The following is a 124461-nucleotide window of genomic DNA, read 5'->3' on the forward strand; positions in this document are numbered from 1 at the left end:
AGAAATTTTTGTTAGTAACTCTTATTTAAAATCATGTGTTAAGATCAACGATGATATGTAACTGCTTTATGATGCATACTTTTTTCATAACAGAAAGGCAATTTCTTATCGTAAAAATAACACCATTAAATATATAAAAAATCATCAAATTAATAAGGAATGGTCATTCAAAAAATCTTCAAATTAAATAGAATGGTTAAGTAAAAAAATCGTCAAATTAATAAAGAATGGTCAATTAAAGAATCATCAAATTAATAAAGAATGCGATATAGTTCAAAAGATTGATCTCAAATATGTTAAATAATGAGGGTTAATCATTAATTAAATTTTGAAAGCCCACACAAAAACGTTCTTTCTGACAATAGACATAGCTCTTTTTTGGGACAGATTAGGACTTTTGACCATCAAATTACGCGGGAAGATTAACTGCAAACTAGAAGATATAGTCATAATAAATTAGCCAAAGGAACAGTATAATACTTGGGAACTTTAATTTTACTTTGTGTGTATTTTGCCCACTTCGAGAGAATTATAAGTAAATCAGAATTTTTTTCCACACATAAAAATAAATCTTGTTCACTTATCGGTGATTCCACGAAAACAATTTTGTAAATTATTTGCCATTTTTCATTATTTTATTTAGTAATGGTTGAGAAAAAGAGACTTGTTAGCTATACAATACTTCTCATATTATTTCAACCTATGTAATTTTAGATGATGAGATTCAAAATTTGTTTGAATTCCATCAAATCGGCATTGAGAACACTTAAGAATTCAGCTTATTTGAAATTTTCTCTCTCAAACACTATTCAACCGATTTCGCTCAAATGTTATAAAACTTTATTTAAAATGGTACCACTTAAAATGGGATAAAAATTTGCATAATTTTCTATTCAACTACTTTTCGATCTTAGATTCAAAATTTGTATGAATTCCCATGAAATTGGTTTTGAGAAATGACAATTTTAAAAATGTAACTTCTTTGAAATCTTCTTACTCAGAAACTATTCTACCGATTTCGTTTTATCAATTGTCATTTAATATGGCACCACTTAGAAATGAGGTAAAATGGCACATGAGGTAAAAATTTGCATAATTTTTTTATTCAACTACTTTTTGAGCACGATAAAAAATTAATGAAACTCACTTTCAATAATAATTTTTCAAATTCGCTCTTTTTGGAAGTTATTTATGTTTACGAGAAATAATTATTCATAATTGAAATTTCTTTAATTTAAAAAGTCAATTGTTGATAAACGGTGAATGGAAAAAAAATCAAACTACTTTTTTTGGATTTTATATATGATTCCGATAATCTAACAGGCTTTTTTAGTTTTAATAATTTGAAAATACTAAACTATACTGTTTTAACTAAACTATACTGTTACTAAAAATACTGTTTTAATAATTTAAAAATACTAAAATATATTTTTGCTTGTAATTAGAGTATCAGACAAAACTAAATAAAAGGAACACAGGCGTTCCATTTGCTTCAAAAGGTTTAAATTGTTCAAAGTTTTCAAAGGGTTGTAAAAAAATCCTCATTTATGCAACAGATATCCGTAACTCACATGTTTTCCAGCTTCTACAATTTTACCCAATTATTCGGAACCTACAGTATTCTAATAGAAGTGAAACATGTTAGGTTAATCAAGAGCTTAAATGGTACAAGTATATATTTGCGTGACTGGACTAATGCTTGCACGAACGAAACGAATATTATTTTGTGCAAGATCTTTGTCATTTCTTAGCTAAAGGTCATTATCTTTAGTTAAAGACTTTTGTCTACAAAAAAAATAACATGAGGTATAAAATTACGTGCACGAATGAAGCAAATAATGTTGTGGTAAAAAAGACGAAACTTCTTGGAAGATGATAGGAGATTTTCACTTTCATTTAAGACTGACCTTGATTCACCTTCGGTATGACAAAGATGGATAATTTAAATAACCTTGAAATTCGAAAAATAGCAAAATCTTTATTTTTAGTCTTAATTGTCTTTAATATTCGTTGTTGTAACTCACGCATCTAAAGATGTTTAGGTTCGGAAACTACAAAAACTGTTTCTGTATACGTATTCTAAATGACTAGTATAGAGTCTTTAAAATACATAAAAAGTAACAGTTTTATTTTAAAAAACTCGTATTTTATTAATAAAAAAGTTGTGTAGACATCAGTTTAAACTCATTGATTGGGAATTTAAAAATTTGAGTGCGGTAAAAAAAGATCCGACCCAAGCTCAATAATGCGTGGGCAGACATGGATACCATTGGATTTAAAATCAAAGCATTGGGTCAGAACATTTACTTGCTTCCCAATCCAATACTTTGATCTATAAATAACGCAATATCAGCTTCGGTCCTTGCGTTTTTGAGCTTGGGAAAATCCCTTTTAACCTCTGCTGTTGAAGGTGCACCGAAACAACCCCCCCCCACCCTTCAGAAAAAAAAGGCATTTGATCTAATTATCGAATCTTCCCGTTTTAGGTCTTAATGGTTGGAGGGGATAACTTCAAATATGCTAATTAATTAGTGCAGAGGATATTTACATTATGAAATAAAACACAAACATACTTTTTTTTTTTTTCAAGGATTTAGCTTCTGATCCTGAATATATAAGGGACTGCCACAATCTGGGAAATATGCTCTCCACAGTTCGGCCAGGTGAGCGATCTTAGTAGAGCTGGCCCTTAATGTTAATTTTACTTTTTACGTTTTTCGCAATATCTCGAGAACTTCTTAAGTGAATTGAAAACTTTTTTACACACAATTATTAAATTTGTTTATCCAAATATAATTCCACGCACAAAATAAACTTTAGTAAATAATAATCATTTTTTACTATTTTATTTAATAATAGTCGAAAAATTTTTGAATTGTAAGGTATACAATTTTTGGCACCTTATTATAGTATGAAAGTTTACATGGCAGAATATTGAATTTGAACGAAATCAGTTTAATAGTTAAAAATATTATTAAATAGTTATTAAATGTACGATTTTTTTGAAATCAGGAACTGTTTGATCAATTTCAAACAAATTTGATAATTTGTCAAGTAAAACTAGTTACTTTAAATTGATGTAAAAATTACATACCTTGCAATTAAAAATTTTTTGACTAAAATTAAATGAAATAATAAATACTTACTAAAGATTTTTTTGCATGGAATTATCATTGGATAAACGAACTTTATAAATGTGCTCAAAAATTTTACTATTCGCTTGAAAAGTTCTCGAGATATAGAAAAGAACGCAAAAAATAAAAATAACATAAAGAGATCCAAACTTAGGAACGCTCTCCTGATCAATCTGTGAGGACCAGATTGCAAAGATTGCTGCTTCACTCGACATTTTAGGGTCAGAAATCCGAATCTGTTTTAAAAAAAGGGTTGATATCGCATCCCCCATATAGCTACAATGCTGCCCTATCGGATTAATATTTATTACGGATTACTATCTACAAAACTTTTTAAATAGTGAAAATGCCAGCAATAAGGATGACTTAAAATCGCAATTGGTTGTCTATTCTGCTGCTAAAGACCTGAAGTTCTATGAGTGAAGAGTCAAGACGTTCCCAGATAAAGTTAATTGACTGATGAAAGTCAATTACGTATGGAAAAAATGAAATTATTTCTGGCTGTCCCAATAGATTTGTGACGAATTGAGTAGCGTTGGACGGGTGGTGAAGTTTTTATGGCACTCTGCTTAGATAGACGCTTTAAGAAATTGGATCAATGATAAGTGTATTATATTTTGTGGAAACTGAGTGAATAAATAACTTTTTTAATTAATTACTGTTATTCCAAAGTTATACAGGTTTGAACAGGATCAGTTTTTTTCACTTTGTCCTCCTAATTCGAGTTCAAACACATTTCAAAACGATAAAAAGGAAAAATAACAGTAATATTATTCTTAACAACTGGTATAGTTTGTTAATAAAATGATCTCCCCCAACAAATAGGAAAAAATTGTGAAGGTTTTTATTTGCATCGCTATAATGCGGTAAAATTTATTTTCAGAAACAGATGTTTTTTTATTTGAAAATAATGTTTGTAATTAAAAATTAATGCATGATTTCAGAAATATAACTATAAAAATTACTCTTAATTTAGAATCATTTAGTAAAAACTTAGTCACATTTTTCCATTTTTGAAAAATAAGAATGCATAAAATTCTGTAAAATACACTAAAAATTATTAGGAGTTGACCTTGAGCAAAACATTATGACAAATGATACTCAATATAATTAATATTTACTTTTATGGGGTGAACTTCTAAAAACATGTTTAGCCTAATCTGATAACATAAAGCTAATGGGATTGGCGACACAAAATACAAAAAATTAAAACAAAGCTGGAATTGCTTAAGGGTAATTAATTACGTCAGTATATGTCTTTCAGTTTTGTGGATGAACTTGTTGTAGTGATTAATATCGATTTGTTGATTATTTACTTTTTTCAACCAGTACGAAGAACGGGTGTTCAACTAGTAGTAAATAATCACCATTAAAAGTAACGGTGATTATCTACTACTAGTTGTGATTGTAAATTCTGTCGTGATTGTAAATTGTTCTTCGTTAAGTATATTTCCCACCACTAAAAGTTAAATGTCAACATTAAATTTGGCAAAATGAAACATATTTCCTTAAATTTTATTGTTTAATGATTAATAAAAAATAAAAATAAATAAAAAAAAGAAACTGAGAAAATCAATAGAGAAATAAATGACCCACGAACGGGTTAAAGTAGATGTTAGTCGTGCACGGTTATAATTCTCAGAGTTTATTTCTAAATCTCAAAAAAGAAAAATAATAATAATGTTGTATGCAGCAAACATATTTAAATTGAATATGTTGAGAATTTTCTGACTTTGACAAAGCTGGATTTCGTAAATTTTTTTTTTCTTCTTGCAGATAAATAAGAGACGAGGATTGACAATTTATTCATATGCTTCAAAACTGAAGTCAATATTCATTTTCTACACAGAAAGAAAAGTTATTCACACTTATTTTCTATAACTCATAATATGTCAAGGATGTTGTTTTCGATTCTTGTTATGAAAGAGGGGAAAAAATTGTAAGTCGATTTCTTTTTTTTAAAAAAAAATATTTAGATTTTGTTTTTGGAATGTTACAGCATGTGAAATTCCGAGAATGAAATATATGAAGTTTTATAGTATTCAGATTTATTTATTTTAGTTCTTATTATTTTTGTGTTCTCAATATATGAGTTTACTTATTTAGTTACCTTTGTGCTTAAACTGAAGACTTAACATAACAGAAAAAAGAGGTTGCTGTAAAATAACAGCTAAGGACATAAAGGTATATTTTGTTCTAATATAACTTTATAAAGGTACTTATATGCTCCATATTTAGAAATGTAAGAACTTATCCTAATTTTTAAATAAATTATTGAAGAAATTATAAGAATTTCATAGTATTACTAACTGCCGTTACAGCTTTTCTGATTTTGATAGATCGAAACCAAAGGCTTAAAATTTAAAAACGGTATTCCTTTTCTATAAATTACTCCAAAGCTGTTAATTTTGTACGCAACATTTCTTGATAAAGCATATATTCAAAAACGGCTAATAATTTAAACTGTAAAAACTCGGGTGTAATATCTATCCGAATTCGGTGTTTAAAAACTTTAAAAATTGTGTGAATGATCACTTTATTTCAAGTTAATACCAAATCGATGCTTGTTATATACTTCAAAGGCTGCTCTAATATGACTTTGTAAAAGTACTCATTTGTTCCTTATTTAAAAATGTAAGAAATTATCATAAGCTTTAATGAAATTATTAAATAAATTATCATAATCGTTTTATATACTTAAAAAGATATTGCTAAATCTAATTACCAATAATTGATAAAGCTCACACCAATCTGCACCTCGTTGGTGAAGACGGAAGCGTTTTCCGAAGTGAGCTAAATTTGTCAAATAACTATTGAATATTTAAACTATTTAACTAAATTCTCGTATAAAATGATGTTTGGGTAGGTTTTGAACGTGTAACGAATGCTTTTCATGCCATTATTTGAAGTTTAAAGGTGAATAATTGTGCAATTTCTAAATAGTGGCAAAATGGCGGCCAATATGGTGGTTTGTTAACATTTGCAGTTTTGAAATGCTGTGAGTTCTTGTCGGATTGAATCGACAAACTGATCATAGGTTATTTAATACCTAGTAAACTTCAATCCTCGTTAGTAATTTATCCAACATATTGATTGTGCTCGATTATTTGCCAATTAATTTTAATCTTCTTCTCGGATCGCTTTCACAAACTGCTCATATGAACTATTATAAAATGGATGTATGTTTTCATTTGTATAATAAACATATTTATGCTTTCATAAAGTTAAGATAAATCTGTCAATTGAATAAAATAATTTTATAATATTCAATTTCTATTCACTTCCGTTTTGTACGAATTCATAAGAATAACTGTGCTGAATGTATGCTCGATTAGAAAACTAGTTTTATTTTGAGAAATATTATATACATGCATCCTAAATATGTGATTCTTCTTTTATATTGTATCGTAACAGTAACTTGACTGATTCGAATGTTAAATAATCTTTTATGGAAAAAAAAGAACATTTTGCGAGCTTTTACCAAAAATAAATTGGGAATTAAAAAAAAACATAAAATTATTTATGAAATTGCAATGGTAATTAAACAAATTATTAGTCTTCAATTTCCTCCAAAAAACTAATCTTCGGATCAGATCTGTGTTAATACAAAGAAAATCGGGATATGTAAATATTGATCAAAATAATCAATCGCTAAGAAATAAAAATGATTGAGTAACATTCGCGGTATTTGGTGAACAAAACAGAAGGAAAACGAAATCATTAGTTTAAATTGAAAAGTTTTCTTTCTATCTTTTTATTTTTATTTTAACTTAACATCTGAGTATCCATTTGTGATATTTATCCAATGACGAATGACAGAAAATAATTTTGCAATGATTGTCTAAAAAGCATATTTTTAAATTGTGTATTTCAGGCTTGCCAAGTCAATAAAAATCTAAAATTTTATTCCATTATTTAGCTTGATTTGAAATATATTTAATCTAATAAATAAAAAAAGTATGAGAAATAAAAAAGCCCTAAAGTCAGATATCTAAAAAGTTGATATCTTCCTCAATTTAATGTTTTCGTATTCAGCATCCTTTTATCAAAAAGTGGTAGCACAATGTGTTGTGATAATATAATTCATTTGGCAAAAACATATAGTTTTTCCATAATATATTAATTACATAAATATTTATTAGTGTATCTAAAGTCAAAGCATAGAGTTTTAACGTGTTGGGTAATAAATAGAAATATCCTCTTGGTTTAAGCATATATACACTAGCGCAGTTCAGGTAAGTATTTTCATATGCAAAAATTTTTTTGTGGCTATGCATTAAGGAGTTAAATCAACGCCTCGAAGGAGAGAGAAGGCCTTTGCACGGATTACCATACCATTCCTGCAGTGATGCGAAGGTCTTGACATCTTTCTTAATTTCTCGCCATAGCACAGTTTATTAGATCGAAGGATTGAAACCCCCACTGCACAGTTTAGTACAGGGGCCGCCAAACTTTTTTGATCATCGACCCCTATATAATTTTTCGAAATCTTCATCGACCCCCATAAAAGTAATTTTCTGCTAATTAAAATAAAACTCTATTAGATACCGTGCTTGTACATTTATTTTGCATTTATTAAAGTAATAGTACATTGTGTAACAATAGTCTTATGAAAAATATATTAATGTTGAAATTTAAATACCTTAATATTTATTAAATAATACGTAATTATGAATACGTAGAAATGATAAGTAAATAAGTAACTACAGATTTCTTGCTTCTTAATCAATGAGATGGGTGTGCCTGACGTTTTTTTGCAAGGTTCGCTATATTGGGCTCAAAATTGGTCAATTTTAATTTTCGTCAAAATTGGTCAATTTTGTAATTTTTGTAGAAAAATACAAAGTGTGTTATAATTCTGCTGCGGGCTGTACTAATCCATATTATTAATGCTTACCTTCTTTTTACATGCATTGGTAATTAAAATTGATATCTAAACTAAACGAATGGTTTTATCAAAACAATAACTGATTATCCAAAACTATGAAAGTTTTAACAATGACACTGCAAATATTCAACGCTGTTCACAATTTGCAAAGATAGCTGAAACTGAGTATGATATTTGCGTTTGTAACGTCAATCCTCGTCACACGTGACATTTGGACAAGCACACATATGCGTTTGACTTATAAACTGTGCTTAGTTCGTGCCACTGCACGCTGGTACGTAAATACTTGTTTCACCCGAATAAATATGCGTTTATTAATTTATGTTTTATAAAGAAACTGATTTTAAGTCAATTATAAAAAAATTCACAAATTTTACATACTCAATCAGGTATGTTTGATTTGCATATTAAGAACTGTTTTTTATTCGACCCTTCCAATTCGGATCGACCCCCATTCGACCCCCTGGCTCAGATCGACCCTCGCTTTTGTTAAATAGACCCCTGGGGGTCTATATAGACCACTTTGGCGACCTCTGGTTTAGTAGATCGATTGATTGTTTTCTCCCCATTGCACAGTTTAGTAGATTGAAGGGTGGGACATTTTTCTTAATACCCCCCACTGCGCAGATTGAAAGCTGTGACGTATTTTTTATTTTCTCCTCTCTTTAGTTTATATTCATTACGTTTGACTATTAAAATAACCCACTTGAAGGCCTTATAAGAAGGCCTTCTCTCTAATGTTGGTTAGATCGATTTATAATCCGATGTTTACCCTCTTTTAAACACTCTTAATTTACCTTCCTTTGCACGCGACTTTCTTTTAAATTTTTGAGCAAAATATCGTCTATGTGAAATTAAAAAGTATAAATTCAATAAAAAAGTCCTATAAAAACTAGTTAAACGTATCTGTGAAATATTCAGGTGAATCGGTTTAAAATTGAAGCTTTTATCGTCTGTAAGATTAGAGGAAAATCTATTTATAGAAAATATTCGATAAACAAAATATAAAACATTGACCTACAGTACAGCAAAGAGTATTCCGCTATACGTTTTCAGATATGATCTATTACCATTGAAGATTCCTTAATGTTGAAAACTTAATAGCTCTTTGACTTTTGCTGTGCCATTTTGCTTAAACTAGAAGCGGAAGTGCCTTTATTTTTTTTATTTTTAAATTCTATGAAAACACGTTAAAGCTATTAAGCAGAAAACTAAATACTAATCAATCCATCATCGATACCTTAATTTTATTTTAATTTTGATATACATCTAGAACTTTCGTTTCTAAACAATCTTCCTGATTATAACAAGGACATTGATCTTTGAATATTATCTATCTGTGAAGTCTCCGATTCTTGGAAAGAAGAAATTTTGAAATTTTATCCCTATGTTTAACATTGATATTTTGCAACGTGACTTCCTAGATTAACTACATTTTCTTAAAAAATTAATTCCCACTTCTTTATTTTTTAATTTATTATATATATATATATAGATCGGTAATCTCTAAACTTAACTGCGCTTTTAACTACGTGACATTTGAATTACCCTAATGATTACATCACAGAAATTCAAGAATAATTTAACATTTTTCTTAAGATCCCACACAATTATCACATGACTCACAAGTAAAAATAAAGTGATAAACAATATCAGTAATATTTCAAGAGATAGTATTGTTGCTCTCAATATTCTTAGAACGTACAGGTTAACTTTCAACCAAATGGAAAGCGCTAAACAACCAGTAAGCAACAGTCGCAACAGCATATTTATTTATCTATTTGGCTTGACGTAAGTTTTACGTATTTGATGACCATAAAATTAACAATCAGGGAAGAATTAAAATTTAATCCTTTTTAAAGTTATCTCCGTGACTTAGATTGAATAAAGTTTAAATCAAACTCTAAAATATAATAAAAAGTTACAATGCTAAAAAAAATGTCTTCTGAATTTTAATTTTCCTTCCGCTGCTACAGCACAAATTTTCTAAGTCAAAATAATGCTGTAATAAAATGGTAAAACTTTTTTTTTTAAATCAAAATATATTATTGAAAATAATTTTGATTATTTAAGCATAAAAGTGTGTGGCAATTCATCTTATCATTTACAAAAATTCTATTCAAGTTTAGTCAGAGTTTAATTCTACACAATCACGTAATTGCAAAACATTCCACGGGTTTTCTTTGTTTAAAGCACATATTATTTCAACATTTTAAGCTCCCGGTTTCCGTTTGCGTGAAGAGGAAGAATACTTTAAAGATTAATAACTGATATAAAAAAACACGGTTTAAAAAAATAGTTTTTAGTTGCTAACTTCATGTAACTTCCTATTCAGCTAGTACTGATGGAATCAACTAAACAATTTAAGCAGACCAGATGCTTGATAAGTCCTATTATGTACATAAATTAATTTAATTACTATCTTTTTTATCCAAGTTTTTCTAATTTTACCTGAGTTATCTATGAGATGAAAGCTAAAGAAAAATCACCTTGAGTGAATGAATGAATATATATATATATATATATATATATATATATATATATATATATATATATATATATATATATATATATATATATATATATATATATATATATATATATATATATATATATATATATATATATATATATATATATATATATATATATATATATATATATATATATCGGAAATAATCAAAAATAATCGTAAAATAGTTTAGTTTTTAATTTAAACTTTTTCATACATTTAATTTTTTAAATATTTTTGTGTTTTATTTATGTTTTATTTTATATTTTAAAATTCTTTTAAAAAGCTTAAATTTTTTTTAAAGAAATAAAAATAATTTAATTACGCCTGATTTAACAATTGACTATTAATTTGTTTTTTATAATTTAGTGAGGTAAAGAGAGTAAACCACCGTCAATGACAATGTAAATAAAATTTTAAGAGAAATAGAAGTAGGAACCGAACAAGATAATTCAGTTATTTTAACACATTTCCAAAATAATTAATAAAAAAATGTATGCAGCTGTATGCACTTAGAAATTCATACAAAAACGAATTCTTCATTTCAATACAAATTACATCTTGAAATGTAAAAACGTATAAAAAATTTTATGACATCCTGCATTTCTGGGATAAAGCTTATTGCGATCAAATCAGAAGTCGTATGTAAAATCAGAGTCATAAGTAATGAAGCATTTTTTTTTCTATTTTGTATAGTAAAGTTTTTATTTTGTTCTATATTATGCTTTATTGAATGTGTTTTCCTATCGGTTTTAATGAAAAGGAAAATTAATTTAATCGTGCTTTTATGAACAAAAGAAAATATAATAGAAAGTGCAAGCAGAAATAGTTCAAATTTTCTAATAGTATAAACTTTATAAAACTATTAATGTTCAGCATTTATAGTGAATAGTGATTTATAGTGTTACCTTACAATATAAGTACTAACCGTATAAAGTACAAAATATGTCGAAATTGTTCTTCTTAGTGATATTCAAGATGTATTTATTGGAACCATTTCAAATTGGACTATTACAATTATGGTTAATTATGGTCAATTACTATTAATTGTACTATTTAAGGACTTAATGAAAACATATGATAGAAACATATAAAGGAAACATGTAATGAAGCTTAATAATTAAAACGTATAATGATATCCATATAATTTTGCATTTATGTTACTCAGAATAAATTTTGTATTACTATTATCCTTTTTATTACTATTATTCTACATTTATTACGATTTTTGAACATTTTTATGTTGTTTTTAATTGCTACCTGAATAAAAACTCTGATTAGTGAAAGTAACAAAGAAATGTGTATTGTCTCAAACTATATTGCATCACGCATAAACAATATGCTCTCGAAATGGGTAATGGATTAGTCACGTGGTTGCCTGTCAAGATCAACGTCATAGCTGATTATTAGAGGATGGATTCCTGATGAAGGGCTAGTGATTTCAGCATCTAGGATGCTGAAAACAGTGTTCTGAACTTTTCCCTGATACTTGTTTTATTTATCGACTGGGATTTATAATGATTTGTTTTATAAAGTTTCTGTTGATTAGATTAGGATAAAAAAAATTGTGATACTTCAGCATTTACAGGACTTTATGATATAAATTAGGTAAGCATTTTTGTAAAAATAAATTAGGGAAAATTGTTTTTTTGTTTTTTTTTTGTTTTTTTTTTAAATATGCAATTCTTACAGGCAGAAAAAAATGCAGGTAAAATTACTTTTATGTATGCTTATGACATTTCTGATAAAAAATAATAATTTTGAAAAATAAAAGAAACACATGCGCTATTTAAAACATCAATTTTATAATTTTTTCATTCATATGATAAGCATTCACCGGATATTTTGGTTTTAAAAATTATAGCTCATATTGTAACATATTTAGTAAGAAATACAAAACTTTAATGTAAATTCAACCGAAGTGATGATTTTTATGCTATGTTCTAAAGTATTAAGATAAAATTACTAAAATGTACTGCATTTACCAAAATTTATTGCAATTAATAAATTTTATCACATGTCTTAAAATTATACTTTGTAGTTAATTTTACCAAAATCATTACCAAAGCAATTCGGTGAGATTAAAATTTTCCTTTCGGTTAGTCTTTGGTTTTCCCATAGAGCCAGAAACACGGTAAACTTCACGTTATTCTGGTATATTTGATCATCCTTTTTTTCGCAGTGCAGTATAATCAAGAGAATATTGTATATTATAGTTTATATAATTTTATTATGACAATTGATTTGAAAAGCTTAACTTAATTCAAGGTTCCAACAAAGGTAGAAAAACAACATTCAAACGTAGAAAAAAAAAGATATTCATCATAAATATCATAAACATAAAAAATTATATTTACTAAATATTGACTTCAAAAATTTAAAATATAAATTACGAAACTTTTAATCAATCAACATTGGTAAGTGTGATAAATTGATAAATACATTAGTATGCAAAGAATAAATGAGTGTTATAAATAATTCATATTGTGATAAATTGTTCAATACAATAGTATGCATAATAAAAGTGATAGTTATAAATAATGCATAAATTGTTTGATTATAATTTGATATAATTCTATTTAATTTATTGCTTTAGTTGGTTATTTCCACTAATATAGTTTATGCCATATATAGCTAATTTGATAAAATACGTTTAGTATTTCTATTATTAGTTATTTTTGATAACAGTCATTCAAATATTTGCCCCAAAATAAAATAAAAATATTAATTAATTAAAACTACCTCTAAGCTGCCCTATAAAAAAGTTTGGTGTATATTTGCTCCCAATTTTGGTATTGAGGAAAATTATATACACTTTTAGGAACAGAACTGTAGTTATCATGCAAGAAAGTCTATAAAATTGACCAAATAACTATTGTTTGCAAGCATTTGTGCAAATAGAATGCTAAAAATATGGTTGTTTTCCAAACAAACAGTTTTTTTCAATAAAGCTGTTAAATTGATTCTAATGAGCATGGAAATATGTGTTATAATACAACAAACAAACAAAACGTGAATAAATATATAAATATATAAATAAACAAACAAACAAAATATGAATAAATATATAAATATATAAATAAACAAACAAACAAAATATGAATAAATATATAAATAAAACTGTAACAATAAAAAAAGTAAAATAAAATTTAACTCCATCAATGGTAAAAACTTTTAGTCAATCTCAATGTCAAAAATGGTGGTATAATACACTATAATTGCTCACAATTTGCAAAATATAGGACAAAATTTCTCAGAAAGACATTTTGGACCAAAAAATATAGATTTCACGAAGAGAAATTTTGAAAATAATTTCTAAACAATTTTTTGAAACTTTAAACATGCTTTTATAATTTTATAAATAAAATTGAGTGTCGATGGCCTATGCTAGAAAAAATTTATCAGAAAAAAATTTATTTATCCTTTATCCCATTATTATCCCACTTATTAACCTTTATTTTGCAGAATAGCAGTCATTAAAATTATTTTTCCCTAAAATTATGATAAGTAGTTTAAGTTGTAGCTTTCTTATGCAATTTGAAATTGATATTAAAAGTTGGGGTGAAATTTTAGAAGTGACATGCATATTACTGATGACCTACTTTGGCTGTTTACTCAATATTAATGGAATGCTTCATTTTGAAACTTTTATTTAGCTCAAAAGTGTAATTTTTAAAGAAAACGGCGAGGGAAAATTTCACCAAAGATATTAAAATTCATTATGAAATTTATGATCCATTTATTAGATAATATAGAGTTATAAAGCTTTGGAAATTTAGGTCACATTTCTGTTGATTAAAAATATTTTATTTATTTTGCATCTAATTTGAATTTGCTGTACTATAAAAAAGCAAAATTTGTGATAACTCAAATTTTAAACTTTATTGTTCAGTAATCAATATAATATTTTTCGGAGTGTGCGAAATAAAAAAAAAACTGATAATACTAAATATCCTTTGATTTAATTATAACATTTTAACGCACTTTAACTTACAGCATTTTAACGCATTTTTGGAACTCAATTTTAATGTTTTGAGGGGCTAGCGTACAATATGTTAATTATTGCAGACGATATCTTAGATTACGAAATAAAACACAAAAATGTACTTTCTATGAATAAACTTACCTTTTTTTGATGGATTTCGATTCTTGACCCTTAAATTAAGGGGAGGGGGGAGACTAATTTAGACAAGCTAATGGTCGAAAGTTCGGACCCCTTAATTTTAATTTTTTTCCTCTGCGAATTTCATCTTAGTTCGAGAAATTTTAAAGCGAATTAAAACTCATTTTTGCACAAGATTATAAAATTGGTTTATTCAAAGATTAAATAATTTGTAGTTTTTACTTATTTTTAATTATTTTGTTTATTAATAGTTTAAATTACAAGGTAAGGAAATTTTTACGACGCTTGTATGTAATTTCAAATAGCAGAGTACACAGTTTGAATTAAATCGGACAAATAAATCTCGAGAAATTCAAATAACTTCTAAAAATTGGATAACTCAGAAACTACGAAGGTTTGCTTCAACCTAGGAAGTATGATTCCAATAGTTTGGTCAAGACAGCGATCGAAAGTTTGGAAGTCTTAATTTTATTTTTAATTTTTGAATATACTTATACTTATCATCGCTAACTTTAATTTATAAAAAAGCTTATTTGGGAAAATTTAACCTGACGATAAATGATAATTTAATGAAAAAATAATATTTAAAAAATTTATTTACTGATAGATTTTAAAGGATAGAATAATGATTTACACCAGTTAAAAAAATATTTTGTCTGAAGAGTTTTGAAATATCACGTTTTACAAATTTATATAATGTATTTGCTTCGTACATTAATAAATCATAACAATTCCTTTTCAATGGAACTAGATTCCTTCAATGGCTACATAGATCTGCTAGATAATAACAGAAAGAATAAAGAAAAGGGGGGAAGGAGCAAGGTTAACTAATTCAAAAAGGATATGACATCAATGTTATTAAAATGTAGTCAAAATACTATTCACAAGGTTATTCAAATTAAATTTCTTATCAACCGTCATCTTCAAACATTTTATTTGAATTCAACAAATAAATATAAAGATATCACACTTTAATTTTAATCGAATCTAAATTTATCTGTATTTTATTAATTATACTAATTATAAGAATACTAGTTATAAGTAAGTAAAATAATGCTATTTACAACTCGATTTAGAAAAAAAAAATTACTAACTAATGTAACATTACCATACCTTACTTACTATACCTATGTTAGTTTAATGACATATTTTCATTAAATTGTTTTTCAAAAAGAAGCTTAAAAACAAAGATAATACTAAGCTAGAAAATTCCTCTCTTACATAGTCTGAAATTAGTCCTAACAATTAAATTTTCTATTTTTTTATTTCTATGAAGTTTATAATTTTAAAGTTATCCAGTAATCTATTCAGGGTTTTACAATTATTATTAAAAGTTGTTTATTTTTAATTTTATTTCCCAAACTTTACGTTAAGTACTTAGTTCTGTATCTGCCTTAATTTACAACTGATTCTCAACACGTAGAATTATTGCCATTTAATAATGATACTAATACAAAATATTTTTTATGAAATAATTCCGTAATGCAAAGGAGAAATAGCTATAACTAAATAGTTACAGAGTTATAGATTTGACTCAGTTAGTACTATGCATGACATATATGGATAAGAGATATGCCAAGTAGAGACGATTTATGTCGTTTTACTTTTGCTAAATATTGTCTTTAATACTTTCGTATAGAACACTTGATGCAAAAAAATTTTTTTGCTTCAATAAATAAACTTTGACAGGAAAAAGTGCGAGTGTAAAGTTTGCGCGAGCAATGAAAACTTTATGACGTAGCAAATTTCTGTTGAAAATTTTAATGAAGCAGCACATTAGCAACTACAACTTTAGACAGTGCACTCTTACCCTAGCAGCAAAATAATTAGGGCCTTCATAGGGCTAATATTCATGAATCTTGGCTCAGTAGGGATTCAAAGGGCCTTTATTTTTCAGATATAAGCCCTAATTTGAATTTTCGGATTCACCCGATATCTTTACAACCTATATCGGCCCTATATAGAATTGTCAGATTCAGCTGATATTTTGTATTCATTATTTAGCCAATGTAGGTTCTATATTGGCCAATGTAGGCCCTGTATATGCTATTCTAGGACCAATGTTAAAAAATCTAGACATCCCGATGTTGGTCGCTTGGTGCATGGTTTTATAGGACCCATATTGAGCCAATTTTGAACCCATCTGGGTCCAAGGTTAAATTGTTACTAGGGAAGTGATGCACAGAGAAAAAAAATCTGGTGAAATTACTGCACTAATGGGTGAAACATTTCGGTAAAAAAAAAAACAACATAATTCTGGTAATGAAACCTAGATATTCGGTATTTAAATCATTCTTTGGTAATTTTCCCTTTTCATAAGGTTGCGGTTTGCTGTAAATTTTGGTGTTTTTAATTCCACTTATTTAGTAAAAAATACAAAACAAAAATAACCGAATAATTAGTTTTCATGCCATGCTTTAAGATATAAAATTACCAAATTTTAACACATATCGCTCATGAGCTGCAATAGCTGCGCAACTCAAAAAATCATGTTTTGAGATAAGTGGGTTTATAGTTTTCATTGCCAATAAAAATGCATAGAGAATGCTTTAGTTTGCTTAAACGAAGATTACCTTCAAGTTGAATTATGAGTTCGCTAGTATTGCTGCTGAAAAGAATGTGTAATTTCATATCTACACACGTTCTTAGTCCAAAAAACGTGTTTTTTCAGTTGTGTCACTATTGCAGTCCATCAGCGATATTATAAAACAATATTTTATTGAAAATATTACTGAAATTATTACCAAAGAGCTTCGGTAAAACTTACTGAGTTTTTTTTGTCTTTCCATAAAACCAGAAACACATTAAAATCTACCATATCCAGGTATATACTATACTTTTTATTCAGTGAATGTTTTGTGTTTTTTAAAGAATGAATGCTCAGAAGCTAATGGACTTGCCATTTCTAGACGTTTATAAGATTTCTGGAATATAAGTTTCCACACACTGCAACAGCAGGAGGAAACAGTTGCTATTTTATAGTATGCACGCCATAATTTTCACCAATAAAATTAAAAGGGACAATTTGAGTAATAGCAAAATATGACTAGCCAAAGATTAAATTAAATGGTTTAATTACAAAAATACTCTAACAGCATTATTTAATACATCAGCTGCAAACCTGCATTTTGAGATAAATAGTTTGGGAGGCATGTTACTTATTGGTTGCGTTATTTATTGTTTCTAATTCTTCTTAATACAATTTCAGCTATGTCTGTTTTACTTGGAATCACAGATTACGTTGTAATCGCCCTCATGTTGGCGGTGTCAGCATCCGTTGGTATATTTTTTCGTTTCACCGGTGGTCGACAGAAAACTACCCAAGAATTTCTGATGGCTGGTAAGAATATGCACATATTTCCGGTTGCTTTCAGCTTAATGGCAACATACATGTCTGCAATATCAGTGCTGGGCGTGCCATCAGAGACTTACTTGTACGGTACGCAATTTTTCATATGGATGCTTGGAATGCCATTGGGCGGAGTTATTGCTTGTTATGGATTCCTGCCTGTATTTTTTGACATGGACGTTTCAACAGCATACGAGGTAAAAACATTATCTTATAAGATTTCATTATTATTTTTATACGAGAGGAAACTAAAATTATTTCCCCCTGAGCACATGCAGCGAGTTTGTATTGCGTTGATTCATATGCAGGTATTGCATTGCATTCTAGAAATATTTTGCTTGTCAAAAAACATCCACTATCTTGAAAATAGCAGGTTAAAAATATAAAACAACCTTTTTTTATTTCGATATTAAGAAAGTTTAATAGATAAATAATTATACTGTTTTTAGAAACTAAACTACAATAACTCAAAAAACGTTTATTTGTGGGAGATAACAAAATTACTATAGATTGAACTTAAAGCAATAAATAATGATAAATGTTTGATCACCTTTTTGATTGCTGTTGTTGTTGTAGTTCATTTTCATCGCACTAGATCTGTACAGTGGGCTATTGGCGACGGTCTCAGAAACATCCCTGAGTCTGATCCCTTTTTAAGTCCTTAATATCTGAATAATAAATGGAATTTATGTATAACAAATGGTGCTTTTACTATGCACTAAAATATCTTAGTATTGGTTTTGGAAAGTTGGAGTGGAGAAACATGTTAAGTAAAGTTTCAGAAACACTTAAATTATTTAAATTAAAGACATGTTATAATAAGTAATCAAATTATAATGTTAGTTTCTCCAATGAGTGTTTTAATAGAACTGGAGGCTCCGCATATTGATAGTTCAGATCATCGACCAAATTGATTTGTTTTCATTTATCACTGTTTTTCTTCTTAAAAGTCAATAAAAAAAGATTTATTTTGTTTATAAAATGCATAACTAATATAATTACATTTTTACATATTCTTAATATGTTAAACGTAACGAAATAAAAGTTTATCCAGCTTTGAAAAATAATCAACGTGAAATGCAGAGTACGTGAAAAAAATTAAATTTATAAATGTACAATGTGCAACACAATAAAAGAAGCAATAAAGGAGAAGTTGCTTTATTCATAAATAATATAAATGATAATCTTATATGACAGTTAATATGACAGTAAATCTTATATGACAGTAAATCTTATATAACAGTTCCCATTGGAAACAGTTTTCTCTCTTTAATCTTTGTATTTTTAAGATTTTTTTTATAAATATTAAGATTTATATAGACAACATCTAATATCTCTCTCTATAATATTTTTGATTTATTCATTTTTTTGTTACTTTTGACATGAAGTTGAGCGCAAAATTATAAAATGAAAATCGCGAAAGGGATAAATTTTTCTACCACAAAGAGTAAAAAATTATTGTTTGAAGAAAAGGATTGCAATAATTTTTAAGCACTGTGGAAAAGAAAAGAACACCTCTCGTTTATTTTAAAATTCAAAATGGTTCTATCAATACGTCAAGTTTCTACTCAGTTGGCAGAGGGCAGTTGGCCAGAGGGCAGTTGGTCAGCATAGCCTATTATTACTAGAAGTTTAACAATTAATAACTCTCGAACTATTTACCAAACCGAAAATAAATTTTTTTATTTCATCGAAATCCTTATACAATTTTTCAACATTTCTTAAAATTTATAGCTTTTAAGTTTCATAGTTTCTGTGAGCAGCAAACCAAAATGGAACAATAAATTGAACGCCTCAAACAGTGCCGGCCCTTGCAATTTTATGATATTGAAAAAAAGTTGTTTCTAAGTAGTTTCATGATATTTTCCTTTTTTTTAATAGTTCAATTGTTAGCTTCACGGTACATAAACCTCCACAAAGAGATTCCATAATAACGTTTAATTTCGTATTTTTCAATTACTCGAATGGCTTTCTATGGCAAGTCACGAGTTTTTTCTTCATATTAAAAATCGTATGAGCTCTTAATGAATCGTATGAGACTGCGCTGATGCTGCTTTTTGGTGTTCAACTTAACACTATATTTTGTTTTGATGCTTAAAAACTTTAAAATTTAGATATTTGAAATTACTAAAATGTGTAGAACAGTGTACAGCAATTTCAATATAATTAAAAAATTAACATTTAAAATTTAGTTTGAGAATTATTAACTATTAAACTTGTTTAAAAAATACTATACGGGCCGCTCTACAAACAGTAGGAATGCAGGGCAGAAAGAGCTGAAATTTGGCATGATGAAAAGGCCATATTTGTTTATGCATTTAGCAAGGAGATTTAATTCGAAATTTAAATTTGTTTGAGAGTTATTGCAATTTTAGGCACTTCATTGCAATTTTTTCCTAATTTTTTTCGATTTCGATACATTTTGCTTTGCTGCTCTGAAATTTCTAAAATTTTGATATTTGAAATTACGAAGGTATATAGGAGCTCGATTGAATAAAAAATTTACGATTCCAGAATTATTAACAGTTAAACTTGTAATAAAGGAAAACATGTTGGTCGATATACTTTTGGCTAAAATGCAAGTGCAGAGTTGAAATTTGACGTATTGAACGGAAAAAAACACTGATAAAATTACTGTACTGCATGGTATGGTATTTCTGGTGAAAAAAAACATAATTATAGTTAACAAAAACAAATATACGGTATTTAAACCACACATTTGGCAATTTTTCCGTTCATATAGTGACGGTTTACCGCATATTCTGGTATTCAAAATTATAGCTCTTATTACCGCACATTTAATAAAAAAACTTTTAAAACACTATTTTACTGTTAATTTTACCAAAACAATTACCAAAGAGCATTGTTAAAAATTACCGAGCCTTTTGGATTCCTATAGAGCCAGTAAAAAATACAAAACTGAAAATTAAATTTAGCAAAATAAATAGTTTTTATGCTGTGCTCTAACTATTAATATCAAATTATAATATTTTACTACATTTATGAAACTTTATCACCTATTACTAAAACTGTATTTTATTTTTAATTTTGCAAAAATCATTACCAAAGCACTTCAGTAAAAATTACCGATCTTTTTGGTTTTCCTATGGAGCAAAAACACAAATATTCTGGTACTTTTGACCATACTTCCTTTTCTCAGTGTGATAGGACCTTTTTTAATCATAAACTTAACGACTGATTTTTTTTTCAAAATTCCTATTTGCTTGAAAGTTATAGCAATTTTTCTGCGTCTTCTTCTTTAAATAATAAATATTTATCCTTTGTTATAAAAAAATTTAACTCGCTTGTGATTTTGATTTTATATGATAGCGCTTGATTTTGTGTCAAAAGTTTAAAAAAATGAATAATTAAAAAAAAATAATGTGGAAATTAGATGTTGCGTGATTTAAATGATAACATTTATATCAAAATTTTTAAAAATATGAACACTGAGAGATAAAACTGTTTCCAATGTTTCCAAGGCTATAGATAATTATTATTTAAAGCAGAATAGAGGAAAGTTCTAGGGAAGGCTCTAGCCCACAAAGGGATGTCATGCTAATGGAAAAAGAAGTTACTTAATGCTAACAAACAAAGTTAATTCTCATTTATTACTTCTTATTGTGTCGCCTTTTCTGTTCTTAAGTTTAATTTTTTTCCAAGTATATTAGATTATTTTTCAAATCCATTTATCATTTTACTTAGTTACGATTATCATATTAATAAATTATGCTTCCATAAGAATTTAATAATTATATATTTTATAAGCAAAATGTTCTTCTTATCGATCTCATAGAAGAACCACTTTTAAAAATATCAAGAGTGGAAGAACGGCTTATGTCCATGAAAGATGATTCCAAGAAAGAAAAAAAATTGTGCACAGACAGGAACTATTTTTCAACAACCCGGTCAATCTTTGCAGTATAATAATAACTCTCGGGGGTGACCAATTTTCCACGTTATTGGTTTTCAGATATTTGATGATTTTCAAAATATAACAGATGACAATCCTATCCTAATTTTTGTAAGAAATGGACGTTAACCGTTCTTCTCCTTTGATCTTCAATGGTGAATGAGAAGTAATTGCGGGGGCTAGTGAACGAAGCGAATAGAGGGTGGAGCCTTTTAGCAAAAAAAAGTTTATTTCGCTACTTGTTTCCATTGAATTGAACGATAAGCTGTCATATTAAAAATTTAGCCTATGTATACTTTCTTTATATAATTTACTTCGAGTTAAATGTAACCCTTGAGTCACATGTGGTTATGTCACATGTATTCATGTCACAAGTATTCATGTAAAGTATTCATGCCACTTGCAGCTTTATTTCATGTGTATTCAAATTGATTGATGTTATAATGATATGCCATTATGTATTGCAATAATTACCTACATTAGTAGTTTCTGTATCTTCTGAAAATTCATTCATAAAAGTAAGACTAAAATAGTCAACAGAGTTTATTTAAAAAAAAAAAAATAAAAAAAATTAAAGCTTGAACAAAAGTTCGATGAACAGTGATCTCTAAATAGGTTTCATCTGCGAAGTTATATTAAGAAGGTCATGCTGAATTCCAGAAACGAGTTAATGAAACTAAATTGTTGAGTTTGCGTTGTTGTATTTTCATCGTACCCATTATAACCATAATCATGAATACATTAACCCTTACACAATTACATTGTGCTCTTTACAATCATAATCATGAATACATTAACCCTTACTTAATTACATCCTTCCGTAAAATATATACATGATCTTCACAAAAAAGGGATTCTTGTTGTATAATCTTTACAAGTCAAGGTGAGTCATTTTCTTTTGACTGAAAGCATTAGTAGTAAACATAGTTTTAGTCTATAAATTAAATTTTTTAATGCGAAATAAGTAATTTAAAAATATAAATCATTTTAATTAAAAAATGCCATATTTGACATTCATTTACTATCTAAAAGTATTAACATTTTTGACATTATTTTCCTTAAAATTGAATAATAATTTAAGAATTTTAACTTATATTATTACTATTATTGTATTTTTAATGTCCACTAATAATGCAAAAAAAAAACTTAAATAATTTTTCATTTCAATTATTAAGATTAATTTATGCTAAATAATTAGTAAAAGTATTCCTCGAAAATTCCGTTTTATTTTTTTTTTCGTTTATTTATTTTAAGATTTTATTTTTTTAAAACAATAATAACCAAATTTTAATTGTTTTTTTGAAATAGTGATTAATTATTGACATATTTTTCAGTTGAAAAAAGACATTTTAAGTCATACCTTGCACAATACATAATTAAATAGAATTAAATAAGTGAATGAAAACAAAAGTTTGTACAAGCAAATGCTAATAAAATTGTACATATGGAAGAAAGTCAGTTAAAATTTACGCGATGAAAAATCTGAGAAAAAAACGTAATCCTTGCTAATAAAATCAAAATCAATACGGTATTTAAATCATTCATTCAGTAATTTTTAACTTCAAGTCTAATATAACCCAAAATGAGAAAATAAATTTTGAATACGTGATTGGTAATATGTCGAATGATTGAATAAACAAACTCTGTTATTCAGCAGCAACAGATATGAAAATATTTCACTGTTATAAATATTTCGTTTGTGTTTAACCAGTTTCCTCCAGATATTGTCAAAGATATGATCGTATATTTCTTTGTGATATATGGATATGACGTTGATCATCCTGATAATTTTTAATATGCTGCTCAATTTTTTAAAGTAAAATGTCATTTTACGAACGCTTAGCAAAGCTTTTAAAAAAAGTGTTTTCACTGACACGAAATACCTTAGATATATCAAGTAAAAGGTATTTTTTTTAATTAAAAAAATTAGCAGTTAAAAAATAACACAGATTAAATTTATGGATATTAAACGGAGCTTAACAAAAAAAGCATACATAAAAATTCTAAGAGTAATTTCAAAAAAGTAAGCAAAATATCTTCTAATAAGTAAGTAAATTAGTAATAAGTAAGAAAGTAACAATAAGTAAGTAGTAATAAGTTCTAATAAGTAAGAAAGTAAACAAAATATCTGACTTGAAAAATATGTTGATCACCTGTTACAATCAGGTGGGATCTTGAATGAAAGATGCATGCTCATTCCGTTGCATTTTTTTCCTGTGCGGAAAATGATTAAACTCTTTTTTTTAATAAAATAATTAATAATAACCGAACTATTCACGTGATTCCAAAATAAACGATATGTTTAAACTTAGTTCCTTATTTCTAGACAATTTATATCAAAATTTATGTTTTATTTGGTGCATTTCTTGGTTAGCATCCTTAAGATGTTAACTCTATACATATCAAATAAGCATGCAATCTTTAAGTGGCATTTTAATATTATAACTATCTAATTTTACATAAATGGGCTACATAGCCTCAAGGGGCTAGTTTAGAATTGTAATTGAATTATTGTTTAACAGTGTAGCGTCACAGCAACAGAGCAGCACAGGCATGCTTTAAAAATGTAAAGGGGTTATTGTGTCACAGTGTTGTTGTTAAGAGACTTGTAAAGTTAAGTTATTCTTTTGATACATATCAATAGAGTAATGCATCTTGTCATGCTAGAAATTTTTATTTAAAAAATTTGAAAATTTAGCAAGATATCTTTTGAACTTAAACAAAATGAAACAAAGGAAACAAGAGTGTTTAATATATATTAAAATATTTACAATATATTGAACCCAATTTATGTTTCAAAAGTATTATGGAATATAATGAAATATCTGTGATTATAACAAAGTACAATTGTTTTCCATTTTTCAGTATTTAGAGAAACGATTTGGCAAAACAACCAGAACAATTGCTTCCTTGTTGTTTACAATTCAAATGGTGAGTTATAATTAATTATGCGTCAAATTATGAATATAATAGTATTAGAGAGAGTATAAATTTGTATTAATAATTCATTATGAATTTAAAAAAGTAAGGAAATAATTCAAAATAAATAAATTTAAGAAAAGAGCATTGTTCGATTTTCATCAATTAATGATACAAAAGACATTTGTTATCTCATAAAATTAACAATTTAGTTACCGAACAAATAAAACATTTGATTGAAGAAGACTTAGACTCCTTTTGATAGTTTCATTTTTTTATTTCTATTCTTGAAAATGAAAGCATTTATATATACAAAATGAGAAGTGATTAGTCTTTTGAAGATTATTTCGTCTAGAAAGAAAAAAAAACACGTTGCCTTAACCTCGAATAAAACTTTTTGGACAGAAAATTGTATGAAGAATATAGAACCATTTGAATTGTTAAGTGTTTTTAAACTATTTTCTTATTATGTTAAGAAATATTCTCAAGTTTGCACCAAGTAGAGAAAAATAAAAGAAATGAATGTTTCTTGTTCTTTTTATGACCTCAATTGATGTTTGAAAAATTTCTAATCAAATAATGCAAGGAACTAGTACGCATATTTTACTCTTTATCATTTAAAAAAAATATTAAATACAAGATTTTATCACATTGAAATTTTGGAGCAGTTTTAATGTGCGACTAAAGGGCACTACTAGAAATAACCAAAAATTACTTTCTGAATTACATAACTATGTTGTCAAAAGAGCCTAAATATTTATAAAATAAACACGCTCTGCAAGTTACTTGAAGTGGATGTTGTAAATCATTAAAGAGATAATGTTTCAAAATAAACAGTTTAATTAACTGCAAAGATTAGAGTTTTCAGATAAAAGAAATATTAACATTTATTCGAGTATGTCAGCAGTTGGGATTTCATGTATTATCATGATTACACTTATTTCTCAATTATTCGTAATGCAGAGAAGATAAGTAAAAAAAATCTATGTAGCACGAAAAACGATTATTAAAGATTTCAGTTTGTTTTATTTGAAATAATTACGACGACTTTTACAATATGGAAGAGTGTAAAAGCTATTTTTGAACCAGTTTTATGCTTTTTATAAGATTTTTCAAATTAAGAATACTTAATTTTAACAAAATTAATATGATTAATGAATTTTAATACTCTTTAATGAATGGATTTTAATACTATTTTAGATAATTAATGAATGTTAATCCTATTTCAGGAAATAATTTTACATTGACATTCAAATTCTTAATTATTTTCATAAATGAAGTTTAAAAAAAATTGTATTTGTTGCTTTTATTCAGAATGAACGACAAGTGTTCTTAAAGCAAATAGTAATATTTCAAAAATATCAAGTCATTAGTTTCAAATGATTTAAGCCTTCTAATTGAAATTATGTAGTGAGAGTAAACAAATTTAAATTTACTACATTTATTTTAAATTGGAGAAAGTGCTGTACCTCCATTTTTATTTTATTTTTCTTCCTATTCGGAATGTAATCACTCAAATACTTTTCTAAATTTTATCAGAAATACACTGTATTATTGTTTATTATATAAATTTTTCTCGCACTAATTATGCCCAAAGCTTCAGATTTTTTAAGTAAATAAAATCCTTCCAAGGTACGACACGGTCGTGCTTTACTTTTGACCACTATCTGTTGTGCATTAGATAATTTGTAGTTAAGACATTGCATGGCCGCCGTTTTGAGTTTCGTCGTTTTTAACTTGTAAGTTGATTTAGTTTGAATATTCATGCAATCAAAACTTACTTTTTAATGACTCTTTCAAGTAGAGTGCGATAGTTTTAATAAATGTAATGAATCTTAATAAATTAAAACACTTCATATTTTTTTAAGTTACGAAAATTAGTTCATGGTACAACACGGTCATGTTTTACCTTTAGCCATAATATATTGTATCTTTGATATTTGGTAGCTAAAGCCTTAGCTGGAAGTCATTTAAAGTTTTTATTTTCTAAACTTGTAAGTTGATTATAATGTTGAATAATTTTGCAAATAAAACTTATTTGCTTATTATAATCTTATTATGACGCTGTCGAGTAGCTTGGATTACTTTCAACAAATCAAATGAATCTTTCAAAACATTGTATAATATTTCATTGGAGTATTTCAAAACTTTATAGCTTTGCATAAAACATTAAGTTATTATACATTGTAAATAGATGCATGATAACATATTTTTATTATTTCAAGCCAGACCAAAGTACAATGCTGACACTAGAAGAGCAAGCAGACACTTTTTTGATTATATTATAAGGTCTAACAAAAAGAATATATTAGTATTTTTCTGTGTAAGGTTACCCCTTGCAACTTTGCTTTGCAAGTCAATTTGGACTATTTGCTGATAACAAATTCAGTTGTTATGTTTGCTTAAAACATAATTCACAAGAACATATATGCAGTTATAAAGATCAACATTTCATTCTTTACAATACTTTTAAGTTTATTTTATACTTACAAACCTATTTTTTACTAAAGTCCTCAATTGCTTAGTACATGGTATACTCACAAACCGGTTCAGGTTAGATGAAATGCATGGTCCGGTAAAATTTAAATTTACTGTAAAATTTGAAATTTGATCCATAATTTACCATAACTTTTTACCGTAATTGACAAAGCAGGTCAACTTGACAGGTTTCCCTGTCTTCAATCTTTTTCAATCTCAACTATAGGATTCTGTTTTCCTATCGAGTGAACAAAATCACGCAACAACTAGGAAACCAAATAAATTGTTTTAGTACTTACCTGGGAAAGCAGAAATTACCATCAATACTTATTCTTCTAAATTAGTATTATTTATTGTTTGAAGAGTTTAATATTAAAAAGATTTTAATTTTAGATATTGTACATGGCCGTTGTATTGTATGCTCCATCCTTAGCACTAAATGCTGTAACTGGGCTTTCAACCTGGACCTCTGTAATATCTCTTGCTGTAGTTTGTACATTTTATTGCTCTTTAGTAAGTTATTTCATATTATTATAACAACAAAATTTATCCAAAAAATTAAAGGAAAAATAAAATAAGTAAAAATAAAAATATTTTGAATTTTTTTCTATTAAAATTGTTCCTAAATACATAAAATTTTAAACCTTTGTAACTTTGAAAATACTCTTATTTTTCCTCGTGTAATAATAATGCTTAGTGAATTTTAAAGGGGAAATATTTGAGAGCTTTTTGATAGGCATGTAATTTAAAAAAAGCATTAAATTTTTAAAATGGACATTTTATTTCTTCAGCGTTTCTTCTGTTAATAAGGAAAGAATTTCATGTGCAAAACAAATTGCAAGAATAATATATAAATAGTAGTTTATAAAATAGTACAAATAAAAAAAAATATTATTTCGCATAAAAATGCTTTCGAATAAATAAGTAAAACTGTCATATTTTCTAATGTTCCTGTTCTAATGAGAAGACACTAAGTAAAACAGGTAAATGTGTAAATGTTTAAAAAAATCTGTATTTTTTTGAACAGTTTTTTTTTCTGTGAAAAATATGTTTTTTTCCTTTAAAATTTACAGTTATCTAGAACAGTATAGAAAGAGGGACCAAGTGATATAGTAATATTTGATGTTTGTTGTATAATATTTGATGTTAATATGTTAATAATGTTTGTTGTATTTTCACGTAATTAAAAAAATATTCATTATTTACCCCAATGATTTTTTTAAAAACTTATCACGAAATATTTTAATATTTTGCAATGAATTATTCAACTAAATTATTGATTTAAAAATTTGTAGGAAATGAGTTCTAAATAATATTTTTTTATTAATAAACTGAAAAAAAAGAATTAGCTTTTATTATAAAAAAATGATCTATGATTTCAGGGTGGTTTGAAAGCCGTTCTGTGGACAGATGTCTTTCAAGCGATACTTATGTACATAACTATCATGGCAGTCGTTGTGAGTGGGGTAATAGCTGTCGGGGGGATAAGTGAAGTGTATAATATTGCAAATGAAGGAGGAAGAATAATTTTCTTTAAGTAAGTATAGAAAATATTTTACTATAAAATAGAAAGCTTACAATAAATAAACTCTCTGGACTACTTTTGAATGAATTGCTGGATTATCATGGAATAAGATCCTATAAGGAGGAAGATCTTTAGCTTGCAATTATTGCAAAACATAAAATTATGAGATGAAGTAAAGCAGAAAACGAGCTTATTCTATATATTAATAGTAATATTAATTGTTGATTAAGTAATAACAAAAATAAGTTAAAATTGTTTTTGCATCACGTTTACTATTAAAAAATTCCGGAACAAGTGCCGGCAATTTTGGTGCATCATCCGTACAAACCATAAAACCATTTTTACCGTGAAATATCATACCGTGATTTTTACAGTAATAATTACAATAAATCATACTCTTTAAGCAAGTATATTAAATCAGATTTTATATAATAAATCAGATAATAATTAACATAATAAATCAGATATTTTGCTCCATTACATGTTACAGTAAAGATGTATTTTACGGTTAAAAAAACCAGCACCCTGAGTACCAGATTTTTAGCGTAATTTGATCCAGAATTTTTTAAATTGGAGGTAATTTATGAATTTATAATTTAAAGGAAAATAGTACTTCACCTAAATTATAATAATTCAAAACCATGAAGCTTTCCGTCTAATTCATTTAAATATTTGGGCAATTCATTTAAATATTAGTGCAATCGCGTAGCTTAACGTGTTTCAAAATTATTATTCACTACAATAATCAAAAATCTAATCATTGCAAGTAATGTAAAAGAAATAACACAAATAAATTTTAAAAACAATTGGAAAAACGTAACATTTATTTTGTAGCACAACAGCGGACCTGACAGAAAGGTATACATTTTGGAATTCTATATTGTCTGGCATTCTCTTCAGTTTACATACTTTTGGGACTAATCAAGCACAGATACAAAGGATGCTCAGTGTTGGAGATCTTAAAAGAGCACAAAAGTATGTTTTCTTCCCTTAGATTTTGTTCTCAACAAAAGACTTTTAATTGTAATCCATATTTAAAGCAAGCTAACTCACTAAAAAAGTGTATCTCATATGACAATGCCAATAAATTGAAAAATCACATAATATATATTAAATATAACACTTAATAATATAAAAAAACTTGAAATTCCTGAAACTTGAAAACTTGAACGCTTGAAATTCTAGAAACAACGAAAAACATTACAATATAGGAATGAAATAATACATTAATTTATAACACTGGAGGTCATTTTTCTGTTGTTTTTTGTCGCTTGAGAATGTTTTTAACTGATCTCAGATACTTTCGTATCATTGATTTCAAATCCGCAAACTGTTACTTTCTCCAAGCTACAAAGTGTTAGTTTTTTATTAAATTATATTTTTTGTTTATTTATTAACGAAATGTACACCATTAAATAGCTTATATATGTTACCGGCAAAGTATGAAATCCGGCATTGTATAGAATGTCTAAAATTAGCCGGCAAGATATGAAATGATTTATATTTCACACATTGCCCAGGCATTCTATAGAATGCCAAATGAGGAACCTGCAAAATATAAAATTCATCTCCGATTCGTCAAAATGTCATTCAAGAATGATAAATTCAAAACGTCATCCGATTTTATATTAATTTATTCGTAGATATAATTACGTTTATTCGATATTTTTATACTACTTACTGACGATAGATTACATTTATTCGATATTTTAATACTTACTGACGATAGATTAGAAGAAACATCAGTGTATGGAGTATCGGGCGAATGTATACCGGGCAATGGCACTTGACCTTAAAAAAAACAGCAGTGTAGGATATACCGGGCAAATGTAAACCGGGCAGTGGCACTAGACCTAGTATATATTTCGGACATTTACCAAAGGTCTAGTTAAGTACTATTTCCCGGTATACATTTGCCCGGTATACTCGACACTGGTGTTTTTTAAGGTCAAGTGCCATTGTCCGGTATACATTTGCCCGATACTCCAAACACTGATGTTTCTTCTAATCTACAGTCAGTAAGTATAAAAATATCGAATAAATGTAATTATATCCATGAATAAATTAATATCAAATCGGATGTAATAAATATTTCGGACATTCACCAAAGCGACTATGTGATTGTCAACATTCGCCGGTGAAAGTCAACAACCACCGATTTCGGCCATTCACAGTAACATGCACATCATTTACATAATAACCTCATCAAGACGTTTATTTCATTCTTTGCCTAAATAGCATTTGACATTCTATAGAATGCCTAGGCATTTTATACAATGCATAGGGAAAGTATGTAATACTTCTCACATTTTCCTACTTGCCTAAAAATATCCGGCAATGCCTAGAAATTCTATACAATGCCGGCGTTTCATACTTTACAGTTACATATAGAACATGGAGTTGGGAAAATATTGCAATAAACTTCTTAAAGAGTTATGGCACATCATCAAGATTAAATTTGCATAGGAGATGTAGGCATACACAAGGCTTCCCCATTATGAACTGTTTCTTCATGTGTTTCTGAACAGAGTATAATAGGGACTGCTCCCCTAAAAGTTTATTGCAACATTTAGCGACTTTCCAATATATAACGTTTTTAAATTTGGACATTCAGACAAAAAAAATAGACTACTAGAAAGGTCATTAAAAAATCTGCAACTTTTGGAGGAAAACTAATTTCAGTTTTAAAATCCCGAATAAGACCCGAACATACCCGAATAACCCGAGTATTATATACCAGAGTATTTTATACCCGAATAAGACAAGAACAAGTTTTCGTATATATGCCACACAATTGTTTCTTAATATAATCTTTATACCGCAATATTTTGTTGCTTTGATTTTTTTCAAGTAAGATTTTGTCCCAAGGACGATTAAACCAAATAGTTTTTTTTAACCTAATATTTCATTTTATAGATTACATATTTCAAGAACTTCAGCAGTCATCTAGGGACTTAATTTTAAATTTTAAGAACAACGCTATTCAAATAATATTAAAATGAAGTATTTTGATTTTAACAATATTAAAAATATTTCCTGTGATAATATTTTCTCCATTGTTTTTCTTTTATGATCCTCGTAATAGAGTAAAGAAAAGTTGCATTAATGATTTTATAGTATTGTTCGAATTAGTTCTATATACATTCACAAATAGATTAAATTAGTCCTTTAATATTTTTCTTTTTGACATTGAAAATCAAATGCTATATAATTAAATAGCTCTAAAATGAACTAATTTTAAAATAATGTATGCGATTATTTCTTTTTTATATTTTATCCCTCTTTTCCCGAAACGTTATGAAATTTATTAGGAATAAAATCAATTATAATTTTATTTCTAGGGCACTGTTTTACAGTCTTCCTCTCATTCTACTTTTCAATGTTTTTACATTTTTGGATGGTGTTGTTATCTATTCCATTTACCATGACTGTGATCCAATGTTAAATGAAAATACCAAATTGGAATCGCCAGATCAGGTAAGCCTATCTAAATGTTGTTATATTGACAAAGAATGATGCTAAGAAATTCAGAAAAATCATTTATAATAAAAAATTGTAAAAAATGATGCAAAAATGTGTCAAAATAGCTCCGAAACGAATAATGGCCAAACCTGAAAATTCCATGTATTTCTAATTGTAACAGCATGTACTCATTTTTTAGTAAGATGCTTGTGGAGGGAGAAATGCTAGATGGTGACAAGCTAATTCGAAACAAGACCCTCTAACTTTGAAGTAGGGTGTTTTAACCACCATAGCTGTGCACCCTAGCCAAGGGAGAGTTGGGAAACTTTATAGTGGCCACCGAAATGGCATGTCATAAGATGCATTCCATTCGCATAAAAGTTTTTTATATAGCGAAATAAGCAAAAAGTGAAATATTAAAACTATCTTCTGACTAAGCAATTGGAACCATATTTTTCAAACTACCACCCATGGTACCATTGGAATTGGAAATTTGTTGTTGTTGTAGTTCATTTACGTCGCGTTAGAGCTGCACAATGAGCTATTGGCGACGGTCTGGGAAACATCCCTGAGGATGATCCGAAGACATGCCATCACAATTTTGATCCTCTGCAGAGGGGATGGCACCTCTTCTTCGGAAGCCCGACGACCTGCACGCATAGTCGAGCACTTTACTGTAGAACAGTTTAACGAGAATCAACACCGCGCCCCCTCTGTCCCTACGCAGACTAATCCAAGTGGTCACCCATCCGCACATTGACCGTAGTCAGTGATGCTTGACTTCAGTGATCTGCTGGGAATCGTGTCCTAACGATCAGTCCACTGCGGGACGGAATTAGAAATTAGTTTGTCATGATGTTTCATTTCGATGACCACTATATAAAGCTTCGTAATTCTCCCTGGGATAGGGTATGCAACTATGGTGGTCAGAGTAGCGCATTCCTTACTCTGCTCTAACAACGCTGTACGAACGACGGTTTCTTCGGACGACTTTGGTTCGTATCTTGCTGGCAGCCAACGAACATTTCTCTTACACCTTTTTCTCTCCACATGCATTTTGCTCAAAAATAAGTATATGCTGTTTCCATTTTGAATGCCGGAGGTCTTTAAATTCGACTAATATTTGCTTCAGAGCTATTCTGAAACATTTATGCTCAATTTTTAGAAACCGTGTTTTACAATGTATCTTTAGATGGCAATCTTTTTCTTTTAAACTTTATGCTTTTAGCAGCTACTGAGATCATTTCTTGGTAAGACAAATCATTGATATAAAATTTTATGTGATTTTTGTTTGATTATTGATTTTTTTCATAGACACAATTATTTGTTTTCTGTTCTAAAATGCATGATACATTGCTTTGCAGCTGATGCCATATGCAATAATCAAAATGTTCTCACACATACCTGGTCTTTCTGGTCTCTGCATTGCTGGAGTATTTAGTGCTTCTCTCAGTACAATCTCATCTGCAGTTAATTCTCTGACAGCGGTCACAATGGAGGATTTCATTCGCCCATACTGCTTTTGCAAACGCTTAACTGAATCTTGGGCTGCGTTTCTGGCTAAAGTCATTGGTGAGAAATAGCATTATTTTAGAAATTTTTAGTTATTAACTATATTTTTACTCAATATCTTAATTAATCATCTTATATTAGATATAACAATATTTTTATAAGAGAAACTAGCTCAAAAACCACCTTTCACTTGGCGATTTTTTATTTATTTTATCCCATAATGAGGACCCGTGTTAAGGATTTCAAATTATTAGCTAGTAAATTAACCTAATACCAAAAGTATTCTCCAATTTTTGAAAGATTTCGCCAAATGCAAATCTTAAAAATTTTTAAAAATATTTTTCTTTCACGTGAAATAAACCACTCTCCAATACTTAGGGAAACACACACACTTTTTTCGCCAAATTTACGATTTTTTCGCATTTGGCGAGGTGACGAATGCTTAGTGTTGACCCTGCATAATATTAGATTTTCATCGTTTCACCATATTTGGATCCTTAATATTCTGCATGCATTACAATCGTTGTATCGTTTTCTTCATTTAAATTCCTAAGATTCTGCTCGCAATTTAATCACATTATAGGTTTTCTATTTACCTTTGTTTGATTCTTTAAAATTCTGCATGTATGTTAAGTGCATTATCGTTCTTATTTTACTCTTCAATATTCTGCATGTATTTTAATAGTTTCATTATTTTATTTTTAACGCAATTTTCATTCTCTTTATTTTTAAATATCATGCATGTATTTTAATGCTTTTCAGTCGTTCTCTTTTTTTTATTCATTAATATTCTGCATGCATTTTAATCATTCGGTCGTGCTTTTTACCCAATACCCTAATAATTTCATCTTTTCATTGATCTTTTTATTCTCTTTCTACATAATATTCATGCATTTTAATCATCCGATCATTTTTTCAATCATATTCTTTCCTTTTATCGGTTTTATTCTTACCTTTATATGGCTCTCTATTATTCTGCATGTATAATTATTGTATTATCTTTTCCATTTTGTACTCCAACATTCTGTGCGAATTTCAATAGTCTCATTGTTCTCTTTATTCTATTTCTTAATGTCCTGCATGCATTTTAATGCTTTTGGACTTTTCCTTATTCCATTCCTTAATATTCCGCATTCATTTTTGTTTTGTCGTCATTTTACCCGGTTATCTAATAATTTGTTTTACTGTTTTTTTAATCTTTTCTGAAATAATGTACCTTTATTTTAATCCTATTCTCTAATATTCTACGTGCATATTGGTCATTAACTATAAGCATATATGGTGATTTTCAATTTTTCCTCAACAGCTGTTGGCTATGGAGGACTGTGTCTTTTACTGACTTTTATAGTTGCAAACTTCAGAGGAGTGTTAGAAGCGTCCAATATTATGTTCGGGATGGTTGGTGGACCCGTCTTAGGTATTTACATGCTGGGTATGTTCAGCAAGACAGCCAATGAAAAAGTAAGTTCGTTTGAAACAAACCTATTATACCTTTTTTTCTTTATTGCTTTCATAAAAAACAATTCAATATTTATACACAAAGATAAATGTTGCTTAAGTTTCTATTATTGCTCTTTTTAACCCATGCAAAGGGTACAACACCTGTGCAAATATTTCTGTTCTGTTTGAATCTTCTGGTGGAGAACATTGTTTTATAGGTTTGTTTTATAGGTTTGTTTTGTCGGTAACCCCATTTTTCAAAGATATCTTTGCATTTGAAACTTGATGAAACTAAAACTATGTAATCTTTTTGGAAGAATACAGTGAACTGAAAATTTTTATTTCCTTCAGTTAGTCTCTAATTTAAAAAAGGACGATTAAGGGGACCCAACGCCGGAGAGAGGGTCAAGTGTCTCTATTTTTTTTCATTGGCAAACTCAGCTGATGTAATGGATAATTGCTGGCGATAGAATTGCTCTTTCTTAGCTGACTTGCAACTTAACTATTTTCTCCAAAGCTGTCATACTTAGTGATTCTCAGCCCACATTGCAATCTCTGATGTCAACTTCAAGTCCCTAGTGGTTCCTGAATGTCTGAGACTGTTGCAAAGCTTAGTGGATCCCTAGAAAATGTTGAATCCATGGCAATAAGATTGTTGATTCACTGGCCTTCACTCTACAAACATTTCTTTCCAGCGTATCTTTTGAACCAGAAAAAAAAAGATTAATAAAAGTACCGTATCTGAGGAGTTTGAAAAGAACCTTTCTGTTGGAACAATTTAAAAGTCTTATAAAGACAAATTATCTGCCGTCTTAAAATGACCAAGACAAAAAAATTGCGGCCAGGTTTATGTTTGTCACTGACTATGATTGTTTCTCGATATACTTACACCGTTTCGTATAGTTACAAATCCTATCTGCAGTCTCAATAAGCTGGGATAGGCTATGGATGGCGCCCATCTTATCCTATGTCGAGATTTAGATAAAAGTACCCTCATGGGCCTCTACTGGGAAGCCAGGGGCCTTTTTGATTCATAGATTATCGCTAATACTGCATTTCTTGTTCTCTATGATTGTTCTTCTCCATGTTTCTTCCATATATGGTTCTCAATATTTGTTGATATAGTTGTCTTTTATTCTTGCCATTATAAATAACAGTTAAAATAAATAAATGAATTTTTTAAACAGTCTCTCAATTATGAGGCACATAGAGTATGACCTGGCCGCATAATCGATAAAGGCGTCACTTAATGCACTGGTAGAGAGGAAGTCGTTATAGTCCGCCGTGTACCAACACCTAGTGGATAGCCTTCCTAGAAGGGTTAAAGCTGCGATTTGGGCGCGTAGCGGCTCTACGCCCTACTGACTTGATACTAGCACCTCATGTATCCGAAATGAGGGGTGTCCGGTCATTAATGGTCAGATAGTGTATTAAACAACCGACCTGTGTAAAAGTATTCTCATTGGTTGTGTTGATGTAGTTTGAAGAGAAGATCAGGCGTTGTCCACGTCTTCTGACCGGGTTCAAAATTACGTGGCATTCCTACTATTGCCTCTAAAGGACAGAGCAATAAAAAAGGGGGTAGGTGTTCGGCCAAATGGTCTGGTGTGTGTAACGTGTAGCACTCAGCACATACCTTATTTCAAGTTAAATATCATGGGTATATATTTAATATTCAGTTATCTCGCTTTCAATTAACGAAAATATAATGTATATGTGTTGATGTAGTTTGAAGACAAGATCAGAAGTTGTCCACGTCTTCTGACCGTGTTCAAAATTACGTGGCATTCCTACCATTGCCGCTAATGGACAGAGCAATAAAAAAGGAGGTTGGTGTTCGGCCATATGGTCTGGTGATGTGTAACGTGTAGCACTCAGCTCATACCTTATTTCTAGTTAAATATCATGGGTATATATTTAATATTCAGTTATCTCGCTTTCAATTAACGAAAATATAATGTATATGTCTTGATGTAGTTTGAAAACAAGATCAGAAGTTGTCCACGTCTTCTGACCGTGTACAAAATTACGTGGCATTCCTACCATTGCCGCTTATGGACAGAGCAATAAAAAAGGAGGTAGGTGTTCGGCCATATGGTCTGGTGATGTGTAACGTGTAGCACTCAGCTCATACCTTATTTCTAGTTAAATATCATGGGTATATATTTAATATTCAGTTATCTCGCTTTCAATTAACGAAAATATAATGTATATGTGTTGATGTAGTTTGAAGACAAGATCAGAAGTTGTCCACGTCTTCTGACCGTGTTCAAAATTACGTGGCATTCCTACCATTGCCGCTAAAAGACAGAGCAATAAAAAAGGGGGTAGGTGTTCATATGGTCTGGTGATGTGTAACGTGTAGCACTCAGCTCATACCTTATTTCTAGTTAAATATCATGGGTATAAATTTAATATTCAGCTATCTAGCTTTCAATTAACGAAAATATAATTGTTTTTATTTATATATTTAACAATTTCAATTATTTTTAGGGAACTCTATTAGGAATGCTTGTTGGATTTACTGTGAATGCGTGGCTTGGATTTGGATCATACGCCAATCAAGCAAAAGTACCAAAGCTGGTTCAAAGCACAGAAGGGTGTCCATACATGAATACAACTTTGATTCCAAATATATCTTATACCCAGAACAGTTTATTGAATTTAAATATCAGCAATAATGTAGAAGCTCTTAGTCTATTGGAAGAAGAAGAAAGGTATTACATTTGTAGATTTTATAAATATTATTCTTCATGACAATGGCTGAAACTCAAAATCTTTATAATAAAATTGCTGAATATCAATGATAATTCAGCGGTTACACTTAGATATTATTATTGGTTAGGTTTACAGCCATCCTAGGTTTCTAGGCTGATGATATTTAAGCTTACGCTTTCGAAGGTAGGAAAATTTATATCGTATTTATTATTCGTATTTATTTAAAGAAATGACAATGACATAAATTAAATTTGAATGCACATGTTAATAGAATAAAATGTATATGAAATGAATAGTTATAAAATAAATGTTAAATATGACATTTTAATTTAATGTTGTTGAAAATTGTTTAAATATTAATAGGGAGTGTAAAAGTTTAACCTATGTCTAAGGCCCTGTAGAATGTGCTAAAAATCAACAGAAAATGGGAAAAACGCGAAAGTTTCCCAAATAATCACTGCATGACTGCGTAATTTTTAGCAAAATGTCGTCATTAACCAGATGAACCATTTTTACGGTTTTTTCCATGCAAATTTACCCTTTCTCTAACTTCACGAAATTGGACACGAACTTATTTTTTGTCAATTGCGATTGAACTTGATTGAAACAAGATTAAAGTTCGATTTCTTTACAGAGAAAAATTGCCTACCTAAATCTTGATGAAGTCAGTGCATTTAAAAATACTCCAGTAACGTGAGATTTACAAAAAAAACACGAGTAACATATTTCGCATTCATAGAATATGTAACAGAATGCTCTAGCCTGGACTCAATCATACTCAGAGGTAGTCTCAAAGAAAGTTTCAGAACTACCAAGAACAAGAAGGAAAAGTACTAAATATGCTGCTAAATTCAACGGACTCTTAAAGAGCTGCATCTTATAACAGCCAAATGTTTATGAATCAAAACAAAATGTTTAGGAATTTTTAGCTTCTGGATAAATCTCTTTCACATTGATAAACCTAAATAGTCACTCTAACGTTCAATAAAAATCTTAAGCAACTTAGTTAATCTATCTATACATAATAATTGACAAAACTGTAATAAAACAAGAAAAAATTAAACAAGTATCTCTTTTTCCAAATTGAGTTTTTTTCTCTGTTTTTATTTGTTTTCTTAGACCATATTAAACCTATTCGCATAATGTGAAAAATTTCCGTGTATCTCAACGCCAAAAAGGGAGACAACTACTTTTACCAAACTGGTGTTCCATTATGCAAAACCTAAAGATATCTACTGGTGCAGTTAAACCCCTAGAATACTTCTTTCTGATACCCACACGGATATTGACTTACGTCATTCGGGTATCAAAAAGGCAAATTTGTTGACCACTCTGTCATGGACACCACATTAAGTGAGCCAATATTGCTCCCTCAGTCAGAAGGTCAGCTAGTACAGAGAAGAGAAGTAAGGGACATATATGACTTATCCGGGAACTCGGGACCTTTCTGCCTTATGGTCAGCTCCCTAACCACTATAAAAGCCGATTAGCCGCTATAGAATGTTCTCTTACACTACTCCAAAGAAGCCGCACCAAACAAAATTTGACTTTAGATCAAATTTTCTTTTCTTTTAGAATGAAAAATATGCTTTCTTAGTGTACCTAAATGTGCTTGAATTTATTTTGAAAAATTGCACGTATTAAAAATATTCAAAACAACAAGAAATGCAATGTTGTAATATTAAAAACTTTGTTATTTTAATATTTACTGTTGAAACGCAGATATTTTTAAGTAAAAACTACCATATTTATTTTGTCTACTGTAAAATAATACTTCAAAACGAATAAAGGTAAATATAATGAATAAATATGATGTAAAAGGTAAATATAATGAATAAAGGTAAATATACTGTGAAACAACTTTAAAACTAAAACTCTTTTTAATTTTAATGAATCACTATTCTAAAGAAATGTTATCAGAAATTCATTATTTTTTCTCCATTTTGCATTAATTACCAAAAGACACGAGGGAATTAAATGACATGTTGCATACGTAATTGCGAAAGGATTTTTTAGCAAAAACATTATTTCGGGGAAATAGTTTTTCAAAAAACTTTTGATTGATTCTTCCTTTTTTGGAAACAATAGGTTAGTATTGATCATTACCTTAGAAATTATGAAATATGCATTTTAGTATTTCATCGTTTCCGAATTTTGAAAATACAGCTCTTTTGTATTATAAAAATTAAATTGTTAGAATTTTTTAATTCTTCAATGAATTATTGAAGAATTAAAAAAATATAAGACTAGTAAAATATTTAAAAAAAATTGCAAGAATATATATGAATAAAAGCAATAGTTTTTTTTTATTACTTTAATTAAATTACAACGAAAAATAAAGATAAATCGTATTAAAGAAAAGAAAAGTTATTCCGAGTTTCTTTTTGGTGTAATGAGAAAGACATCAGATCGGTTAAAAAGAAATTACCATTTTATTGCTTTTTTGTTCAGAAAATAGAATTATAAAGCGTCAAGTCATGTTTCGTTCTATAATCTATAAATTATACGGAAATATAATAATAAAATTAAGCAATAAGGAGGCGTAATTTTTTTCGCTTTCGAAAACTCCAATGTTTGCGTGCTTTGTATATTGTCCTTGATTGTTTACATTTGATAACGAGTTGGCGAGTGTATGAGATTGTATTTAACACTGATTTTCATCTAATGTGGTCATATATTGTGGTCATATATTTGAACATAAAAAGGGCCGAAGATTTTTAAGAGTTTGTTTTAATCATGTATATTTTTCCTCCAAATGTAAATATTTTTGCTGATAAATAATTCTCAATATATTTTAATTTTTTCAAGGTACATCTTTCCAGCATATAAGATGTCTTTTTTGTGGTTTTCTATGATTGGTGCAATGGCAGTCGTTATAGTTGGTTACATTGCGAGCTTTGTGATAAGTATGTCAATCATAAATCTTTCCCCATCTGATTTTAAAAAAATAATGAAGATTAAAAGGAAAAAACGGTTGTGTCCATTTAAAAAAAAATGACAATTGGATCGCCATCTCTTGCACTTTGAGAATTCATAATATTTGACAAATTAATAAAAATGTGAAATCATTTACTCTAAGTTACTTCTAGATCAGTTACTTCTAGAAAATCACTCCCCGACAGTTATTACTCAGTAAAGATGAGCAGTTCAGGGGGGAAAACGGTTTCTGCTCAGACAAGAAGAGCGAAGAAAAGTGAAGTGGAAAGCAGTAAGTAAGGCAGTACTAGTAAGGAAGTATTGATTGAGCGGGGATTTTGAGAAAAAAATCGTTCTGGTGCAACCCGATTTACAAATTCTAATTCTTTTTCAGTATCAAAAATTGTAAATCTTATTTTGAAAGTCTCCTTTTTAGGGGATGTAAAAATCATCTGTGACATTCGTATTCATTTATTTCCCTGATTTCTGTCGAATGCTTGCTCCTGTAATATCTCAAACTTTGAAACTCAGTTTTTATTGACATAAACCGTTTTATCCTTTTGATCATCGTAGATGTTTGTAAAGATATAAATATTCAAGTTGTGGGTTAAAGTTGGTATGGAAGTTTAATGTTCACGTAATACAATAAGTAAATACACGAATTTATAATATGAATATATCTTTGATTTGCTAACTGTCATTTTGGATTTTGGGAAGGACATTTTGGACGTTAGAAGAGGAGGAAGGCAAAGACAGGAACTAAAAGGCTGTTAGATATATTCTTTAGAGAAGATATATTCTTTCTTAAGCTGAATAAAATGACCCTAAAAACAATAAGTTAAGAAAGTTTTAGTATGTGTAATTCATAAGAAATACAATTTTTTATGAACATTTTTACGCTGAATCAAATTAAATAAAGAACGAAGTTTTAAAAAATCCATGATTGAGAAGTGTAGTTTTTTTTCTTTTTACTTAGAAGTATAATTATTTTTCTTTTAAACCCATGAACGCATTTGTTGCTGCCGTCTAAATTAGTTAAATGTTGTTCCCAGTTGTAGTTCTCTTCCTTATTGTAGTAAACAAATATTGATGTTTCTTTTTGTTTCATATTAAACTTTATTTAAAAGATCGGAGATGCATTATATTTACGCAAGTAATATTTTTATGGCCTTAACCTTTATAAAAAGTTTTAGATAAAAGCTGAAAATTTTTTAATTCCTATAATTATGCCTGAAAATGAGTTCTAGAAATTTGAACTTTACAAGAGTTAAAGCGGTCCTATAAGGAGTTTCTTTTAATCTTTAAATCTTTTAATAAAATCTTGTAATTCGAAAAACGTCTTCTAGGAAATCCCTCTTAGAGATACTCATTTAGATAATATATATTTTATATTAGACTGAGAATTTATTTGCCTGGTTGGATTCGTGTTCGTGAAAATGGGAGTTCAAATCCGACCGGCCCGATAATCCCCGTGTGTTAAATGGTGACTGTTGCATATTAAATCTGTCAGGGTCACAAAGTCCTCCAAATTCACATATTCGATCAATACCTTTTGGGGTACTGAATTGGAGATTTATCATTCTCTATTTCACGTCAAAATTACGATCTATGGATGAATGGATGGAGTATAATTGCGTCCTTCCTATTAAACGGGCTGTGACGTGTGTGTGGCTGATGTCGTATTCTTGGCCATAGATGGCGCTTCTGAAAAAACGATAAACTCACCCTCTACCTTTAAAATTGATTTGATTACAAGCAGGCCTGCTTATCAGCTGTTTTTGTTCATTTACGTCGCACTAGAGCAGCACAATGGGCTATTGGCGACGGTCTGGGAAGCATCCCTGAGGATGATCCGAAGACATGCCATCACAATTTTGATCCTCTGCAGAGGGGATGACACCCCCGCTTCGGTAGCCCGACGACCTGCAAGCGAAGTCGAGCACTTTACGGTAGTACAGTTTAACGAGGACCAATACCGCACACCCTCGGTTCCTACGCAGACTGATCCAAGTGGTCACCCACCCGCACACTGACCGCAGCCAGTGATGCTTGACTTCGGTGATCTGATGGGAACCGTGTCTTAACGATCAGTCCACTGCGGGACTATTAGCTTATTAGCTAGTGGCATAAGTAACAACAATATATATTTTATCGTAAGTCGATTTTAATAACGAAATTCTTTATAAATTTCATATCGGAGAATTCGATTTCCTATAAACATATAGTAAAAAAATATAACTTTAAAAAAGTTCCTGGGATATCGATGTTACCAAGCTGAAAAATGCAAAAAATGTTTATAGATTTTAAAACGATGCACTTAATATAACTCCATATCCTCAATAACTTTTAATTTTTGAAAAATCATTTAAACATATTTTTACACGCAGTTTCAGAAAAAAAAAAAAAAAAAAAAAAAGATTTGTTCTGGAAAGTTGCAATTGTCCTTAGGCTTTAAAACTAAATACGACATCTCTAGATTTCAAGTAATGGCACTAAAATAAATTTTTTTTTCAGATTTATTTATAGAACCAACAGATGTTAGCCCTGAGTATTTTAGCCCCTTTGTCCGAAAGCTGTATTTTAAAACCATGAAAGTGTCACCAAAGGAAGATAACAAGCATTTAGAAGTAATACAAGTTAACCTTTCACAGCCTAACTTTACTTTCTGCATATTAATATTTTTTTTACGAAATCTTAATATATTCTTTAATATATAATGCTTAATATATTTAAAATCCAATAATACCTTGAAGGTTTTTATTTTCTTGATTTAAGATTTTTAAATAAGCAGAAAATGATGATTTTTATAATTTCAAATTTCAACAAAATTATTACAAAATCCTTTTCAAGAATGAAATTTTGTAGTATTTTCCATATAAAGAAAAATTAGTATATTTCCTAAATTTCTATTTATAAAAAAATTGTGTTATTTATTTTTAATATTTTGTTTAACACTAAGACATTTTTAACCTTCTTTTATTTATTATTATATTTTTTCTTTGTTATTTTTCTAATTGTTATTTTGTTAATATTGTTTTCTTTTATTTTATGTAACTTTTGTAGCAAATATTATGACTTATGTGTTTACATGTTTTATCTCATTTTTTATTAGAAATATGCTTGTAATTTTGAAATAATTTAAATGAAAATGCAGAAAAGATTGGTAACCAAATGGAAATAAATTAATTTAATGCATTATTATAGTTTCCTTTTTTTATTCTTTTCTTACACATTAAATTAATGTATGTTTTTTCTCATATGAACTCAATACGAACAAAATAAATAATTTATGTAAAATATTGCATATATAAAATTTGGGAATTTTTCTTTATTTTTTTTTAGGTAGAAATGAAGGAAAAGTATTCAACAAAAATTCATACAATTTATAATGGACATTTACAACCAGTTGCTTCTTTATCATCCTGACCATAAGCTTACACAAGATACATTACTTCATATTTATGACCAAGATTCGATTCTCACTTCATTAATTCATCATCAAGTCCAAGATCCATATGGGATATATTCATTTATCATCATTTCTCTTATGTGAATTTTATTGCTAATACCGGACATCTTGATGCTAATTTTTGCAAAAATGTATCACAAATAATAAAAATTTTATTCAAATGACAATAATTTAAATACCAAACAATTATCAAATTATTACTTTTGTAAATAACTTCAGTGCAATATAAAATTCTGTGAAAAAGAATAATTTTTTATAAAATAAATTTTTATGTAAAATTAAAGAAAAAGAAGCATATGAAGTTAAAAAAAAAAGAATTTGAGAATGGAATTCTAAAAGTAAATTAGTGAAGGTAAATATTATTTTATACTAATACTTTTTAAGCTGTCTTAAAATAAAAATTAACAGCAGTTTAGGTTATTTTAAAATTTTAAAATAAAATACTACGCATCCACTGAGTGTGTAAAAAAAATTATAATGATAGTAAATTTAAAAAAAATTATTTTCTGAACATTTATATCTTTTTTTTCCAGTTATTTTTAATATTAATTATAATTTTGAGAATAACCTAAATACGTTATTAGCAGGAATTTTGGAAAGGTTCCGTGTAAGCAAATTTCTTTTATTAGTTCCTGTAGGGCTCGGAAAATTGATTGATAAAAAACAATTGAAGTAATTAATGACAATATGTACCTATTATTTCTATTTTTAAATTATTCATTTTCATTCTCCTAATTACCTAATTTTTCTGACGTTTTAATGCAAATCATTTCATTTCGATTTTTTTTTTACAAATTATTTCACTTTTGAGGAGTAAAAAATAAATGGGAATGAGGTATTTAGTTCATTTAACGTTTATTAATTACAAACATTTGCTTATTTTATACCAAAATGCGTTATAGTTACTGAAAATATATATTTTTGAAAATAAATTGCATCGCAAATTCATGAAAAGTGTTTGTTTTGTTTAGACTGAATTGCAGAGTATAATGCAGTTACTTGTATTTTTACATATTTTATGTATGTATGTATTTTTATTATTTATACATGAAGAAAAGGGTATATAAATACACGTTTGTGGTTCAACTATTCATTTGTATCATATTTAGTTTTTGAACAAAGGTATTAAATATGTTAAAAATAATTTGATTGCATTTAAAATAGTTGTAATAAATATTTAACAAAAAATTCATTTTTCAATTATTTTTTTGTTTATTTGCTTAAGTTTAACTGTTAGTGAAGAGTTTATGTTTACTGGCAAACAAATATCGAATAAAATGAGGAATTGTGAAAATTTTTTAATGCGCTCTAAAATCTTTTAAATTTCAGAAATTGACCATTTGATATTCAATAAGACTTGTTGATAGTATTTGATATTCTCTAAATATATCTTATACTAATTTTTAATCCGTGGACTTTTTTATAATGAAGAAAAAAATGGTTAAAGTAACGCATTTTTTTAATAAGATGCAAAAAAAAAGAATAAAAAACCCTATTAGGACAGTAATGTTAAATAAATGTACGTGTATTTTTGTATAAACTTGATTATTTTTGTCTGAATTCATGTTATAAAAAAAATGTTTTATTTTTTTACAAATCGAAAAAAGAGTTGCATACTGCTTTTATGGAGTTAATAAAATACATTTTACAGTTCGCCCAATTTCACAAGATCGTAATGAATTAGAAAAAAAAGCAAATAGAATTATAAACCACTTTTTGTCTTTCCTAGCATCAAATGAACTGTTTCCACACATTTCAATGATTTCCTTATTCTTCAAAACTTTAGATATAGAAAAGGTGCTGTTCTTCGCAACAATTCTGACAAACATTCCCACTAGATGTCAGCACTAAGCGAATGGTGAAAAAACATTCAGTTCATATAAAGTTTTCTACTAACTTACAATAGATTTTTCATTCTGAAATTTTTTCCATCAACAAATCCAGGCATTCTTAAATTTCGGAAGCTTCATCCAAAGAGGTGCGTACTTATACACAAAGTAAAATGAATGGTAATTTCCTTTGTTGTAAAACGATAACAAACATCCTAAATTGATGTAAAAAATCTTAATCTCATTTACAGAATTATTAATATTTTTCTTTTTAGATTGAAAAAGTAATTATTTTGGGAGGCTCCCTGCTAAACTTTGACAAACATTCATTCCGATGCTTTATTTTTTTTTAAATCCTTGAACAAATAAATTGGTTCGAAAATGTTTTATTCATTTTTAATAAGTTTCTGAATTTGAGAAATGAGTGGAAAAAAATTCAATTTAAAACTTCTGTATTTAATCAAAAAGTTATAATGAAACTGTCAATATATATTTCTCTAATTGAAATTCTATCTAAAAGGATTAAAAAAAAATTGAATAATGAATGGCAAATGTTAATTAATAAACATTCAATTTAAACGGAATTCAATTAATTAAAAAAAATCATCCGAGAGCAGTATACGAATCTAGTATACGTCTAATTGCCGCGATTGGTAGTTTGCATTTCTATACGCATGCATATAAATTAATTTTTAAATTGAAATCTAACCTTTTAAACTCAAAATGACATAAATATTTCCTGAATTACAGCGACCCTATTGCTTTAGAAGTTTGTCTTCAATATCAACTAAGATATTTTCCAAAATTTTTTAAGTAATTATAATCGATGTGAAATTTTTAAAACCTTTTTAAAAGAGTGTATATAAGAGTGCGTCGAAAAATCAAAAATTCTTTTTTTTTTACCAAAGCACTTTTGCTTTTCTTTCCGGAAGTTGCCTGTTGTAATTACTATGAAAGCGACATTAAAAGTTTTGAAATCACTTACCAGCTTTTGTTCAAGAACCGTACTTCAAATTAATAAAAACTTGTAAGAAGCATGCCTTTTTTTAAAATAATTTTTTTGAAAAGTTTAGGAATACGAATCTTCTTCTGTTTCTAATTATTTTGAAGGCATAAATAACCTAACCTTTTGCTTCATTTCGAAAAGTTAGGTTTGCTCAAAAGATAGTGAAGTATTTTTCCCTTATTTTTACAAACCATACAGGCCATATGGAATGGGGGAAAAAGAAGGGTCTTTTGGTGTTTTTTTCTGTACTTTTGTATGGATAATTCAACGTCATCGTGCGTTTATAAGCAACGGCGTCAAAAATAAACCTAGATTCAAAAAAAAAAATTTCTAATCTAGATTCAATTAAGGGCTAATCTTTATCCTATTTACATGACTTATTTATTCTTATGTAAAATCGTGATACACATTAATAAGCAATGTAATTCGGTAGTCAGGCTATGATGGAATGGATGTTTTACCATGCAAACATTTGATTTGTACCACTACAAAAGATGCTATTTCAGAGAAATGACTTATGTTGTTTGTAAACAGTGCTAAAACGTATCTATCCCGGAAGCATCAACTGAAAAAGAAAAATGCTTTTATAAGTTGAACGTTTCCTTTGAAGGATATACCAATGGCTCATAAAATATAGTTCAATAAAATTCCTGTTTAGAATCAGTGAGTACATTTTGTGACTCATTTATCATAAGCTAATGCTGTTAAATTAAGCGCTTAGCAAACAAAACTAAAAACTGTACACTATTGTACAATGCATATAATAAATTGACAGAAATAATGCTTGTATACAGTGGGAAAAAGAAAAAATAAATAAATAAATGAACCTCACTGAATAACTTTTGATCTAAAAATCGATCTTCACGTTCTATTAATAGTTCGAGAGAGTTACATTAAACATGCTAATAATAAGTGCAAATTATATTTAAAATAACGAAATCAGGCGAAAAAAACAATTTATTTTCTCTGAATAAACATACCTTCTTTCGACGGCATTTTTGCATTTTTGACTAACAAAATATAGGGGGTAGATGCAATCTGGGCAATATGGTCCCTTTAGTGTGGTCAGGAGAGCGATCCAAAGTATGAACCCCTTAATGTTAATTTTACATTTTGTGTCTTTCTCCATATCTAGAGAATTTTTTAAGCGAATTAAAAACATTTTTGCGTTGAATTACAAAATTAGTTTTTCCAAAGATAATTTGATGCAAAAAATAACTATTAGTTAATACTTATTATTTTATTTAATAATAAATAAAAAAAAATTTAATTGTTCGAAATAAATTTTTTCCCATAATTTTGGCGAATAATTTTACATAAGAAAATTCATAGGAAAAATAATTCGAAATCGTATCTGAGAAATCAACTTTTTTCTTATATAACTTTTTAAAAGTTCGATTTATCAGGCGTTCTTTGACAGATTTCGCCAAAATTTCTTATTTTGCCTTGCAAAATTACCTTATTTAAAATGAGGTAAAAAATTATTTACTTAACTGATTTTTTTTACTGTGATACAATGAAATAATAAGAAATAAAATATATCTACTAAACGTTACTTTTGCATGGAGTTATTTACGCATAAAAGAATTTTTATAATGGTGCTCAAAAATTTTCATTTCGCTTAAAATGTTCTTGACTGTATGCTAATACTCTTTCACCAAGCGAAAAAGGAAGCAGATCACGTGGGACGTATAATTATTAAAGGTTTAATTAAAAAGAGAAAGGAAAGGGTGATGAAGTTTATCAAAACAGTGAATGACTGTTTTGATTGTTGTGAACATAATGATAGTTCGAAGATTTTGTAGATAGATCCTAAAGAAAATAGGTAGTAAATATCCTAAATATATTCTGTTTCTTTATTCTTATGTTTTTAACACATTTTGCTGGTAAGTTTTGTGTGTTAAAATTAATTATAATCTTTAAACATTTCACTAATTTTCAATATTCTTAAATAATTTTTTATTGTCCTAATATAGTGTTATTGTTATGTAGCATGTAATTATCAATGGGATGTCAGAAGGTTTGATATAGTTTCATCTAGACATATTTTTCTTCAAGGTATACAAATATTCATAATTTTGGTCATCCACACTGTTCAATTTGAATTCATTTTTTTTTTTATCGCTGATGCTATTATTTGTAAAAAGTGATCAGAAATGACTATTCTTGGTGTGTATTTTCAGAATCCTTGTAAGAATAATATGAAAAACGTTTGCAGTGCTCAAAAAAAGAAAAAAAATGGACAGCTTTGAATAACTTTTGACTTAATGATCGGATTTTCACGTTTTAGGACTCATTCTTAATTGTTAGAGGTGCTGATTTCAAAAATACTAATTAATTAGTGCAAACAATAGTTCAAGTTACGAAATCAAATACAGAAAAATACTTTCACTGAATTAGACATACCCTTTTTTCAACGGATTCGGATTTCTGATTATCAAACTATAGATAGTAACCTCAAACTGGTAAATATGATCCCCTTTGTTTAGTTAAAGAGAGCGATCAAATTTAGAACCTCCTTATGTTAATTTTACTTTTTGCGTATTTGAAATATCTCGATAAATTTTTAAGAGAATTAAAAAATTATAAAACTTTTTTATAAAATTCGTTAATCTAAGGAGAATTTCACGCAAGAAATAAATTTGAGCAAAAATTTACTATATTTTATTACTTAATTAAATAGAAGGTAAAAAAAAAAAAGAATTTTAAAGCTTACAATTTTTAACAAGATTTTAAAGTATTTGATTTTGCATAGCAAAATACGAAATTTGAGCGAAGTTGGGTGAATAGTTCGTGAGAAATCGAATTCTAAATACCCGACTTTTTTAAAAAAAAAGCGCAAAAAAGTTTTGAAACAAGATCCAGATTATTTTTTGACCCTTCATACGGTGAAATCTTTCCATAAACATGAATTGCGCATCGAGATCCAAATCGAACCTCACTAATTGTTTTACTTAAAAAATTAAGAACACTGATAATTTTAAACTTTAAAAAAATGAGTTAATAAATGAAAATTTGACCCATAAACCTTTCCTCGACGCATAATGTTTTACTTGAAATGAATATAAATTTAAATTATCTATACAGATGCTAAATTTATACTCTCACACCAAAGTATGGCTCTTTGCATATTTTCAACATAGTGAAAATAAATTCTGATAAAATTATCGAACCGTATAGGTATTTGTGGTAAAAAAAACAACATAATTTCGATAATACAAACCAAAATTTATGATATTTAAACCATTCATTTGGTAATTTTTCTGTTCACATGATATCGGTTTACCGGAAATTCTGGTTTTCAAAATTATAGCTCTCATTACTACATATTTGGTAAAAAATACAAAACTGAAAGTTAAATTTAACCAAATAAATAGTTTTCATCCAATGCTCTAAGATATTATGAGAAATCTTCCAAATTTTACTACACTTACCAATTTTTGTCGCTTATTATAAAACTGTATATCTTATTGTTAATTTAACCAAATCCATTTCCAAAGCTTTTCGGTAAAAATAATCGAGATTTTTGTTGTTCCAATAAAGCAAGAAATACTATTATTTTAACGATATTCAGGTAGATTTGACCGTATTTTTTTTCTCAGTGGATAAAAATAATAATTATAAAACTTAACAATTTCTTTATGTAGTGATAATCGCATTTTTTTGTTTTATAATTCTGACAAATAATAATACACATAGAACGGAAAATAAAATAATAAAACAGGCAAATATAATGTTAGAAAATATTATTTTTCATGTAAATAGTGAATGAATTTTATGGATTCCGCGTTAAAATAAAACTCAAAATTTTGAAATATTTCTTGAGCTGCTATGATATATCCCGAAATAATAAAGATTACTGATAAGTAATCTTTATTATTTCGAAAACTTAATCGATCGACTTAAAGATAAGGAAACACACATACGAAAGGTCAACTATTAAAAAAAGTTTTCTTGGGGAAATATCACAGGAAAATTGAAGTGGGATTCATGATGGGCTCTATTTTAGTTTAAGAAGATAAAAATCAAAAGCACAAAAATAAGATGTGAAATTATGTAGCACAGAAGCTTATTAAACAACTGATAGCTTAATTGGTCAACTGTTTATTCCCAACTGATAATGAATTTGGTCACACGCGAGTAAGTATCTTAAGTTTGATCAGGAAAGGGGAGATTAGTTTTTCTGGAAAATGTATCTTATTTAGAGACAGGAACGGAGAGTATTGCTTGTGTTCATGTGATATAAGGATTACAAAATTTCTCTAGTTAGAGGAGTAAGTCTAACCGAAGTTAAGTTTTCAAGAGCTAAAGTAAGTGTATCTTTACAGAAAGCATTTGACATTTTTCAACTGCTTTGGTTGAGTTTTGAATAACTTTTTCAATGGATTTTTAGTTCCTCATGCTAAAATACGTTAACTTTCTGAAATCTTGATTGTATTTTATTGAATTATCAGTTCGAAGAGGAAAGTAATTTCTTCTTGCACAATAGAAAACACTTTCAATTATTTCTTAAAATCTGTACTTGTTTATATACAAAAGAGCAACTTGTTTATCTTAAGAGTTTTGTTAAAAATAAACCTAAAAGTAACTGTTTTAACACTAAACATGCCAACACTTAATGTATACCTATTTCTACCATAGCCAGTCAAATTACCGAACTTTATGTTTCTTGATTGAATGTATAAAATATGGATGTTAATAAGGAAATAAACTGAAAAAAACTTTATTATAATTAAACAAAATTGTATATTGCCAATTTTTATGTATTACAAACACAAAAAATAAGAAGTTTTTATTCAATGCTCAACGCATTTTTTACATACATAGGGTGTTTCCATTGCACATTTTTCGCAAACATATTTCTTCTAATTATATTTCTTCTAATTATATTTCTTTTAATTATATTTCTTCTAATTATATTTCTATAATTCTTATAATTATAGGAATATATAAGATTTATAATTCTTATAATTATTCCAATAATGTATATTATTTCTTCTAAGAATTTATGCTGTCTTGATTGTTTCGGCATTTTTTTAGGGTAAAAACTAACAGTTATTTAAAAATGAAGTAAAGTTATAAAAATACATTATAAGCTACTTACCAAAACATTTATTTTTATAGTCACTTTTTCATACGCAAATATAATACCAATCTAAAATTTTTGGTAATTTCTTGAAATTTGAATTCACAGTTATTCTGATTGAACTAACTACGCAACAGTCTTTGCAGAAATGTGCAACTAATCGAATGCAACACATTGAACCAAATTACATTTCTGACCTGATAACCTTATAAAGCAAAGAATTGTTCTCCCGGTCAAATGGCCGGTTGTGGTAGAAATAGGTATACTACAAGCATAATTCGAAACAAACAAAATACAAATAAAAATAATAATATAATATTAACTGTATATAATTGTGAGAAAAAGTCATGACGTCAAATGTGCAAAAACGATAAGATGCAAGATGCGCATTTTCGATGCAAAAATTCTTAAACGGTCATTTGACCTGTTATGGTATATTTAGTGTAAAAACATAGTGCAATTTACACTTTATCAGATATTTTAAATATTACGATGCTGTTTGCTTAGAGTCCATTAAATTCAATTTCTAGAGTTAGTAACAAAAAATATTTCAGAAGAAAGTGGTTGAATTATCTCTTTGAGTAAGTGTGAATATATAAACCCGTTGTGGATATAAATATGCTTTTCAATTTTTTATAAATACACTGCCATTGGTATTTGGTATATTAATACAATGCCATTGAATAACTGAAAAAACACATTTATTTTTTAATTTTTTAAAAAAAAAATTTCAAGAAATACTTAGAGGATTAATTTATAACTTTTGGGGTGTTTGAGTCATGCGATTTCTCTCATATTTATCAATAAAGCTTAGCACTTTCAGATGTGTGAGGGGAATCATCATTCAGAAATCATCATGTCTGAAAATATAGCAATAAACTTGTAATTTGTATTTATTATTACTTTTTGATTATTTACAATTATGGAATGCATGCAATTTCGCAGGGTGGGAGTAGGCTTAAATATTTAGGAGATACGGATATTTATAGGAAACAATTATTTTTGCCTTGTTTTTTATCACTTTAAAAATATTCTATAAAATTAAACAGAAATTAATTAAAAATAGTTTGTCTTTTATTCAATTATGCAGTCTGACAAGAATACCGATGTCTTATTATGAATAAAATGCATATTTTGGGAGTAATATCTGCTCTGTAAAGTTGAATTTTTTCTGTTTGCAAGAACTTTTATTTGAATTTCTTAAATTTGTAAGGAATCCAAACTCTTAAATTTGTATGCATTATTTTTCTTCCCATCTAAATTTGATCAACAAATTAAGGAAATGTTTGATTCAGCAGTTGATTTAAAATAAATTTTGTTAAATTGAGTAGGACAAGAGTTATCTATCATAACAGTTGATGACTATATAAGTCAATGCACCAAAAATATTTTTTAACTAAAAATGACGGTGATTTTTTTAAAAAAATATTCTAAAACATGCAAATTTGATATCTAATTTTTAAATTTGTTTGAACATTTGGATTCTTGTTATAAACTCTTAGAAAAATTGGTTTATCATTGAACTGTAATATCAGGCTGTAGCATAACAATTTATTGCTCCAGCATAAGGTGTTGAAGTAAACCATGTTTCTGTTTAATATAGATCTGACTTTGTTAGAAGTTTTGTGTTTTAACCATGTCTTTATTTGCTGGAACCTTATTATATTGCTAAGTTATATCATATGTTCTGATTCTTTAAACTGATTACTCAGAGCTATTGTTCCTATTCACGGTATTTCACGGAAGAATGATTTACTTACGCCGTAAAAAATCTATTAAATTTATAGAAAAAAACTGTCAGCTGGTACGCCAGTAAAAAATAGTTTATTTTTCAGAAAAATACTGCTGTTCAAAAACGGACAAATGTTTTTTTAAGCAGATAGAACTGTTGTTATAGCAAACAAACTGTTATTTTAACAACAAAAAATATCAATAACTACGTCAACATTGTGGTCGATGCGAACAATATATGCACGTCGAGATTCGAACCTGGGTAACATTATATAGGAGTCTAGCTCTATATCCCCTGAACCTCGACAGCTCTAGTGTTTGGTTATGAAAAAAAAATCTTGAAATATCTTTATCTTAAAAGTCTTTAGCTTAAAAGTCTTTAGCTTACTTATTGAAATCATTAACGTTATCATTAACGTAATCATTAACGTAAGAACGTTTAAGATTATATTGGCTCCTTCTTACAAAAATTTCTCATAATCAGGTAGAGAATCAATCAGGTTGAGAATCAGGTAGAGAATCAATTCGACAATGAAGTTGAATCGTAATTCTATTTACAGGATGTTCAATATTTTCTGAGAAGTAGGAGCAAGTATAAAATTTATAGAAGTATGTAAAATAATTTGAATTAAAGACAGTTTTAGTCTGTTTATGATTAGGGTGAAAAATAAATAAAAACTGTTTGGTGAAAAACAGCTTTAAACCTTCAAATAAACAAAGAAAGCCAAGCAGGAAACGATTAAAAAAAATCTATATTTATCTTAAAAGCGTTTTTTTTTTGTAAATATATATTTACAAAAATATTTACAAAAAAATTTTTTTTCCAGTAGAATTCGTTATAATTTTTTTACAATATACACCTTACTGTGGTTGTTGCTAAGGTATAAGGGACTGATGATATGGAACAATGTTGAATACAAATATAGTAGCGTGGGATCAAATTAAGGAAATATTAAATTGCATGATTACATGATTTAACATATTATATTGCACATATATTATTGCACACAGTATGTTTCAAATTATTAAGTTTACCCAAGTTTAATTGATTTTATGGTTCAATCTGATTTAAAAATTCTAAAGATTGGTTTATATTATTTCGAGGTAACTGTTTTATATTATTTCAGTCAAAATAAGAAAGAAATGTCGGTTTTGCTGGGAATCACCGACTATGTAGTGATTAGTCTGATGCTGGCCACATCTGCGTCCGTAGGAATCTTCTTTCGTTTCACCGGTGGACGACAAAAGACTACTGCCGAATTTCTGATGGCGGGAAAAAACATGTCTGTTTTACCTGTTGCATTTAGTCTGATGGCCACTTACTTGTCTGCCATCGGTGTTTTAGGCGTACCATCCGAAACATATTTATACGGTACGCAACTATCAATGTGGATGGTTGGTGTCGTCATTGGCGGAATTATTGCTTGCTACGGATTTTTACCAGTATTCTATAATATGGATGTCACTACGGCATATGAGGTAAAAAAATATGCTTTAAGATATTTTTAGAAACCATTTTTACTCTAATTTCTACTAAATGTTCTTATTTTTTGGAGTGTTTTTTATTGCCTATTAATAACGGCAATCGCCGATTTTATTGTTAACTTCAATTCTTATTATTACTTTATTTTAACCACTTCTTAAAACATTAAAAAATAAACGATTTCCAAAAAAACATGGTCGAAGCTACCAAAGTAGGTAAAATTTTCAGTGGCTCAGTTCATAAATTCAGTTCAGTTCATAAATTAAATCTAATGATTGTTCATTAATCTTTCATGTGAAAACAACGGGTTTATTTTTCTTTAAAAAAATAATCGAATGAAATTATAGACGTTATAGAGAAATTTTCAAGCATATCATACAATTAAATTTTAAGCATAACGAAATTGTAAAGGCTCTTATAAAAGATCCATCAATTTTAAGAGCAAAATATTTCTTTGAAATCAGTTTTTTGCATATAACTTGCACAAGTTTTATTTCAATTTTCAATAAAACTGTTGTGTCGGTTACCAAGCATAGAATGTGGCATTTTTAAGAAGGGCTAATCATTTACAGAATACCTAAAATCGACCATCAAAGTATGAAATAATGAATAATTCGCATATTGTCTAGACATTTTACACTGTCAAAAATGAAAAACTTAGAGGCATGATGTATAAATACTTTTGATTTCTTTACTATGTTTTAGGAAAATTAGTTGAAGTTACTAATTATATTATATGTTTAGACAAACATGTTCAAATTTATATTTTCTCTGAAATACTTTTAATATTTTTTCAGTATTTAGAAAAGAGGTTTGGTAAAACTACAAGGACCGTCACTTCTTTTTTGTTCACACTTCAGATGGTAAGATAAATTACTGAAAAATACAAGTACTAGTAATCAAGAACACTAAATTACATTACAAAACATAAGAAGTTACAACAAATGGCAGAAAAATAACTATACAAATGCTTGAATTATAAGGTTTTAAGGAAATCTGTTATAATTTTCTTGTAGCGTATGATATATGTTTTTCATTTGGAATATTTCTATAAGATTTTTGAGCTATTTTGAGAATATATGAACATTGAAATAAAACCAACGGGTTTTTAAAGAATGTATTTTTTGGAGCAATTGAAAAAGTTCCTCTTTCATCATTTTTTGAATATTAAATTTCATGAAATTATTTTTACATTACTTAATGAATATACAAATGCAATAGTTGTTTTAGTTATTGATAATATTTCTTAAATAGAAGTACTCTTAGTAAAGAGTCCTCAAAATGCTCACAAAAACTCCGACGAAAAATAAATAGTCATTTTTAGAAAATAAAAAAATAATAAATGATATTATTTTAATGTTATGAAAAAGAACAATATTTCGTTTCTGTTTTTTATCTAAATATTATTGGTTATAATAATTTATTGTGCATAAATTAATTATAATAATTTATTATATGAATGGTATCTTACTTTTGTTTCATATACTGTAATAAGAGGTTTCTCAAAAATAATCAAAAATATGTAAAAATATCTTCAAGACAAATCTACTAAAATTTGAAAACCCAATCTACTTATTACTGAGCACAGTGACTGTTATTAAATAGTTTCAGGAATGACAAAATCACAAAGGACAAAATCACAAATCATTGAAAAAATGTGACAAAGTTCAAACTTTATTAACAGCAATCAAAGGTTCGGAAAAAATTCAATAACATAGAAGTCATTTCAAATTTATTTCACGAATAAAAAAAGTCTTCAGATTGGTAATCAACACTCTCCTGCCTGGTCGCCATATTCATTCACGAATGAAGTCCGATTCTCAGAGATGTTTCTGTTTTGTTTCAGTTCAGATGTTTCAGTTCACTATACTCAACAAAGATTACAAGGGGTTTTGAAATTGAACATTATGCAACATGTAGTACAACATAACATACAACATATCAACATGTAGTTACAGGTTGTTTTTGTTTATTACTTTTTTTAAATTAGGGTTGAATGTTTTAAAATCTTTCTTCAACATCTAAGAATCTATCTGTCTTTAAAATCTGTGAATGTTTTAAACTCTATATACAACTGTGAGGCATTAAGAAATTATTGAAGCTGCAATGAAACGCAACATTTTTAGTAATTTGTTTTATTTTTAGATATTGTACATGGCTGTTGTTTTATATGCCCCATCTTTAGCGTTAAATGCCGTTACTGGCATTTCAACTTGGACATCCGTGGTATCTCTAGCTGTAGTTTGCACATTCTATTGCTCTTTAGTAAGTGTAGTTTCAAAATATATCAATAAAACTGCTTTTTCATGAGAAACACCCTACATTAATAAAATGCATTAACTCGAGTGTTATTTATCTCAATAAAGCAGAAATATAAGCGAAAAATTAATGTCATTGTCATCATATTTTGCTATTACTCTGTTGTAAGTAAGTTCGAAATACAGAGAGTAAAATAAAAAAGCGGGAAAATTATTGTATTTTTAAAATTCAATTTTTCAGGAACTATTCGACCGATTTTGCTCAAAATGTGCATTCTGTTATGTTTAAAATGAAGAAAAATTTTTTCCTTAAAATGTCGGCTTTTATTAAATAAAATAGTGAATATTTACTAAAAGTTACTTTTGCATAGATCTTTGGATAAGCGAATTTTATATTTATGTGCAAAAATTGTTCAATTCGCTTACAAAGTTCTTGAGATATGACGAAATACGTGAAAAATAAAATTAATATTAAGGGGTCTAAGCTTTGGACCACTCAACGGACCAAACTATTGGGACAATTCCAGGTCCTATTTCCAGGTCAACTGACATTTTCCAGGTTGCGACTATCTCCTATATTTCGAATGTCAGAAATCCCAATCCATCAACAAAAAAAAAAAAAATACATATTTATTCAGAGAAAGTACGATTTTGCGTCTAATTTCAAATTTTAAAAGATTGTTTACACTAGCATATTTGTGGTCACCCCCTTGAACCATTAAGATCCAATTCCAGAACTTGAAGATCCGATCATTAGATCGAAAGTAATTCTTGGTGGTCAATTTTTTTGGAGCAATGAACACGTTTTTGAACAAAATTTTGAATGAAAAAATTTTTATTTCTTCAACTATAATGCTAAATGATTGAAAAGTTATAATGAATCAAAATATTATGCAATTCCATAAAACAAAATTGTCTATAAGACCTTACTGAAATGTAAGTAATTTATAATCAAAATATGTTTTAGGGTGGTTTGAAGGCTGTTTTATGGACAGATGTCTTCCAGGCATTTCTTATGTTTTTTTCAGTTATTGCTGTGGTTGTGAAGGGAGTTATAGACTCTGGTGGTATTAGTGAAGCATATAATATTGCAGAAGAAGGTGGACGGATTATTTTCTTTGAGTAAGAATTAAAATATATACCCGAAATTGATATAAATTTGCTTTTTAGTTTGTTATCAGTTTAAATTTGGTATATAAATACATTACTCTACAATAACTGGGGAACTTTCAGTTTTTGACATTTCTTTAAAAATTTCACAAGGAATACTCAGAAGATTATTTTATAACTTTAGGCTGCCCCCTCACGCGGACGGGTGGGGTTACGTTTTTCTATGCAACAATTAAATTTTTATAAGATATAAAAAAAATTCTTGCTCTTTTTGTTCTTTTTGTTATAACTTTGTTCTTTCTTTTTGTTATAACTTTGAAAATATTTAATCAAATTAAACAAAATGCTAGAGCCCATCTTAAATGATAACAACATTACCATTTTTAAATTTTAAAAAAAGAATCGTTTAAAATTACGCAATATATGAGCTTATAAAGTAGTCTTTTCATAATGCGCATGCGAAAAAAGTATTTAATTTTTTTTCATAGTTTTGTTGTAATCGTATTTGGTAACTATTTGGGAAAAATTTGATTTGAAAGTCTTGAAAATGCTTTAAATGTTTCAAGAAATTGTTTAAGTAGCTTTTGTAAATTTTGAAAGAAAACTTTGATTGGTAAGGGGTTATCCACAAATAATATCAAATTCTGCAATTGGTTTTCCTTTAATAAGTACGCCTATATGGTCCTTCTTCTTGACCAGTAACCTTTAATTCAGAGTTTACCAGCTAGAAAACAAAACTTAGTTGATCCCATCATCGTACCCGTTCTTATCACACACTCCCCTAATCAGCAAAATAAAGTGCAAAGATGATGGAATATATTATACAAAATAATATATTTTTTACTCTCACTGCAGAATTTTTATTCAAGAAAACCTTGTTAAAGGAGATACCCTTGGAAAGGAGATACCCTTGGACAGGAGAAATATATTCGCTAAAGAGACATGTCTGCTTAGGAGAAGGATAGGCAAATTAGGAAATCTAATGCGGACAACTTTTTACTAAATTTGTAGTGGATAAAAAAACTTAAATAGTATAAAATTAAATTGATATGTGTTTAAAGTTAATAAAATTATACTGAATAAAGTACTAAGGTAACTGTAGGAAAAAAGGAAGAATAAGAATTTTTACCTTTTTTTATAAATACCTTGTATTAAAAATAACAAATGCTATTAAAAGTTTAGGTAAATCAAATGAAACTATAGTAGCTATTGCAATATTACCAGTACTAGATATCTTCACTTCATAGTTAGGATATACGTTAATTACCCTACATCTGAACTGACATCTCACATTTCCTTTTGATGTTTTCTTTTAATTTAGTTAAAAAAATAAATAAAAGGTTTGTATTCATTTTCATAGACACTCAACAAATTTTCTTATAACTATATCATGCAAAATATTTATTCGATGGAAATTAGACAATTTTCATCCAGTTTTGCATAAATGTGTTAATACCCGGCTGGGTCATAAAACCATATTTTGCTGAGACCTGGAGCCAATAGGGGGATAAAAATTTTTTTTTACCGAGTACCTGGAACTGGTAGTGTAATAGATTAAATTTTTACCTGGTATCGAATACCCGGACTCAACAAAACTTTTGTATCCGGTACATATTCAATTCAGAATTTTATTTTAGGCATTAAGCATTTAATATATTTACGCTTTGATTATTCTCTGATAGCACAACTATTGACCTAACGGCAAGATATACCCTATGGAATTCTATTATGAGTGGGGTATTTTTCAGTTTAAATACTTTTGGAACTAATCAAGCACAGATACAAAGAATGCTCAGTGTTGGGGATTTGAAAAAAGCAAAGAAGTATGTTGTCTTTTATACTAATGCTCTGCCTAAATTCTTTAGATTTTAAGTTAAATATAATGTTTTATTACTTTCTTTCTTCCTATAAAAACAATGTTATGTAATGCTTAAAATGCTTGCTTAGAAAAATAAATACGTAATTTCAATATGAAAATTTAAAATATAAATGGCCAAATTTCCAGTTTTTTTCTCTCCATAGCTTACTTAATTGGATAGTAAACTGTAGAATTCGACCAGAATTTCTGTAATCAAACAATCAGGAGATTTAAAATAACATTGTAAAATTTTTTAATTTAGTTAAAAATGAAATTTTTTTACTAATTTTTTTCTTCGAATTTCGTTATAATTTTTTTTTATTTTTTGTTTTTAGAGCCTTACTCTACAGTTTGCCTCTTATAGTAATTTTTAATGTGTTTTCATTTTTGGATGGAGTTGTTATCTATTCCAATTATCACGATTGTGATCCAATGCTAGATGAGAATACGAAGTTGAAATCCCCAGATCAGGTAAGTAGTCTGTAAAAAAGATTTGCGTGCTCCGCTTATAAAATAAATTAATTTACAAAAGTCATATGCAATTTTAAATGATAATAAATAATTACTCTTGTATTTTATTATTTCAGTTTTTTTTCTCTTTTGAAAATTTAATTAATTAAATGAAACTCTTTATTTCAAAAGCTACGTTATGCACAATAAAGGTTTATGAAAATAAACTTTTACAGAAAAATGGGACATTTGTTAAATGTATTTCTGTATTTATGTTGTTTAATGTATTTTTAGAGTTTTCAATAATTTTCCCCAGGGAACAACTGTTTTCTTATAAAAGAATTGTATTGAAATGAAACATTTCATAATTTTTGTCAATATTTTTAACTTATCCTAAAATTAACTTTCTAAGAAACTATTGTTAATTGATGCATTATTATTACTTATAATGCATCAATTACTAGTAATAAGGTATATTACATCGTATTATGCACTATTAAGAAAATCGGAATATGTATTAAAAGTTCGTTGTTCCACAAGCTTAAAATTAAACTTCGCGAATTATTCCGTTTTTTAAAAATAATATTTATCTGCATTCGAATAAATATTTGATTATATTTAACTCATGCTTAACAGCCTGAATCTAATCGGTTATTAAATTCATGCTAGTTCTAGTATGAAGTTGCACTCATTGCAAAGAAATTCACAAACGTAGTGTATGTGGCAAAATTGTGTTGTTGTTGTACCCGATGCAAGCAAATTCCTTAAAATTAATAAAATTCAAGCAATATTCCGTGGAAAATTACTAAAATTTAAGCAAAATTTCATTACAATTAATGAAATTTAAACAATATTGTATGAAAACTAAACGATGTTGCATGAAAATTAATTTTCGTCAATATCTTAAAAACCTGACGTGATAGAGATAAACAGGTTTTCAGATTTGAAATTAGCATAACAAACTACATTAGAAAAGGTTAACTCCATGCCACATATCTAAAGCTTGTATATCAGTGTTATAAGCCTTTGTCAAGTTGCCGCTCTAATGTGACATAATATAAGTACTACTACTACTGCGTAACAAGTAAGCTACTGATTTAGTTTAGCATAGTTCAAGCAATTATCATATTAACCCTATTTTATCGTTAATTTTACCAATAGTCATTACAAAAGCTTTTCGGCAAAAATTAACGTGCTTTTGTTACTCCCATAGAGTCATGAATAATAAATTTTACTAATATTATACATGGTAGTTTTTGACCATACTTTTTTTCTCAATATGTATAATGCAATATCGGTGTTTTCTGTTATTCTTCTACGAGAACATGTTAGCTTTTAACAAATACGCTATAATATTTAAACATAGAAGTAATATTTTTTTAAATAATTTATAAATAATATTTTATATTTAATATTTTTTTAACAAAATTTTTACCATACGAGTACATATTTTTTAAGTTTGCTCATAAATTCATTTTGAATTATCACTCTCTATTCTGGTTATAATGCGGACTTTGAGCAAATAATCGTTTTAAAACTCACTATACATTTTATCCTTCATTGTTATCATAGTCTATAGGCATTTTTATACTAGATTATTATTATAGTCAGATAAATGAATTCGAAATGTAATCGGAAACATCTATTAAAAATTGTTTTATTGTTATATTGTTTTTAATTCATAAATTAAAAACAATGCAATTAATAAATCTATTAAACAATATAATTTATAAATTTATCAATTAAAACAATGCAATTATTAATCTGTTAAACAATATTATTTATAAATTTATTTTTATTATAGCATCTATTTGCTTTTAATATCTACAGGCTATTAGTAAGTTGCTATTCAATTTCTTTTCATTTTGTATGATGTGATGTATTGCAGCTGATGCCATATGCAATAATCAAAATGTTCTCACACATTCCTGGCCTGTCCGGGCTCTGCATTGCTGGAATATTCAGTGCTGCTCTCAGTACAGTTTCATCAGCAGTAAACTCTTTGACGGCTGTGACAATGGAAGATTTCATTCGACCTTATTGCTTCTGCAAGCAGTTGACTGAGAATTGGGCTACATTATTAGCAAAAATTATTGGTAAGACTTAAAAATGCACCAATTATGTATTTTTTAAGATAGTATCTGAAGCAATGCGTTTTTTTGTGGTATTTCAGTTTTTCAATTGAAATTTTCAAACACGAGTGATGGAGGCATTCATAGAATTCACTTTGTTTTGTACCTATTTTTAAATTTTGTTTTATAAATATAAAATATTTCCAGTAGAGATTCTGCAATGATTCAATTTCAATAACTACTAAAAAATTGCAGTGAAATGAATAACAGAGTTGCACAGTGAACTTTATAAAACAGATATGTATTGATCAATTTTTGCTTATTTTTCGTAAGTAAAGTGTAATATGTTTCGTGCTAAAAATCTTTTCAGTATACACTGGAGATAGAGAAGTACCAACTGCTGATAAACTGATTTCAAACTAATATTGATACAGCTGATTATATCTTATAGGAACTTCAGTCTTCTAATAGGAACATAAGTCAAACTTAGCTCCCTAATTTGAGGATTTAAAAGTATAAACATTTGTATAATGCTTTTAATATTCAAAATGCGGATGAAGACCTATGGATAAATAAATTTTTGAAAGAAAAAAAGCATTTTCTCATATAATATCATGATCTGTTGCGTGACACCCCTGAGTGGGACAAGACCTTACTTTGATGAAGTTTCCAAGTAACCATCTAGATGACAATGGTTTTTCAGTTACCTGGTTAAGGTTTGGAACATTTAGGATTCCAAATTTTCTTTTAACTGCGTATATCCGTCGTGATTTGGGTCATCATTCGGAAAACATGAGCAGCCTGGTTTAGTTCATTGATCTTGATAAATTTTATAATATCCGAGGCCTTGAAGCATTCGTACATTTTATTTACTCCTTCTACAATTGCTCGTTCAAACTTCCTCTCAAATATACCCATAGAGAACTAAATGATAAAATTTACCGTGTTTCTGACGCTATGGAAACACCAAAAAAAAAGAGGGGAAAAAAAAAAGAAACACACGGTAATTTTTACCGAAGTGCTTTGATAAAGATTTTGTCAAAATTACCTATAAAATATATGATTTTATAATATGAGATAAAATTTAGTAAATATGACAAAATTTGGTAATTTTATCATGATACTTCAGAGCATAGTATAAAAACTATTTATTCGGTTAAATTTACTTTTCATTATTTTTTTAATAATATGTGTAGTAGTAGGAACTATAATTTCGAAAGTATACCAGAATTTTCCGTACATCTTTACCAAATGAACGGAAAAATTACATAATCATAGTTTAAATGCCTCATATTTTGATTTTATCACCGATAATTGTGGTTCTTTTTTTACTGGAAATGTCTTTACCATACAATTTCTCCAGATTTTTTCACCGTGCATATTCACATGATTGCATGTGTTTAAAAGCTGTATGAATTGTCTGCTGGTATTTTTATGTACCCTCATGTACTCATTATTGTAATGTAAGCAAATATTATTCCCTTTGATAGCTGTATGTTTCGGTGGATTGTGCCTGTTATTGACTTTCATTGTCGCTAATTTCCGTGGAGTGTTAGAGGCTTGCAATATTGTTTTTGGAATGGTTGGAGGACCTGTTCTCGGAATTTACTTGTTAGGCATGTTCAGCAAACGAGCCAACGAAAAGGTATGACAGTTCTTTTCTTTTTAAAATATTTAAAATATGTTAAATTTATCCAAATTATAATCACACAAATACTTTTCAAATACGCATTATTTTTAACTATAAATTAAAAAAATTTAAAGTGATCATGATCGTTATCGTTTTTAAAATCTTTGGAAGCCAAGAAAGAGGTATTAAAATTAATTTTAGGTATTTACCTTCAGTATATTTTTTTTCAAAAATGTATAAAGATTTTTTATTTTTTATTTATGAATAATTTTTTTTTCAATTTTTCTAAAAATTTACTTGAGCTCAAGAAACTTAATATTTGATTGATATTTTTCACTATAATAAAAAAAATAGAAGCAAATGAATATTTACTGAAACTGCAGTACTTTATTATACTTTTTAGTAGTTGGAATAGTTAAAAACAAATTTTTTTTAAAAATATCTATACGTACATTTTACTTTTTAGGCATTTATTTATTTAAATGGTTCCTGAAATTAAGAGTTGTAAGTTGTTGTGATTTGATTGAATATATCGTTTAGGTATTCTAAAAAAAGTTGTGCATAAAACTAGGTCACGAATGCTTATTATTTGAGATTTCGTCGGAACAATCAATTATTAATTATTCGAATACTAAAGGGATTCACATTTCATAATTATAATTTGATAATTATTGATTAATTTAAACTGCATTTCCTTAATGCAATATTATAGGAAAAAAATATTCCTATTTTCTAATTGGTACTTATTTATTTCGATCAATGTTTCTGTCAGGATCCTGATTCCTCTCCCACGCATTTGATTGACCCCTTGACCTGAGGGTCAGAGGGTGAAGGACACTGCAGGTGTCGTCCCCTACATTGGGGGTGGAGCAAAGGACTGTTTCTTATGGGAAAGAGGATTTTTTAGAGATCAGATCAGTTTTGAACGCAGGAGAGATTAGCTTTGAACGCCGAAGGGTAGAGTGGTATTTGAACGATGATAGATTTAGTGTGAACGAAAAAGAAAGGGAGCAGTTGCGCTCCAAGAACATTATACTCAATAGCTCATGTATCTATTTGTAACTTTTCTGTAAATAATTCTATAATCAAGAATTAAATAATAAATAAGCTATAATTGAAATGATCCTTGGTCATCCTTTTTGAGGAGTCTTTAAAAACGAACCAAGAGACAAAATGTCTCACAAATTGTCGCAGCCTGACAGGATGGAAGGAAGACTGCTATGCTAGGGAAAAGAATCATCGCCGATGCACACTATGAGAAATGCCCAGTAAAGAGTGTTGCCTCATGGAGTCAATCTTGATAGAAGGATGCCTACGGAAATGCCTAGTGAAAAAGATTGCCTGAAGGAAAGGGTGACGGTGGACTGACAACATCGACGGGACTATTATCGCCGGAGGCGATAGGCAGCCAGCGCTACCCCCCGTGACCGGTGGCCATAGAGTGTGGTTTCAACATCGACTCTCTGACAAAGAGGACAATTGAAAAGATAATAAAGGGAGGTAAGCTTTATCTCATGCATGAAAGGATAAATTACACGCTCACATTTCTGGGTAGAAGTTTAACAAAAAGGGTAGTTAGTTAAGGGGGTAAGTTTATTTTGTTTTGGTTTAAAGTCAACCTGAGGTGTTATTTTATTTGAGCTTAAGGGATTGGCCAGTTAGCTATAGTATTGTTTGTAATTGATTTGATGTTTTTTTTAAAGTAACCTAGTGGTTGATTTGTTAAGAGTGTAATTTTTTTATTGCTTTATTAAGAGTATGTATGAAAGAAGAAGAGTATTGATTTAATAGCATGTAAAAAAGTGTAGGATTATTTAAAGATTGTGTTTTATATGTCAATAGCGAGCTGAGTAAGCAAGGCTCTTGGTTTATTTCTATTTAGTAGTGATTATTATTTATGATGCATTCTGTTAAAATAATTTTGGACCGAAAAAAAAAAAGGTCAAGGAAGGGGTTTGCTTTTGCTTAAATGATAAAATGGTTAATTATTATGACTGTAGAATTTATAAAATTTAAGAATTTTAATTTTGGGGAATGTAAAGGTGTATAGGTCAGGTGTACCAAAAGAGTACGAAATTTTATTAGTTTGCAATGAAAGTTGAAAATAGTAACTTGTATTTATGTGTATTGAGAAGTAATATTTGAGTATTGCATGTGTTGAATATTGCATGATACAAATTGTGTTGAACATGTTTGATTTCCATATGAGGTGTTAAATTTCATAATAGAAGGTCGGTGTATGAGTACGGGGGAAAGTGTTGCTAAGTTTATTTTTTTTTAATTTTATTTTTAAATAGCATTGTTTTTTTTTTTGGTGATTAGGGAATTATAAGTATATTGTCAGTATGAGTTTTTTTACAAAAGCAAAAAAGGAAGATCTGATAGTTCTAGCCGAGGAGCTGGGGATAACGGTTCCCGAGAGCGTTAAGCTGGTTGAGTTAAAAGCATTGATCACCGGGAGTTCGGATTACGACGAGCAAGGTACGAAAGAGATTTTGAATGGGATTAAAGAGGATCGGGAACGAGAGCGAGCGGATCGGGAACGGGAGGAGCGGAAGCAGGAACAGGAACGGAAACGAGAGGAGCGGAAGCAGGAACAGGAGCGAGAGGATCGGGAACGGGAGCGAGAGGATCGGGAACGGGAACGAGAGGAGCGGAAGCAGGAACGGGAGCATGAGTTAAGAATGAAAGAATTAGAGGTGAGGGGTGCAAATAAGGAGAATGATCTTCAAGAGAAGGACAATAGTACCAACCAAGAGAACACTTTTCATGGATACTTAAACACTTTGACTAAGGTGTTAGGGGAACCTCCGACAAAGGCGGAGGAATGGGCCTTCTATTTTAGAAATGCGGAGTCTATGTTGGATTTTTATACGGTGCCCGAGGAATATAGGGGGAGGATAATGGTGGTAGCTTTGAGGGGCAAAGTGAGGGGGCTGAGTGCAACGCTAGCGGAAGGGGATTTGGAAAGTTTTGAGAAAATTAAAGAATCCATACTAAAAGAATTTAGAATAACTCCCCTGCAGCATAAAAACAATTTTGATAACTGCCATAGAAAGATTAACGAGTCTTATACTCAATTCGGCGTTAAAATTAAAGAGTCATTAGAGATCTATATGGAATCGAGGGGGGTCACCACGCTAGAACAATTGAAAGAGTTGGTAGTGACGGATCGGATAAAGGATAGTTTACCCCAGGAGCTGAAATCCCACATATATTTGAAGGAATCAGATGGATGGTTGGGGGTGTCAGATTTAGGGCAGGAGCTAGATAATGTAGTGGCGGCAAGACCCCAAAACCTTGACGTAGGATTCCGAAATAGGGGAGGGAAAATGGGTGAAAGGCGGGCTCCGGAATACAGAGGTCACGAGACAAGTAGAAGGATTTTCCAAGCCGAAACAATAAGTAGGAATAAAAACAATTTAACGGAACAATTTAAGAAGGGAGTCCCAGAAATACCAGCAAGAAATAGTGGGAACGGGGGAGGATGGACCCCAAAATGTTTTAATTGTAACGAAGAAGGGCATTTAAAGAGGGCTTGTCCGAAAATATATCGGATGAGCATCTGTCGAGAAAATATGAATAGATTGGAAAGGAGAGGATTGAACCCAATGGCAGTGGGAGTGGCTGGATTAAATTTGGAGGATGCAAGGACGAAGGGAGAGGTAGATCTAACAAGAGCAGATTTCGCAATTGACAATGTTTGTTTTTCAGGTGTTATAGATAGTGGGGCGGAAATCAGTGTTGTGAAGCAGTCCTTCATTCCTGAGAAATATTTACAATCAGGGGGGACGCTCTTTCTAAGACCAGCTGTGGGACCAGCCGTGAAAGCAAAGCTGGTAACTGTGCCTATAAGGAGAGGGGGGAGAGAAAAAGAGATAAAGTCATATGTCGAAATCCCAGTAGCGGTGGTAGAGGATTTGAATGAAACGGCTGCTCTGATTACCCCAAAAGTATTTCGGTTACTAAATGAGCAGTCTTTGAGGGACAGCGGAGGGAAGAGTCAAGAGGAGGGGGGCGATAGAAGTATTCTAGCTATAGGAAAGGAAACGGAAAGGGGAGAAGACGAAGAAGCGCGGAGTACCCCAGTGGATCCGGGGGCGGTCAGCGAAGGAATAGAAATAGGGGAAGGAATTATAAACCCTAGCGGAAAAATCCCAGTAGTGGTCAGAAGTGAAAATGAGGCGACAGTGATAAGGTCAAGGGAGTTTAAAATATTAGAGGAGCAGGCTTTTGAAAACGCAGGAGATGAACGGTGGGGAGAAGAGTGGGAGAAAAAGACGATCTGTTCTGAGGGAAAAGAACAAGGAGGGAACAAGGGGATTGAGACTAAGGACACTGACCTTGCTTGCGAGAATTCGGACGGGAGTGGAGTGCGAATCACTCCGGGGGGTCTCGAGGTGTTGGAGATAGAGTCAAACGGGGGAGGGGACGAAGTTCCACCATGTATTTTAATGAATCCGGAGTGTGGGGAGAAAGTAGGGGGTGGAGATAAGGAATCACCCTTTTCTCATAGCCAAAGACTTAAAAAGGAGCAAGTGCAGGGCTCGGAATTTGAAGGAATGTTAGAGGAAGTGAGGGAGGATTTTAAAGGCAAAGAGATTTGCGGTCAGCGAGGGGTGGAAGTGAAGGTTATAAGTCCAATTAACGCGTTGAAGAGGATGGATTTGTCCTGTGAGAAAAGAAAGGGAGATAGTGACGGCGCGATGGAATCTAAACTTCTGTGGTTTGAGGGGAGAAAAAAATTGGTTAAGTATTCTAAGAAGGAGTTGTACACAGCTGCGAATTCAAACATTCCCGATATCAGAATTAAAACCCGTAAGGTGCAGGTGAAAATAAGGATTGGTTTTCAGAAAGGGGGGTCCGAAAGAAAAAGTAGAGCAAAACAGTTAGCTAGTCACTTAAGAGGAAGTGGTATAGAAAGAGATATGTTCCAGGGGATTAGGTCAATGAACTTAAAAGAGTGGACATTTGGGCAATTTGGACGGTTAATTTTGTATGCTAATTATTATTATTTGTTAGGCAGGAATTTTGGACATGACTTTAAGGATTTTATTTTGATGGAATTTTATAAATGGATTTTGGCATGGATATTTTATTTTTGGCCTGATAAAAGTGATTTTAATGTGTTGATTGTAAAAATATTAGGTTCTTTTATGCTATGTTTTGATTTTGTATTTATTAGTTTGTCAAGTGTCCTAAGTGTAATTTTATGTTTAATAAGGTATAATGCGGCCAATATCTTTTGCGCACGGGAATGTGTGCGTGTAATTGTTTTTTTTTGTGCAGGGATGGGCTTGCATTGTTTTTAGGTTTCACTTGTACGACCAGGGAAAAAGGTCGAACTAGATGAAACCGGGGGGGAGGTGTCAGGATCCTGATTCCTCTCCCACGCATTTGATTGACCCCTTGACCTGAGGGTCAGAGGGTGAAGGACACTGCAGGTGTCGTCCCCTACATTGGGGGTGGAGCAAAGGACTGTTTCTTATGGGAAAGAGGATTTTTTAGAGATCAGATCAGTTTTGAACGCAGGAGAGATTAGCTTTGAACGCCGAAGGGTAGAGTGGTATTTGAACGATGATAGATTTAGTGTGAACGAAAAAGAAAGGGAGCAGTTGCGCTCCAAGAACATTATACTCAATAGCTCATGTATCTATTTGTAACTTTTCTGTAAATAATTCTATAATCAAGAATTAAATAATAAATAAGCTATAATTGAAATAATCCTTGGTCATCCTTAATGAGGAGTCTTTAAAAACGAACCAAGAGACAAAATGTCTCACAGTTTCCATGATGAAAAAAATGTTTTTATTTTCAGAATAAAAGAAATCCTAAATATATATTACAAAAAGACACTTGTTTACCAATGGAAACGAATTAAAATTATATTCCAACGAATTAAGAATTTGACTTTGGGAGAATAGAATAAAATTTTAATTGGTGTTCTTACAGATAGTTTCTTATTTTCAGGGAACATTGATTGGATTACTTGTAGGGTTTACAGTGAATGCATGGCTTGGATTTGGTTCTTACGCAATTAAAGCAAAAGTACCAAGATTAAGTCAAAGCGTAACTGGGTGTCCTGTACTGAATATAAGTATTACCGAAACAGTACTAAATAGTACGAAAAATTTGATTGCCGGTGAGGTGATTTCCACAACAGTCAGCACTGGCATTGCATATTCAAGTTCATTGGACGAAGAAAGGTATTATAAAATATATTTTTTTAAAACAATATTCATTATTTTTATTCGTATTGTTCTTATTCGTGTTATTCTTATTCTTATTATACTTAGTTTTATTCTTTTTCTTATTCTTATTATTATTCGTATTATTATTCTTATTATTCTTATCCTTATTATTCTTATTCTTATTATTCTTATTCCCATTATTCTAATTCTTATTATTCTTATTCTTATTATTCTTATTCTTATAATTCCTATTCTTGCTTTTCTTATTCTTATTATTCTTATTATTCTTATAGTTTATTATTTCTATTCTTATTCTTATTATTAATATTCCTATTATTCTTATTCTTATTATTAATATTCCTATTATTCTTATTGCTTATTATTACTATTATTCTTATTGCTAATTGGTTACTATTAAATTTTTCAAGAAGTCAAACAATAAAATTTGCATTGCAAAACATTTATTGAAAAAAAAAGGTTAAAGAGTTTCGTTGAAAAATATTTTTTTAAAAAGATGGTGCAATTATTCTATTGTATAATTTTCAAATGCAAAACAATGCAATAATAGCATTTCACAGCATTTGAAAAATAAACAATGCAATAATTGAATTTAAAAATAGGTCTAAAAATAGCGCAATACAATATTTTAATTTTAAAATATTATTAAATAATAAATATCATAGAAACACACACTTCAAGCTTCAACATTATATAATTCTTAAAAAATGATCATTGTTAACTTTAAAGATACGAAAAAATACACATTATGCTAGTGATTACTGGTATGCAAGAAGAAAAAAAACTTTTTGGCATAAAATTTTTACAGCAGCCCTAGGGTCACAGTAAGAAGGCAAATCTAATACTTTTTTTATCTTAAATTGTTTTACTAATTGAAATAATATGTAAGTGTGATCCACCTGTATAAAAATGTCTGGCAACTTAACTAATCAAAGAATTATATCTAAAGAAATATAATAATCAATTCGGATATCAATTAGAAAATAGAAATGAAATCGCGGTTTTATTTTTACGATGTCAAATAGTTGCACAAAAATAAGAGCAAGTAAATAATGCAATCGTAAAATAATGTAAAAAAAATAGTTATTAAATAGTAAACAAAGCTGTATGGCAAAAGCTAGAATTTGAACAGGTGGTTTTAATACGTTTGTGACTAGGCTGGAAATAAGATAAAAACGGTTTTGTCAAAACAACTTTAAACAGTCAAACATGCAGAGAAATTTTGTAAAAAATCATGGAATTTTTTAACAGTGTACGGGAGAAAGAAAAGAGGACTTTCTATTTCTGACAAATCAAAAGCTTGAAAAAATTGATGGGAATACTGCAGTTTTGATTCTTATTTTAAATTTACTTCCTTCTCACTAAGAAGTGTTTCAAAACACAAAGAAAAATAGAGGTTAGGGAAGTTCAACTTAGTGATAAGTCATTTTACACTTTGTGATTTAATATTAAGTGATCCTTAAACTTTTTGTTGATTTTTTCAAGCAAATACGATGCCTAATATACCCATATTTGTATTTGAGGCACATCACTCCAAAACTGAAACATTAAATTTTATTTAATTAATATCTATATAAATATTTCTCTTACACGGTGACAAAAAAAACCTCATTACAACTCCCCGAATGGCAACTCTAGGAAATCGACCAATGATTGCCGCTATAATTGTCAAATTTTCAAATCTAGCTGAGGTGGCTCAACATATAGCGCTTTTAAAAACGGAAACTGAAATAACCAGACAGAGCATTATCAGCTGCGTCAATCTCATACTATTAAGGTAGGCAGAAGTAAGTAGTCTTTGTCGATAGATCTCTATTTTAGTATTTTGTCCAGAGCGCTTTTTTTCACGAATTTATATAATACGAATTTATTTGACGATTTTTGATTTATATCACGAATTTATTTGTTTTATTATTGTTATTAGTTATTCATTGAAAAATGAGTCTCAGTCGTGCTATTACACTTTAAGATTTTATACTATGGCACATTTCTAATAAGTTTAACGAATTACATGTCATTTATTTGAATTCAAATTTATTTTAATGACTTAGTATTTACTAAAAATATGCAATTTTTTTTTAAAAAAAAGTTGTTATATGGATTTGAATGATTGTTTTGAATTCTTAGAATTTTGTGCATTTGCAATGTACCTAAGTTAGTAGCGAGCGAAGCAAGCTTGGTTTGCGAAGAAAACCATATAAGATTGCGTAGCAATTTTCGTGGGTTGGCGAGAGTTAGCGAACATGGGGCGCAGCATATTAGTATTAATTAATGCATTATATTCTCTTAAAACCATAATTTCTTTTTTTCTCAAATTCTAGAAATTGTAGGCAATTATTTTTAATAAAATATTGGAAGGACATACATTTAAGATCAAAGAAACACAGAAAAATGTTTCAAATTTAGTCATTACTATAAAAAAATAAAATAAAAGAAACTTACAATAAAAAACACAGTAATAACACGCAAAAATTAAATATTTGGAATCAAATATTTGGAAATTAAATATTTAAATATTTGGAAATTTCAAATTTAAAGAAGGAAATTCTTTAAATTTGAAATTCAAACAAACAATTAATTTAACTGTGAACATTTATTTCATACGTGTAGTATTTCTTAACAAAAGTATGGATAAATAAAATATAATACCGGTTTACACTGGAGTGCATGTTTTTATCATATTTTCTACTTAGCTTTTTCCTCATGTACCTTGCGATATTTCATTTCACAATAATTAAGGAGTGTTTTCTTTATTGAATAAAAATTCTGCTTCTTTTTTATGCATTACACATTGCCTGCAATCAGAAAATAAAAACTTCCAATATTATACAGGGTGTCCCAAAACGACAGCATAAACTCTGCACAGCTGGATTCCTCGTTGGGAGTACATAAAAACTGCCCAAAGAAGCGTTTCTGTACGATCTATAATTTACGAGAAAAATACGAAAAACAAAGTATGATGTTACTGTCGGTGCAAGAAAAAACACATTATTAAACATATGAACAGCAGTATACTATGCACAATTTAAAGCAGATGTAAGATTTTAAGATTTTAAACATTATCGTCTGGAAAGATTTGCGAATACTGTTGTTGATAAGTCCAATAAAATGTTTTTTTCTCGCACCGATAGTGACGTCATACTTTGTTTTTCGTATTTTTCTCGTAAATTATAGATCGTACAGAAACGCTTCTTTGGGCAGTTTTTATGTACTCCCAACGAGGAATCTGGCTGTGCAGAATTTATGCGGTCGTTTTGGGGCAGTATAAGCATTGGTTGTAATATTAAATACTATTTATTTTTTATTGTTCTTAATTATAATTAATAAATCAATTATTAATTCTTTAACTAATTCTTCATTTATATGATATTCGCTTTTTTAAAGGTATATATTTCCTGTGTATAAGATCTCCTATTTGTGGTTTCCTCTGATTGGCACTCTATCAGTTTTTATAGTTGGCTACATTGCAAGTTTTGTTACATGTAGGTCATAAATTTCATTTTTTCTCCATAATGTATTTTTTGTATTTTATTAATTTTTTTTCTTTGCTTTAAAGTTTCATACTTTAACCTTTTCCTTTACTTTATTCATTTATTTTTATTTTTTAAAATCCTTTTTTATTTGTTTATTTGCTTGTAACACATTTTTATAATGGATGTATGAGAATCAATTATGCATGAACAATAATTATCATGCAAATAAGTTTCATATTTATTTTTTCTTTCCAGGTCTTCTTGATGAGTCTAAAGATATTAAACCTGAATATTTTAGTCCTTTTATTCGAAAGCTATATTTTAACAGTTCAAAAAAATTAACGAAAATAACGAAAGGAAGTAAAGGCGCAGATGTAAGAATTTATTTACATTCTTAAAATTAGTGTATAATTCTTTTAAAATGCATTGAAAACATGATGTTAATTTTTTCCTTCAGATTATTTTATATCTGTGTAATTCTCAAGGCCATATATTTATTGCTTAATTTGAAATTTAGTTCATTTTAAAAATCATAAAGCGGTGCACCACTTTAACTAACAAGCAAGTTTTATTAGCTAAATGGGAAAGCATAGGGCGGATAAACAAATTTCTTCTAACTATAGTGAAATGCTTTGGGCATAAATATAAATTTTATAAATGCAAGTGAAATGCATGGAGCAAACAAGCAAATTTCATGATATAAAGTTAAATATATGGAGTTGAATGCATTTGTAATAGTGGTGTCGAATGATATTTTTTAATGTAATTTCTATAAGTGCATAACAGTTTTGAAGAATTGCCATTTATATGAAAAATAATATTTTTCTGTGTAATTACGTACAATTGACTATAACAACAATAATAATGTATCAACATTGAATATAATAGATGTGAATAAATACTGAATGTATAAGACATACATCAATATTGAATATAATCGAAACATCGCGTGTTACCATTATCTATGAGGCATCCTTGTAGACCATTTAAACCTGTCATAATAGTATTAAAAATAGTTTAAATGGTTGATGCTATATATAATTTTGAGCTATCATTTAAGATTGTGGTTTGATAGATAAATATTTTTTTTAACTGAATTAATTTTAATTAGATTAGATTTTAAATAAATTTAATAGAACAACGAGACTGAAGATAGTTTCTTTTATTTTCAGGTAGAGATGAAAGAAATGAATTCAAAGTAATTGTTTCATGTTTTGTGATATGCAAGAAGTCCAATATCCGTGTTCAAGTTCCAGATCCACCTTATGTGTTCACAATTTTTTGTATTGCCCTTTGTTATTGTTTGTTTTAATATATAAAATTAAAATTAGAAAATAATTTAAATATATACTTTTTGTGTATAACAGTTACTCTGATTAAAAAAAATAATAACAATTTATATATTACCTGATTAAAAACTACATTCACTTAAAAAAATATATAAATAGGAAACAACAGTCGATATTTTTTTTTCAGGCGCTGAAAAAAAAGCACTTGATGGAGAGGTGTTGAAGAACTAATGTCGTTAACAAGAGAATCAGTTTCCTTTGTTAACGACGTTAACAAGGGGAACTTCTCTGCATAAGTATTACCTCTCCATAACATGGACAGATCACCGAAGTCAAGCATCACTGGCTATGGTCAGTGTGCTGGTGGGTGACCACTTGGATCAGTCTGCGTAGGGACCGAGGGTGTGCGGTATGGGTCCTCGTTAAACTGTTCTACCGTAAAGTGCTCGACTTCGCGTGCATGTCGTCGGGCTACCGAAGCGGGGGTGCCATCCCCTCTGCAGAGGATCAAAATTGTGATGGCATGTCTTCGTGATGTTTCCCAGACCGTCGCCAATAGCCCATTGTGCAGCTCTAGTGCGACGTAAATGAACTACAATAACTATAACATGGAAATGCATTTTACCCTGAGTTGCCCTTCTCGGCCACTGTGTTTTGTTCTGCTTTTGTTTCTTTTTCACTCTCGGCTTCTTCGGTTTTTCTGGTTTTGTTTCTCACCTTTAATTTTCCATTTTTCGTAGGCGTGTTTCCGTTTTACATTTTCTTTTAACAGCAAACAAAAACTTTATTTGGAACAAAAACGAACACATAAATACAAAGAATTCGTCGCCAAGAGGAAAATCCTGTTCAGGCGACTAAGAAAGGAAAAAAAATACATGAAACTATATAAAAACATAACAAAGGTAACATAAGAATTTCATTTGGATAGGCACACGACTGGTATAAAAAATCAAATGCTTTCTTTAAAGTGAAAAATAGAGATCTAAATCGTCGATGTTCGTAACAAACTGAAACAAAGCACGCTTAAAAGAAGAATATACGAGTATTTGGATATTTTGCAACTGAAATGGTAATTTATTATATAATTTAGGTGCTAATTAAAAAAACTGCTTTCATGAAATTTTTTTTGTAAAGTGGGGAATCTCATATATTTCAGTTGGTCTCCTTTAAGACACATTAGTTTTTAATTTTCATATTAATTTATTGTTGTGTAAATAAATTACAATCCGAAAAAATACATTATGGCAAAATGGTATTAGATTAATTCTTGTATATATATATTGGTAGTTGTTACACTTGAATTATTTATATTTAGAGAATTAATAATCTTGAAGCATTTATTCTGAACTGAGATTAAAGGAAGTAAATTCAAATCACTCTTTCTTCTTCTCATTCGCATCTGGCAAGTCTTGAAAATAGGCGTCTGTCTTTTGGCACTTGAAACATGTCGACTGTTATATCCTATTTATGTATTTTTGAAGCGAATGAAGTTTTAATTAGGTAATATCTTACGATTTAAGTTTCTTGGGATTATTTATTTTAATTAACAAATTTTTTATTACAAATAATAAAATCACTATACCCTTATTCTTTGCATTAACAAATGTACTATATTTTATAACCTATTTTATTTTTCATACTCATAATGGCTCTGGTAAAATAAACCTTTAACATATTTTGCAGGTTGGTGGTACTGGTAAAATAGTTGTAACAAATGTTTAAAGCTTATTAGCTGTTTAGAGCTGTTGCAGCTTATAAACAAAATGATCACAATTAAAAAAAATCAAATCAATTAAAATCTTATTATCAAAATAAAATGACCAGTTTCATAAATAAAGAAATACATTTTTCTGATAAAATATTCTAAGCAATTGTAACAGTGCGTTTTCATCCCAACGAATACTTCAGCTTATTTTATTCAGTTTTAGTTTATGGATACATCAAAAACAGAAAGCAAGCATACTTATAAACAAAAAGAAAAGTGTTGAAATAAAATTTTATTTCATCTAATATACTAAATTAATTTATTTTTCAAAATCAGCAGAAATATTTTAATGAGCCATCGTTAGAAATAAATTGCCTAATTAAAGCTTAAGTTTTTTGATTTTTAATTTTGATCTTTAAATAAGTTGTCTTATGAGCAAGATTTGAAGAGTTCAAAAAGGCATTACATTTTACTTTTTATTTTGAATAATATTTTCCATTCTTTATTTGAAGTAACATATAATATGGCATATTTAAGCATATATAAAAGTTTTAGATTCCAATTCTCAGAAGTAAAAGCATCAAGAACTTAATTTTATGCCTTTCTGTCAATTTTCTGTCGAAACTCCTGCACTTTTAAGCAGTTTCAAGTTTTTCTTATAATCTTTTCATCAACTATTTTGGATCTTCTTCCACTTATTTGAATTGCAAGCTTTGAGAACACCCTACAAGTTTATTTTGCTGCCTTTTCATGTGATAACAAAAATGACTGGAAAGAAATGCATTTAAAAAGATGTATATTATTATCGTACTTTTTTACTAGTCTACTCTCCATGTTCATGATCAAAACCTACGGTACACGACCAAAACCTACGGTAGATGCAATATAAAAATTCCTGTAAAAAGTACCCACACTCAGGGTTCCGGTACTTTTTAATAAAAAAAATGCTTTTTACCGGAGCATGTTACGGAATAAAAAAATTTATATTCCGTATTTTTTACAGCAATAATCACCGTAAAATTACTGAATCACACTAATTAAATAAATATTACTGTAAAAATTAAGGTATAATATTTGACTGTAAAATGGATTTTACGGATCTTGCACCCAAAGTGCTGGTACCTATACTGTATTTTGTTCAGAAATTTTTTACTGTGTATTCAACATGATGCCCTCTATTACTATTTATTGTCTTTTTGTCATATAGCTTTTAAATGTAAATCTGAAACTTAAAAAGAGTTAAACACACGAAAATAACAAAGCAGGATTTCAAAACGAATGAAATCGAACTGTTCTTCAGCAATTTCATTAAATTACGGGAAATAGAAGCTATTAAAGCTAGATAAAAAGCCTTGCCAAAGTAATGATATATTTTCTGCAATTTATTAGTTATTAAATTAACGGCAGACTTCTTCGCAATCGTGTCTCAGCTGCAACTATGAATCTAATTAATAGATAATCTTTCTTTAAGTGCCAATGCATTTACATGCGTTTTCAGGAACCCTGAAAGCTAATAGTATTGTTTTTATAAGGAAACTGCTATAAATTTTTCATTCTGTAGACATTTTAAATTTCTATAGCTTATAATAAGTGAAAATTACAACTTTGTTGAAAATCAATTGACATCTATTTAAATTACACATCCCATTTGTGTCTGGGGCAAATATAGAGGAAGTTAGAAGAAAAATTAACAAACAGTTCGTTAAATTTTAACTAATTGATTTCAAACACCTTCTTTACCTTAACTTAAATTAACCTTAAACTAGCCTTAACTTTAACTAATGCATTTAAGCATTGATGCATTTAAACATTTAGCAAATACTGCGTAACTCTCAACTTTTAACCATTACAATTTATTTTCATTTCTTACAGGAATACCATGTTAGGGCTGTTATACCTGTTAGGACTTGCACCATTTCATTTTCATTTCCCAATTTTTTTTCCACTCTATTTATGCCTAACAACCTAGAAAATATCAAAAAACGTAACTAATTATTTCAGATCTACTAATAATGCATTATTATATTTAGGGTTATTAAACAATACTAAACTGTACGGTTATGAAGCAATTAAATTCTTTAGACCTGGTTAATTAACTATATTAGGTGTATACAGTAGCACAACCGTTTAGTTTTGTTGCCATGGTTTTTTAACCGTGTTTGTTGTAAACGGTTTTAAATCCGTAAAGGTAAAGAAATTTTCTCAACTGTAAACTTTATTGTTAATCGAATGGACAGACTGCTGTCGTTCATTTTACCGTAATTTTAGAAAGAAATTTATAACAGTGTGTCTTATATGGATTTCTAATTGATTTTTGCAAAGTAATCCTGAGCTTTTTCTCATACCATACACGTTAACTAAATGCATAAAAAAATTTAGGTACATTTGAATAATTTAAAAAATCAATGTTCTTTTAATTTTCCTATCTAGAATTACTTTCCAGGTTGTGACATACACTGGGTTTTCTTTTTAAGTCTGATTGATATGTTACGTTACTATGATATAATTGATACGATATAATTATTAAGCTACAGTTTCACTGAAAATGGTTTAATTCTTTTCTACTTAGTTTTTAGTTATTTAAGTTTTTTTTTAGTTTTCTACATTTTTTTTTCACTAATCGAAAATATACTGAATAATCGAAATAGTTAATAATTATCAGTCAAATCTCATGTAACGGGTTGTAGAGGGGTTATTTAACTTGCCTGGTGGTAACGACCTTAGCTTGATTTTCAAAGTTAGAATAAGCTTTTTTGCTTTTCGATAAATATATTCAAGAAAATAAAGGCTCTGTAAAGAGTGGTATTTGATTATCTTCTCTCTTTAAGTTCAGAAATGCTGAAATCAAATCATATAATGAAAATGGCCTTCACTATTGTTAATTACTGATACTATGGTTCAGGTTGAGAAAAAATAGGAATCATTTGAACTCCTTTTACACTTACTAACGATGCATTTAGCCAGCGTGTGTTCATATAAGGCAGAAAATAAACGCAGAAGTTTGTTAGCTTTGTTTCAAAATTTATCTAATCAAACTAAATTTAATAACTATTAATTTTTGGAATTATCGTAAATTTCATTTTTATTTATAATACTTGCAAAATTTCCAGATATTTTGTTATGCAACACTTAAATAAAACAATCTGAACATTGTTTACCGACACGCAATGTGCACAGTTTATGACGTCAATTCAGAGGAGCAGACTGTCGACAGTCGAACCGAAAAAGTAAAAGGTTGCGATAAATTTGCTTGTATACCGATAATTATGGTTAACATTCGAGAAATTTTAAAGAGAATGCACATTAACTGCAATACTTACACTGTTATTACTTAAAAAAGTTTAAACTGTTTAAAAAGAGAATATTGCTTCTCTGAATTTTTTTCAAATTCAATATAAATTATTCTCCCAGCCTGATGGTTATTTTATAAAACTTGGATTAACGAATAAAAATTTGGGCCCTAAGAGCAAATGAAAAAAAAAACGACATTAAAATAAATATATGTTAAACGGGTCTATTTTCATGCCAGCCTAAAAGGCACTATGTAAGGACACAAGAGGATGATTGGAAACGCCCTCAAGAAGAGCTCAGTATTTTAATTATACATTCACTCATCCATTTTACAATAATGAGTAACAGGAGCCGTGATGGCTCAGGGGATGGAGCGTGCGCCTTCCTATGAGGTGAACCGGGGTTCAATCCCGGCGATGACTGGTCAATACGAATTCCGCATCCGGCTTGCACCGACCACAGTGCTGACGTGAAATATTCTCAGTGGTAGACGGATCATGGGTTAGAGTCTCCTTGCCGTCAGGCTAACCGCGGGAGGTTCTCGTGGTCTTCCTCTCCATGTAACGCAAATTCGGGTAAGTTCCATCAAAAAGTCCTCCACGAAAGCAAAATTCTCCCGAAACTTGATCCAGAAGTTCCCTTGTCTTCTGGATTGGGTTTAAAATTACAAGGCTACGAAGTTGAACATTGGTAGTCGTAAACCCAAAAATTGGGTCTGCTGTTTGAGAACGGTTATAAAATAAAATAAAATAATGAGTAACAACATAACAACTAAAATAGAAAGTAACTTGAAGTTTTACCCAAACTGATTGGGTAAAACGGGGACCAGAGAAGAGGTTCGGGTGTCTCTTCTTGCGTCATCTCAGTTGGTAGGAGTCAAAACGAAGACTATTGTTTTTGTTTGTGCGGATAGACAGGTAGTGTCATCTGTTGCTACGAATTAACTCTCCATTACAACTAAGCATTACTAGGCATTTATTTACAGATAAAAGCTTGGGCCTTAAATGTAAATGAGAAGAAAAAAAACATCTAAACAAATATTTATGATATGGTTCATAAATTATATATTCTTTCCAGCCTAAAGAGCACTAAGCAATATTACCCATTAGTTTACGACACTTCAAAAGCAAATGAAAAAGAAATCAACATAAAAAAATACAAAATGGTTCATAAAATTTATTTGTCTTGTCTGAAAGGCACTAAGTATTACTAAGCATTACTTAAGAATAAAACTTGGGCCTTAAATGAAAACGAAACAAAAACAAACATAATAAAAAAATATATTAAATGATTCATAAATTTTATTTTCCATCTAGCCTAAAAGGCACTGAGTATTATAAAAGGTTCGAAAAAAATGGCGTAAGTAGTGATCCAAATTAAATATTCATAGTAAGCAATAAGCAAAAGAAATATTTATTCATAGCAAACAATTAATATAGTTATAATATCTAAAAAAATATATATTCATAATAAACAATCGGCAAAAAAATTATTGTTCGAGATTTTTTTATTAATTTTTCTTTTTAAACTTTTTTTTAGCTTTCTAAATGTTTTCTGAAAATTTTCTTACCTCTAACACTTTAAGATCCTAAAATGAACCTTAAGAACACAAAACCTATGTAAAAGTATGGGTCGTTTCAATAACCTATGAAAAAGAACTTAAGTCTAAAGACAAATGAGAAAAAAAAAACAATATAGTAGGACGCAAAAGGATATCAAAATAAATAAATAAAAATAAATTGTAAGTTTTATTTGCATTCCAGTCTATTGAGCACCAATAATTATCTTAGTAGGGCTAAACTAAAATATTGCCTATGGTGACAATTTTTCAGTGAAAATTTAAAAAAAAAACTGTTAGTAGCATTCTTTTTTAAATATTTATTGATTAAACCAACATGAAAGAACCCTACAAAGTTTTTCCAATAGAAAACTGTGATGTCAGGGAATAAGCATTCCGAATTAATGTTCCGAATTATATAGTAGCATACATATACATTGCATTGTAGTAAGTGATGTTTATTCTGAAATGCATATACAAATAATTTTATCCAAGAGAGAACAATTTTCACCATATATGAATGCATTCATACGTTATAAAATGAGTGTGAGTAACACGGATGTGAGGTAATGATTCTAGAGTCGTTTTTCTTGACAGCTGTTTTCAACCTGCTGTATAAATAAATATTCTTGCTACTCGTTTTCGAATGCGGGTGCTGTAATCAGAATTTATGCTTCTTTGTAAGTGTATAACTTGTAAATGTAAGTTAGAAAAAAACATATCTCTTAGTTTATTCATAGGAATTATTTTTTAGTAAACGTATAGTAAATAAAAGAAACTAATGTTTTTTCTAACTCAAAATTATCATCCATTGTCATTGGGATAAACATATAGGATAATTTTATAAACCAATAATCAATCTAAATTGAACACATTTAGTGCCTAATAAGTAAGTACCTATAAATGAAATTTTTCATATTTTCTTTATTATATGTAAAAATTCAAGATTTATTTAAGAACAAGGATTTAATAATTATTTTACGATTTATCTGGCATATAATTAGTGATGCATTTTTATTTCTGAAATCTGCTAATTTTTATTCTACTGTTTACTACATGCTAATTATAAAAAGAATGCATTTTTATGTAGAGTAGCAGTAAAAAAATAGTTACGTGTTATTTATTTCAGTAAAAGAAACAAATGAATAAATACTTTCATTTTGTGTCCTAAATAATTACAATTAATATACGTGTACTTAATTTTAAACTGATTAAGTTATAATAATTTCTAAATATTGAAGCCTGAAGCATCACTTTTGTGGTTCACTTCAAAACTTAACTGGATAAAATATATTGTCAAAACTACCAGAATATGCAAAATTCAACGTGTTTCTTGCCCTATGAGAACACAAAAAAACTCGGTAATTTTTACTGATGTACTTTCGTTATGATTTTGGTAAAATAACATTAAACTAAAGTTTTATATTATGTGACAAATACTGAAAATGGGATAACAGTTAGTTTTTTTTATCATAATATCTTAAAACATGGGTATTTGGTTTAATTTACTTTTCAGTTTTGTATTATTTACTAAATGTGTAGTACTAAGAACTATAATTTTGGATACCTGAATATTTCCGGTGAGCCGTTACCATCTGATAAATACCAAATAAATGGTTTAAACATCGTATAGTTTGGTGTTATTAACAAGAATTATGATTTTGTTTTTACCAGTAATGACATTATCATAAGGTACGGTGATTTTCCAGAATTTGTTTCTACGTGTAGTCCGTTTGATATTTAAGCCAAGTTGAGCCGTTTAAAAATCATAAAACCAGGAACCATATTCTATTAAAAATTGAGCTGTTTCAAACTTAATTGCATAACATCTTTGTATGGAAACCTGATTCAATTTAATACCTTCAGCAAATCGGCAAGTTACGAGTGCAACTTCAATAAACAGCTATTCAATAGCTTTTAAAACCATATTCTCTTGAAAATTGAATCTTGCAAATTGAACAATTGCAAATTTGGTTGCATAATATCCTTGTACGGAAACCTGATTCAATTTAACATGGTTCAGCAAATCGGCAAGTTTTAAGTGTAACTTCAATAAATAGCTTTTCAATTACTTTTGTAAGAAACAACTTTTAAAAGAAAAACAAAGCAATACTTTTATTAAAATTTACACACACCGTTATTCTAAAAACTCAAAATCTAAATCGTACACAAGAACTGCTTTTGCCAAAACATGGAATACTAAATATGCAATAAGAATATAATTAATGTTCACGTGCACTCTTTTACACTCGACCATCCTGACTTTTGGACGACCTCGTCCCTTCAAAACAACTTATAATCCTTCAAGTAATGCGGCACTTTTTTACATCTCTTTGGTCTACTGTTATCTTGGCTTAAATTTTTATTTGGATCGTCATTGCATTGATTTGTACTGTTGTTGTCGTTTATGGGTTCACAAGCAATGAAGTTTTCCTTACTTCCAGTAATATTGTCCCCATCATCAGACAGATCTTCGTCGTTGACCAGATGAAATAGTTTCATTTGCGAAGCGTGGGCGGTAGTCGTATAATTATGTTGCCTTCTTCTTCCTTGTCCAACTACGCGTAAATCAGTAACTTGATAAGTGTCGGATGGTAATATTTTGATGACTGTTAAAGGACCTCTGTACTTAACTTGGGTTTTAGTGTTAGATAAGGCAGTTTGTTCAGGTAATCGTCTTACGACCACAACATCACCTATATTGTACTTAAATGCATGACATCGATGTTTGTCATAATTCCTTTTCATCTTTTCCTGTGCAATGATAATACGTTCCTGGGCATCTCTTTGCAGTTTTGTTGGATTTACGTAGTCATTTGATGTTGGTAGTAGATCTTGAGGAAAATATCCAGGCTTTACTGGCGTGTATCCATACAAGAGTTCAAAAGGAGGTTTTCCAGTCGACTTACTCGGAGACCAGTTAATACACCGTTGTACTTCTGGTAATATTTTATCCCAATCCTTGTATCATTGGAATAAGTATACGATTGATGCGTTCAACTTGTCCATTAGCTTGTGGTCTTTGACTGGAATTTAATGTATGCTTGATTCCTAATTGCTTACAATAGCCTTCAAACTCCGAGGACGTGAAGCAGCTCCCTCTGTCTGTAATGATTCGCCTCGGAGAACCAAAATCACCAGTAAATTCATCGAGGTACTTCAAAACGCTTTTAGTTGAGCAACTAGGACATGGACGAAGGCGCACAAACTTAGTCATATTGTCGACAAAAACCAAAAGCTCCTTGTTGCGAGCTGAACTTGTTACAAATGGGCCAAGGAAATCCATATGCACAACTTCAAATGGGCGACTACCAGGTGGAATGGCATTAAGTTTACCTTGAGCTTTCCCACCTGGTACTTTTGTAAATGCACATATGACGCAGTGTCGTATATGCTGCTTGATATAACTTGCCATACGAGGAAACCAAAACTGTTGACATATCATTTGAATTACTTTCTCAACTCCAAAATGACCAGAAAAGTCGTGGAAACGAACAACAAGATACTTTCTCATTGATTTTGGCATTACAAACAACTTTCGTGTCTTGTTTCTATCACCTGATTCATAATGGAGGCGATAAAGTATTCCGTTAATCAACTCGAAATTATCGGCTAGTTGTTTTTCTTCTAGTGATCTATTTGTCTTTATTTTTCTTAAGGAAAATACAATTTTTTGCAAATCTTGATCTTGAGCTTGTATGAGGGCTACCCTGTCTTCTTCAGTAGAAATGTAAAATACCGTAGGCTCTCTTATTAGTTCTACAGGACTCGTAATGTCTATTTCATGCAATGGTGTGCAAATTCTTTCTTCGACTGGTGAACGACTAAGGGCATCTACATGAGCCATTTTAGTACCATCTCGGTGTTTAACATTATAATTAAATTCGCTCAACAGTTCAGTCCATCTCGCTACCTGGGGCTTAATGTTCTTTTGCGTATTCAAGTATGTTATTGCTGAACAATCGGTGACTAATGTAAATTGCAAACCCAACAACAAAGGACGAAGTCTAGTCATTGACCATACCGCAGCTATCAGTTCTAAACGACTTGAATGATACTTTTCTTCTTCAGGAGTTGTTCGGCGACTTACGGAATAAACTAACTGAAAAGCACTAGACTTATTTCGTTGCAAGAGCATTCCAGCTAATCCAACAGAGCTTGCATCAGTGTGTAATTCAGTTTCATCGCGTGGAACAAATAGTTTCAACACTGGTCTCGATACTAATTTAGAACGTAAGTTTTCAAAAGCATCATTTTGATCATCAGTCCATGTGAACGATGAATTTTTCTTTAGCATCCTTGTGAGGGGTTCAGCAATTGAAGCATATCGTGTTATAAATCGGCGAAAGAAACTTGTTAAGCCAAGAAAACGACGCAATTCATCTTTGGTCTTAGGAGCGGGGTATTCAGCAATGGCAGCAAGTTTTCTTGGACCTGGTCGTATTCCATTTTTATCAATTACAAATCCCAAATACTCAATATCTGACATTCCGAATTCACATTTAGATAGCTTCAGTGTTACCCCAGCTTTTAGCAACTTTTCAAGTACTTGTCGAAGCTTCACTATCATATCATCAAAGCCGATCGAACCGAAGAATATATCGTCAATATAACATGATACACCGTTCCAAAGCAAATCACCCAAAGCTAATGACATCGCTCGCTGAAAAATAGGTGGTCCATTCGATAAGCCAAAAAACAAACGTGTAGGCTCATAATGTCCATCAGGAGTTGTAAAAGCTGCCTTTCGTGAGGATTCTTCATCCATTGCTATCTGATTAAATCCTTGACATGCATCAAGGATGCTGAATAAACTAAAACCAGACAGTCTTTCAAGCAAATCATCGATGCAGGGTAATGGAAATTTATCCTTAATAGTTTGTGAATTTAAATGTCTGTAATCAATTACCATACGATGATCACCAGTTTTCTTAGATACAAGCAAAACAGGGCTACTGTATTCAGAAGAACTGTCACGAATAACACCCTGATCTTTTAATTCTTGAACGATTTCTCTTAAAACTTGTCTCTCGTAGTTCGAAGCTCGGTAGGGTGAACGAGAAACAGGTTTACTACCTGGTGTCTCAATGATACGCATTATAGTATTATTAATGCATCCTAGTTCATCTTGTTTTAAAGCAAAACACAGCCTAAATTCATTTAACAAATCGCATAAAATTTGCTGCTGTTCCTTATTTATTGATGGTCCAATTTTAACACATTCTCTATCGATAGGATTTCGCACAATTTCTTTTGCTAATAAAACGGCTGGGGTTGAAACCGCATCTTCTTTAAACATTGAATTGTAACTATTTTCAGATACCAAATTTCCTCGCAAGATAACACGATTTTTCTTTAATTGTAATTTTACGCTACTAGGATTCACGACGGGCACTTGGGATTTACCATCGTGGATAGCAAACGTAACATCCTTGCTTAGGCCATCTCGATCACTGCAGGAAATAAATCCGTTTTGAGATTCGCATGCACTGAAGACAGTTACCAATTGAACTGTACGCGGTTCAATCGCGCACTTTTCGAGGGTCTTCAACACAACCCTATCAGGCATTTGAATATAATTAATGTTCACGTGCACTCTTTTACACTTTCATAACTTTTAAAACCATATTCTCTTGCAAATTGAACTCTCTCAAAACTTGATTGAATAATATTTTTGTACGGAAACCTGATTCAATTTAACACGTTGCAACAAATCGGTAAAGTAATGAGTGTAACTTCAATAAACAGCTATTCAATAATTTTAATGAGTGTAATTTAAATAAATTATTACGCCTGCTAAACGGTTTTCAAGATAATATTGTTGTTGTTATTGTTGTTAATTTATGTCGCACTAGAGCTGCACAATGGGCTATTGGCGACGGTCTGGGAAAAATCCCGGAGGATGATCCGAAGACATGCCATCACAATTTTGATCCTCTGCGGAGGGGCTGGCACCCCCGCTTCGGTATTCAAGATAATACAAACCGTCCTCAGCAGCATTCATCTGAATGTTCGATTCTCACACACAGTCTGAATACTTTGAGAACTCCTATTGACAGGTTTTAAGCTTTGGAATTGGATTACGCATTTAATTTGAAATACAAAAAAGCAAAAAATAATAAAAAGCAAAAAAAAAAAAAAAAAAACTCGTACAAGCACTTATCAATTCATATTAATTATTTTGCCTCCGGCAGACGCATTTTTTATTTTCCGTATATTTGGTAGACAGTGGCGGATCCAGCTGGGGGGGGGAGGTCATAGGGGTCATGATCCCCCCAAACTGAAAAATAAAATAAAAATAATAATTTTTTTTAATAGTTTGCAAAAGAAATAAAATATTCATTTTGAAGCATTTAAACGCATTTTACTCAAACATTTAAAATTATTTTTAAACATCTAAAGATCTTTTAAATATTTAAAACATTTAATATTTAGAGATTTTGATTGCTTGAATTATTTATTTATTGTTCTATTGTTCATCATGAAAAAAATAAATGAGAAGACTAGCATTAAAAACCCCAGTTTTTTTTTTCAAAAAAAATATTAAAAAAAAACTTGCTTTATAAAAAAAATTTATTGTGTATGGCGGGGGGGATCTGAGTCTATGACCCTCCCTAGGAAAAATTTTATAGATCCGCCCCTTTTGGTAGAGCCACTAAATATAATTTTCCGGTGCTCCCTACTGAAGTCGATCATTCGATTTTTCAGTATTCCAACTGCCCACAACAGTATAATTGCTCAGTTTTTGATCATCGAATATTCGTATCATGTTTCCCTAATGACGAAAAACGAGTGTTGGAAGAGCAATACAACAAAAGAACAAGTCCAAGTGGAAAATTTTTTTAAATAAAATATTTTACTTGAAAATATCATCCTGAACCGCAAGTAAAGAGAGCCGTGTAAAGAGCCCAAATCATGTTCTCAGCAAAAAAAAGAAAATTGCTATAACACTTTCCCTTATAGTACAGAGATTTGGTATAGAGATTAAAATTGTTATATAATCAAGTACTACAAAATATAGACTCATTTCCCATTTATCAAACTTGTGCACATAGAAATAGTAATGATATAGTAAGTACTGCGAAAAAAAAATTTTTTTCATCGGAAAAATTACCCTCCAAGATCTTTTGTCACAGTAAGCTTTATTAAGTTTAAAAAAATAATGGTTGATAACTGAAAAATGCTTGAAAAGAGGGTTAAAAATATTTGCTTATTTGATCCGTGTTTCATATTAAACAATTTAGTAATATTTTACTTCGTTAGATAGAAAAATCCGATGCTTAAATTAGGAACAAGTACAAAATTCTGTACTTGTACAGAAGACTCGTACAGATAACCCTTATAATTTCTAAACTATAGTCTTATTTCGTGATTGGTCTCCTTCGATTTACCGGAATATATGCATTGAAAACAGTACATTATTTGCCTGTAGGCCTCACTGCTCACTAACTTGTATAAAAGGCACAATTTCCGCCTTAAACTATCCGCATTTTTATTTAAAAAGGGGGATGAAGGGAGGGACATATGGGAAGGTTTCAGACATCGTTTATAATGACATAACAATGATTTCTAAGAAAAAATATCTTAAGTAGTAATTTTTCCATGGAAAGTGCCTAATTTTACTGGACTATAAATACAAAACTATACTTTTTATATTTATAATAACTTTTATAATATTTGCAACTTTTAAATCAATCATCACGAAATTGGTTTCATTCAATTCAGAATAAAACATTTCATCGGAAAATAAGCTTTGCAAGTTCAGGTAGACCCTGGATAGTAATTTCAAAAATAATGTGCATGAGACATGTCAAAAATCATGCACTTCATACATGAAAAACTAGCTTTTTTATTAACTAGTCATTCAATTAATTCCTGAATAGTCTCATTCGATTCAGCGTAAAAAAAACTACGTAACAATAGGCATGAAAAGCTAGCTTTTTATTAACTAGTCATTCAATTAATTCCTGAACAGTCTCATTCGATTCAGCGTAAAAAAATTACATAACAATAGGCATGAAAAGCTAGCTTTTTATTAACTAGTCATTCAATTAATTCCTGAATAGTCTCATTCGATTCAGCGTAAAAAAAACTACGTAACAATAGGCATGAAAAGCTAGCTTTTTATTAACTAGTCATTCAATTAATTCCTGAACAGTCTCATTCGATTCAGCGTAAAAAAATTACATAACAATAGGCATGAAAAGCTAGCTTTTTATTAACTAGTCATTCAATTAATTCCTGAATAGTCTCATTCGATTCAGCGTAAAAAAATTACGTAACTATAGACAGCAATACTCCATTTGGTTAGATAGTAACGTCTGGTGCATGAATCAGTAAAAAAATGTACATTATGCACATTAAATCCTTGTGACTACTAAACTATTGGTCTAATTGTTTTGTGAGTTGTTGCATTCAATTAAGCGTGGAATATTATACCAGAAACAATGCATCATTTGACTATGTAGAAGAAATTAGAAAAAGTCGAATTTTACTGAACTAAAAATACTATGCGACATTCTTTTAAAATAAACCAATGAAGTGATATTTAATTTACTGTAGCGCGTTCAACAAGCGCAAAACAAGAGAGAAATTATCTGTAAAAGCGGTCGTGTACCGTGAAAAAACTATGCTTACCTGACTTAGATTTTCTGCTCAGCTACTTTGATACTTACAATGTTTAATGTGTTTTATAGTAGAAAAAATAGTCGGGATTAATTATCGGTGGCAAACGTCGTCAAAGTCCATAATATACACTTTTAACCACTTTGCAATGAAGATGTCTAAGCTGGCGTCACTTCATTTACCTATTTAAAATTTATCAATGGTTAATCAGTTACTATAACTACCTTTTGGAATACCTTATAATTTTAAAATAAAATGAACAGTTATTTTTCCCTATCAACCCCAATATCGCAGCATTTGATTGAATGATAATAGTTAAGTGATATAGTTCAGCTTTTGGCTCGAACATCTCTATAGCTTGACGAAATATTGCATTTATAAATTTATCAGCAACTTCAAACAGTGCTTTCCTACCTCCACACGCAAAAAACACCTATACATAAAAATCCAAGTATTTAAAATTTTTATCAAGTAGAAGCTATTCATTAAAACAATTTCCGATTTGGGTGTTGTGTTTATCAGTGCAATTGCACAACCATATTTTTGTCACAATTTATTGATACATTTTAATTCTTTTAAACCACTATATCTTTTCCTCTATATATCCTTTAATATAAACAGATTAATTCAAGCAAGTAAACGCGTTATACTTGCACCATATGCGTCTTAAGAGGACTCCATACCACAGGAGACACTTTTCATGGCGGATTCTGTTTCATTCGGTATTTTAAAGTTTGAAAAAAAGGAGTTCAGGTAAACCTAGAGTAGAAGTTGAAATTTCAAAGGTTGAAACCATTTTTTCTTCAAAATATCAAAATGCAAACATATTTCTGCAGAACTACTTCCTCGCAGCGAAAACCAAAGTAATCCTGCCATAATTTGTTTGTATTTTGATATTTTGAATTTTTTTAGCATTTACACTTCGTGATTTACTCCAGGTATATTTAAACTCACTTTTTCTGTATTTAAAATTTCAATATTACTTACATAGGTGAGAAAAGTTGTCACGAAAGCTTTGTCCCTAGGTATAGTGTCCTCTTAAGCAAAAAGACGTACTGGAGGGAGAGGTATGCAAAATATCACTTTCAAAGAGATTTGAACTCTCTGCTCTGCACCAGGATTTTTTTTTGATCAATAAGATCGATGTTGCGTTAACTTCACTTATTAATAAATAAACTTTCTCTAAAGGGGGAACTGATTGGTACAGAAATATTCCGTTTTAAATAGGTTTTTTGTCTTACGCGAATCCACATTTCCATAAAAATATAAAGATTAAAATTATATCTAATCAAACTAATTCAAATCAATATAAATACAGAAAAAATGTTTAGATACATGAATGTGTGTATGTACTGTATACAAATCCGCAATTCTGGACCGATCCACACTAAATTTGGTGTAAATACCTTCGAAGACACGTCGGACCTAATTGTTTTCTTTAAAACTATCTCTGATCACCGATTCGCGCTACATCCCAAGTAGCAAGTTTTCCATAAGATCTGATGACTTTTTATGATAAGACGATTTTCAAGCTTTGCAGCTCTAATTAATCAACAATTAGTTTTATCGCTTGTTTTTATTAACTATTTATTTTTGGTATCCTATATTAGATTCTTACAAGTAAAATTAGCGTGAATGATTTCGGGATGTATAGTGATGACGTTATCGAATTCACATTTTAAAGGATAAATATATTTTCTTATATTTAGAGTTTTACGCTTTTGAAACGCTTGAACGCTTGAAACGCTTTTGAAATGTGTTTCTAGAAACTTAAATAATGGAAACGCAACAAAATGTAATATAATTTTATCGAAGTTATTTATTTATCCATGGTAAAATTGTGGAAAGTTCTGAATATTACAGGTTAAATGATACTATATGTATAGTTAATCGTGATTTTGGTGAGTTGAATTTTTAAATTATATTATAGTAAATTTAATAGTATGAAGCCACGCCATAATGTGGAACAAATAAAAAATAAAGATTGCGTATTAGATGCCATGAATGTGCTATATGGTGATAATAGCATGCATATACGTTTTCAAGGCTGTAAAAAACCAATTCCGCATTATCTATACCAAGAACCTAAATTGATATAATAGGTTCTCATTATTTCAGTATTATTTCATACTACTTTTAATTTAGCAACTTAAGTCGAAATAAGTACTGATATTAGTTTGCAAAAGATGAATGCAAAATATCTGCGTCATTACTAATTATTTTCGAGAATTAAAATTGATTAATTTTAATGTGTCAATATTTAAAAGGAAGAAAAATTGTTTATAAGCCAAATAATTAAGAAAGGCACTAATTAACCCTGCAGTAATGAAAGGCGAAAAAGTGCCTTTAAATTGCTGACATCATTGAAAATGAATTTAATAGGTTCAAATTGAAATAGAAGTTCTTCTTAAAAAGCTTAAGATTAATGAGCAAAAAGATACTCATTCGTTTAGAAGAGCTATAAAGAATCACAGAATTATTGATGCCAAAAATATTGATTGTCACGGAGTTCGTTAACACCATCACAGCACAGTTATTTGCCTTATTTAAATCTCGGAGATCATCCTTTCTTTTCTATCCTTATATTTAATAGTTTCAGAAGCTGTTGGATCAGACTGTTCTGGCTGGTGCATCTTTCCTTCAACAATTTTCAGAGCCTCTGCATGATAGTTAAAACAAACTTAATTCTGTGTTTCCAAATCGCCCTATCACTTTTATCACTTAATGACTTCACTTGGATTTTTCTTTGATCCATTGCAATAAACTAATTGAAATTGCTGACTTTTGGAATATTAATTGACTGAACTCTAACACTCCCGCTTAACTATCACCAAACTCAAATATTTCAGTATTTTAACTTTGCATAATATGTTGGAGTCCATAACCTGTAAAAATTATTCAGTTATACAAATATTAACTGAACCTGACATCTAAAAGTTAAAGTAACTGTTTATTCAGCATAGTATAAAAGAGGCAAAATAAAATGATGATCTTATAAAAAAAAAAGAGAGAACAGGTTTCATATCTTAAAATTGAAGTAGTAATATTGCCAGATTCCATAAGATTACATAAATATATAAATATCAATCATGACATTAATCATTTGAATGTTTGCTTAGGATACATACAGTGTCAAATGATTTTTTTAGTTACCGTGTCATTTTGATTACAGTGAATTATCTTTTATTTTACTTTTTTTAAAACTATCAATAGAAATCTTTTACCGAGGTTTGATTTTTGTTTTCTTTTAGTAACGCATTTTCAGTTGCAGATTTGCTATTATAGACTTGTATGTACGTATTACACATTTATTTTTCTTAAATGTCTTTAATGTTTTAAATACGTTTATGAACCTGTTAATAATGTTTTATGAACATTTACGTTATGTAATGTTTTATGAACATGCACGTTTATTTTTTAAATGTCTTTAATGTTTTTCGGTAGCTTAATATATGTCCTTAACTTTTTAATATCATTATTAATGTATGACGGAAATAATATTAGTATTGTTCTATTCGTCATTATTTTTTCGTTATGTTGTATTATTAGGAAGCTAATAATTATTTACTATAATGATTACGCTATTTATGGGAAATAATTCGACTTTTACCCTTGAATAATTTTTATAATTTTTAGGTTCGAATCTAGCGGTGGCTGGTTGATACGAATTTTGTTCTCAGTTTGCAGTGAATACTGTGCTCACAAAAATATCCTCAGTGGTAGACGGGTTATGGATTAGAATTCGCGTGTCATTAGGCAAACTGAGGAGGTTTTTGTGCATTTGTTCTTCTTGTTACACAAATGCTTGTTAGTTCCGCTAAAAAGGCGTCTGCGAGTTAGTTTATGATTAGTAAGTTATAAAATTGCTAATCTGTCCCAATGATTGATCTCGAACTTCCTTTATCTTCTGGAATGGATTCAAAATTACAAGTTCTGGAGTTAACCAGTGTCATAACCAGTCAAACGTCTATAATAAACTTAAATAAGTTGATTGACTTTGGTATTTTCATACATTTTCTTACTTAGTAGAAATTTTCATGTAAAAAACGTTGTGCAAATGATATCTTGATAGTGTACTGAGTCTGCATTTTTGTTTTAATTTTTGTTATTACTACATGCTAGCAATGACTGTTTTGCATAGATATATATTTTTAATATTTTCCTTATAGTTGAATGCGTAAATTATATCATCTCTTGAAATGGATAACAAACTACAAGCACTCGACTACATTATCATCCTCATTATGTTGGCCTTTTCATCAGCAATAGGAATATATTTTCGGTTCACTGGAGGAAGGCAGAAGACCATAGATGAGTATTTGATGGGAGACAAGAAAATGAAAATGTTTCCTGTGTCTGTAAGTCTCATGGCGGCTTACATGTCGGCAAATTCTATCCTTGGAGTACCATCAGAAACTTATTTGTTCGGCACACAATATTTGATTTGGATGTTTGGTGCAATATTTGGAAGCATTATAGCTATTTACGCCTTTTTACCAGTTTATTTTGATATGAATATAAATTCAGTCAATGAGGTAATTGTACTTTTTTTCCCTTTTTTAATATAATTCTTTATATTAAACAGTTATGCATGAAATTAAGTTATGAATCTGATTAAACTTCAAAAAGTTCAAAAATGTGAATATGTGAAGAGCTCATGAATTCTTTCAATCCTGAAAAATGTCTGGAATAATTTATATATGCTTATCTATTTTTTTAAATCAAAAATAGCAAAGTTATTCTAATTTTTTAAAAATAATAAGCAATTTTCAATTATAGGTGGACAGGTTATTTTTAATTAGAGGCTTCCTTAAATTCCTTATAATAATTCGTATTTTTCTTATATTCTTTCTTATATTTCTAATATTCCTGAGACAAATATAATGATTATTGAAATGCAAAGTTTGAAATAAGTAGGAAAAAAACATATTTTAAAGTAGTACATTTAAAAGTACAGTACGAAGCAAAAAAAATAGAAATTTAAAGTTTAGCATTTTCGGTGGATCTTGCCACTCCTATATAGCTAATATAACATATTTCTGAAATGAACCTGCTGAATATAATTAGTCTATACAAATGAGCATGAGAGTTTTTTCACTTAAAATAAATATTTTATTTTAAAAATTTGATTCTAGTGAAGAATTGCGTCAAGGAAAGAAAGAGATGGAAATAAACTTGAAATTTTAATAATTGTGGGCCTTCATGGCATCTGGAAACTGATAGAAATGACAGGAAAGAGCAGAGCTACATTTTTTCATATGGAAAAAAAAATAACAGAGGGAATCAAAAAAGACCAGGATTTGGAAAACCTCATATTTTCTCAGCAAATAATTATCGTTGGATTCTATGCTTAGCACCAAAAATAATCATTAAAGTTCTCGACAATTAGCCCATAAGTTCATTCCCACTTTCCGACTATAAAAATATTTTACCCTGAGTTCTAAATCTAGTTAAACAACAAGTTCTCTCGTTTCAAGACAAACCACAAAATGACTAGTTGATAGTAGAATAAGAATTTTAAAGTGACTTTCTCAGTCCTATCGAAAGTTTGAGGGGATCAAGAAAAACTTAATTTGAAAATGCAGGAAAAGGTAAGAAAGTTAAAGAATGAAAGGTAGGTTTTGGATGAGGCGAAGCAACTCCAATATTGAAACTTTTCCAAAACGGCTTTACTGATTTACACCGAAGAGCCATTACATTATGACCACCCACCATCTATAACAATGAGATGGACTAGGTTTTCATGTTTCTTGCCCAGGAACAATGTTTTCATGGGGCATGTTGTCATGGATTGGTCCGAGGAACATTCCAGTGACTTTCAAGTCATGTCTTGGTCCCCAAATTCACCCGACCTTAATCTAATAGAGCATTTGTGATCCTACTTGGAAAACCAAATTCGTGCTGCTCGCAATGTGAGGGAATTGCAGGACCAGTTGGTGAGCGCTTGGTACCAGATACCTCAGACTACCTATCAGCACCTTGTGGAATCAATACCACGGCGGGTGCTAGCAGTTTTGAGGGCTAAAGGTGGTCCTACATGTTATTAGCAGGGTGGTCATAATGTAATGGCTCCTCGGTGTATGTCCCGTCTAAAAATTCGTTGGCACACATTTGTCCACAGCCCCACTTACAATTGCCTAAATAGTTAAGTTTTTATTTATTTTGAAAGAATATTGTTATTTTTATATGTAGAGATGTTAGTATGCCGATTTGTAGATAACAGAGGTTTTTTTAAAAAAATATTACAACATGTGCTCTAATTGAGAAGGAAACAAAATTTAATTGAATTTTGAATGATAAAAATAATTTATTTTATTTTATATAATAATCCAATGTTTGGTGACTTATTCAAATTTAGCCTTAAGAAGGTAGTTACATCTTTTAATTCCCAAGGATCAAACCTCCATTAAATTGCTTCAAGGGAGTTATTAGAATTGTCTGATTCCCTTAAATTCTTGAAAAGTCATTTATAAAAATGGGCAGTTTGTAGTTTAGGTGAAAAGCGATGGCGTCTACAGATGCATGACAAATATAAAAAGCTTTAAAATAATTCAAACTTGGATATTCCGTTGTATTGAAATAAAAAGAGTAAAAAAAAGTAGAAAAATATTTTTTTGTAAAAAATGAGTCATTTCCGAATGTCTCTGACTCGAGATAATTTTTGAACTAACAAAATAATTCCTTCAATCATGCATGTATTACTAGCTTTACTTAATTACTGTGCATTCCTTAGTAATAGAACACACACACTTCAGACACATAGATTAAAATATATTTCGGGGAATATGACTTAAAATACTTCATTATCAATTCTTTGTTAAGTTCGTTTAAAATTCAAACGTTTAGTTTCAAGATATAACAGTTTCATGTCTGTTTTTTTTTCTAATTACAGTTAAATGTATATATATATATACATACACATATATATATATATATATATATATATATATATATATATATATATATATATATATATATATATATATATATATATATATATATATATATATATATATATATATATATATATATATATATATATATATATATATATATATATATATATATATATATATATATATATATATATATATTTCTTAGTATTTAGGAATACGATTCGGTCAAACAACTAGATCCATAGTTGCTGTCCTGCAAGTTTTAAAAACGGTAAGTTATATTTAATTATTTCTTGCCATACTGAAAAAAATAAAGTGTATTCACATAAATATTTAGAATAGTATTAAAGAACCAAAAATGTGTATAAACTGTTTCGATCTATTAATGAATAATATTTTTATTCTAAAAAAAACACAATAATATTTAATTTTCTTAAGTATTAAAAAAAGTTTCCGAAAAACAATGTAAATTGATGTACGCATATACCCTTTTCTTAACGGATAATCCGGCTGTTGTTGTTTCGAATGCAACTTGCCACTGCCAGCACGCCTGCTTGGTGAAAAAAAGCGTATTTAGGACAGAGGGTGCCTTTCCTGGTTTCAGTGGCGCCATCTATAGCCATGAAGACGATACGATTTCAGACGCACAAGTCACAACCCGTTTATAGATTCATTCATTCATTCACAGATCGTAATTTTGACCTGAAGACGATCAATTCCGTACTCCCAGAGGTATGATTTGTTATGAGAACATGGCGAACTTTGTGACCCGACCGACAGATTTAACGTCACCAGTCAACTTTTACTACACGGGGAGTTTTCGGCCAAGAAGGTGATCAAACTCACGATCTCTTGGACACAGGTCCAACGCCCTACGAACTATGCTATCTCAGCTTATACGAATTATTCTAGTTGAGGTTAGCGTTGTTTCTAGCGATAAATTGCCAAATTTTATAACTCTTCCGCATTGGGGAAAACTTTTGCTCCAAAATAGCAGACAATCGGCTTCTCTAATTGAGGGACCCTAGATTTACCTACGATAACATTACTCGCACTTATACAATTGTAGAGATTTAAATTTCATATGAAAGAGTTAAATACTGCTACATAATACCTATTCGAACTCTGATATATGCATCGTAAATAATTGATAATTTTTATTTGGTACTTACATAAAGACAAATTATAGAATACATTTTTAATTTTTTGAATCACCTGCATTAGATTGAGTTGCAAAATACGTTATGAGTAGCAAGGCTTTAAATATTTATCATTTTTCAAGATTAAAACGCTTATAGAAGCATTTTTAAAATTCAGCTCGAGCCATATTGTTAGTTTATTCTTCATATGAAAATTAGATAATTGTAATTAAATATTTATAGGTTATTCTTCTCAACGTCTAGATATTCTACACGGCTGTTGTTTTATATTCTCCATCCCTTGCTTTGAATGCGGTCACAGGAATTTCTACATGGGCAGCTGCAGTTTGCATGTCTGTCATATGCACGTTTTATTGTTCGTTGGTGAGTCACCACAGTAATTTTTAAACATACTTTTCAAATTACTTTTCAATTTTCTGTTTTAAACTTCTTGTAAAAATTACACTCAATAATACAAAAATTACAACAATAATAAAAAGTACCGGCACTTAGTGTGCCACTACTTTTTATCGTAAAATCTAGTTTTAGAGGAACAAGTTACAGAACAAAATATCTGATATGCTGTAATTTTTGCAGTAGTTATTATCGTAAAATCACAGATTCATTCATATTAGATAAATATAACTGTGAAAATTATGGTATAATATACAGATGATGCAAACGAAGTTCTAGTACTTTATACTGTAATTTGATCCGAAATTGTTTACAGTGTGGGGAAAAGGAGATTATAAAGATTGAGAATTGCACCGCAATATGGGACTATAAATATCATCTTACTATATTAGAGTCTCTTCCCTTGAATAAATTAGAGGTTCAGACATCTTTAAACTGGTAATATTATTTACATAATTTTAACTGTATACTAATTTCACGCTTTTCAATAATTACTGTCGAAAATTGTATTCAAGTAAACACAGATATAACTGTTTTATCGTAGTTTACCAAGTTAGCAGACAAAAAGTTTAATTACGATTTAACAGCTATGCCTAGGCGTTTGCAAATACTATTTTTTAAAGAATATATTAGTTAGCACAAATTATGATATTTTAAATTTGTATTTTGTAACAGTCGTCGAGTAGCTGACCCAATTTTGGGCTTACGACTACTAATATTCAGCTCCGTAGCCCTGTAATTTTGAAACAAACCAGAAGACAAGGAAACTCCAGGATCTTGGCTTGTACATCTTGCAGTTTCTGGAAATAAAAAAATAATGAAGCGCTAACTTGAATTATTTTTATGTAAAAAATTATATTCTAAACAGGCTTCATGGAACCATCATCTGGTAAATAATGCCTATTGTTTTTTTTTTATATTTCTAAACATAGATGATTTGTAAAAAGATATTATTTAATACAATAATTCTGTTCGCAAAATTATTTATTTAAAAAAAATTGCTGCTAGAAATAAATCAAGAGAGCTGTAAGTTTCACCTTACTTATTAGGTTTAAATTTATTTAGTTTGTTTATGAAACAAATGTCACGGATAATGGAGAGAAATTCACTATCTGTACATTTATTAAAAGTCTAGTCAGCTGCTAATAATGCGAATGTTGAGTAATTTAAGTATTGGTGAAGAATAAAACTCAACGGATAGTTCTTAAGACATCATTATATCAGGGCTAACTGGGCTTCCAACGAAAAGTTCAAATTTATTTTAAGAACAGCAAATTACGTCATATCTCTGAGGAAAATATTTAATGGATATTTTAATCAAGATAATAATTAGAGGATTAAATGAAAGTTAAAAGGTATTATAAGTTTAGGAAATATGCATTGCCTAGTAATGTGTGATAGGGATATTGTTTACAGTTCTTATGAATGGTTGACTGTGTAAAGATAAAGGCAGATGACGCTAGGGGTTAAAATTCGCCGTAAGACCTCCGGGTTACTGATTCCAACTGATTTTTACACTTGAGCTTAAAAAAACGCACCACCCAATATATTATACTTGTAGAGTTTTCAATATAACACGTTCTTTCAATCTAGCTTTCAGCGAAACAAACAACAAATGAGTCTGGAAGAGTCCGCAAGCTTGTAACGATGTTACTGAAAAAATAACAAACGTTGCAATTTTACACAAATATAACCAAATAAGGGATAACACTCAAAACATGACTAACCTTTCACTTTATTTATGCTGTGATATTAGTTTTATTAATTTTGCTTAAAGCTCACGACCTGTTAAAATTTACAAATTGCAAAAGATTTTTATGAATATTAAAATCACGCGTAAATTTAAAAACCACTCATAATAATAAAACTCCCTAGAATATTAAACCTGATCACACATCGCTCGTTAATATAACATAAGCGGAGGGTTACACCTTAAGTTTCTAAATTTCTTCCGGTTTTAGGAAGCTTGTAATTGTTTACATTTAGTCAAACATCATTATTTGTATGTTTTGTTTATAGGTTATTCACAAATTCTTATTCTTGTACTTGTTAATGTTTATGAATAATTTATTGTATATGTTACGGTCAATGTGAATAGTTGGTCATTATTTATACTATCTTGTCAATGCTAATAATAGTCAAATAAGCTGGTTTAAAGATTATGATTTAAGCGAATTTGTTTCATTAACCGATTATTATTAATAATAAGCAATGAAGTTTGGTCAACATCATTCTTTCACATTTTCATTGGGGATATTTCCGTATCGTGATCGGCAACGCCAACTACAATCACCAAGGCGCAAAACTGATTTCTGACTGGAAACATTTAAAAAAAACATGTAGATGTTTGCCCTTGGGGAACAACGACGAGTTATACCCTTCGAGTTGGTCCCTTTCTGTGATTTTTTTCCCATTGGTAAAATACACCGAAGAGCCATTACATTATGACCACCCTCCATCTATAACAATGGACTCGCCCAGGTTCTCATGGTTTCTCGCAAGGGAACAATGTTTTCATAGGGCACATTAGGACCCATAATACTCATGGAACAATCCCTGACCTCTGTAAGCTTCTTGAACATGGTTGCAGACCAGGTTCACCTATTCATGGCAACAGTTTTTTTGCAGACCGCTGCCCGGAAGTTGCTAAGACTTGACGATTATTCTGTCACAGATTTCGATACGGAAATCTCCCTTTTTTATTTCTCACTTTGACCAAAAGAAGGGGTTATTATTATTATTGACCCGTTAGTATTAATAATAACCGGATATATTACTTTAACCGTAGCATATATACTAGGATTTATTTATATTTTTAAGATTAGAGTATATTTCTTAGCATTTTATTAACCTTTTAATCATTTCAGGGTGGATTAAAAGCTGTTCTGTGGACTGACATTTTTCAGGCTATACTCATGTATACTACTTTGGCTGCTGTTATCATTGGAGGAATCCAAACCTTAGGATTTATAGAAATATTGACAAAATCAAATGATGGTGGCCGACTTATTTTCTTCAAGTAGGATATCTATATTCTCTTTTTAAATTTCTAAATTGCATAAATGGCTTGCACTTCTTAAACATACATAAGGTATTCCTTAGTTATTGTATTGTATTTATTGTATTTTATTTATTGTATTGTATTTTTTGGAATATTTATAAAAAAGTTTCATAATACTCAATGAAACATAATTAGTGTCAATCACAAAAAAGGCAAGCTAAACATTTTATTACAGTTCAATTAAAATCAATAGTGAGTTAAAGGAACTAACAAATACATGATAATCTTTTTCGATTTAGTTAAATTCAGCCTCTTAATTCTTTTAACTTCCACATTAAATAACATGGGTCTCATTTGTTAATTCGATCGTGCAATTGCGCAATTTTTAGTTTGGTTATCCAGCATCGTTTTCGCAGTTTATGCCATTGCGCTGTGAAACGACCATTTTAAATATAAATTTTATGGTTTTTATTGACAGCTCAATCAAAATTGCCATAACATTCTTGTCACATTTTCTTTAGAACATAATCTTCAAATATTTTTAAGATATTACATTTTTAAAAATATTTGCAGGATTTTTGAAGATATTTCTCGATTAATTTGAATGTTTATTTTATATGTACAATCTTGATCTCATAAGTATTATCGTTCGTTTCTGCAATCAGCTGCTGTGGTAGTACTTAATTTTTTGTAAGTAATCTGAAAGAAGTTCAGGTGCATTTCTCTAAAAAAAAAAAAAATTTTTTTTCACGTTTTATGGCTCACTTGTTTATCCAATATACTCAAAGTTTTTTTAAAATTTTCACACAAACCTGATTTGTTAATAATATAAAATCGATAGATAATTGAATATCTGTTTTGACACTAAAAAGGTTAAGAGTGTTGGTTGAGACAATCGCGTTCAGATCACGCCAGCGAGTCAGCCATGCGGAACTGGCTACCCACAATGTCAACCTTCATCTATCGAGAGGTACCCCCCCCCCCTCAGATAGAATTGATTTAACAAGTCTTATATACTAGTGAAATGGGATTTAATAACTGTTGATGTAGCTACGTTACAAAGGTTTAAAATTGCACCACACACGTCCAAATTAATACATTTAGATCCAAATACGTTCAGAACTTTTAAAACTTTCTAATAATCTTTGGTGAATTTAGTATTGCTTCTCCTTACCACGGAACGTTTTTTACTTTTGCATCAAACTTCACTATTTATAAAAATTTATCCAGAAGAAGGCTTTTATTTTATTTTTCATTGTCTATATACTTTAATTTGATTGTCTAGAACTTTTATTTTACAAGTTTTGCATTAGAAACTAGAAAGTATAAGAGTAGACAAAGTTTGATGGCTCAACTTAGAGATTTTCTAAACAAGTAGATTAATCAATCAATCGTAATCAATCAATCTCAATCAATCTAGGAGCTAGAAAAATGCAATGTAAAAGTAAAAGTTTTGCTATGTAAAAAGTTTCTCAAAAATTGGGCAAAAATTAGTCAAAACAGCTCAGAAAAAATAATGTCAAATTTGAAAATCCCATGTATTCTAAATTTTAACAATTGAATAGGCTATTCAAAATTGAATTGCCTGTTGAGCAGAATGAACAGCTTCAAAAGTGATGAGGAGGAAGGAATGCGTAAGAGAGATGTTCATTGGCCGCCGGCAGGATTCAAACTGGGGACCTCCGGATTTGTTGTAGGATGTACGTCATACTTGTTCAACCCAGTCGAAGAAGATTTAGGAAGTTTTATATCGTCGTCACATGCAATTTCCAATATTAATCATATAAAGAGTTGCAATTTGGAAAATATGACTTTTATAGCTTAGTCAGGAGATTTGTAATTTTAATTTGAAATTTTTCTGCTATATCTTGATTTTTTTTTTTTTTAGTGAATGGAATGTATGTCATGATATATCATTGTGGTTACCACTTTATAAGGCTTTATAACTCTTCCTGGACTGGGGGTACAACCATGGTGTTCGGTGCATGCTGATCCTACTACGATCCCCTTGGTTTTTGGTCCGAATCCTCTCAACGGTCAACGAATATCTCTCTCACACATTTCTCCTTTCACATTACTTTTGATACTAAGTATTTTGCCCAAAAATGAGTATATGATGTTTTCATTTTGATTACATTGGAATTTTAGCTCTACTTTTCTTCTATTTTGGATTTATTTTGACGCATTTTTACTAAATTTTTAAGAAGCTCTTTTTCACAGCATGGGTATTTGTTTTAAGTTCAAATCAAGCAAACACCATTACTTGAACAGAACACAGTGGCTCACAAAACTGAAAAATACTGCCACAATGATAACTCTGCACTAACCAAGAACATTTCGATAGAAAATACAGCATTCCACAAAACAGTTTCACTATTTTAAAACGCTAAATTTATGATTAACGCTTTTGTTTTTAATGGTAAAAGTATACTTATTGTTGTTCAATACTAATCAATACTTCGTTTTCAATATTGCTTCACAGTTTTAGTCCAAGCTTGACAGAAAGATACACATTTTGGAATTGCATGATTTACGGAATGTTTTTAAATGTGTCAGCTTATGGTTCAAGTCAAATAGAGCTGCAACGGATACTGAGCATCGGTGGTTTACGAAAAGGGCAATGGTAAGTATACATTTTAATTAAAAAAGTATTTCATAACAAATGTAGAATAAACAATGTGTAGTAATGAATAATTCCGCTATAACCACTTCAATTAGGTTTGAGTTTTACAGACTGATACACATATTAAAGACACTGATATGGTCATAGCATTGTGGAGAAGACAATATCTTTTATGCTAAAGGAAATGAGTCTTTTTATATTTACTAGGGGGCTAAGACCAATATTCAATGCCGCTTACCAACTCCGATGATTGCTTTTCAATAATTGTTTTTCTTGGCATAAAACATTTTTATCCACAAAAGTTAAAATATTTCACTTGACAAGTAATTCCGTTAAAAAGAATTGTGCTAAACAATTGCTAAAACAAATCAGTTTGCTTATGCTTGGGCCCAAATTCCCAAATTCAAGCATTTACCTGATTAGTAAGCAGAAATAATTTAGCTTAGCAATAATTTCTCTAAATAGCACTTAAAATTAAAAGTATATTCTTATTACAAATTTAGTGAGTCTACAACTGTGATTAATTTTTTCTTAACCAAACAGACTAGCATATTGACTACTGTTTGTGCATGCATCACATTCTGCATGAAGCTGATCGATTCTCTTAAACATTTAAGGAATATATTTAACTGTAGGTAACGAATTTATTTAACTCAAACATGCAACGGATTTATTTATAATACCAAATGAATGGGTTAAAAATCGCACTGTTTTGGTTTTACTACCACAATCATGCTGTTTTTTTGTTTTTTTTTCTGCTTAAAATGTCATTAGTATACAAGTAGTACTGGCCGCCACAGCTGAAGGACCAGAAAAAGCTTCAGCGCGCTTGCCTACTATTTTGATCTGTCTACTGAAAAATGTTATAAAGATACGTCTGTGAATAATTCTTATAATCTGGCAATTAACAATTATTAATCTGGCAATTAATAATAAACAATTAACAAAGCATAACTGATTATGAAGACAGAATGTGATAAAGTGAAAACAAATACAAAAACCATTGCTTGTGACACATTATCGTTCTCATTGTTATTAACAGTTTAAGGAAGCAATTGATCTTGACGTCACCGTGACGTATTCTGTAGTACCAACCAAAATCATCTCTCGGTTTGATTCAGTACATTTGGTCAGTACATATGTACATTCAGAACATATTGGTTCTGAAATTGAAGATAAGTAGTCCGTAAGTGTCTGTAAGTAATCTGTAAAGAAGTGATCACATTATGGAGGGAAATATGTCTCCTTGCTTGAAAAAAATTATTCACTTAAAAGTTTATTACATTGTGCATTGTTTGGAGAAACAGAAAAACAATCGATGTGTTAAAGTTAATGAACAGTTAAGTTGTTAATAGATTATTCCTATGAATAGTAAATATCAAGCACACAAAGCGTACATACACGCAAATTCGTGTAGTTGCCGAGCGAAATGGTATTAAATCCAATTGTCATAAGCCCAATTCATTTAAACTATATTATGCTTCTTGATGTTTTAATATTATGAATATACACAAATATAAACAGTGATATTATTTTAGGTCTGTTTTATATGGCACAATTTTTAGCAATATATTTCTGTTTATGTGCATTTGGTCTGGAATTGTTATTTTTGCTATGTTTGAGGATTGTGATCCTACTTTAAGTTCTACAGAACAACCTTTGTCTCCAGATCAAGTAAGAAAAATAATTATAAAATTTAAAACGCATGAATATTTGAAAATTTATGGTGAAATAATTTCGTAGAAAATGGTGCATGTGATTTTCGAGGTCTAATTAGGACCGTCTGTTTGCAGTATAAATGAATTAACAATTTATACAGTCAGATTTATTAAAGTTATGTCTAACGTTTATTTCAAATTTGGAAATGGAAACAAAATTCAAAGTCAGTAGAACATAAGAATTAAACATAAGGATGAGCAAAAACAGCAACAACAAAATATGTGATTATCAAGTTCATCATCTAATTATAATTGGATAAATATCGCACGCAGCATTTTAAGAATTTTTGATAGGTAACTTAATAACGTACACCTAAAGTTACATTGGGTTTTTAATTAGGTTTTACGTAATATGTTAGGTTTTCGGTTTTTTTCCTTCATGTTTTTTGTTCTTAGTTGAGTTTTGGTCTTAGTTCACGCGTTATAAAGTCTTTCGAAAACATAATAATTTTCAAAACAATTGGAAAATAAGGCATTTATTTTCAATTTGATAAGATCGAATTAATAACACTTAGTACAGGTAAACAGGTAAAAGGTGACATTCCCAATGCTACTGGTTGATTCACGGGAACCACGAGTTTTTGAAATTGATAATATTAAGCTAATAGAAAGAATGGAGAGAAAAACAGGCATCATGATCTTTAATACAGCCTGCATACTATTTCAGTATCTATTTGGAGCAATAAATCGAGGAGCACCTAATGTTTTCAAATGATGCTAGTATTTCAATTGTCAGGGCCACATAGTTTCATTTCTACCTGGTATATTTAGTTATTATTAATAATTGCAATTAAATTAAAACCGATTAATTTCGTTAACCCTAACAGATCTATTAACTTCCTTAAATAAGTGAGAAGTAATTAGAAAAATAAAACCTATATTTTTATAAAGCATTATGACAACAAATAAAAAAAATCAAATTTTAAAATAATAATTAATCAATTTTTTCAAAAGTAAAAAAATAAATAAATTATAAAACGATTTCTTTGTGCAAATTATGATAGAAAGATTTAAGTACTTTCATGATAAATTAAATTTTAAACAATTTTAAAAAGTGTTCTAAACGAAAATAAAAATTATTTTTACTTAATAAAAACTGACTTTATGTGATTTTTCAAAAACTTTTATGAGGAAATTAAATAGAAAACAATTTTAAACGAAAATAAAAGTTCCTTAAACTTAATCAAAATCTTGCTTTTAATTCTCAACAACTATCTTTTTTTTCTAATTGACTATTTTACTTTTTTAGTTGATACCTCTAACAATTATGAAGCTTTTTAGTAATATACCAGGCCTCGCTGGATTATGTGTAGCAGGCATTTTCAGTGCATCTTTGAGTACAATTTCATCAGCAATAAATTCGATGACTTCGATCACTGTAGAGGATTTCTTAAAACCTTACTCTGACTGTAAATGCTTCATTGCTTCAAGGATGGCGTTCACAGCCAAACTTTTAAGTATGTGCTAAAATTTTCAAATAAATTAAAAAAAATTTAATTAAAATTTTCAACTCTGATACTTTTTATAATAAACTATTAAAACGATCTAAAAAATTAACCTTGATTTCATGGGTTATCAAATTGTGAAGCGTTTCAACAATATTTCATCCCTTTCTGGGTTATAAGTAGGAGGAATTTTCAGCGCCTTTTTGAGTATGTCTCCCGCTGAAAATTCTTCGATATTAATCAGAATGGAGAATCTTTTAAAACCTTACTCAGACTGGTTTTTTTTGTCAGTATTAGGAAAGCTTTAGTTTGTTATGTAGGCTGTTTTTTTCACACTTCAAAATGGTATATATAATCAAAATGGTAAATGGTATTTTGAAATATATTGTAGAAAATCACAATAAAAATTGTATACTTAATCGTAATAGCAATCAGTTAGACTACAGCTTATCTAAGTAATATGTAGATTATTTAGTGTGATCCTTTAAAAAGCCATAGATTGTTCATTTTTTAAATGACCAAGGAAATCTGCAAACTACTTAGAAAATCTGTACATTACATGCTATAAGCACTCGTTAAAGTGATAAAAAAGATTTTTGTTGGAGAACCAACAACGCATTTGTAAGCTTAGAATAACATAATGTTGGGGCCCATTGGGAAAATGGATGTTGTTCTAGATTTTTCATATCCGCATCAACCAGATCAACTTCAACACCGTGATCACAAATAAAGAGTTGTAAGAGACGTTATGAATCTGGCTAACACAAGCATCAGTAAAAAATCAGCAAAATACGAGCTTTTTATGATCAATTTAATTATAATTGGGTATAATATGAAAAAAACACAACCACTTCGATTTAGTAGGAACAACATATGACGCAATGCTAAACGAATGGAATTTAGTTGTTGTTTATTTAGTTATTGTTATTAGTAGTTGTTGTTATTTGTTTTAGTTGTTGTTGTTTATTTAGTTGTATTTAGTTTCAATAACTTTTCTTTATAATGCAATAAAATCTGGCGAGCAGCTATTTAAACAATCGAACATTTCGTTTGTTTATTTGTGGCTTGAAGTTAGGCTCGCAGAAAATGCCGTTCATGGGTTAAATTTAGTAGGAACAACACAACCTGTGACGTAAGCTATATTATACCCAATTGCTGCATTTCTGGCGATTTAATATAAATATGAATACTGAAAAAAGAAAAGAATTCTGTGACGTCAAAAGATACGTATATTGGCGGAAATCGAATACCACTCCAGCCTATTTGACAAGAAGAAAAGCATCAATTGTTGTAGTTTTTGCAGCCCATGTGATGAAGTGTTATGAGTCATATGAATGTCTATCCAGGAGAAAATAAATGACCAATTTGTAACAAATGATCATAAATAATGAGATCACTATTTTCTCTGTTTTTTTTAATTAATTGTCATATTCTTATAAAAATTATTGCAGAATTTAAAAAAAATGCTTTATTTTATTCATTTATTTTTCATTGCTAATATCTTTATTATTACAATCAATTTATTTATTATTACTGCAATCTCTTGCTGCGACGAAACAATTAACAAATTTGTTAATATGATCACCATCAATTAATCCAAAAATTATAATACCAAGAATCCAACGGTTTAAAATATTATTACAATTAAAGAAATTAACTTAATGGCATTGTTTTTTTTTGGTACCTTAAGAGTCAAATCAAAGACAAATCAATTGACAATTTTTTTGAATGTGAGAAGCACTTTTCTGAACTTCGTCTTTCGAACTTTTCTTTACGGAAACGGTAAATATGCACAAAGGACACAAAATTGCTAATCTTATCGTTTAACTTGTGTTAATCTGCAGAATAACAAGGTAATGTGCGAACACGTCACTTAATCATGGCCAAACACATAGGACTCTCTCTTTAAACGACCATAGCAGGAAAGCCACTTAATTTTAACCCTTGTGTCAGGCAACAGGAACAGCACTTGAGATGGTAACGTTCTTTTCATGCTTCCACATCACAATCAACCAGAGGATTTTCAGCCATGACAAATTAAACGTTCACTTCACTGTGTATAGAAGCCGGCTGCTTTGTCTGCTGTCAGGATTAAACTGAACTCACTAGCACTTCGGTGAGAGCGACACCTTAATCGACTATGTCACTGGTGCGCTTGGTAATGTACACATTAACAGCTTTCGAGCTTTAGTAGTAACTTATACTCTTTTCTTCTAAAAATATACTTCTAAAAATATAATTTTCCTGCAGCTTTGGTATACGGAGTACTTTGTTTACTACTTTCCCTTATGGTGGCAAATTTCAGAGGTATTTTAGAGGCTAATACTATCATGGGTGGCATGATTGGAGGTCCTATTACAGGTATTTTTATGCTTGGAATGTTCTTCAAAGATGCCAATCAAGTGGTAATTTTTAAATTTTTATCAGTCATCATTTTATTATAAATAAGTCGATTATATGTTATGTCGGTCAGTAAGGGAAAGGGAAGAATTAAAATAATTTAAAACTAGTTTATTTGAGAATGGAACTTATAGATGATAGGTTCTTTAGCGAAAGGTGTCAAACGTTTCATTGAATCACTAGAGAAATTTACCAGTTTTTGATTGTGCTTATATCTTCTTTCTTTTGTTGAGCTCAACAATGGGAATCGGAGTCGTGATGGCTAGGGGATAGAGCATTCGTCTCCCAATGAGGTGAACCGGGTTCGAATCCCAGCAATGACTGGTAGATACGAATTTCACACCCGGCTCACATCGACCACAGTGCTGATGTAAGATATCGTCAGTGGTAGACGGATCATGGGTTAAAGTCCCTTTGCCGTTAGGCTAACAGCTGGAAGTGAGGTTTTCCTCTCCTTGTAACGCTGATATGGGTTAGTTCCATCAAAACGTCTCTAAAACAAAATTTCTCTTAATACTTAATCCATGAGTTCCCTTATCTTCTGGATTGGGTTGAAAATTACAATTCTAAGAAGTTGAACATAAGTAGTCGTAAGCCCAAAAATGGGTCTGCTGATCAACGACGGTTATAAAATAAATTATGAGGGAATCAAGTCATGGTGGTTAGGGGTATACAGCCCTTATCTGCTAATTAGATGACTTAAGTTTGAATCCTAGCAATGGTTGGTTGATGCAAGTTCGACTCCCTGCGCACAGCGACCACAGTGTTGACGTAAAATATTGTCAGTGGTAAAAGGATCAGACATTTAAATAACCTTGCCATCAGTTCAACCATAAGAGTTTGTTTACTCCCCTCTTCTTGCAACCGAGATGCGAGTTAGTAACACTGAGAAGTCCTTCACGAAGGTTAGTTTGTCCAAAAACAACTCGGGACTTTTCTAACTTTTCACTAAATTCAATTTCAAAGATTAAGGTTTGTAAGACTATGCGCATTTCTATATTAGGACTCGATTTGTAATGAAGTCATTTTTACGTGCATTTTTTCAAGTTTATACACTGCTGGACAATTGCTAAGGACGGATAACACTATCATCCATAGCAACCACAACATGAAAGGAAGCAAAATGTGGAAAATAAGAATAAGTGCGGGATATAGTAAGAAGAGGTATGCGTATGCAAATTTTTTTTCCACGTCTGCTCATCACGTGATAGCGCTGATAAGGGCTTTAAAGGTTTTGACGCGTGTGGAGAGTTATTGTTTCAAGTCAAAGTTTTACAGGAAAGATTTAGTTGACGTACTTGAAATTTTCGGCATGTCTTCCCGATATCACTTAGATGATTTTAAGCGTAGCAGAATTATTGGAAAGATCGAAGAAGGGCGAAAAATAGCAGATGTTGCCAGGGAGTTCGACATCGCTCACAGCATTGTTTAGCGGCTGTGGAAATCCTTTAAAACTACTGGAATGTGTAGTAGGCGGCACGGGGGAGGTCGTGTTAGAAGTACGACGTCTGCAGAAGATAGATACATTGTCCTATAAGCGAAAAGGAACAGGCGCACCACAGCTCAGCAGGTGGTAAATCAGTTTCTTGCTGCCACAGGAAAGCAGATCTCCCGAAAAACTGTTGCCAGACGTTTGAGGGGATGAGGACTATACACCCGCAGACCTGTTGTGTGTGTTCCATTGTCCAGACAGCACCTTACTGCCCGTTTGCAATGGTGTCGTGGGCATCACAATTGAACTGAACAAGACTGGACATGCGTACTGTTCTCAGATGAGAGTAGATTTTGTCTGTCATCGGATTGTAGACGCCAAGTGATCTGGCGCGAGAGTGGTACTGGTCATCGCCCAGAAAATATCCAGGAAAGGGACCATTATCCGACATGCAGTGTCATGGTGTGGGCCGGCATCATGATCAATGGCCGCACGCGCCTATATGTGGTTGCGAATGATGCTATGACGGACCAACGATGCATTGATGAAGTTCTACTTCCTCATGTTCGTCTTTTCCGTGGTGCTGTCTGTGATAAATTTGTTTTTATGGACGACAACGCAACATGTCATCGAACACTCGCTGTTCAGGATTGTCTAGACAGCGAGGGTATTCAGCGCCTCGTATGGCAATCACGTTCTCCAGATCTAAACCCCATTGAAAATGTTTGGGATACTTTGGGGAGGCAACTTGCTGGTCGAAACTATCCTCCGACAAACAAGAACACCCTCATCCGTGCACCGACAGAGTAATGGGATAAATTGCCTCAACAACTGCTGGATAATGTTGTCCAAAGTATGATACGAAGTGTAGAATGTTGCATCACACTCCACCGCAGACATATCCCGTACTGACACCTTTCTTCAAGTTGCCTGCTGACATTTAGATGCATTGTTCCATTTTTCTGTACGCAGCATCAAATGAACAGTTTTTTTCTTTCAGATGTTTCATAGCTTTTGTACTTTCCAGAACAATAAATATTCTTTATTCTAATGTCTGAACAGTGTGGCAACTATTTTTTTTATCCTACTAGGCCTCATGTCTCGCTTAATGTTATGCTACAATGCAATTTGTGATCCGTCCTTAGCAATTGTCCAGCAGTATAATAAAAGATTTGTATTTTATGTTTGTATAATGAAGTATTTCAACTATGAGTTTTATGTTTCTAAATGCATTTAGTAAGTTTGAAAGTGATTATACTTTTTGTTCTAGGGTTCACTTTTTGGTCTTCTGTCAGGGTTTCTATTTGGTCTTTGGACAGGATTTGGAACTTACATTGCTAAACCCAAAGTCAATGCACTACCAAGAAGTATTAGAGGATGCAACTCGATAGTAAACGAAACAATATTTAGTGAAGAGTTTTATCTTAACTCCTTTGGTAATAATACAAAACTATGCAACGACACTTCAAATTCCCTTTGTGATGATGAAGAGTAAGATTCTAATTTTGTTTTAATAAGTAATCTAATTTTGAGGAAGAGTCAAAATTAGATATTTTTTTTTGTCAAAAAAAAGAGGAGTTATAAGTAGGGGAGAGTGGGGTCAATTGTAACAGGGTACAATTGTAACAGAGCAAAAATTTCGAGTGTCGGGTTCTAGAAGTGGTTCCTAGTTGGCGCACAAGGTGTATTTAATAAATCTACATGTACACCCCTGCTGGCAACCATTTTTATGTACTTTTGAAAGAGTTACATCACAAAAGATATTTTCATGCTGCCTAAGTACTTTTTTTGGTATTAGAATATTATATTGTAACAAAGTAATTTTGTTTAAACAAATAAAAATTACTAACCGAATATGTAAGTGGACACCTTAATTAACATTTCAAAAAAAGAAAGATTAGTTTTGTTAATTAACTAGCATTGTTTTAAACAAATGAAGCTGAAATGGCGTCTTGGGGACAAACCATTACTTAATTCTTTAAGAACCCCCAATAGTTTTCTATATCATTTATATTATGTTGCATGTGTTTTATTTTATTTGTCACCTTTCACAGCATAAATTAAAATTTTTAACCCCTTAAAGTTAAAAGGTCTCTGCTCATTATTATTTTTACTCCTAAAATATCACTACTATTTTGATCAATAAAAAATATATATCACAACTATGATAATATGTACAATTAACTATGTTTTAGTTGAATTTATGAACTGTTACAATTGACCCCGTAAGTGGGGACAATTGTAACAAGTGCACGACTGTCAAAAATTGTTAATAACTGATATAATAACATTTAAAATAAGGTATTTATTTTTTTTTCTAGTAGAAGATAGTCTACTTTACTCGTCTGTCAATTAATACTAATAATATGTTGGATTTTTTGTTAGTTAAAAATAGTTAAGTAAAAAATGTTACAATTGACCCCACTCTCCCCTACCTATTCAAACAAGAAATATTGTACTTACAATTTAACATAACATCGCATTCCATCTTTTATTTATACGTCGTTCCTTAATTACTAATATAGGCTTAGAAAACTGGAGCTCATGTCAGAAACCTACCAGTGGTAATCATGAAAAGCGATTGTGATAAGTTAACATGTTTTAAATTAAGTAAAATTGAAAAAAATAAAAATATAACTTTTTTGCGGTTTATGTGCGAAAAAGATATTGCAGGAGTAACTCATAAGAACCGAGTTGCGATAGTCTCAGTTATTTTGCAGATATCATTTATATAAAGCTTTATAAAGTAAGAACTGTTTTTAAATTTCTTTACAGAAAGCAGATGAGAAGTCAACTGTTTTCGAATAACAATAACTAATTAACGGTTGACATTTTTATTTATGTTATATTTTATAAGTGAGGAGGCAAAGACCACCCTATCTTTGCTCTTCACTATCTCTCGGAATATATTCTGAATATGACGCCATTTTTTATTATGAATTAATATAAATATTGCTCGTCTGGTTCCGTACTATCACCCTTCTTATTCTTTTAAAATAATAATTTAGTTTCTTCATTTAAACTCTTTTTTTTTTCTTCAAATAAAGACCGAAAACGTATTAGATAATTATTTTTATTCATATTTTTTTTTTAAATATTTACATACTGAAGGAAATGAATGATTAAAAACTTATTTTTTAATACCATTTTTATTTAAAAACACTAGTTATCATTCTCGCAATTTCGTTTCCTATTTCGAATGACAGCAAATATAATTAGTTTGAACTTTATTGTTCAAAAATATAGACATATAAATATCATCTTCCTAGACAAATTTTTTTTTAATGTAGTGAAAAATGCAATTCAAACTTGATAGCCGAAAATAAAAATAAATCTATATCCTCCAGCAAGAAGGAAACCCTGTTAAGTACCCTTATCTTGGTAAGAAATAAAGAGCTACAAGTCCCAGCATAGTCACTTTATTATACTTGCATTTCTATTTTATAACAGTAATTAAAACTTTTCAGATGTTAAGATGATTTACAAGATATGGCGTGAAGCTGTGAGACATGTATAATGAGAAAGAAACATAAATTATGTAATATTATTTTTTTCAGATATGTTTTTCCTTTATATGAAATGTCCTTTCTATGGATACCTGTGTTTGCTTGTTTAGTTACATTAATCAGTGGTATTATCGGGAGTTACTTATTAAGTAAGTGTGCATTTCTATTATTAAATGAAAAACTATGTCTTGTTGCTTATAATAAATAAATAAAAAATAAACTATTAAATGAATTAGTGAAGTTTGTCCGATAGTTAAATTCAATTTGCATTCTTTAACAATATATATTTAATCTAAATAATCTTATAAAACTGAAATATCCTGCTCAGAATTTAAAGAGAGATTTATTACTAAACTGTCTGTTGGTTACGCAACTTGTCTTGAAGTCTATGAATGCTTCGTCCTCAACAATTGAGAGCCCTTCGGAAATATTATGAAATGGATCCTTAACCCACTTGTAACTTTTGCTACCAATTTGTCGCTAGCAAGAAAATACATTCTAAAATTCTTTACATAAATCTGCTGCCATGAATATTTAATATGGTGAATTGCAATTAACATGAAAACATATATAACATACACATTCATGGTAGATTCGATAGCTAAAATAGAAGCATCGACTCGAATGAGACTGGCAGGAATTGAAACTGGCGTCATCGAACCTTTTTCCTTACCCCTAAGAGAATACATTTGCTCACATTTGCGCATACTCCATACGGCATTTTGTCGACATTCTAGAATTTTTGAAATAAATCGGAACTTCTCACGAAACCGTGAAAATGCCAGACATGATGGAGCAAATCAATAAAAAAGCACCGGATTCTTGTTTTGTCAATGTTAAGAATCGGTGTTGCCAAATGTTAATAAGTTTCCGTATTCTTGGTAATTTCTAGGATTTAGAATTAAGGTCATAATGCAGACTTAGAGCCAAAATGCTCAAAAACAGATGGAGGCTGCTGCATAAAATATTTGTTTTTGGTTGTATAATAAAGATAATTATGTTCTCTTAAGAAGGCGCGTACTTAAATCTGTCAATAGTATTAAATAATTTTATTTTTATCCGCTCCGTATTTGCTACGTCTTGTTTGAAATAAAGTTTAAAATAATAAATAGAAAAAATAAAGAAATATATGAAATGAAAATATTAAATAATAATATGAAATAAAAATAATGACAGAATAATGAAAAGATAGGAAGAAAAATTACTAAAATAAAATAAAACAACATTAAAAAATATTGAAAAGTATAAATGAAAATCCGGGGGAAAAACATTAATCCCTTCATCAGCTCACACGATTATATCAGCAAGAATAGTGTTTTCTAATATTGTATCAACAGTAAAAGTAAAATATATCAATACAATAGTGTGAGGAGCATAATAAAAACTGAAACAAAATAGAGCTCATTAGTCAATAAATATCACGTGAAAAACAGAAAATAAAATGCAAAGAAAAAACAGAACACGACACTAAACGAAATCTGTAAAGCGAGTAGCGAATTCAAATGAACTTACATGGATGGGAAACTTTCATGAATGATTTAAAATATTTTCGTAATAAGATTGCCAGGTTACAAAATACGAAAACAGAAGCCCGAATTCTGCTGAAAGTGTAAATAGAGGGATTTCGTTTTATAGCGTGTACTGAAAAGCGTTAGATTTGTTAATTACCATGGATTGGCCGGAAAATGGATGTGCGCAAGATAATATTATACTGGATAATTTAGAGAGTTTTATTATTAATAAGTTTTACATTTAATTATACTATTTTAATGATTTTAGAAAACTAACATTTTTTAAGAAAAAAAAGAGCGAAAAAAACATGAATTGTCCATTTTGCGCAGATTTTTAGACACGGATTTGCCCAAAATGGATTTGCATATGGTAAAAATATATAAATTATCAAATAAATATTTAGTCAATTTGTCTATAATAATATACAGTTAACTCAATGATTCTATATATAAATTAAACACTTTAGTTGGGTATACATTGCTTTTTTTTTAATCAAATTTTGAAAGAGTTTGTCAATTTGTTTTTTGTATAAATAAGCATTACTACATATTCTTTTAATTCGATTCATTTGATTAAAAATGGTGTTTAAATTATTATTTTCGTTGCTTCAGTCTATTTTAAAAACATAGTTTATAGTATTTTTATTTTCTTTTATTATTCTCTTTTCTTTTTAAAAATTAAATTATTGATATGTAAGCTTTTATTATAAAAATTGTTTTTTTTAAAGAAATAAAAGGAGTTTTCTGATGAAAGTTTTAATCAAACTTTATCTTCTAGTTTGCTGCATAGCTAAACAGGACGTGCATCCTAAAACGTTAAGTCCAATAGTACGGAGCTTCTATTTCAGAGCGAAATTAAAAACATTCAGTAAAGCAGATCCTGTAGAAATGTTGGTAAGAATTTTAATTTTAAATATTTTTATAAATCGTAATTTTTTGATAAATTCAGCAGAGTGCCTATAGATGTAGCTGCTGCAGTCATAAAAATTAATAAACTATAATCAATACTAATGAAATTGTTATTTTTATTGCCAATATCTGATTTATTTAATTAAATTCAATCATTCGTCTTATTAAATGAAATTTAATCATTTGATTTTTTAATGAATATTTAATTAAACACCTATGGAGCTAGCAAATATTCATAACGTCAAAACTCAAAGGCTATTGGAAATTCTTATTATCTGAAAAAATTATTCGTAAAGAAAAATTACGCGGGAGTCAGTTTCCAATGTCTAAAGTAATCGTTAAGCCAAACAAAGTTATAAGGATTTATAAATATTTGACTCACAATTATTTACATTTAATAACCGTTGGCGATTATATTTTGTTGATTTTCAATGGAAACTGGTTGTCTGAAAGAGACTATACGATCGGAAAGGGAAAAAGTATGATTATTGTGTAATATCGTGCAACGTTATCCGGACATAGTGTGAGATTATAGGGAAACAGATACACTTACAAGCTACGAAAATGAACAATATTATAAATGTTGAGCCAAATTTATAATTATTTGACAGCAGGGAGCAATGAATTTTAATTAATTTACGTCAATAAAATGCAAAACAATAAATATGCTATAAAAATGACCCTTTCTCATTTTTATAAACTTAAACTTATTTTTAATGCTCGCTTTTCAAAGTAAAATGTAGAGGTATATAGTGATAGGTCGCATATTTTCTATAAGATAAGTTCCTACATCAATTGAATAATTGAATGATGGAATAAACAATTTTAATCAAAATTCTTGAGTTTGATGACGATTACTGTTTTGCAATAGATGCGTCAATTCCTGTTTTCAGTAAGTGGGTCTTACTATTTCAGCTGTAAATTTGGAAGATTTTTGAGCATTATCTTTAGTCAATCAGCTCAGAATAAAACAGATCATTAAGTGTACTTTTTCACGAAATTGAAAATTTTGCTAGGAAAAACTCTCTAGCCTCTTTTAAAAAAATTATTGCAGAATATGTATTTGCAAACAGCTTTTTCCCTGTTTAAAATTTGAAAAAAAAATGCTTGGTTTTCAAATTTAAATCAAGTGGTTTGCAGAAATTTTAACATGATATAAGATAGATTAGTTTATAATAGCATATGACCTAAATTACTTCAAATATTTATTATTTGAAATAATATTATTTATTTAAAGTATTAATTATTTAAAAAATCATTTTAGGCGCCTGGAACGAAGGAACAGAGAAGCTTTAACACATTTCCAGAAACACATATGAAGAAAACTTGATAATTAAGTGATTTTATTTTATTCAAGCTAAAAATTGTGAGCTTTAAAAAAATGTACATTTCAACTTTAAACTTTTGCTTATTTAGAGCATCTTCTAAATCATGACGTTTCTTTGACTGTTAAAGCGTGAACGTGATTAGAATGTGTTCTTTTAACAAGTGTAAGAAATATTTAAATTAAAAAATAATTATTATTTTAACTATTTAAGTGCATTTTTACACGCTATTTCTGTGTAGTTTTTTCCCACTTGAATATTTGCTTAAAAACTAGGACAAACATACAGGGTGTCTCAGTTAAACGTTTCAGAACTCCTAAGAGGGATAGGGTGCATCCTGACGACTCGAAATCATATAGCAATGCGGGGTCGGGAATGCCTTCTTGAAGCGGGGATGTACACAAAAGCACCTTAAAGAAAAGAAACCGTGAGTGAAAAATCGTTTTAATAATACTTTCAGAAAATTATATAGCCTCCTCGGTCACCCGACCTATCATGTCTGGATTTCTGGGATCATATGAAAACACTGGTTTATGACACCCCTGTTGTCAATGCTGAGGAGCTGATTGTTAGAATCTCAGTAGCTGCCGGAGAAATTCGAGGTATGCCTGGAGTATTGCAGAATGTTCGAATGTCCATGCGCCGGAGATGTGCGGTGTACATTGTAGACGGTAGCAGAAACTTCGAACACTTACTTTGACCCATGTACCATATAATTTTTTTAATGTATTATTAAAACGATTTTTCACTTTCGGTCTCTTTTCTTTATGATGCTTCTGTGTACATCACCGCTTCAGGAAAGCATTTCCGACCCCGCATTGCTATATGATTTCGAGTCGTCGGGATGCACCCTACCCCCCTTAGGAGTTCTGAAACGATTAACTGAGACACCCTGTATAATAAATGCAAGAACGATGTAACAGCGATTGATAAAATATCATGAGAAGTTATAAATATTTCTAGCCATGATAAAAATGTCTACGAAAGAGGGAATTGAAATGGCATCTTTATATGCAGAGATCGAAAAATCTTGAAACTTGTCAAAAAAAATAAAATAATTCCGGACACGTTAGTCTACAAAATACATGGTTGAACAACTTTTTTGATTGCACAATATTAACACAAATGAGCTTATTAATAATGTGTAGATAAAATGTGTCATTCCATATTTGCACGGATAAAAAAAATGGTAGAATTACAGTATTGTAAAGATAATTATGGTAAAAAAAGAAGAAAATAGTCATGACAATAAAGTAAAAATTCGCGGTATTTAAACCATTCATTCAGTAACGGTTCCTGATCATATAGTAACAGTTTAATAAAAATTCTGGTCTCCTAAATTCTGCTTTATATTACCACACATTCAATAAAAATACAAAACTTAAAAGTATATTGTAACGAGTAAATGGTTTCTACGCCATGCTCAAAGAAGTCATGATGGAATAATCAAAGTTTACCACATTTACCAAGCTTTAACACATATAATCAAATTGTATTTTCTAGGTAATTTTTCTAAAATCATTATCGAACCACGCCAGCCACAGAGTTAGAAACATGGTGAATTTAACCATATTTTCTTTCAGTCCACATTAGCATTTTTAATTTAAGTATAAATCAGAAGTGTTAAGTATTATTAACAAAGAAGTATTAGGCATTATTTACTAAAAAAAATATTAAACACGTATCTATAAGCATTGATGGAATAAATGCAGAACGTTTCTAGCATATATATAAGCATATATATTTAGCACGTTTTTAGCATATATATTTAGCATATGTAAAATTTAATTGTTAATTTAAACAACTTTCTAAACTATTGTTTTAATATGCACAATGATTGAGATAACTTTTTTGTTTAATAAAAATAAGCGTGATTAGGGAAAGTAAAAAGAATGGGAAGAAGGAATTTCATTTAAAAAATCATTATTTATGTAAATGAATTCAACAATGAAAGTCTAATGAAATAAAATAGATTTTCTTGTTTTCTCCCACTTCAGTGATATTTATTCATCTCACCTTATGATTTTGTTAAAAAATATAGGTTCATTTAGTAACATTTATTGGTTAACATTTTATTGTGAATCTGCTTGAGTGCATGCACGACTGCTCATGTAAGGGTAAAAATTGCAAGCATACATTCTATTTCATAGGAAAAATATATATTTCTATTTCATACAAAACTACACTTCTATCTCATAAAAAATACAATTTTATTTCATACAAAAAATATGTTTCTGCTTCAAGAAAGGAAGAATAAAAGAAGCTCAGACATTTCGGATAATAAATTTTATTAAATAGGATTATTTTTTGAGAAATAAAAAAATTAAAAATACATAATATGTTGCTACTTATACTTTAAACACAGCGGATTAAATGCAAGATAGCAATATAAATTTTATTTCAGTTGAATATTTTAAAAATAAAATGATCTAAATACAAAGTGTAAATATAAGAGGATTTTCTTTAATTTCTAATAAATCACTTAAATTCAGTACGATTCCCAAGAGATGGCTTACATAAATATGTTTCTATGAAAGCCAAAAAGTGATTACATTCTATTTTTATGCTGATTGTCCGTTTTCTTTTGCAAGCCACCACCCCAATTATAAGAATTTAATAAAATTTGATTTTGGAGTCATTTTTGTTCTCTAAATCGGATGTAACAAAAAATTTTAGTGTTTTTTTAAGAAAAATAGCATCTTTTCTTCAAAAAAGTACATTCTGCTACGTTTACAGTTAACTGTCTTGAATATATTAAGAGATATTGCCCGAACACTTCAAAAATTATAAAAGAGATTATTTTGGGTGACTGCACATTTTTACTTTATAATTAAGTAGCTAATATTTTTGTTTGTCAATTGAATAGTGCTTTTCATCTGGAATATATATATATATAATATAAGAAGATAGTGGAATGATAACACGTAGCCAATCACAGAAGACTTCTGGTTAGTAGGGCACAAAACAGCCAATCAAAATTGAGAACGCATGTGTGTGAGAAGGTAATAATTTTTAATAATGCTGCCTGCAGAAATGTTACAACTAAACTTACCAGCTAAAGCTTGTTGCGATTTTTATTTGTATCGAATGTGTGAAATATATTGATAAGAGTTTACTTTAAAATACTCATATCCTTGTTACATAAAATGGATCGCCATGAATATCTTAGACGTGAATATCATTTACATACTTTTAATTGTTTTTTACTTACTTACATAAAATTGTTCAGACAGAAATATTAATTAACAGTTCATATTTGTTTGAGATATTTCTTAAATAATACATAAAAGTGCAAATCATTCATACACAAAATGATGCAAAAAGAAAAATCAATGAAAAATGTACATAGCTAGGTTTTGGGAATATTCAGAGATCAATTGTAAATAGTTTTTAATTTTTTTGCAGCAATTCTGACAAAAATATTTATTGATCATTGATAACATAATTATTTCACTTTATATTTGTGTTTTTATTAGTATTCAGTATAATAAAAAAAATTGGTATAAATATACTTGAGAGTGCCCCTTGGCAAAATGGCGACTTATGTTTGGCGCCATTCCTGTTTGCGTGGAACTCCGTGGTAACAGGAATGTTTGCCAAAACATAATGTAATTTCAATAAAACATTGGAAAATTTCAACGAAACATCGACCAAAACTTTTCAAAACTGCAATGAACCCAATGTAAGCAAAATTATTAAAACCAATAAAATACGTTTTGAATCGAAACAAATATTAATGGAGTAAACACAGAAAGAACAGGAAAAAAACAACAACTCACTTCTTCATTAAGCTTGAATGTCCTCAGATTTAGGTGCACAGAATTCTCTAATGGCAGTTAGATACTGTCTAAAAAATTTATCATTAATATAATAGACATTTACCATGTGTACCTCCATCGCCACATAAATTCGGCGAAATATGAATCGAAAAAGGCGTCTGTGGTACCGGATTGTGGGTGACAATTTTTTCTAAAGTCCCTTTTTATGACTGCCCACATACCTTCAATCTTATTGACCAGAAGCAAAAGTAACCTTACCAGCCGATATCCAACGCAGAACTAACGGACCTCTGAAATTACATATACCATTGAACATTTAAAACTAACGCTAAAATCTAATACAATCAGAATCACGATAGGGTTTTAACATCTCCCAACTCGGTGATCAACCGTGTTCACAACTTAGCGAGAATCAAGGGGCACCCTCAAATATAGTCCACCCAAAAAATTAAATTGCTTAATTTAATTTGCCGAAATTCAGTTATATGCGTTTTTATTACATAATTTGCTTTTTGTCTGATAGAAACTAAAATATTTTGTCAGTCAACAGTATTGAAGTTAATTGGGCAATTACTTGCAATGGTATTTGCTTTTGGAATATTATTTAGCATCAACTTATTAATATTGCATGTTTAAATTTTTTTGCCATATTTTAAAGTTTTTTCACCAGGTTTTAATTATTTTCAGTTTAAGATTTAAATCACTGGGAGGGGGGAGATGAAGCACCATATAGGAAGAGTCCGTCATCCTATAAGATCAACGATGATTTGAGTTAGGCTCGGCCATGCGTGCTTCGGATACGGAGATTAATCTCCAGCTAATGCCCTATAGTAACGTGTTAAATAATATTGCTTCCTCGTTTTATAAATTAATAATATTGTTTGTATTAAAATTGCTTTATATAAGTTCTTAATGCTGATAATATGCACCTCTGAGATTTTACAATCTTATCATATTCTCTTCATGTGATGTTAATGTAGAAAAATTGCCAGCCAATCTCCAGGAAAACGATTTTAAGTTAGTCGACGACTTGTTGTTAACGACTTTAAGTCTATATATATATATATATATTAGCTGAATATCTGCTCTTGGTACGGGTTAAAAAAACTTAACAATCTATATATCAGCACTGAACAACACTGCTAAATCCTATAAAAAAAATTCAAAGATTCAATTACTAAAGCAGAAATATTTTTTTTCAAATTAAATCAATTTTCAATTATTTTTTAAAAAATTATATTTTGTTCTTCCCGGTGACTTTACCTTATTAGATAAGTTATCACATTGTTGCGTTATTCATATAACAATCAAAATAATAATTAACTTTATTCAGAATCATTTG

At 29.6% G+C, this 124461-nt stretch overlaps 3 protein-coding genes across 9 annotated transcripts; all 3 read left to right on the plus strand.

The window, feature by feature from the left end:
• The first annotated feature begins 11949 nt into the window (after positions 1–11949).
• Positions 11950–45558, plus strand: LOC107444074 (putative sodium-dependent multivitamin transporter). Of its 2 annotated transcripts, none has more exons than XM_016058148.4 (13): positions 11950–12142; positions 17866–18203; positions 24785–24850; positions 27710–27829; positions 28699–28853; positions 29676–29816; positions 32183–32318; positions 33668–33875; positions 35122–35276; positions 37749–37972; positions 40782–40879; positions 43404–43516; positions 44232–45558. In XM_016058148.4, exons 2-13 carry the CDS (start codon positions 17868–17870, stop codon positions 44313–44315), a joined length of 1836 nt encoding a protein of 611 aa, XP_015913634.1. In that variant the 5' UTR covers positions 11950–12142; positions 17866–17867; the 3' UTR covers positions 44316–45558. The 2 variants fall into 2 exon arrangements, with proteins under 2 accessions (XP_015913634.1, XP_071034913.1); XM_071178812.2 differs by lacking the exon at positions 11950–12142 and adding an exon at positions 12162–12242.
• A 673-nt stretch (positions 45559–46231) lies between these two features.
• On the plus strand, positions 46232–75897 carry LOC107444075 (putative sodium-dependent multivitamin transporter). 4 transcript variants are annotated; one of them, XM_071178814.2, is made up of 13 exons: positions 46232–46336; positions 55138–55489; positions 56291–56356; positions 57639–57758; positions 58719–58873; positions 60544–60684; positions 61055–61190; positions 63058–63265; positions 64732–64886; positions 70842–71077; positions 74465–74562; positions 74809–74927; positions 75726–75897. In XM_071178814.2, the coding sequence occupies exons 2-13, from the start codon at positions 55154–55156 to the stop codon at positions 75753–75755; spliced, it is 1800 nt and encodes a 599-aa protein (XP_071034915.2). In that variant the 5' UTR covers positions 46232–46336; positions 55138–55153; the 3' UTR covers positions 75756–75897. The 4 variants fall into 4 exon arrangements, with proteins under 4 accessions (XP_071034915.2, XP_071034914.2, XP_015913636.2 ...); XM_071178813.2 differs by lacking the exon at positions 46232–46336 and adding an exon at positions 48926–49018; XM_016058150.5 differs by lacking the exon at positions 46232–46336 and adding an exon at positions 51142–51503.
• Positions 75898–83046: 7149 nt separating this feature from the next.
• On the plus strand, positions 83047–119544 carry LOC107444064 (sodium-coupled monocarboxylate transporter 1). Of its 3 annotated transcripts, XM_087165677.1 has the most exons (14): positions 83165–83285; positions 94273–94314; positions 95191–95556; positions 98123–98188; positions 99321–99440; positions 102338–102489; positions 104954–105094; positions 106633–106768; positions 108062–108269; positions 110508–110662; positions 113360–113580; positions 115647–115744; positions 117885–118000; positions 119280–119544. In XM_087165677.1, exons 3-14 carry the CDS (start codon positions 95221–95223, stop codon positions 119343–119345), a joined length of 1815 nt encoding a protein of 604 aa, XP_087021803.1. In that variant the 5' UTR covers positions 83165–83285; positions 94273–94314; positions 95191–95220; the 3' UTR covers positions 119346–119544. The 3 variants fall into 3 exon arrangements, with proteins under 3 accessions (XP_087021802.1, XP_087021804.1, XP_087021803.1); XM_087165676.1 differs by lacking the exon at positions 94273–94314 and having other exon boundaries at positions 83047–83285; XM_087165678.1 differs by lacking the exons at positions 83165–83285; positions 94273–94314 and adding an exon at positions 83075–83097.
• The last annotated feature ends 4917 nt before the right edge of the window (positions 119545–124461 follow it).

Source organism: Parasteatoda tepidariorum, chromosome 6 (genome assembly GCF_982258835.1).
Source record: "Parasteatoda tepidariorum strain Cologne lab strain chromosome 6, Ptep-v5.0, whole genome shotgun sequence".
Taxonomy (NCBI): Eukaryota; Metazoa; Arthropoda; class Arachnida; order Araneae; family Theridiidae; genus Parasteatoda; species Parasteatoda tepidariorum.

Excerpts from the sequence above, each read along its gene's own strand:
- LOC107444074 (XM_071178812.2), top strand. The coding sequence starts at position 12,212 with ATGCAATTCTTACAGGCAGAAAAAAATGCAG. Across the intron at positions 35,277-37,748 it reads GCAAGACAGCCAATGAAAAA|GGAACTCTATTAGGAATGCT; the intron begins GTAAGTTCGTTT and ends AATTATTTTTAG. Across the intron at positions 43,517-44,231 it reads AAGATAACAAGCATTTAGAA|GTAGAAATGAAGGAAAAGTA; the intron begins GTAATACAAGTT and ends ATTTTTTTTTAG.
- LOC107444064 (XM_087165676.1), top strand. The coding sequence starts at position 95,221 with ATGGATAACAAACTACAAGCACTCGACTACATTATCATCCTCATTATG. Across the intron at positions 102,490-104,953 it reads GGCCGACTTATTTTCTTCAA|TTTTAGTCCAAGCTTGACAG; the intron begins GTAGGATATCTA and ends ATTGCTTCACAG. Across the intron at positions 115,745-117,884 it reads TATCGGGAGTTACTTATTAA|TTTGCTGCATAGCTAAACAG; the intron begins GTAAGTGTGCAT and ends TTTATCTTCTAG.
- LOC107444075 (XM_016058149.5), top strand. The coding sequence starts at position 51,314 with ATGAATTTGGTCACACGCGA. Across the intron at positions 58,874-60,543 it reads GGACGGATTATTTTCTTTGA|CACAACTATTGACCTAACGG; the intron begins GTAAGAATTAAA and ends ATTCTCTGATAG. Across the intron at positions 74,928-75,725 it reads AAGGAAGTAAAGGCGCAGAT|GTAGAGATGAAAGAAATGAA; the intron begins GTAAGAATTTAT and ends TTTTATTTTCAG.